The sequence below is a fragment of the Salvelinus sp. IW2-2015 genome, linkage group LG15 (genome assembly GCF_002910315.2).
Source record: "Salvelinus sp. IW2-2015 linkage group LG15, ASM291031v2, whole genome shotgun sequence".
In the NCBI taxonomy this organism is placed as follows: Eukaryota; Metazoa; Chordata; class Actinopteri; order Salmoniformes; family Salmonidae; genus Salvelinus; species Salvelinus sp. IW2-2015.
The window spans coordinates 29,859,641-30,003,819 of NC_036855.1; the positions used below are offsets into that span (position 1 = coordinate 29,859,641).

General features: G+C 42.6%; 2 protein-coding genes across 5 annotated transcripts; both read right to left on the reverse strand.

Moving 5' to 3' along the window:
* Nucleotides 1–4,157: 4,157 nt before the first annotated feature.
* On the reverse strand, nt 4,158–13,297 carry LOC111973882 (microprocessor complex subunit DGCR8). Of its 2 annotated transcripts, none has more exons than XM_024001327.2 (14): nt 13,188–13,297; nt 11,730–12,749; nt 9,290–9,458; nt 8,909–9,051; nt 8,304–8,676; nt 7,893–8,090; nt 7,640–7,741; nt 7,372–7,470; nt 7,164–7,246; nt 6,903–7,003; nt 6,703–6,809; nt 6,294–6,421; nt 5,975–6,088; nt 4,158–4,492 (listed from the first exon to the last, which is right to left on the reverse strand). In XM_024001327.2, exons 2-14 carry the CDS (start codon nt 12,432–12,434, stop codon nt 4,409–4,411), a joined length of 2,406 nt encoding a protein of 801 aa, XP_023857095.1. In that variant the 5' UTR covers nt 12,435–12,749; nt 13,188–13,297; the 3' UTR covers nt 4,158–4,408. The 2 variants fall into 2 exon arrangements, with proteins under 2 accessions (XP_023857095.1, XP_023857094.1); XM_024001326.2 differs by having other exon boundaries at nt 7,143–7,246.
* Nucleotides 13,298–15,372: 2,075 nt separating this feature from the next.
* Nucleotides 15,373–64,722, reverse strand: LOC111974641 (transport and Golgi organization 2 homolog). 3 transcript variants are annotated; one of them, XM_024002527.2, is made up of 9 exons: nt 64,633–64,722; nt 60,965–61,095; nt 49,503–49,591; nt 46,016–46,135; nt 43,978–44,095; nt 20,304–20,371; nt 19,943–20,090; nt 16,200–16,304; nt 15,373–15,602 (listed from the first exon to the last, which is right to left on the reverse strand). In XM_024002527.2, the coding sequence occupies exons 2-9, from the start codon at nt 61,018–61,020 to the stop codon at nt 15,482–15,484; spliced, it is 825 nt and encodes a 274-aa protein (XP_023858295.1). In that variant the 5' UTR covers nt 61,021–61,095; nt 64,633–64,722; the 3' UTR covers nt 15,373–15,481. The 3 variants fall into 3 exon arrangements, with proteins under 3 accessions (XP_023858295.1, XP_023858293.1, XP_023858294.1); XM_024002525.2 differs by having other exon boundaries at nt 19,943–20,093; XM_024002526.2 differs by lacking the exon at nt 64,633–64,722 and adding an exon at nt 64,608–64,626 and having other exon boundaries at nt 19,943–20,093.
* Between the last annotated feature and the right edge of the window lie 79,457 nt (nt 64,723–144,179).

The window sequence follows — 144,179 nt, forward strand, 5'->3', positions numbered from 1 at the left end:
ACAATAAGTTGGGGAAGCTGGTGCATTCCTCCTGACAGAGCTGGTGCAACTGAGTCAGGTTTGTAGGCCTCCTTGCTTGCACACGCTTTTTCAGTTCTGCCACAATTTTTATAGGATTGAGGTCAGAGGTCAGTCTCTCCTGCAGTCCCTCTACCCCTACACATGATGCTGCCCCCCCCCCCCCCCGTGCTTCACAGTTGGGATGGTGTTCTTCGGCTTGCAAGCCTCCCCCTTTTTCCTCCAAACATAACAATGGTCATTATGGCCAAAACAGTTCTATTTTGTTTCATCAGACCAGAGGACATTTCTCCAAAAAGTACAATCTTTGTCCCCATATGCAAACCGTAGTCTGGCTTTTTTATGGCTGTTTAGGAGCAGTAACTTCTTCCTTGCTGAACGGCCTTTCAGGGTATGTCTATATAGGACTCGTTTTACTGTGGATATAGATGCTTTTGTACCTGTTTCTCCAGCATCTCACAGGACCTTTGCTGTTGTTCTGGATTGATTTGCACTTTTGAAACCAAAGTACGTTCATCTCTAGGAGACAGAGCCGTGTCCTTCCTAAGAGTTATGATGGCTGCGTGGTCCTATAGTGTTTATACTTGCATACTATTGTTTGTACAGATGAACGTGGTACCTTCAGGCGTTTGGAAATTGCTCCCAAGGATGAACCAGACTTCTGGAGTCAACATTTATTTTTTTCTGAGGTCTTGGCTGATTTCTTTTGATTTTCCCATGATGTCAAGCAAAGAGGCACTGAGTTTGAAGGGGCCTTGAAATACATCCACAGGTAACCTCCAATTGACCAAATTATGTCAATTAGAATATCAGAAGCTTCTAAAGCCATGACATCATTTTCTGGAATTTTCCGAAGCTGTTTAAAGGCACAGTCAATTAGTGGTGTAAACTTCTGACCCACTGGAATTGTGATACAGTGAATTATAGTGGAAATAATTTGTCTATAAACAAATTGTTAAAAAAAATTACTTGTCATGGACAAAGTAGCTGTCCTAACCGATTTGCCAAAACTATAGTTTGTTAACAAGACATTTGTGGAGTGGTTGAAAAACAAGTTTTAATGACTCAACCTAAGTGTATGTAAACTTCCGACTTAACTGTACATATCAAGCAGGGTTGGTGTTGAATTACATTTCAATTCAGGAAGTAAACTGAAATTTAAATGGTATCGACCACAACCCTGATTACAGCAACTGTATGGATTTAATCTGTCTGGTAATGTGGTGACAAAGGAAAAGTCATTTACTCTGTTGACACTGTCTTTTCTGTTCCTGCAGAGGGTGAGGAAAGTGATTGGGATAGATGTTTCAGGAAACAGTGAAGGACGCCAAAGTCAATGCGAAGATCAATGGTAAGAGGCATAATCAGATTGGTCAGCTGCAACCAGTCGCCAGGCACAATGCATTTCCCCACATTTTGTTAACACAGTGGGATTAAATTGGATTTGTCAATTTCTGTCAACATCTACACAAAATACTCTAGGGGGGGGGAGGGGGGGAGAACTTTTTGATTAGGTAAGTATTCAACCCCGAGTCAATACATGTTAGAATCACCTTTGCCAACGATTACAGCTGTGGGTCTTTCTGGGTAAGTCTTACGAGCTTTGTCTTACAACATTCTTTAGAAAATTCTTCAAGCTCTGTCAAGTTGGTTGTTGATCATTGCTTGACAGCTATTTAAGTCTTGCCGCAGATTTAAGTGAAAACTAACTAGACCACCCAGGAACATTCAATGTCATCTTGGTAAGAAACTCCAATGTAGATTAGCCCTTGTTTTAGGTAATTGTCCCGCTGAAAGGTGAATTTGTCTCCCATGGTGAAATCCCTGAACGGTTTCCTTCCTCTCCAGCAACTGAGTTACGAAGAATGCCTGTATCAATACACCATCCAAAGGGATATTTAATGTATGCTTTTTAAAAACGTACACATCTACCAATAGGTCCCCTTTGCGGTTGAATCTTTTTMAAATTCACTGCTCCACTGAAACCTTACAGATAATTGTGTGGGGTAGAGAAGGTAGTCATTCAAAATCACACGAAACACTTATTGCACACAGTGAGTCCATGCAACTTACTATGTGAGTTGTTATGCTTGCCATAAGAGTGAATACTTGACTCAAGGCTTTTTATTTAATGTGGGTTCTCTGTAGATATCTTATAGTCCAATTTGGGGCAGGATAAAAGTGAATTTCAGTTTAATAGCTCCTTGGTTGACGTCTTGATGCATGTATGAATTACAAAATAAAAAGACCCCCCACAAACAAGCTCTGGTTAATTTGGGGACACTAATACAGGCAGGGGTCATTTCAAGCAGGAGCCAGCCTAAGTCATGACAATTTTATTTGCATAAACCAATTTCACTGAAAGTCAGCGATCCCAAGTCGCTGTTACATACTTCATTTTCTAGGCAGCAATATCTCTAGCAAACAACTTGTTACAACTCTAAAAAGTGTAAAAGGCATATTTTCTTTACACACTAACACTTGGCAAGACAGAATACGCACATATGAGGCGGGGGGGGGGGGGAGGGGTCATTCAATACAACAGCATTGTGCCCATGTACAATGGTGAATTCTGATCAGATGCATTAAACATTCAGGAAAAGCGCACAAACCGAATAGTTCACACAATGAATGCACATCAGTTTATATTTTGTTCCAGCAGGTATTGCATCTTTAACCTTTCATGTGTGTGTAATATATATATATTTACGTATTGTATGCAGCAACCTACAGTATTCTATAAAAATGCATAAGACTGTATTTAAGCTTTGGTTCACACTGCTTCTTTAGCTATCGGATGTAATTATAATGACATGATCGTATTTTGTTCGAGGTAAAGTGTGCCGACTTAATTTCCGTAGATTGCCTATTGCAGAGGATCGCAGTTATCCTACACAATGCTTGAAAACGTGATTGATCAGAACACACACAATGATGGCAAACAAACCTTGTTAGAGACGACCAACCCATTAAAACAATTCTTAATTAATCTGTACATGCTAAAGGCAATTCTTCCAGAACATCAATATTAATGTCTTGTCGCGTTATGACATCTTAACTGGCTAAACAAATGCTGTATCAGGAGGGGCTTGGTCAATCCATTTCCCTTGAAGGGGGACTTTGGCCCTGTGAGTTCTCTGGGATGGGAACCCTTCATGGAATGGGTCAACTAAGGCAACATGTAGCCAATTGTTCTCCCATCTGTATATGGGTCCTTAAATGAATGGCTAAATAGTAAGAGTCTGCATGTTGTATTGTTTTGCTTTAATTAGTCTAAAAAAAAAAGTATGAAGCGGCTAACACCTAATTACAGAAAGAAAAGTCCAAAAGTATAGGCCGCCTTATATGTAACAACTTTATCTTGTATATCTCCTCAATGACTACAGTACTTCAAGCCCTTGTGCTTGTTGTCTGCAGTGCTAACGTGGAAACAAGATCTTAGCTAGACAGACCAGCCTTAGCTGTCCATTGATATGTTTCATCCTGTATATCCAGAACAAAGGCAATTCAAATTATTAGTCCCTCTTAATGTCTATTCCATAATAAATTCAAAATACATTTCTCATACTAAGAACACGAGCATGTAACAAGAAGTATGACTGGACTCACTGGAGTTGTGCAGAAAACTGCATTTTTTCCTTCTCTTAACAGGTAAATGTTTCACGTGCAAATGAAAACGTAAGCTTGCCATTCTTCAGACGAAGCATACTCAAAAACCCTAATCACCATCCAAATCATACACATCAACAATATCCAAATTACAACAGCATATAAATTGGTTTTCCACAACGTACCAGAATAGCAAAAGCAGAGACTGCAAACGAATCCCTTTGAATAGGCTATGCTTTAAGCATACAAGGAAACCTGCTGAAATGTTCAGTGTGTCCGAAAAGTATGGAGTGTATTAGAAATTAAATCGCAACTATAAAACAAGGGGGGGGGGGGAGGGCGGCTAGTGATTTTCAGCAGTCATTACTACACAGTAAACAGGCTGACAGAAATTGCTGTGGTTCATAGATACATGTCAAGTCATCTCAACCGGTCTGTCTGCAACCCCTGTGGTTCAATTTATAGAAGCGCTGCTGCGTAGAGATTGCATCAAGAGGTAGATGGTGCTCACTCTACTGTCAGTCTGTCTGTTAGTGCATTTGTCCTATTCTTACCCGAGCCACTAACAATGAACCATAAACACCTGGGGGGGGGGGGTCAAATAACAAACAGCTTGGAGAAACAGTGCTAAGATGACCACCTTTATAGTATAAATGTGTTGTATTGCCCTTTCACAATGATGCATAATTGGATGATAGATTGGTGGCGCGACTTTTTTATCTGACAGTGACTATGGCTACCATTGGTCAGTGCCATGTTAGGTTGGTTGCAGTGATAGTTCCTAGACGTCAACAGTACAGAGCGGCTGACTGCCAGGCTGGGCTGACTCCATTATGGTCATCTTGGGCTTCTTCCTGGTTTCCGCCTGAAGCACAACAAAGACAGCAGGGTGTATTTATTAGGGCACACCGTAGCAAAATGTTTTGCACCAGAAAAAAAAACATTTACACTGAACAAATATATATGCAACAACTTCAAAGGTTAACTGAATTACAGTTTATATACTGTAAGAAAATCAGTCAATTGAAATAAATTCATTAGGCCCTAATCTATGGATTTCACATGACTGGGAATACAGATATGGCCGTGGATCAGAAAGCCAATCAGTATCTGGTWTGACCACCATTTGCCTCATGCAGCGTGACACATCTCCTTCGCATAGAGTTGATCAGGCTGTTGATTGTGGCCTGTGGAATGTTGTCCCACTCCTCTTCAATGGCTGTGCGAAGTTGCTGGATATTGGCGGGAACTGGAACACGCTGTCGTACACYTCAATCCAGAGCATCCCAAACATGTTAAATGGGTGACATGTCTGGTGTGTATGCYGTCCATGGAAGAACTGGGACATTTTCAGCTTCCAGGAATTGTGTACAGACCCWTGCGACACGGGGCCGTGCATTATCATGCTGAAACACGAGGTGAAGGAAGAATGGCACGACAATGGGCCTCGATCTCTTCACAGTATCTCGGTGCATTCAAATTACCATTGATAAAATGCAATTGTATTCGTTGTCCGTAGCTTATGCCTGCACATACAATAACCCCAACGCCACCAAGGGACACTGTTCACAACGTTGACATAGGCAAACCAACTTTAAGAGTGGCCTTTTATTGTCCCCAGCACAAGGTGCAACTGTGTAATGAGCATGCAGTTTAATAAGCTTCTTGATATGCTAAACCTGCCAGGTGGATGGATAATCTCGGCAAAGTGGAAATGCTCACTAAKAGGGATGTAAACAAATTTGTGCACAAAATGAGAGAAAAGCTTTTTGTGCGTATGGAACATTTCAGGGATCTTATTTCAGCTCATGAAACCAACACTTTACATGTTGCGTTTATATATTTTGGTTCAGTGTATTTCGAATTGGACAAATTCAAGTAGTCCTTTTTGTCAATTCTCTACCACTTGGTGCCTAATGAATACACCGCAGAAATTGTCCTAACAGTTTGAACTGCTGCACCGAACTGAGGAATTTACCTCGATAAAACATAATTCAAGATCATAATCCAGGCCACACTTGCATACAAACATGATTTATGACAGCGCCTGAAATAAGGTACAATTGGAGCAACATTACGAAATATGAGTAACACGACAGTGCAGAGGTAACGCAAATGGAGCAAAGACCAGAAGAATTGCAGGAGTGTCAGAAAGCGGGAGAGATCTCCCTGTCTAGGTACGTCAATGTCCAACACCGGAGTCAGTGCAGCTTTGGAACCTGACAGGGTTATCAGACAGACGTAGAACACTCCAGTAAGAAAACTCCCTGATGACGCCAAATGCAGAGGTTACACCAGAGACCCAGAATCTAAATAGGAGCTCCTACACTCTACAGGTAACACTTACCCTCTCCTTAGCCAGTTTCTTCATCTCCTCTTGCAGTTTGTTCAGGATGTGAAGATTTGGCCTGTTCTTTTTGGCATACTGTTGAAGTTCAATCACACTCTTGTCTGAATTTTCCTGCGAAAAAATAATAAAAAAAAGCCATCAGTTTATGGAAATGAGAGACACACATCTGGTTGAAAGCGAAGCAGCATATGCCATCAAATCAGTTTTTCTTCAGATGAGCTAAAGTCTATATGACCCTAACTGACCTATGGGCCTCCAACAGCAGAGGAGCATCTGTGCTGAGGTACAGTATATGAGGTGTACAGGTAGTACCTACCTTCTTCACCATCTTACTGCTCTCTCTGCCGTACATGCGGAGCAGTGACCCCCAGTTCTTTACGTGGGGGTGCAGCATCTGTAGGATCTTCTGCGACGCCAGCTGCTTCCCCACACGCTTATTCTTGCCTGGAAAACAGGACATATACATACAGAGCAGCAGCCATTAGTAATGCTAACTAGATTTACACTGCATTAACACAGCTCGGCTWTGAGCAGGGAAATTCTTACCCATATATAGTGTAGATACCCAAAGGCGCAAACATGGTGTTCAGAGTAAAAGTAGTCTGAATTCTCTATATATGACTCTGACAAAAAGCAAAGCTTTTACATTAACACAGAGTGGCATGGAGCATGTTAGGTCTGGGACTTGCTGTGGTGACTGGAGGGTCAGTGTGGGGGTAACTTACACCATCCACGCACAGTGTGCTTGCCACACGTCATCACATATTCACTCTTCTGGTTCTTCCCTGGGATCACCTCAAACTTGATGCTGGTGTCACCCATTCCATGGTTTCTACAGGGCACAAGAGAGTTGAATTTCAAGGTTACCAGATTAATCAGAACTAGGAATTTTGATTATGCTTACARCTCATGTCTTGAGTCTTACCTCTTAAGGCACTCGTGTAGAATCTGATATGGCGAGAGTAAGCCTGCTTTATTGGTCAGTTCGTACACCCTAGAATCTTCAATACTGATATGATTAAAATACTGCAGGAAACAAGAACACATGAATGGACATTAGTATTCAGCCAAATGATCAACTAGCTAGTAAAGTACAATGTTATAAAAGAGACATGTTATCAGACCAAACACAAAAAGAAGATATTGATTTAATTAAGGGCCTTTCCAATGATTGGCAGGCTGATACCTCCAGTTCATCCCCTTCTACAAGCTTCTCCTCAGATGTCTGCTTGACAAAGTCAGGGATGAGGATCTCCAGTGTGGCTCGAGCTACAGGGGAGACATCAGTAAATAACCTGTTTCTGATTCTTTTTTATTTATAGTTCACAGACAGCCTTTGCAGCTGCTTAAGAGGATAGAAATTCAAAGAGTGATATGAGACGAAAGTACTGTACCAGCTTTATTCTTGGCAAGTTTTTTACTGCTTGCAGTTCCCGTGCCATATGTCACTCCGTCTATAATGACGGAGGCGCCAAAGGGTTCACTTGGGTTCTCTGGGGGAGATGGAAAAAGAGGATTKATTTGGTGCAAACGGCATAAAGGCCCTTTCTCAGGTTAGTGCTTTGGTGATGTGTTTTGTTCTAAGAAAAAAACTGTCACTTGGACAAGCTAGTTGAAAATCAACATCATGGACGGGGAGAAGAGACAAAAATAGGGACTTACCACATTCAAAAAAGTTGTAAACAGGTCGGACCTTTAGGACACGTTGCATATATTCATGTAGGATGCAAACTTCAGACTTCCCATTTGGATTAATGACAAACTCTGAGAAAAATAAAGAGGGAAAGAGTTGATGCGATTAGCGCAATACTCCACACTGAAATAGTTGACACCCTATTCCCGAAATAGTGTCCTACTTTTGGGAATAGGGTGCCAATTCAGATGTAGCCTATGGTTCTTCTTCTGCACCCAGTACCTTTCTTGGTGGGGGTATCTGATACAGACAGAGTGATGAGCTTCTGGTTGGCAGGCAGAATGGGTCTCTCAGACTCAGCCTGCTTCCTCTTCATGTCCCTGTTGAACTGCCTGCGCTCTGCCCAGGTACGGAACTTCTTCACGGTCACTTGTTCAAAGTCAAAGCACTTCTCCAGGTAGCTGCGGAACTCCTCAATTTCTGGTRGGGGTTTCAATAAGGGAGAGGTATCGGTTATATTGTTGCTTTAGAAACCAAACTTGACGTGTATAGCTGTTCTTTAGAAATACCAACCAACACACTATTATCCCCTACGTTCACAAGATATTAAACATACTATCCATCAGCCATGGCATTCAAAACTACTACCTGCTGGCAAGACAATTGCTCGTCATGGAGTGTGTTGACCCTTACCTATGGATTCATCTTTACACACCTCCACCGTGGCCCTGACCTGTCCCAGAGCCCCATGGGCCATCTCATAAGAGRGGGGCATCTTGCCGTGTGGGACAGGACACCTTTCTATGGTTCCTTCTGTGACCAGGCCTGTCTCCAACTCCACCTCTCCACCATCCCCCAGGCTCAGACCAAGGGCCACAGTGGTAGGGTCCTCCTGGGCTGTGGAGTCAGGCTCGTCTGGTCTCTCCAGGGAGTCTGCCTCTTCCCCAGGCTTCACAGGAGACACCACAGCGTTGGGCGTCACCTCTCCGTTCTGTTGCCTTTCCTCGTGATCCTTCATCTTCCTATAGTGCAAGCAGGGGATGCTACTGGTGGGAGGGTCGTGTTTCTGTACGCAGTGGCACAAGGGGTTTGGTTAGAAGTAGGTTGTTACCGTTGTTTGAGAATAGAGAAATAATGGACATTCATCCTTATTCCTTTAGTTTGATCATTCCTACCAAAAATGTAAATATTACACCAGTATTCAGTGTATAACAATGGGGTTCCTGACATGTTACTAACCCTCTAAAAGACTCAAATGTACAGCAGTTTCCATCGGTCTTATCACTTCCACGTCTTACCCTGATGCTCCCGGTCCCCAGGAAGTAAGGTCTGGACCAGGTCACTACTCTGGTCTCTCTGTGCAGGTAGACTGGAATGCCAGAGTTATGGAATGTCATGATCCATCCGTCAGGTAGTGGCTCAGTGGGTGGACGCCCACGACCTGGGAAACACACACTCATCACTACACATCAGCGTCAAACACACACACACACACACCTGCGCCACACACAATACGACAACGTCTGCAGACAGACACGACTACACATCYCACACAATCAGTGTCCTCTCACAAACGTGATGTTATGCATTCATATGATATGAATGCATAACATCAATATGTGTCAGGCTCAGATACACCGTTACCAAAGGCAGATCAGCGCCAGGCATCCACCACTCACTCTTCAGGACTGTTTTAATTTTGGTCATCATGGGCTGAACGCCTCCCTCCCCGTCCGACGCGTGGTCACTGTCCCCTGCATACTCAGCAGCCCCCTCTGCCAGGCGCATCTTTTTGGGCACGGGCATGCCCTCCTCCAGCAGAGCATCTACATCATTGTCGAAGTCCTCCTGGAAAAGACTGTGGTTGAGCGAGTGGGGGAGAATCGAGGGGTGGCGGCAGCCCGAACCTGCCATGTTCTCCATTCAGTTAGGGCTACGCCATCTTGTCAGCACTTTCACAAGAGGYAATTTCAAGTCATGTTTGCAACCAATATCTGGCATGCATAACAAACAAAAGCTTTGGAAACAAACAAAGTGGATGAGAGGAGATTCAAATCAGGTTGAACTTTTGAAGACACCAAGCATACCAACTACACTACCGGTCAAAAGTTAAGAGCACATTCTCATTCAAGGGTTTTTATTTGTACTATTTTCTACATTGTAGAATAGTGAAAGACATCAAAACTATTAAATAACAGATGGAATCATGTAGTAACCAAAAAAAAAAGTTGAACAAACAAAATATATTTTAGATTCCTCAAAGTAGCCACCCTTTGCCTTGATGACTGCCAAGAGTGTGCAAAGCTTTCTCTCAACGAGCTTCATGAGGAATGCTTATCCAACAGTCTTGAAGGTGTTCCCGCATATGCTGAGCACTTGTTTGCTGCTTTTCCTTCACTGTGCGGACCAACTCATCCCAAAACATCTCAATTGGGGTTGAGGTCAGATGATTGTGGAGGCCAGGTCATCTGGTAAACTTCCTGGTAAACTAGCCCTTACACAGCCTGGAGGTGTGTTGGGTCATTGTCCTGTTGAAAAACAAATGATAGTCCCACTAAGCGCAAACCAGATGGGATGCTGGTCGTGTTGAATTCTAAATAAATCAGTGTCATCAGCAAAGCACCCCCACACCGTAACACCACCCCCTACATGCTTTACGGTGGGAAACACACATGCGGAGATCATCCGTTCACCRACACCACGTCTCACAAAGGCAGTTGGAGCCAAAAATCTAAAATCTCAACTCATCAGACCAAAAGGACAGATTTCCACCGGTCTAATGCTCATGTTTCTTGGCCCAAGCAAGTTACTTCTTATTGGTGTGCTTTAGTAGTGGTTTCTTTGCAGCAATTCGACCATGAGCGCCTGATTCACAGTCTCCTCTGAACAGTTGATGTTGAATGTCTGTTACTTGAACTCTGAAGCATTTATTTGGGCTGCAAATGTTCCCGATTGACTGACCTTCGTGTCTTAAAGTAATGTTGGACTGTTGTTTATCGTTGCTTTTTTGAGCTGTTCTTGCTCCAATATAGACTTGGTATTTTACCAAATAGAGCTATCTTCTGTATACCACCCCTACCTTGTCACAACACACTTGGTTGCCTCAAACACATTAAGGAAAGAAATTCCACAAATGAACTTTTAACAAGGCACACCTGTTWATTGAAATGCATTCCAGGTGACGACCTCATGAAGCTGGTTGAGAGAATGCAAATAGTAGGCAAAGCTGTCATCAAGGCAATGGGTGGCTATTTGAAGAATCTCAAATATTTTGATTTGTTATATACTTTTCTGGTTACTACATGATTCCATATGTGTTATTTAATAGTTTTGATGTCTTTACTATTATTCTACAATGTAGTAAAAAGCAAAAATAAAMAAAAACCCTTGAATGAGTAAGTGTTCTAAAACTTGACCGGTAGTYTATGTCAACCTCAATCTCAAGTAGAAAAGATAATGAATTTCTGCTGCTTCCATCAAGAATCAAAACTACGATGAACAAGCTGACATTTTATTCCGATATCACCAGAAAAATGACTATACACTATTACCCTTTTCACATTACAGAGCCAAACCATACTGGGGTAACATCGTCACTAGAGCCTGAATGATATTATTGCGGTCCACCGATATCTGTTGATATTGGCTTTTTATCACTATTATCGGACAATAATTCCACCGATAAATAYGATAACAAAAATTATAACTTATGATTATCTGAACACTGGCAGCCATTCTCATGATGCGTCATTCATTTCACAAAGTAAGAAATCAACATTTGAAGCATATTTCTTGGACAATTGCTGGTTTGGATGGCAATTTATAAAAATGCAGTGTGAAAAATAACTATTTTTCATTTCCCCAGTGTAAAAAAAGTATGTTTTAATTACGGCAGATATTTCAGTATCGGTAAGTTCTCCACACAAAAATCATTATCTGTATCGTTGTTACGCATCTTCCATAGTTGCTGGAACTGTGCTGGAAAGGATGATGTGAAAAGAATATCCAAGCCATTATGGTTTCGGGTCAGCCCTACAGTGTGAACAAGGCACAAAAGATCAGTGAGTGGACAATGACAAGGCTCTGCAGAGGCAAAGACAGGGCCCCTTGGTTACGTACCTCATATGAGTAATTCAGGTTCTCCTCGTCAGCATTCTCCGGTTGAACCATTTCCTCAGACCTGAAACCCCCCTGCTCCACATTCTCCGTATCCAGGAAGTCCTGACTGAAGTCCTCCAGCTCGTCCAAGACCGCAAATTCCACTTTGTTCTCCAGGTCTGCCTCTTCCCCTCTCCTCCCTGCACTGCCACAGACCATCCCGTTCCCCAGTCCTGAGCTACCCTCAACAGCCCCTAGCTCTGTATCGGCATCATGCAACTCACCATTAAGGCCCTCTGAGCTGGTCTCCCCTACACCACCACCCTCCTGACCGATCCCTGTGTACAGCACCTTCCTATCTTTGCACCTGCTGCTATCTACAACGCTGACACTGATCTTAATGTCTTGTAGTAACTTAAGCTCTGGTAGGAACTTYGTGACAGGGGGCGCATGGCGGGCTGTTCTAGGGCACAGTGCGCTGGGTTCAGCCTCATCTGACAGGTTATTACTGAAGGTTATGGAGCCCTTGGCGAGGAGCCCCAGGTCCTGGTCCCCTGCTGGGGTGTGTGTCTGTCCATCACCACCAGAGCTAACGTCCATTTCCTCTGCGTCACTGGACGTTTGCAGGGGAGGTGGTGGAGGCTGCGCTTTACCATTAAGGCCCTCCGAGTTTAAATCATCAGGTGGCTCCAACGGCAAGGGGGGTAATATGTCATCTATCTCCATGTTGACTGTCTTATGAATRACTAAATACAATAAATTCTCTATGGGTCACCCTGGCTGTTTTTGCAACCTGTTCTAATAAGTATTTAGCTCAAATGCATGCAGAAGCACATTGCACAAGATTTCGAACAAAACAACTTCCCTGTGTTGATCATGTACCAGTGTTGAATATGCTAAGCTGACTACATTGTTCTTTTCATTAATGTAGACAGCTTTTTAGAATCACTGTCTCAATTATTGGAAATCACAATGCATTCAGCTTATATTACTCGGGTTCTAGGCACTGCGACTCCTCCACTGTCAAATCCTCCGTCAGAGCTAGAAAAACAGAGACATGTCAGTCAATAATTGATGCCAAGAMAGCAACATTGCGGTGCAAAAACATGTAGCCACGGTAGCTATGCACATTATGCAGCATTTTTATGATGGCTTACTAATGCCAGCACCACAGGCCAAGCAGTGCAAGAAAAAGCCTTACTTGGTTGCAGAATGCTAACGTTAACTGGATTCACCCTACAAAGTCATCTAATGCTAAAACTTTTGCTAATAGTTAGCAATATGGGGCACCGTCGAAACTGAACGATTTCAAAAAACGAGCAATTTGTACTGTCCTTCTACGCACTAGCCTAGCTAACTTTAGCTACCTGGRTAGCTTAGCTCAAACTTGAAGCTAAGCGGTTAAGCTACACAATTAGGTGTCAAAATGACTGGGCTAAATATTAAAAACAGAAACAATGAGCACATTTGATCACTCACCTATATTTCATTTACAAAATGTTCTTCCCTTAYCTAGCAAACATAAATTATTTTATTCTTTTAACGAGGCCAGACAGATCCCTTCCCCGTTRCGCCATCTTGCAGACAGCTGCAGAATTCTTCTGAAACACCACCCCCAATACCGGCATTTTGAAGATTGAGCGGTGAAGAGTCCAATCACCATTTAGTTCTACGTGGGCACACTAATCAACAACCGACAAAGGCAGGCCTTTGCCTCACTGCGGGAATAAATCGACCAATCAAACATTAGAATATATCACAGTTGACCAATGAGAACGGTAGGCACAATTGGGTTGCGAATTGCAGTGGCCACATACTGACGCTGGGTGGCAATCATCTTCACCCAATGTCTTCACCAGTAACATTGTATGCAAAGTAGCGATCAGTGAAACGAGATAAATCATAATACATGAAACATTGTATGCAATTTTATCTGCATAATCTACTAAAATTAGAACCCTGCTGTTTCTAATCTGCATAGAGCCTCTGAACAACACTCAGACATACCCATCGTGTTTACTGAAGATTCAAAAGTTTCTGCAAATTATATAAATCAATATTTAAACATAGGAACTGTGACAACCGTTGCACTGGCCACAGTTTATTCAGCGACAAACCATACACGACATTGCGTTAATAAACTTGCGATTGTCTAATAAAATTGCCTTATCAGATCTATTCCTGAAAGAATACATGACATTTGCAATAGACCCTTTTCCAGTATACGACACTGACGTAACGCATAAATTAGATGCGCGCTACTCTTGACGGCCATCTGCGCAAATTCAACATAGCCTAGATTTATCGTTTTCTTAGTTCTAAACAAAATAACTTTMGGGGTTCTCATACGCTTACAATGATGCTTTGATTCTTGCTTTAACAATCGCTAAAATTATATTTGGTTGTGATCTTTGCAAATAAGTATTTTGGATGCAGCAATTGTTAGCTAGAATGCTAACGCTCATTGACATAGGCTGTAGGGAAAAGCTAGCCAAAGAGCCATTTTACTGGTTGAAGTACAATGCAGTTGATTTGCGATGATGACACCAACATTATATCAAGCAGAACATTCATAAAAGCCTTAAAATCCCATRATAATCCAAAAGTTGTGTGAAATGCACTCATAAGCAACATGCAGCTAGTCGTTTTTTGCTGGAGTTCTATAACAACTCCCGTGTTCTGCAAACACAGAAAATGGTTCTATAAATACKGATTAAAAAGTACCATATTCACAATTTATATCAAGACACCGGTGATGTGGTTAACAGGTTTCTGTACTTCTATGGATACCGGATGTCAGTAACATAAAACCTAGAAAACCACTGAAGGATCCTCATTGGGAGGCGGTACATCATCAACACAATTTGTAACAGTCACTCCATCGTAACTCTCACAAATGTGAATAAGTGGGTAAGAACCAGAGACCGAACACTGCAGATGTGAGTGACAAAAATAATCATTTTAGTTTGTTTTCCTTGCTGTGAAATGTCTCTCCTATGCAGTATGTGGAACAAGGCAGGAAAATAAAGWAAAACACATTGTTTACCACTTAGAAAAACATTTGAAGTGCTTTCCTCTGTTTTATTTAACAAGCAAACCTCGGTCGCAAAGTCAAAATCTGTGAAAATGATAACTATTATTCTACAAGGCAGGCTGTTGCAATATGCCTTCATAATTCTGTCACAGGAAGGTTAAACACCAGACTTGAGTTTAGGAAACCAAACCGGTCATTCTTATTACAGAATTTTAGWAGGATATTGATGGCTGCTGCTGCTTCTAAGAGTGTTAGCATTTTACACTTCAACTGAAGATACAAACAAACTTGGCTAGTAGAAGGCAGACTGAGCKACAAAGCCAGTGTTGAGAAAATAGATGCAATGTTAAATGTAAATAATTTACTTTGCTTATTAAATTACATGTGTTCTTTGGCAATACACTTAAGCACACACCTCAAAATAATATTTTAATCCAATTAACAAAATAAGAATAGCACCCATTATGTATGATTTGAATAATTCACACTGTCCTATGTCTAAATCAAGCTAAAACGTATTTCCCAAAGACAATTACATGAAAAGTGCAACAATCTCTCTGAAAAAAAGTGCCATAATTTGACTGTCTCCCACCTCCACCATTTTAAATGGCAAATCAATCTTCATGTTCATTTCACTATTGTGAAGCCAGAGCTTGCTGTGGAAGAAGGAGGAATAGGGAGGAGGTTGGATGCAGAAAGGCACAGAGTGTGATTCCCATATAGCCCCATTTAGCTGTCTTCAGTTCTGGATTTTGAACTGGAAAGCGCTTGTGCTCCATTGGCTGACGTCACAGTTGAGCATGGTGCGCTCTGTGAAGGTCACGTTCCCTGATGCGTCTATTAGGATAATGGTATTGGTCCTGAAACAAYAAGACAAAACATCAGAAATAATAGAGGGGTGAAACAAGAGTGGCTTGTGCATTTCAAATATGGGTAAATCTATTGTCATATTCATTGTGATTCTGGAGTTCCCCAATCACACGACTGGAGGCCAGAGGGCAGGCTGGTTATAGATGAGATTATATGCACAAGGGGCTGTATGATGTATGGGGCGTATTCATTATGCACCAAACAGAGCAAAATGGACTGAAACAAAAAGGTACTACCTGGATTTGTCCAATAAGAAACTCGTTTTCGTTCACAAAACGTTTCCRGTTTGCTACGGTGTGCACCAATGAATATGACAATAGATTTGTCAAATAAGAAACAATAGTTTTTGTTTTCCCGTGTACCCTATGAATATGACCCTGCTCTCACACCTCCCCAGCACAGCCTTCCCCTCTGAGGACAGGCCCCGCATGACAAATGGGAGAGCTAATTGGTGAGACCATGACCACAGAATTAAATAACAACACTATGTGGGACATTGGCAAGGTTTATCACATAGGCCACTCTATTATATTGTATCTCTGACTCTGGCCAAGCTAATTGGTGTCAGGGACAGGGAGGACTCTGACCTTGTGCCGTAATGCGGGGAGCGAACACACACAGAGGACAGGGCCCGGAGCATGGGGCTGCTGTACCCTTCACCCTGGCTCTCCTGGGCAGGGTCAGGGGTGTTCCTGAAGAATAGAGAAAGAATCCGTTCTCACTCAAACCTTCTCTTTACTMTTAAGAGTTTTGTAACAGAAAGAGTCAGGGATGTACAGTGCATTCGGAAAGTATTCAGATCCCTTGACTTATTCCACATTTTGTTAAGTTACAGRCTTATTCTAAAATGGATTACATATACACATACGTATCTACAGTTGAAGTCGGAAGTTTACATACACCTTAGCCAAATACATTTAAACTCAGTTTTTCACAATTCCTGACATTTAATCCTCGTAAAAATTCAGTGTCTTAGGTCAGTTAGGATCACCACTTTYTTTTAAGAACGTGAAATGTCAGAATAATAGTAGATAGAATGATTTCAGCTTTTATTTCTTTCATCACATTCCCAGTGGGTCAGAAGTTTACATACACTCAAATAGTAATGCTGCTGACATTTTTTGGTACCCCTCCCCAGATCTGTGCCTCGACACAATCCTGTCTCAGAGCTCTACAGACAATTCCTTTGACCACATGACTTGGTTTTTGCTATGACATGCACTGTTAACTGTGGGACKTTATATAGACATGTGTTTGCCTTTCCAAATCATGTCCAATCAATTTAAATTTACCACAGGTGGACTCCAATCAAATTGTAGAAACATCTCAAGGACAATCAATGGAAATATCATAGCAAAGGGTCTGAATACTTATGTAAATAAGGTATGTTTTTCATTTTTTATAAATATGCTAACACTAAAAAKCAGTTTTCCCTTTATTATTATTATGGGGTATTGTGTGTAGATTGATGAGAAWWWWWWWTMTAATAAGGCTGTAACGCAACAAAATGTGGAAAAATGGAAGGGGTCTGAATACTTTCCAAATGTACTGTATCGATAGAAAATACAGTTCTCAACTTCTTACTCAAACCTCCTTTTGGATTGGAACCAACTGTAAAAGTATAACTCTTTTTCACAACTTTAATGTTATCAGGTGAATGGGGGGGGAACTGTACACTGAATAGAAAGTTATTACTGAACTGAAAGTAACAAAAAAAGAACATGATGTACATTGTGAAGCTGGCAAAGCTGTTAGAAAGGTATGCGCTGTCTGGAGAGCAAAAGTTCACTGACTAAAAGCTTTGCAATTAAGTTGAGATAAAAGAGGATTCCAGCAAAAGCAGTGTACTTATTTTTTTCAATTTCACATTCATGTAATGTGTGCAGGACTATACTTTCTCAAAGTCATATTGGGTGTTCACATTTGTACCTCACGTAGCCATGTTGAATGTCCACGTGTGGTACTCGCAAACCCATAATGAGTGAGCATATTTAGACATTTAGATGTCCTTGTTTGTTACTCTCAAATATGTTACGAGCAATAGTGATGTCTATGGTCTTATTTTGTCAAGGCAACTTAGAAACAAGATATGCTTCATAAAATGACATAAAACGTCCAGGTTTTAAACAATTACAGGTTTTAAACAATTAAGTTCATGATTTAGTAGCTTCAATATGCTGACCGCCTCCGCTAAGATTCAAGGTGGGTGATGTGCGGTGTGCAACAWGCACTGTGCTTTACTCTCCGGTCTTGTGACCATTTGAGCTGAACGAACCGTGCCTCAAATATGACAGAATCAAGCCTTAAAATGTTAATTATCCTTCATTATATATGTCAAACATGATGGGCGTTTAGCCTATATTTATGTAATTAAAAGTTATTAAAGTTGGGCTACATTTTCTGGGGCCTCCCTCATGTCAGCACACACATTGACATGTAGGCTTTTTTAATTATGTGGATAAATTCCAATGTCGGCTTCTGATCCAATTCTGATTGGAATAATTGTTTGATATTTTGATTGTGTGATTTCTTTAACTTGTCCATTTAGACAACTCAAATCTATATTCTTCTTGTCTGTCATTTTTAAAAACTTGTCCCAGACAAGAGGACAAGRGTTAATGTCGAGCGATGTGCAGGTATATGTTTTAATATACAGTACCAGTCAAAAGTTAGACACACCTAAGGGTTTCTCTTTATTTTTTACTATTTTCTACATTGTAGAATAATAGTTAAGGCATCAAAACTATGAAATAACACATATGGAATCATGTCGCAACCAAAAAATTGTTAAAAATATGTTTTATATTTTAGATTCTTCAAAGTAGCCACCCTTTACCTTGACATCTTTGCACACTCTTGGCATTCTCTCAACCAGCTTCACCTGGAATGKTTTTCCAACAGTCTTGAAGGAATTCCCACATATGCTGAGCACTTGTTGAAAAACAACTGATAGTCCCACTAAGCGCAAACCAGATGGGATGGCGTATCGCTGCAGAATGCTGTGGTAGCCATGCTGGTTAAGTGTGCCTTTAATTCTAAAATCACAGACAGCGTCACCAGCAAAGCACCGCCACACCACCTCCTCCATGCTTCACGGTGGAAACCACACATGTGGAGATCATCCGTTCAACTACTCTGCATCTCACAAAGACACGGCGGTTGGAACCAAAACTCTCAAATTTTGACAGATTTCCACTGGTCTAATGTCCATTGCTCGTGTTTCTTGGCCCAAGCAAGTCTCTTCTTATTATTGGTGTCCTTTTTAGTAGTGGTTTCTTTGCAGCAATTCAACCACGAAGGCCTGATTCACGCAGTCTCCTCTGAACAGTTGATGTGTCTCTTACTTGAACTCTGTGAAGCTTTTATTTGGGCTGAKATTTCTGAGGCTGGTAACTAATGAACTTATCCTCTGCAGCAGAGGTAACTCTGGGTCTTCCTTTCCTGTGGCGGTCCGGTTTTTGCGACTGAAGAAACTTTCAAAGTTCTTGAAATGTTCTGTATTGACTGACCTTCATGTCTTAAAGTAATGGACTGTCGTTTCTCTTTGCTATTTGAGCTGTTCTTGCCATAATATGGACTTGGTATTTTACCAAATAGGGCTATCTCCTGTATACCACCACCTACCTTGTCACAACACGACTGATTGGCTCAAACGCATTAAGGAAAGACATTACACAAATTAACTTTTAACAAAGCACACCTGTTCATTGAAATGCATTCCAGGAGACTACTTCATGAAGATGGTTGAGAGAATGCCAAGAGTGTGCAAAGCTGTCAAGGCAAAGGGTGGCAACTAAGAACCTAAAAAATTAAACACTTTTTGGGGGTTACTACATGATTCCATATGTGTAATTTCATAGTTGACGTCTTCATTATTATTCTACAATGTAGAAAATAGTAAAAAAATAAATAAAAATATGGAATGAGTAGGTGTTCTAACTGTTGACTGGTACTGTATATTACGCTGTGTCACATTGATTGCATTAAAATGTAAACTACAGAGTGTGGGGTCCGCACTGGCAGGTTGATGTTTATTGGCATGAATCTTGTCCTGGAGGCAGAGCTGAGTGATTTCCACCAGCTGCAAAGTCAAAATTGGCTTTACATCGTTTGTGGGTGTGCCCGCTAGGGACTACCCTGTAGAGCTGCCTCCAGTACATGAGTCATCCCAATAAATGCCAACCTGCATCACACAGTGTACAAGAATGTGTCTTCATGTGAAGTGTTTTGATACAGTGTGCAGCATCATGAGTGTGCAGGTACATTTATTGATGAAGCGTTTCGTGTCACATTGATTTTATTATTGATACCGAGTGCGTGGTGAACTCACAGCTCCTCGTTGTTGAGGACGTTGAGCAGATCATGGACCAGGCTGTCACAAGGAAGTGTCTGGTTCACTACGCTGGTAAACAGTCTCTTCCCATGCTGCAGCTTCCTCCATGGGGTCTCCAACAGGGAGTTACTCAAACCATAGATTCCTGCTGGAGCATACACATACAGCATTGCTAGAGAATAGAGGTTGCTCCAAACGTTCATGTTATCCCCCAAAACATGCACTCACATACAGAGGTATAGTCTCATAGTCAAAACCCATCCTGCATACATAAAGGTTTATAATTCAACAGCATGGCTTGTATGGTGCAACGATATAGAACAATAGTACAAGCAATTCCACATTAAGAAAAACAGACCTGGATTTAGACGGATGGGTTCGGCGCTGCCCCTGTTTCCATAGTAACACACAGTGTCTTCTTTGGCCCTGRGTTGGACACAATGAGAGAGGGAATCAAGTTGTTGACCGATTAAAGTTGTTTAATTGTGAGGGTCATCCTAAATCATCAGCGGTTTCATGCTTGAACAATGCTTTGTACAGTTTGCTATTTCCTGATTAATGGAGCCGCTGCATTTGTAAAGGCAAATTGAAATGCCAAAAATAGATTTAAAGTAAGAAGAAAATTGTACTCTGATGCAAATTTACACTGTTTAGCTCTCCGGTCCCCGGTACTGACTTAAAAGGAGATCCTACTTCCATTTGGCATCTCTCTGACATTATGGTCTTTTCAAATGCAGTACAGGAAACTGAATGAATCACGACCCCCCCCCCCAAAAAAAAAGTGTTTTCAAGTGAATTAGTTGCATTGTCAGTTTCTGACAGCCATCAGTAGCATCATCAGTCAATGTGGAGACAGGTGCAACAAAATCTCCTTGTCCCCTGGTGGAGAACGTCTAGCTAGAATTGATCCAGATACCTATGGCTGTGATCTGTAGAGTCAGTGGCAAGGGTCAAAAGTCTGAAAACCATCAAGACTTTGATGTAGGGGGGTCTCTATCCCTGAGGCGGGCTCCATCTATAGAGCTACACTCAGTGGTGTAAAGTACTTAATTTAAAATACTTTAAACTTTAAAGTTTAAAGTATTACTTAATTATTTTTTGGGGTACCTGTACTTTACTATTTCAAATCAAACTGTGTCACATGCGCCAAATACAACAGGTGTAGACCTTACCGTGAAATGCTTACTTACAAGCCCTTAACCAACAATGCAGTTCAAGAAATAGACTTAATTTATAATAATATACCAAATAAATTAACGTAAAAAATAAAAAGGGGGGGGGTGTCAATGTAAATAGTCTGGGTACCCATTTGATTAATTGTTCAGCAGTCTTATGGCTCGGGGATAGAAGCTGTTAAGGAGACTTTTGGTCCTAGTCTTGGTCACTTCGGTATCGCTTGCCGTGTGGTAGCAGGGAGAACAGTCTATGGCTTGGYTGGCTGGAGTCTGACAATTTTTAGGGCCTTCCTCTGACACCGCCTAGTATATAGGTCCTGGATGGCAGGAAGCTTGGCCCCAGMGATGTAATGGGCCGTATGCACTACCCTCTGTAGTGCCTGGCGGTCGGAGGCCAAGCAGTTGCCATATGAGGCGGTGATGCAACCGGTCAGGATGTTCTCGATGGTGCAGCTGTAGAACCTTTTGAGGATCTGGGGACCCATGCCAAATCTTTTCAGTCTCCTGAGGGAGAAAAGGTGTTGTTGTGCGCTCTTCACGACTGTCTTGGTGTGGTTGGACCATGATAGTTTGTTTGTGATGTGGACACCAAGGAACTTGAAACTCTCGACCCGCTCCACTACAGCCCCATCAATGTTAAATGGGGCCCTGTTCGGCCCGCCTTTTCCTGTAGTCAACGATCAGCTCCTTTGTCTTGATCACATTGAGGGAGAGGTTGTTGTCCTGGCACCACACTGCCAGGTCTCTGACCTCCCTATAGGCCGTCTCATCGTTGTCGGTAACCAGGCCTACCACTGGTTGCGTCAATCAGCAAACTTGATGGTGTTGCAGTCGTGCTTGGCCGTGCAGTCATGAGTGAACTGGGAGTACAGGAGGGACTGAACACGCACCCGAGGGGCACAAGTGTTGAGGATCAGCGTGGCAAATGTATTATTGCCTACCCTTACCACCTGGGGGCGGCCCATCAGGAAGTCAGGATCCAGTTGCCCAGGGGAGGTGATCCAGTTGTAGAGGGAGGGGTTTAGTCCAGGGTCCTTAGCTTAGTGATGAGCTTCGTGGGCACTATGGTGTTGAACGCTGAGCTGTAGTCAATGAACAGCATTCTCACATAGGTGTTACTTTTGTCCAGGCAGGAAAGGGCGATTGAATCATCTGTGGATCTGTTGGGGCGGTATGCAAAATGGAGTGGGTCTAGGGTATCCGGGATGATGCTGTGAGCCATGACCAGCCTTTCAAAGCACTTCATGGCTACCGAATTGAGTGCTACGGGTGGTAACATTTAGGTAGGCTACCTTCACTTCCTTGGGGCCCGGGACTATGGTGGTCTGCTTGAAACACATGCAGGTTTTACAGACCCGGTCAGGGAGAGGTTGAAAATGTCAGTGAAGACACTTGCCAGTTGGTCCACGCATGCTTTGGTAATCTGTCTGGCCCCTCYGCTTTGTGTATGTGGACCTGCTTAAAAGGTCTTGCTCACATCGGCTATGGAGAGCGTGATCACACAGTCGTCCGGAACAYCTGGTGCTCTCATGCGTGCTTCAGTGTTGCTTTCCACGAAGCGATCATAAAAGGCATTTAGCTTGTCTGGTAGGCTTGCGTCACTGGGCAGCTCGCGGCTGGGTCTCCCTTTGTAGTCCGTAATAGTTTTCAAGCTCTGCCACATCCGACGAGCGTCAGAGCCGGTGTAGTAAGATTCAATCTTAATCCTGTAATGACGCTTTGCTTGTTTGATGGTTCGTCTGTGGGCAAAGCGGGATTTCTTATAAGCGTCCGGATTAGTATCCCGCTACTTGAAACCGGCAGCTCTAGCCTTTAGCTCGATGCYGATGTTGCCTGTAATCCATGGCTTCTGGTTGGGATATGTATGTCGTCGATGCACCTATTGAAGAAGATGATGACTGAGGTGGTATACTCCTCAATGCCATTGAAGGAATCACGAAAATATTCCAGTTTGTGCGAGCAAAACAGTCCTTTAGCGTAGCATCCGCATCATCTGACCACTTCCGTATTGAGCGAGTCACTGGTACTTCCTGCTTTAGTTTTTTCTTGTAAAGCAGGAATCAGGAGGATAGAATTATGGTCAGATTTGCCAAATGGAGGGCGATGGAGAACTTTGTATGCATCTCTGTATGTGGAGAAAAGGTGGTCTASAGTTCTTTTCCCTCTGGTTACACATGTGACATGCTGGAAGAAATGAGGTAAAACGGATTTAAGTTTGCCTGCATTAAAGTCCCCGGCCACTAGGAGCGCCGCGGTCTTAGTGCCAGCATCGGTTTGTGGTGGTAAACAGACGACTACGAATAATACAGATAAGAACTCTCTTGGTAGACGGTATGTTCTACAGCTTATCCTAAGGTACTCTACCCAAAGCGAGCAATACCTCAAGACTTCTTTAACATTAGACATRGCGCACCAGCTGTTATTGACAAATAGACACTCCCCCGCCACTCGTCTTACCAGAAGTAGGTTCTCTGTCCTGCCGATGCATGGAAAATCCCGCCATCTCTATATTATCCGTGCCCATCCAAGAAGGCTCAAGGTCATTGGCCACAGATAAAATGTCAAATCACACTATATGTACAGTAGCTTTGATTGGACTGATCATGTCAACATCATACTTTCAGAATCTTAGCTATCAGTCATCATGAATCAAGTCGACAATCTACTGGCAAATCCTTGTCATATGAAGATAAATAATGAAGAGACATTATAGATAAAACGTGTCSATGCCCATCGGCCATAAACATTCAACAATAAGTGGTTTGGAAGGAAGTGTGCACAGCACAACAAGGAGAGTCCAAAAATGTCTTGTATGCTGCTGCATYAATGTAATATGCCAGGGAGATATGTATGCTGTAGCTAAGAAAGTAATACTAAGTGTATGTTTTGTAGTAAACTGTTAATAGCCCATCTGCCTCACRCTAATAATTTGGTCCAATTACCCCTCTTAATTTCGCCAACTGTTCTGACTTGGTGGTGCACGTGCACATGTAGCCTATTTTAGAGAAATGTAATCATCAAAAATTGTAAGAGCTTTCATTGTKTGCTTATATGGCCCTGTTATTTATCCTATGGTTCTGACTTGGTGTAKAGGYAGAATACTGTAAGAACGGCCCATGTTCTGAATTCTGTTGCTGTACATTTCAAAAGTGCTTTACAAATAGTTATATTGYCAACGTCCGTCATTGTCTTAATCMAAATGACGATTGCCTCTTATACGCTCGTCTTTCCCTTATGCCATAGTGTGTACATSTCAATTGTCAGAAGAAACCACATTTGTTTAAACAAGTCAGCCATATCAGCTATGTATCTTAAAAAGGCAGTAAATGTTGCTGAATGAACTGTTTAGCTGCCAGACAAGACTCTGATGATAGCCAGGTGTAGCAGTTTAAGGTGTTGGGACTGCTGTTGGGACTCTGCTATTAGGGCCTACATAAAGCTGTCCCAACAGTTTGTGGGCACCGTTTGTCACCGTTATAGTGCAATTAATGTATTGTGGCTTTGCTGGCATGCATCTTTTTTTTTGCCACACCAAGATTTACATGCTAAAATCGCCCCACTGACTACATCCCTAAAGAAAATAAATGTACTTTTAACATTTTCCCTAACACCCAAAAGTACTCGTTACATTTTGAATGCTTAGCAGGCCAGGAAAATAGTCCAATTCACAAACTTATCAAGAGAACATCCCATGTCATCCCTATTGCCTCTGATCTGGCAGACTCACTAAACACAAAATTGCTTTGTTTGTAAATTATGTCTGACTGTTGAAGTGTGCCCCTGGCTATCCGTAAACTTTAAACAAGAAAATCGTGCCATCTGGGCTGCTGAATTATAAGGAATTTTAAGTGATTTATACTAATGGTATATTTAAAACCAAATACTTTTGTACTTTTACTCAAATAGTATTTTACTGGGTGACGGTCACTTTTGTCATTTTCTTTTAAGGCATCCTTACTTTTACTCAAGTATGACGACAATTGGGTACTTTACACCACTGGCTACACTATAGATACTAAAGTATGTGGACAGCCCTTKAAATTAGTGGATTCGGCTATTTCAGCCACACTCMTTGCTGACAGGTYTATAAAAGTCGAGAACACAGCCATGCCATAGACAAACATTGGCAGTAGAATGGCCTTACTGAAGAGCTCAGCGACTTTCAATGTGGCACTCTCATAGGATGCCACCTTTCCAACAAGTCAGTTCYTCAAATTTCTGCCCGACAAGAGCTGCCCCGGTCATCTAAGTGCTGTTATTGTGAAGTGGAAACGTCCAGGAGCAACAACGGCTCAGACGCGAAGTGGTAAGCCACATAAGCTCACAGAACAGGACCGCAGAGTGCTTAAGCACGTAAAAATCGTCTGTCCTCAGTTGCAACACTCACTACTGAGTTCGAAACTGCCACTGGAAGCAACTTCAGCACAAGAAGGGTTGGTCGGGAGCTTCATGAAATGGGTTTCTATGGATGAYCAGCCGCACACAAGCCTAAGATCACCATGCGCAATGCCTAGCGTCGGCTGGAGTGGTATAAAGCTCGCTGCCATTGGACTCTGGAGCTGTGGAAACGCGTTCTCTGGAGTGATGAATCACGTTTCACCATCTGGCCGTCGAATGGACAAATCTGGGTTTGCTGGATGCCACGAGAACGCTACCTTCCCCCAATGCACCGTGCCAACTGTAAATAATAAATAATGGTCTGGGGCTGTTTTTTATGGTTCGTGGTAGGACCCTTACTTCCAGTGACAGGAAATGTTAATGCTACAGCATACATTGACAATCTAGACAATTCTGTGCTTCGAACTTCGTGGCAACAGTTTGGGGAAGGCCCTTTCCTGTTTCAGCATGACAATGCCCCTGTGCACAAAATGAGGTCCATACAGAAATAGTTTGTCGAGATTGGTGTGGAAGAACTTGACTGGCCTGTACAGAGCCCTGACCTCAACCCCCATCGAACACCTTTGGGATGAATTMGAATGCTGACTGTGAGCCAGACCTAATCGCCCAGCATCAGTGCCCGGTCACACTAATGCTCGTGGCTGAATGGAAGCAAGTCCCCGCAGCAATGTTCCAACATCTAGTGGAAAGCCTTACCAGAAGAGTGGATGCTGTTATAGCAGTTATAACCAACTCCATATTAATGCCCATGATTTTGGAATGAGATGATCGACGAGCTGTTGGTCATGTAGTGTATAAGAGGAGAGAAGATTACTTTCCTGTSGTGAGATTGAGACTCGTTTGATAATAACATCTGCAAATAGCCGKGGACAGAGGGACTGACAGAATCAATTTTGTCTGACATAWGGGGTTCCGCTGTCCGCTAAATGTTTATCTCTTACAATTAATTACAAGCTAATTTGCCTGTCTGCTGTCCGAGATAGTACATTTGTTTATGCCACAGTAAGCAATTAAGCTGGGAAAAGAATAGGCCAAGGTTCTCTCTCTGTTGGTGTTACTGTTTCTCATACGGTGTAAATGTCCTTGGGCAGAGGAATTTAAGTAGGCCAGTGTGTTAGTAAAAACACTGTGGGAAAATGACAATATGAATGCAATTTTGTTAACATTACACCATCTTCAAACCAAAGAATATCAAAACCCCATGGATTGATGGCATACCAGTAGAGGTATATCAAGCCTTTTTTTTTTTATATATACCCGAAGCGCCATTGCTACCTTGTTTTAACTACTCCTATAGAATGGTAGTCCGTCAGGTATTAAAACAAGACCCAGATGGCAAATATAAAGATCCAGTCTAAAAAAACTGAAGGCCTCTTACACTTCAATGTTGCGATGCAAAATGCATAGCACTCAGAATTAAAAAGGTTTTACCAGCTATTGTCCATCCTGATCAGACAGGTATTTTCATGAACGATACATTGGAGATAATATACGACAACAACTAATAGAAATAATAGTACATCATGAAACATCTAAGAAGCCAAGTCTGGTATTTATATCAAAAAAAGGAAAAAAAGTTTCCATGTATGCATGCGGATGACTCAAGTTTTATATTAAGTCCGCAAGCTAGACCCCTGCAATGTTTAATTGAAGATCTAGATATCATAATTAGGTTTTAGTCCAGAAATGTTTAGTGTACAATATTACGTATTGATCTTAAAAAATATATATATATATCCATTACCCTCCAGTCTACCTATAAAATGGGCTGACGGTGAAGTAGACATACTTGGTATTCATATCACAAAATATATAAATGAGCTCTCCACAATGAATTTCAATAGAAAACTTGTAAAAATAGACAAGATCCTGCAACTATTTATGGGAAAATTACACCGATTAACTCTTTGACATCTCAGTTTACTCACTTACTTATGGCTGTGCCTACTCCTGATGATTTGTTTTTCAAATAATACGAGCCAAAAATATTTAGCTTTATCTGGGACGATAAACCACAAAAAAATAAAGCGTGCCTATCTATATAATGAATTGGGTGGGTTGAGATTATTAAATATAAAAGCACTAAACCTCTCTAAAAGCTTCACTTTTTAAAAAGTTTTATTTGAACCTTGAATGGCTCTCAAGTAGATARTAAGAAAAGCTCATCCATTGTTTAKAAATTGCCTTTTTTGCCTTTTGTGCAGATTGCCATGTCTCATTTTCGATTAATTGAAAATGATGCTGTTTGAAAAAAATAGAAACTTTGAAAAAAGCATTGCAGAGCTGGCTACAATTTCAATTTCATCCCCCTGAAAAGATATAACAAATATTATGGCTGAACACAATCGTGCTGGTTGAAAAAATACCTGTATTTATGGGTATTTTGTTTGTAAATCATATTATAAATTGGAATGGTAGTTATGTATTTCATGGAGTTCTCAGAATTGTACGGGAAGGTCCGCTCAATCCAAGAGTACAAACAATTGATTACAGCATTATCCCAAAAATGGAGATGGCGGCAGCGGGAGGAGGCAGGGAACTGGTCTGTCTGCCCAATATAAAGTTGGCGGCTGAAATAAAAATAGCATAAATAGGAAAGTATACCAGTTTCATTTGAGGACCAGGAGGATATTGACAGCTGTGCCATACAGATTGCAAAATAGTTGMAAAGAYATWTTTGATGTACCGATTCCATGGTACAGGGTGTATGAGTTGATACAGTTGAAGTTGGATGTTTACATACACTTAGATTGGAGTCATTAAAACACGTTTTTCAACCACTCCACAAATTTCTTGTTAACCAATTATAGTTTTGGCAAGTCAGGTAGGACATCTACTTTGTGCATGACACAAGTCATTTTTCCAAAATGTTTAGCAGACAGATTATTTCACTGTACACAATTCTATGGGTCAGAAGTTTACATACACTAAGTTGACTGTGCCTTTAAACAGCTTGGAAATATGTGAAAATTATGTCATGGCTTTAGAAGCTTCTGATAGGCTAATTGACATAATTTGAGTCAATTGGAGGTGTACCAGTGGATGTATTTCAAGGCCTACCTTCAAACTCCAGTGCCTTCTTTGTGTGACATCATGGGAAAATTAGAAGAAATCAGTCAAGATCTCAGAAAAAGATTGTAGACCTCCACAAGTCTGGTTTCATCATTGGAGAAATTTCCAAATGCCTGAAAGGTACCACGTTCATCTGTACAAACAATAGTACGCAAGTATAAACACCATGGGACCACGCAGCCATCAACCGCTCAGGAAGGAGATGTGTTGTGTCTCCTAGAGATGAACGTACTTTGGTGCGAAAAGTGCAAATCAATCCCAGGACAACAGCAAAGGACCTTGTGAAGATGCTGAAGGAAACAGGTACAAAAGTATCTATATTCACAGTAAAACAAGTCCTATATCGACATAACCAGAAAGGCTGCTCAGCAACGAAGAAGCCACTGCTCCAAAAACCACCATAAAAAGCCAGACTATGGTTTGCAACTGCACATGGGGACAAAGATCGTACTTTTTGGAGAAATGTCTCTGGTCTGATGAACAAAAATAGAACTGTTTGGCCATAATGACCATCGTTATGTTTGGAGGAAAAAGGGGGAGGCTTGCAAGCCAAAGAACACCATCCCAACCGTGAAGCACGGGTGGCAGCACCATGTTGTGGGTGCTTTGCTGCAGGAGGGACTGGTGCCTTCACACAAATAGATGATCAATGAGAAAGGAAAATTATGTGGATATATGAAGCAACATCTCAAGACATCAGTTAGGAAGTTAAAGCTTGGTCGCAAATGGGTCTTTCAAATGGACAATGACCCCAAGCATACTTCCAACGTTGTGGCAGAATGGCTTAAGGACAAACAAAGTCAAGATATAGGACTGTCCATTCAAAGCCTGACCTCAATAATATAGATCATTTTGTGGGCACCTGAACAAAGCGTGTGCGAGCAAGAGGCCTACAAACCTGACTCAGTTACACCAGCTCTGTCAGGAGGAATGGCCAAATTCACCCAACTTATTGTGGGAAGCTTGTGGAAGGCTACCCGAAAATTTGACCCAAGTTAAACAATTTAAAGGCAATGCTACCAAATACTAATTGAGTGTATGTAAACTTCTGACCCACTGGGAATGTGATGAAAGAAATAAAAGCTGAAAAAATCATTCTCTCTACTATTATTCTGACATTTCACATTCTTAAAATAAAGTGGTGATCTAACTGACCTAAGGGAATTTTAACTAGGATTAAATGTCAAGGAAATTGCGAAAACCTGAGTTTAAATGTATTTGGCTAAGGTGTATGTAAACTTCCGACTTCAACTGTATATAAAACGACACAAGATTCAAGACTTCGTGCTTTTCAGCWAAAATTATTATATAGAATTCTTGCCACCAACAAAATGTTGAATATTTGGGGCATACAATCATTGAAGCTCTGCAGATTTTGTGAGGATACAGAATCAATAGACCATTTATTTTGGTATTGCCCTCAYGTAGCCCGTTTCTGGTCTCAGGTTCAGGAATGGCTAAAAATACATAACATTGATCTAAAATTGACCCTAGAAATTGTACATCTGGAGAGACCGGGTCAGTCAATTACTAATATACTAATACCCTTAGTAAAAGTATTTATCTTCAACTCACAATCTGTGGATTCAATTAGATAGAAATTGTATGTTAAACATCACAGCATAGTTGAAAGATATATAATARGTAGAAATCCGAAGAGGGTGGCCAGCAGAGATAYGTGAGAGGGGCTGGGATGTGGAATTGGAGACAAGTGGGAGTGGAGTTGCTGGGCGGGGGATAGAATGACGGTCAAAGATAAAAGTATAAAAAATAAGTTTGAATGACACCGAGGGGCAATGTTTTTACAGCTAATGCCGGTTTGCCTGAGGTTGATGCCATGCAGGTGTTTGTACACATGCATATGCACACACACTCTCATTCAAATGCACACATGTGAACATACATGGACACAGGTAAATAGTGTCATACATGCACTCAAACATACTCAGTTGGCCTTGCTGTTATGATTTTTGTTGTCCTTGTTGTTTTCTGTTTTCCTTTGTCTCTCTTTTGTTAATTTGTTGGTTGGTTGTGCATGGGGGGGAGGGGTCTTGGGGGGGGGAATGGAATTCTTAAAAAAAAAAAGTCAATGTTCTTGGGGTGGGTTCTCGGATGGTTGAGGGGAGCTCTTGGGGAACTGTGGAGGGGTATCTTGGAGGGCTGGCGGTTGAGAGCTTGGGCCGGAGGCTGATGGATCGCTGGTTAGGGTCCCTGTTTTTGACCTTGTGGGTGATCTGTCAACGTGCCCTTGAGCAGGGCGTTGACCCTGGTTGTTTCTGTGTGTCGCTCTGGATGGGAGTCTGTTAGATGACTAATGTGATGTAGTTGTTGAGCGGCTTCACTGCAAGTATATTGCATGCTTTAAACATTCAATAAAACATAAAAAAATAATAATATCAATGTCTCGATGATTAAAGCCAAACAATATATAAAACTTTCTGCAACGTAACTACAGTAATGACATAAACCACCATCTTTTTGCTTTTGTTCATGTCAATGCCTTGTAGCTTCCTTCCATGGGTACAATATTTTCAACTTCGCTGCCTGAAGTTGACTCTGGTTTGATATCCCTCTCCTAAATAGTATATAAAACTGCAACCCTGCAGAAAGGTGGCCAGATTATGCTATGGGCTCATTGGGCTGGGAAGAGATGGAGCTATGTAGATTACTCTCAGTCCCAACTCAGACAAACACACTGTGTGAAATACTGTTTCGATAGATTGAGGCCTAAGCTCAATAGTCTCACCTTGAAGCACAATGGCTACTTTTGCATTCTGTGGCGGGCATCAAATTTACTCCGGAGGCAACAGGTGGATATCTCAGACTCCGAGGTATTTCTGATACCCACACGCTCTGACGAGAATATCAAAACCTCATCAGTTCTGCTGCAGGGAGATTTGGGCTGAGATGAGGAACCACAGGAGTTGGCTGCTAGCAATGGACAGCGTTAACTACCAACAGGAAAAGAAAGTTCTGTGAAGCTTCAGAAACAGCACTTTTGAAGATCTAGCTGCCAGAATGATAATCACTATATGCAGCAGGATAGTAGATGTTTATAAATGAAATGCAGTACATTATTCTGAAMCTTTTAAGCAGTGCCTTATTTTGCTCCTTGCTGCTGTGCTGYGCGGCCTCAGGTTTGTTGAAATTGGGCTGATGAACATTGAGAACCATCAGTGGGATTGGGAGGTATCGTTGCGAATACGTTTTGGACACTACAGTGAAAATTGTTAACTTTGTTAAAGCAAGGCCCCTGAACTCTCATGTATTTTCTGRACTATGCAATGATATAGGCAGCGACCATGTAACGCTTTTACAACATACATGAGTGCGCTGGTTATCAAGGGGCAAGGTATTGACAAGTTCATTTTAATTGAGAGATGAGCTTAAAGTTCTCTTTACTGACCATCATTTTCACTTGTCTGACCGCTTGCATGATGACGAGTTTCTCACACGACTGGCCTATCTGGGTGATGTTTTTTCTCGCATGAATGATCTGAATCTAGGATTACAGGGACTCTCCGCAACTATAGTCAATGTGCGGGACAAAATTGAGGCTATGATTAAGAAGTTGGAGCTCTTCTCTGTCTGCATTAACAAGGACAACCCACAGGTCTTTCCATCATTGTATGATTTTTTGTGTGCAAATGAACTCAAGCTTACGGACAATGTCAAATGTGATATAGCGAAGCACCCGAGTACAACTGGATTCGTTATCCCTTTCATGCCATGCCTCCAGTCCACTTACCGATATCTGAACAAGAGAGCCTCATCAAAATTGCAACAAGCGGTTCTGTGAAAATTGAATTTAAATCAGAAGCCACTGCCAGATTTCTGGAATGGGCTGCGCTCAGAGTATCCTTCCTTGGAAAATCACACTGTTAAGACACTGATGCCCTTTGCAACCATGTACCTATGTGAGAGTGGATTCTTGGCKCTCTCTTGCATGAAAACTAAATACAGGCAATGACTGTGGAAAATTATAAGACAGACTCTCTCCAATACAACATTGCAGAGTTAWGTGCATCCTTTCAAGAACACCCTTCTCATTAACCTGTGGTGAGTTATTCACAATTTTTGACGAACAAATAAGGTTTTATATGTAAGATGGTTAAATAAAGAGCAAAATTATTATTATTTGTGCCCTGGTCCTATAAGAGTTCTTTGTCACTTCCTACGAGCCAGGTTGTGACAAAAACTCACTCATTCTTATGTTTAATAAATGTATCGTATAGTGGGTGTGTGTGGCAGGCTTACAATGATGGCAAAAAACAACATTTGAGAGTGCGCTGACCCTGGTGCTAGAGGGGGTACGCAGCTGGAGGTTGAATGTTTGAAGGGGTACGGGACAATAAAARGTTTGGGAACCACTGAGCTAGACAGAGAGATCAGCCCAGGGACTAAAGGCCTACTGCTACAACTGCCTGTTGTGATTGTTGTAGTAGCTGGGTTAAGCATACTGGTTTTGGGGGGAGACAAAAGAGAATATGCATTACTGTTACTCATCAAAATGAAATAAACCATTCACCACAGAAACCAGTTGCTGCTACCCTTTTCAAAAAGGAAAAACAAAAGCCTGCCAAAAGCTACACCACAGTTGCAGACCACACGAACAACCCACTTTCTAAAAAGTGGGTGAGAATGTATACTTTAAACATATAAGTTCTGCTGGGTATTAGGAAGGCTCYGTGAGGCTGGATGTTTTGAGATGACAGTTGACAGATTAAACAGATAATCTTCTTCCACCACACAGACTTGAATGAATAAATATGTACACAAGATTGGATCAAAGTCGAAAGAAGCACAGGAAAAGTAAGATGGCTCGGTGTATGACAATACCGAGTGCTGCTTGGCTGCCATTGATAAAATAATTTGAGGGCATTTGCGATTAAAATTGAGAGATGATTGATTTGAACACCTTCCTAATATTGAGTTACACCTCCTTTTGCCCTCAGAACAGCCTCAATTTGTCGTTGCATGGAATGCTGGCCAAAGTTGACTTCAATAATTCCCACAGTTGTGTCCAGTTGGCTGATGTCCTTTGGGTGGCGAACCATTCTTGATACACACTGGAAACTGTMGAYKSTGAAATACCCAGCAGCATTGCAGCTCTTGACATACTCAAACTGGTGTGCCTGGCATCAACTACCATACCCCACTCAAAAGTRACTTAAATATTTTGTCTTGCCCATTCACCCTCTGAATGGCACAAATACACAATCCATGTCTCAATTGTCAAAAATGTCTCAAGGCTTCAAAAACCTAAATTAACCCGTATCTTCCACTTCATCAACACTGATTGAAGTGGATTTAACAAGTGACATCAATAAGGGATCATAGCTTCACCTGGTCAGTCGATGTCATGGAAATAGCAGGTGTTCCTATTGTTTTGTACACTCAGTGTACATCATTAGCTCCGACCAAGGCAAGGCTCAGTCAGAGGGGAAACGTATGCATGCAAATTCGTCAACTGGATTGAAAGTATTCAAACCCATCGAAAGAGCTATGGATTATTAATAAAAGCAATACTGGTTTAACAAGCAACGTAATTAAGGGAAGGCATAATATAAATCATGCCAAACTTGAAGTCGAGACATTTAGAGTTCTATTCAGTTGGATGAGTAACATACAAATTATACACTTTTTCTATTACTGCATCCCCAATGACGTACACWGTGGGAATGGCACAATTACCYTATAACRGACGGTTATGGGTGAAGATAGTCATGAAAATTAACAGTTTTTTTGCGACGACAAACATCTGACTGAAAACGGGATGGCCGAGGCATTTCCGTGGTTGAGTCCTTTGCGATACCATGGAGTCTTACAACGTGATGATACTTACAACACCTTGCTTGCTGAAACAAGCAAGGTGTTGTCGCAAACAATGAATAGAATGGGCTTGGAACCCCTAACCCTGGCAATTTGACTGGTAAACTCATGGGTACACTCACAATGGCTGCCTGGTATTGTGGACTAATTGGAAAAATAAAAGTAGTACTTTCCAATGCGTGAGCTAAAAGAGGCGTGCCGTGAGACTTGTGTGTTCTAAAGACCAATACGTGAGAGTTTGCAGCTCTGCTTTCAGTCGTAACATTACTCCCTCCAGTCACAACCCATTTTGATGGGTACATTTCCTGGTTTGCTCACAATGGCCACCAGTTCACCCATTATGCCYTCATTGACTCGACTGGGAACGCCAGTTCTACTTGCAGTCAGGAGCGGAGAAAAGGTGAAAATGTTCAAAAACATTCATTAAAAAAAAATTGCTATTCGAACGGTTATTACAGAGACTGTYGTCATTTGGCTGGCCAATTACAGTCATCCAAAAGTTGTGACCYTCACAGCCCTAATATACAGTAACGGACAAAATAAAGTAAACAACAACATAAAGTGTCTTAATAGGGCGTGTGATATAAAAATTACATATTTACCTAATTTGTTTGATATTAATACTTAAACCCCCTGTGCTCCTTTGAGACCCCTCTTTCAAAGTCACAGATCTCTTCTTCTTGCCATGGTGGCCGAAATAAATGGGCAACTGGGCATTTTTATATATGGTCAGAATTTCCTCACCGATTTGTTTTACCACAACGTCACTATTTGTATCCCTCATTTGCTCAAGTGTTTGCTTTATTTTGGCAGTTGCCTYTACATTATACAACAGGAAGGAATACAGAGGATGTTTAAAATGGCCTCCACACATCTTGTCCCACATCACCATCCTATCATAAATCATCATGTTGGTTAAGGATGGGATGACAAATCCACTAATTGTAATATAGGGCCCTCCTCTGTATCCACGAGACAAGACTTAATTATCGATTCGGAAACAGAGCAGCCGCAGACAGRATTTCCTCTGGGTTGTCTCTAACCAACACGCATCACTGTTGTTTCACTGTGCAGAGYGGGAAAACTAATAGCTCTATAATGAGCCTGTTTATATATATTAAAAAAAAGGTCTACAACCAAATACATTACAGTCACAGCAGCTGCCATCCAATGTCTGTTTTTATTATGCCGTTGCGTACCGCAGGGTCCTATCTGTCAGCATCCATACATCTTGTAGTGAGTCGACAGGACGCCCCATGGGTCCAGGCAGACAGAGAGGGATGGAGTGATTTCAGAGCCAGATGATTGGCCAGGCCAGAGCATACATCAAAGAAACACATATTACTTGTTGCTCTCTCTCGGCTGACATCTCACGGTGTGTGTGTGTGTGTGTGTGTGTACACACATTTCTGGTGGCAGTGAGGTCTCCTTTCGTTAAGTCTCTTGCCGCAGGGGTGGCAGCAGCAGGAACATATAACACGTACATAACTCCTGGTCTTAATGAGGCCATTTGCATTCCTGAAAGGCTCTGCTGTTAACACACAACAGAACACAACCCGCGGAGATCTCTACCTGCTATAATACACACAATGTAGAGAGAGGGGAGAGAAACGTGTAGATGTGGAGAAAGAACAATACCTGGAAACAACGGAAGAGGAGGAGGATTAAAACGAGAGATCTGCTCACGCACTGTGCCGTTCCTGCTCTAGGTCACGTCAGCAGGATATTGATCAGGACCCCTCGATCCACAGGGAAAACCCTGCTTCCCCTGGCAGGAAGTGGGAAAAGTTGTTCATGAACCCCCTGACTTCCAAAATGAGACCTGAAACCCTGTTGCCATGCCGATGGCATGTCTATCGAGCCCCCTTCATGACAGCAGTCTTATTTTCAGAGGGACACACTTTAATTTTTTCTCTCCAGTCCACATCGCAAGGCCATCAAATTAAATCACACTGTCTGCTGCAGAGTGTGAGAGGAAACAGAAAGAGAGGGGAAAAAGTCCCCGACATTAAATATTGTCTGGGTTACCTTTGTCAAAGAATTCTTAGAGCTTTTGACTTGCCCTCACAAGCCTGACTGGTAAAGGAAGAAAATGTACAGGTGTTCTCAGAATTCTTATGACGGTTTCTTCAATTCAAGGTTTCTTTTGTGTTTGGAGAGAGGCAGGGACAGAGAGAAAGAGAGAGAACAGGTGGCTGTAGCTCATGCCTCTGATGGACCCTGGAGATAAGGCACTATCATCCCTGATTCATCATCAGCCAGCCCAACAAGAGACGGGAACAGAGAGAACACATGGTAACAGACACTTATGCCCAATGTCAAATCGACCRCTAGCCCTAGGGTCTGAAAAGGAATATGCGATATAGAAATAGCTAAACCTTAAAGGCTTGGTAMAAAATCCTCTGAGAACTACATGTGCCTTGGACTAGGGGTTGATTTGCAGCTGGGTGGGCATGTCTTGAATGTCCCCACTGGAAGCCKCAGGTATGGGGAGTGGGGGAATCTATCAAATAGAGCACCTCTAACTTCGTGCAGTACTAATGCAATTAGTAAAATCAGTCACACGAAATGCTACCAACTAAGCCACAATTCATTCATAATACTGTGAATATATATTTTCACAGACATGTTGTTGCATTTTTTTCTGGTTTGTGTGAAATCGTTAAGAATAATATAAAACCAGTCTGCACACCACCAAGGTGAATTGGTTTAGTCTTGACTCTTGGTTGACAGTGTTATGGGATGGGTAATGTATTGACYCTCGAGTGCCAAATCAACACATTTGTTTCCATTTGTCTTTTATACTTTATTTTGATATTTATAAGTCTCATTTTTGTATATATTTTTTATATGTTATGATTATTTCTTTGTGTTGTTCCAAATGTCTGAATAAAACTTAGTTAGCGCAGAATGGAYGTTCGCCCAGGGAGCCATACAAGCAAGAACCGCCACTGGTGGGAGGGACCATTGAATTCTATGGGAGGCGTGGCTCTGTGCTTGTGGTGTGCTAGAATGCAGGGGAGGGCTAAGGGGAAAGTATTGTGGGAGATGATTGGTTGAGTTGTGGGAGATAATTGGTTGAGAGCATCTCCTGGCTCTCTGTATTGGCTAACAATGGCGAAGTTTGACGTATTAGTCCACCTAGAATGTTTGCGTATTTGAACCAGAGCTAGCTACTAGGTACGCCCTGGACCAGAGCTACAAAGTGTGGACCAGAGCTAGCMATATCCTGGACTAGACCTAGTTAGTGTAGTTGTCTTCAAGTATATACATTGTATTTGGAAAGTACTCAGCCCCCTTGACATTTTATTACATTACAGTCTTATTCTAAAATTGATWAAATTATTTTTTCCCCCTCATCAATACACACACACACCACAATAACCCATAATGACAAAGCCAAAACAGGTTTAGATTATTTTCCCAAATGTATTAAAAATCAAAACATAATTACCTTATTTACATAAGTATTCAGACCCTTTGCTATGAGACTCGAAATTGAGCTCGGTGCATCCTGTTTCCATTGATCATCCTTGATATGTTTCTACAATTTGATTTGAGTCCAGCTATGGTAAATTCAATTGATTGGACATGATTTAGAAAGGCACACATCTGTCTATATTAGTACCACAGTTGACAGTGCATGTCAGAGCAAAAACCAAGCCATGAGGTCGAAGGAATTATCCGTAGAGCTGRAAGGCCGGATTGTGTCGAGGCACAGATTATGGAGAAGGGTARCAACAAATTTCTGCAGCATTGAAGGTCCCCAAGAACACAGTGGCCTCCATCATTCTTAAATGGAAGAAGTTTGGAACCGCCAAGACTCTTCCTAGAGCTGGTCGCCCGGCCAAACTGAGCAATTGCGGGAGAAGGTTCTTGGTCAGGGAGGTGAACCCGAACCCGATGGTCACTCTGACAGAGCTCTACAGTTCCTCTGTGGAGATGGGGGAACCTTCCAGAAGGACAACCATCTCTGCAGCACTCCACCAATCAGGTCTTTATGGTAGASTGGCCAGACGGAAGCCACTCCTCAGTAAAAGGCACATGACAGCCCGCTTGTAACWAAAGGACTCTGACCATGAGAAACAAGATTCTCTGGTCTGATGAAACCAAGATTGAGGAAACCTGGCACCATCCCTACGGTGAAGCATGGTGGTGGCAGCATCATGCTGTGGGGTTGTTTTTCAGCGGCAGGGACTGGGAGACTAGTCAGGGTTGAGGGAAAGTTGAACGGAGCAAAGTACAGGGAGATCCTTGATGAAAACCTGCTCCAGAGCGCTCAGGACCTCAGACCGGGACCAAGGTTCACCTTCCAACAGGACAACGACCCGAAGCACACAGCCAAGACAATGCAGGAGTGGCTTCGGGACAAGTCTGAGGGACCTAGCCAGAGCCCGGACTTGAACCCGATCAAACATCTCTGGAGAGACCTGAAAATAGCTGTGCAGTGACGTTCCCCATCCAACCTGACAGACAGGATCTGCAGAGAAGAATGGGAGAAACTCCCCAAACACAGGTGTGCCAAGCTTGTAGTGTCATACCCAAGAAGACACGAGGCTTTAAATCACTGCCAAAGGTGCTTCCACAAAGTACTGCGTAAAAGGGCCTGAAGGACTTATGTAAATTTGATTTCAGTTTATTTAAAATTTGCAAAAATGTCCAAAACCTGTTTTTTACTCGATCATTATCGCGTATTGTGTGTAGATGAGGAAGAAAACGATTTAAACCATTTTAGTGTAAGGCTGTAATGTAACAAAACTTGAAAAAAGTCAAGGGTTCTCAATACTTTCCGAATGCACTGTAACTACAAGTGAGATGCCAGTTTGTTGGAAGGATAATAGTTCACCTTCTCTATACAGATGACCAAATGTTTTAATTCCTTTGTTTCACCAAGAAATTGTAATACCATCTGAGGGCTTTGTATAAGATGGGTATAATAATTATAGAAAGATGTTTGTTATATATAGATATACATACGCCSTTCTGTTTACAGACTTCCATATTTAGTGTTTTTAATTAAAGTCGTTTGTGAGACCCATCAAAGCTTTAGGTGGGCTAATATAAGGTATAGATGCCCATGAAACAGGGGAAAGACACTTCACTTCCTCTGTCTGTCTCCAAGAGGGTGAACTTGTTGTTGTATCTTGCCATACCCACCCACACAGCCTTGAACCGAAACACAACTGGAAGTCAGATAGAGTAAGCACTCCTGAGTATAGAAAAGTTTTGAGTTTCACTCTGGGAGGTCTCCCTTTCGACTGAAATGAAGACACCTTCCTATTAAGTTGTTTGAAGAAAAAAARAAAACATTGGTAATAGGAAAGGCCAAGGTTATAAAAAAGGTAGAATAATTACACAATTAACCAACACAATAAGAGCAATTGGTAAATCCAGCCATCTATCTAACTCTTCCCCAACCTTTTTGAGAAGTGGAATATAGTTCAGTTGATAGGTCTTATTCATTTCAGAAGGAATTTGCAATTTGCAGTCATTTTCTGGCGTCTCCAAGAAAACGGCTGGTCTAAAAATCAGGTCCTGCATAGCCGTTCGGTTAAGGCATGATTATACTATTTGATAGGTTTATTTTATATCCTGAAAAGGTGCCATATACATTTCCATTAGTCAGGATCTGAGCTACCGTACATTTGTACAGTAATCTAAATCAGACCGACATACTTAGGTCCAATATTCATCCTCCGTAAAACTTTAAACAAMTAGTTCCATTCTATGCGGTCAAAAGCTTTTTCCGCATCTTATTAAGCCACCACTACAGATTCCTGGTCATTCTCTACATAWTGCATTATGTTAAATCATATTCTGATATTAAATCAGGAGAAGAGCGGTTTCTTACTAAGCCGCTTTGGTCCATATCAACCAAGTCGGGAAGAACTTTATCTAGTCTAAGAGCTATGAGTTCAGCAACAATTTTATATGCAGTGTTCAATAAAGATATTGGTCAGTGCTTGTTCAAGTGTATCTTATCTGTCTCTATGGCATGAATAAATATATTGCAAAGAGGATGAATTCGTTTGGATAAAAATGTTCTATAGAGTTCAACAGGAAATCCGTCTAACCCTGGTGATTTTCTCCCAGCAGTGTTGAAAATGGATTCCCTAATTTCTTCAGATGTAATCTCTCTCCAAAACCCTTTCGATCCTCATCAGTTAAAGCTTGTCAATTGAGTTTGTTCAAAAACTCATGCATTGTGGCAGGGATATCCCTTTCAGAATTGGACAGCGTTTCATTAAACTCTCTAAAGAGTAGATGAATTGCCTCAGGACCCTGAACAACTGTTGTTGGACATCTTAATAGAGCTAATAACTCTACTAGCTTCCTCTCGCCTTATCTGCCAAGCAAGCAACTTTACTTATTTATCACCATGTTCATAGTAGGTTTGTTTTGTTCTCCTAAATGTGTTTTCTGCTTCATAGGTCGTCAGGTTGTTATATTCCAATCGCTTTGAGTCAAATTTTTGTAGAGTTGAGTCGTCAAATGTTATACMATGTTTATTTTCCAGATCTCACATTTTTTCTCCAACAAATCTACTTGAGCCTTATACAGTGCATTCGGAAAGTATTCAGACCCCTTGACTTTTTCCACATTTTGTTACATTACAGCCTTATTCTGACATTGATTGTTGTCCCCCCCCCCCTCACACACACACAATACTCCATAATGACAAAGCAAAAACAGGTAATTAGACATTTTTGCAAATGTATTAAAAATAACCTGAAATACACATTTACAAAAGTATTCAGACCCTTTACTCAGTACTTTGTTGAAGCATCTTTGGCAGCGATTACAGCCTTGAGTCTTCTTGGGTATGACGCTACAAGCTTGGCACACCTATATTTGGGGAGTTTGTCCCATTTTTCTCTGCAGATCCTCTTAAGCTCTGTCAGGTTGGATGGGGGAGCGTCTCCGCACAGCTATTTTCAGTTCTCTCCAGAGATGTTCGATAAGGTTCAAGTTTGGGCTCTGGCTGGGCCACTCAAAGACATTCAGAGACTTACCCGAAAAGACTCCTGCGTTGTCTTGGCTGTGTGCTTAGGGTCGTTGTCCCGTTGGAAGGTGAACCTTAGGCTGAGGTCCTGGGCGCTTTCGAGCATGTCTTCTTCAAGGATCTCTGTACTTTGCGCCGTTCAACTTTCCCTCGATCCTGACTAGTCTRCCTGCCGCTGAAAGAAAATCCCCACAGCATGATGCTGCCACCACCATGATTCACCATAGGGATGGTGCCAGGTTTCCTCAAGACATGACGCTTGGCATTCAGGCCAAAGAGTTCATTCTTGGTTTCATCAGACCAGAGAATCTTGTTTCTCAACATCAGAGTCCTTTAGGTGCCTTTTGGCAAACTACAAACTCCCAACCACAAACACAACCTCCTCCCGAACTGAAAGTTAAAAACCCCATACCCATTAGACGCTAGTCTTTAAAATAGATGTACCTGCTGTGCATAGCATCACCCGAATTAGGTTCAATCTAAATTATACGTATAGTGCATGGATCCCCGTAACATGAAAATTATGTCAGTTGAGACAAAATAAAATGGGAATCAAAGCAACAAACATCGGCAATAAAAAAGACAGGACTATTTAGGCCCATTTGAGCATGTCTCTGAATAATATATTTTTTTTTTAAAAAGAGGATGCGTTCATGGTCACCCTCAGCCACGCCTACCAGTACACTAAAATGTCAACCAATCGGCATTCCCCAAGGTGCCCCGAAACCTGTGTCGCGCAGCTGCAAAAGTGATGACCAAAAACACACCCAAGCACCCCAGGAAAAAAGACATCAAGCTATGATGAATAAATTAAAACTTTTACCAGACGATGACCATCATCCCTCAAATATGAAATAGGAATAGGGGCAATTTAGTTTTTTTTAAATCAACATCATCCTGATTACAGCACCTCCATTCTTGAGCTCTGCCTTTGCTCAGGCAGCAGAGAAGGGGGTAGATCCAGGATTTTGGGAATCCATTCCTGTAGAAAAGAGATGGCATTTCTTCCCTCCACAGCCTCCGGGAAACCTTGCAATCTAAAATTTGAGCACCTTTGGACATTTGTGAGAATCTAATTTCTCCTCAAGTTTCGAAATGCCGTCTTCCAACTTCTTGTGCTTTTGATCCACGTACTCGCGGACGTCCAGAATTGCAGCGTGGTCTTTTTCTAACTTTGTCAGTCGTCTCTTTGTGACTTTCTGGTCTTCATGGAGTTGATTAAACAGCAAATACATTTTGATTATGCGTTCAGAAAGTGTCTCTACAATTTTTTGTTATACCCTTGTCAATCTCCATTCTGAATCATCATGTCGTTTCATCCGAGCTAGCATCCTCCGAGGCCGAAGGGGTGGGGGGCACATTTCCACACCTCGTCTGCTAAAGCTTGGGCATCTTTTGTTTTGGCGATAAAAGAGACGTATTAAATTTGCAGTTGCAAATCCATTCAAGCCTATGGAGCTTTTATGCACATTTAAAACGGTTATAGTTCAACAAGTATACATGGTATCAAAAAGCTGTATACAAGCAACCTATTCCAGACTGGCCTGCGAGTTTCGACGTTTGCATAGCGTTTCTCGCTTAAACGGTTGAAGACTAGTTCACTGCATAGTTTTACCATTCAAATCTACGGCCAATGAAATGCATTGGGATTTATGCAAATATTGTTGTAGTGTGAAAAGTATCAGTAGTATCAAAGTTTTTTTTCAAGCACACTGACTAGTGGTAGTCTTCACATTTAAACGTTGTTTTGGAGTCGGTAGCTTTAACGGTTTTGGCGCTAAAGGTTGTTAGGATTTATGTTTATGCACTATAGCCTGCTAGCATATTGTTTGAAGATGAATTTTGTTTTGTTACACACACACACAAACAATACAGATGTGTGTAAGGACTGACCAACACAGGCCATAAAAGCTGTGGTCAATCTGGAGAGGGGAGGGGTGCATATCTCCAGGCCAACCAGGGAGGTTAGGACACTGGACAATACCATATAAGGAACTGTTTGAGTGTAGCGGCACAAGACGGATCTAATCTACGCAACGACCAGATGCGGACATCTGAAAGAAGGGGACCAGTCTGAGTAACGGCGATAGGCTGGGCAAAGTTTAAACCGCGCAGACGCGTTGGAACTATGTCATCACGGTATAAGAACAGCTGTTTACGTACTTCCTGCCAGTTCTCTGTTCAACCCTGCGCGGTGATACAGCGAACCCGTATATACGAAAATTGCATTTGCCATTCATTGCTTGCAGTAATTAAACATAATTAAAGAAAGTTAGCAGACCTTGCTTTTTATTTATCCTGATACCGGATTCGAATAACGCAACGCTCACAAGGTTCCAGCGGAATAATAACTGTAAACAGTTTATAAAGTTGTGCTTTTTTCCAGCAAGCACACTTAACAAAATAAAAACAATGCAGAAGGTGTGTTGAGTAGTAAGGCCAAACCTCACCAAAAATATTAATCAACCCATCCCATGGTCTTTTGTTTTGCTCAGAGCTCCATCAAACCCAGAACACCTCTCCTGATCAGTCTGCCCAAACTCTTGACTCACTTGAACTCAGCGGTGAGGAGGTTGAAGCCATTGTAGAGATGTCCCTCAGATGACACCCTCTTCAGGTAGGAGTAGCTGTCCTGGCTCTGATCTGTCAGGAAATTTGACACCAGGAACCCTACAACACATAGAACCAACATTATTCTTACATTCACACTAAATGGACACTTTCAGAGAGGTTACAGACCAGTTAGGCAGGCCCCRTGGACATAGCAAGAGTAGATTTATCAGTTGGCTGGCTATTTGGTTTTGTAACCACAAAACACATTTAGTTATACTATCCAATATGATCGACACAACACCGCTTATTGGTCCAGGTCTCTTTTGAAAACAAGACTAACCTGGTTAAATAAAAGGTTAAATAAAAATAAATTGAGCAAATTGTGACGCAGTTACGTGGAGGATTTTTGAGGTAAAATATGTAACATAGGTCTTGGACTGAGTGACATTCGAGATAGTGTCCATGTTACGTAGCACTGCGAGWTAGCGGTTAGGAGGACAGGCTACTACCCGAGATGGGGGACCTGCACTACAGTAATGAAGTGTGTCAGGAAAAAGCCTGAAATGTGGCCTTGAAGAAAATAAAACAATTTGAAAACTGCTATTACACAAGGAGGTGTTTCCCTTGTGGGGCTGAGCATCGGCAGTAGACAGCTCTGATACAGAACGACTGTGGAGAGCCACTGTAGCGTGCAAACAGAGGAGGCGAGGGAGGCTGGCTGACACTACTATTCACTTACTGTGGCGCTATTGCTAGTGAATGAATCCTTCAAAAAGCGGTTCATTTCCATCCATTCGACCATTCCAGCTCCATTAAATATTAACACTACAGTGCAATCAGAAAGTATTCAGACCCCTTGACGTTTTTCCACATGTTACGTTAGTCTTATTCTAAAATTGATTGAATTGCTTTTCTTTCAATCTACACACAATACCCCATAATGACAAAGCAAAAACAGGTTTAGATATTTTCACAATTTTATTACAAAAAAAAAACTGAAATATCACATTTACATAAGTATTCAGACCCTTTACTCAGTACTTTGTTGAAGCACCTTTGGCAGCGATTACAGCCTCAAGTCTTCTTGGGTATGACGCTACAAGCTTAGCACACCTGTATTTGGGGAGTTTCTCCCATTCTTCTCTGCAGATCCTCTTGAGCTCTGTCAGGTTGGATGGGGAGCATCACCGCACAGCTATTTTCAGGTCTCTCCAGAGATATGTTTGATTGGGTTCAAGCCCAAGGTCTGACTGGACCACTCAAGGACATTCAGAAACGGGTTGTCCTTCTGGAAGGTTCTCCCATTCCACAGAGGAACTCTGGAGCTCTGTCAGAGTGACCATCGGGTTCTTAGTCACCTCCCTGACCAAGGCCCTTCTCCCCTGATTGCTCAGTTTGCCCGGGCGGCCAGCTCTAGGAAGAGTCTTGGTGGTTCCAAACTTCTTCCATTTAAGAATGATGGAGGCCACTGTGTTCTTGGGGACCTTCAATACTGCAGACATTTTTTGGTACTCTTCCCCAGATCTGGGCCTCGACACAATCTACAGACAATTCGTTTGAGCACATGGCTTGGTTTTTGCTCTGACATGCACTGTCAACTGCGGGACCTATATAGACAGGTGTGTGKCTTTCCAAATAATGTCCAATCAATTGAATTTACCACAGGTGTACTCCAATRAAGTTGTAGAAACATCAAGGATGATCAATGGAAACCGGATGCACCTGAGCTCAATTTCAAGTCTCATAGCAAAGGGTCTGAATACTTACATAAATAAGGTATTTCTGCTATTTATTTAATACATTTMCAAAAATTTCGAAACCTGTTTTCGCTTTGTCGTTATGGGGTATTGTGTGTAGATTAGTGAGGAAAATAATKAATTGTATTAATTTTAGYACAATGCTGTAAGGTTATACAATGGGGAAGAAGGGAAGTGGTCTGAACACTTTCTGAATGCACTGAATATTAATACACTGCCTCCTAAAAATGTACATATCGGGCTGCTCAGTGGGTATATTCTCATCCAAGTTGGTCCTCACCTCTTCCTTGTGCGTCTGGATTGGGCCTTCCCTCCAGGTAATTGGTCAGTGCAGCCAGCTTGCCCCTCTTGTTGATCCCCAGCCATGACCCTCCTTCCTTCCCCTCCTCCAGGTCCAGCCCTGACAACACACAACAATCACATCACACTCCATGTCCATCACAAAACACCTACATGAATTTTCTTCCCATTGTAACACCTCTGTCTGAAAATAGAACAACAGGTGTAGGCTTAACTGACCAGTGAGATTGAATGCTATACTGAACAAAAATAAAGCGCAACATGCAATAATTTCAACGATTTTACTTTTTTACTTTACGGTTCATATAAGGAAAACAGTCAATTGAAATAAATAAATTAGGCCCTAATCTATGGGTTTCATATGACTGGGCAGGGGCGCAGCCATGGGTGGGCATAGGCCCACCCACTGGTAAAATGATTTTTTTCTCAAAAGAGCTTTTATTACAGACAGAAATACTCCTCAGTTCCATCAGCTGTCCGGGTGACTGGTCTCACACGATCCCACAGGTAAAGAATACGGATTTGGAGGTCCTGGGCTGGTGTAGTTACAAGTGGTCTGCAGTTTTGAGGCCGGTTGGACATACTGCCAAATTCTCTAAAAAGATGTTGGAGGATACTTATGGTAGAGAAACGAACATTACATTATCTGGCAACAGCTCTGGTGGACATTCCTGCAGTCAGCATGCCATGTGCACGCTCCCACAAAACTTGAGACATCAGTGGTTGTGTGACAACATTTCACATTGGCCTTGTATTGTCCCCAGCACAAGGTTCACCTGTGTAATAATCGTGCGGTTTAATCAGCTTCTTGATATGCCACACCTGTCAGATGGATAGATTATCTTGGCAAAGGGGAAATGCTCACTAACAGGGATGTAAACAAATGTGTGATTTTTTTTTATAGAGAAATAAGCTTTTTGTGCAAATGGAACATTTCTGGTATCTTTTATTTCAGCTCATGAAATATGGGACCTACACTTTAGATGTTGCCTTTATATTTTTGTTTAGTGTATATATATATTCACTGTGAATCAACAATGGCAATCGTGTATTGCTGAAAATAATGCTGCCAGTCAACACTCAAAACAAGAGTTTGCTTATAATAAATCTATTCATTCTAGAAGAAGCACAAAGAACAAATGTTTCACCCTCCTCCAAGCCATCGCTGACTGCCTAGTTTTACTTTTACTCCTTTGTGAGTTACAGGAAAAAAATCCTGACAAGAAGTGCATAAAAACCAAAACATTAAAGGAAGAGGCGATTCTGTACTTTATGCAGTTAAGGCTGCGCAGTGGGTTTCTGAGAAATAMACAGGCCTCTCTGCCTTGCATTCATCATCATGGGAGCCTCATTACCATGTAGAGCACGGAACTCTGAAAACGCTGAATAGATTAATTCTACTCATACATTCTGTTTGTCTGGACGCGGAGTGAAGCAATGCCCTTACACGACTCATAGGTAATACGACAAGCAGTTGAGCGTTAAGAGATATATAGATCATTTTATTACAACCAGTGTGACTTGCTAGTCACTTACCATTTTGCACTTGGAAGAAATGAARCCACTGAAGAATGAATAACAAGATGTTAATACTTATACTGTACAAAAACTTGAATAAACTTCTAGAGGCAAAGGGCCATGCGATACAGMCGGTTCATCTTGACCTAAACTGTCACTTAAACACTGAGATAGGCTGTGTGTGTTTCTATGAGAGTGGGGGTAACTAAGGGAAGCATGTGCAGAGGCAAGATGGTAAGCCTACACTTCCACCTCATTAATACAGGCGCACTGAGACAGCCAGGGAACAGAGGAGAGGTACTCTGCTGCAGGGAAACCCAGCCAAGGCCTGAAGCCAATAGGGACAGGTAGAGATGGAGCTGCTGGAATCCCAGAGCTTATTCTCCCAGGGTGATGGTACAGCAGACAAACATGATGACAGTCAGTGCTACTATGGGTGTGCTGTCCTTGAAAAAGGCTTCAWAAGTCCTCAGCTCTGCTCTCCCTGTGAGGCAAAGATGAATAAATTGGCAATAAAACATCAACACATTGTTTAGCTGTAAGATCAGGCTGAGATTGACTTGTGTGGACTCACTCAAACGAACATCAACATAATCCATCACCTTCAACCAGAGGCCAACCAGCGTCCCTCCACCCACACACCAGATAAGAGCCTCYCTGGCCACACTCATTCATTTCTGCCACACCACATAGAATCAGCCATCAGTTGAATGYCTGCTACTCAAGCCTGTGTAATGATTTATTTTTATTTTTATAAATAGTTGACTCAGAAATACTATAAAGAGGCTGTAGAACAAAACAACTTCCTAGTCTGCTGTGAGGGAGAGGAAATGAAAGGAATCACTCAGAAACAGAGGAGAAGCAATGCTCTATGACAGGACGCTTATTGTAATCACACTTCTTAGCCTTACACKCGGTTCACTTTTTAAACAGCCTGAACACTCAGAGATGCATTTTTTTTTCTCAGTCAATGCTCTATGCTCTTAATAATGAAAAAATGGAATGACTGGGACACTCAGTGCATCAAATTCCTCTCAAAAAGTATTACCGTCACATCGGCAGTCATGACCGCAGTCAAATTCCACGTGACCATTGAGTCACGGTAATCTCTTTCGCCCTCAGGACATGTATTGGTAGTACCCTAACCACCATCAGGTTGTTAATGGCCTGATACTCGGGGCTCTACTGTCCCTCTAACCACTCTGACATCGATACAAATACAATTGAAAATCACATCATCAAAACAGTATCATGCTTTTAAAACTCAGTTAGGCTACACCTTTTGACCTCACTGTGATGACCAATTTAAAGAAAGAAGTTCAATAATGGGTTGAACCTGGATGTTGTTTCAAAGCCAAACAATGAAATGGACAGCGCTTTCTAAGGTGATGATTAATTCAAAGAATTTCAAATGTTGCACGTGAAACATCCATAAGCATATTAGAGCTCATGCATTGGCCTATATATGAGCCTAAGCCCTCCGACCCCCAAAAAACAGAATGCATTGTGCCGTTATTCAATACATAGCCCACTGCATATTATGCATGGCAGAAAAACAAAAAAGATAAGARTGTCTTTGGTACATAATTGGTCTAYCCAATACTCCAAAATTAAACAAATTATATGAATCACCGTTAAGTGATGACTGTATTATTATGCATACTGGATGGACTGGTTACCTTATGCTACGCTCCAAACTATCTATCCGTGAGTCTGGGAGAGAACGTTTAGACCTAGGTGATCAAATCACATTTTATTTGTCTCTTGACATGGAAACCAATATCTGGCTCATGAATGCATTCTAGCCGAGTTGAAATGAAATGGGTTGCGGTGAAATAAAAGGCTCTCAGAGAAAGACAGAGGGGAAACAGAAGGGACTCCTCTCCAAAATGATCTCTGTCGCCCCACAGTGTGGTTCTGCCACTTCAACGTCAAGTGCAGATACTTACCGCTGAGGATTTCGCTGTTGCTCGCCCAAAAGTCTGCAGCTTTGGTTGGCCTGTTGTAGAACTCATCTCTGTTTGCAGCCAAAATTAGCCTGAGGGAAAAAGAGAAAGAGAGAGGACTAGAGTTATGAGGGAGACCATGGTAGACCACTTAAGGTAATGTACTTTAGCGCCATAACCTAGTGGTGGTATCCATCTTGACATATTATTATGTTTTGGGTCGCATCTCCTTATATCGAAGAGACTGAGCCCTGGCTGTGTCTTCAGCGGCCCAAATCGCACCCTATATATAGCTCACTACTTTATACCAGGGCCCATAGCACTCTGGTCAAAAGTAGTGCATTATAAACGGAATAAGATCCCAAATAACCTGTGCTCATTTGCCAGGCTGCATTCTGCACCAATGAGTGAATCAAGGCGTCAGCATGCTTCAGTTAGGCTGGCGCCTAGCCGAACTTGGCTAGCCAAACGAGTGTTCTCGCATACTCCCTTAAAAAGACTGTCACTTGAAAATAATTAAAATAATAAAAAAATTAKGTGTGCCCGAACAGCTGAAAAAACCCTCACCGAAGTCCAAAACGAACCCCCCCCAAAAATGACAAAGTGTCATAATATATGCAGGAACTCTATATATACTGAACTGTTTCGGCTGGGAAGCATGCGGACGCCTGAGGTGTGACAGAGAAAATAAAGAGCTGTGCAGTGCCTTGCTGCAGACCTGACTGAGCTAAGCTCCTGACTGAGGTTGCATGTTCCCTAATTATCTGTGTGTGCACTATTCCTCCCCTCAGGGTACGGCAAGGTTTGGCACCGCACCCCGGTCCCCATCAGCTGCAGCAGCAGGAGAAAGCTGATGTGCTGTCACTATCCAACACCATGTGTGTGTCCCAAATGGCACCCTATTCCCTATYTAGRGCACCACTTTTGACCAGAGSCCATGGGTACTGGTCAAAAGTAGTGCACTATATAGGAAACAGGGTTAATTTGGTACGCACACCATACCTCTGCCTCTCCATGTAACTTGATTACCTTAACGCAATAACATTACAACCCCTGCCGACTTTCTCCACCCAGCTTGGATTGCTGCTCAGTGTGCATAGACAGATCACAAGAGATGGGCTTTTTCAGACCCCGCCCCACTGCAAACATCACATCAAATCCATAATACAACAGCTGGCAAAAAAACAAAAAAACACATTTTCTCATCCTTCAGAGTTCCAAAAGGGCCATGTCAGAGAGAGGCTGAGGCTTCTAAAGGCCAGGGGAGGTGCACGTTTCAGATTGATCCAGTGCAGCGGATGGAGACAGAATAAATGTGCAGCTTTCTCCTGACAGCCCTCTAAAGCCAAATCAGCTCCAATGGCAGCTCTCTTAAATCAGACTAACATTTCGACAACGTTAAATATTACGACAAGCCTGGCCACAGAATTCAATGCTCAATCAGACCAACGTTTGGACAATGACGTTAATGTTAAGGCCAAGTCTTCGGCTAAAGTAATTCCTCCTCACATTCAGCCAGGATTGTAGACTATCCATGTACATTTCTCACACAAAAGGGGAGCAAGAATGACATGATCCCCCACCCCTCCTCTCCCCCATATCAGCTCTCTTACACACTCAGCTCAGTTGACCATCTCTCCYTTCCACAGACTGGATAGACATTAGCTCATTATGAGAATGAATTGGTCTTGAATTGTTTGCCGACGCCAGTGACTCGAGCAGTTAGAACTGGTSTTTTAATCCCCACTGCTATGCTGCTCGCCCCACAGTGTCTCCAACAGAGAGAACAAGATATTGAAGATGGGGAAGGGAAGGACAACCTTTGATGAGGATCCATAGGATCAAAAGAAAATAGTCTTAAAAAAGAAGACCTGTCAGACAGCACACATTGGAGGAAGGAGCTCAGTGAACAGGAACTGTTCCATGGGCTATACTAGCCTATATGAAAAAGATTGGTATGAGGCTCACAAGTTAAACATGAGCATTTAACTGAAAGTGAAACCTAGGCCTTACACAGTGCCAGCACCACCCCCACCTACTGCAATTTTCAGTAGTTATCCCATAACAAATGGGCCTTAATGTGCCACTCATCACACTGACACACTATCACTGCTGTAGCTAATGCTGCATTTGACATTAATCTCTGGCGACTTTTCACTAGCACTGCACAACTGTCACTTATTTAGCAAGGCAACAGTGCATGACTTAGTGACTTCACATTAATGTTCAGCTACTGTCCAATGAATCATCAGCTAGCCCAGCGCGAACGCACATGCGCACACACACACACACACACCACCACACAGCCGCACACACGATTGTGGGGTTGTTCCTCCCAGTTTGGCTGCCCTATACGAATAGGCAACTGCAGCGTAGATCTGTGGCGTTGGGAGAGAGGTGGGCTCGCAGTGGGACCTGTGGGCCCTAAGTGATGAGGTTTGTAGTAGTAGCCTATATTGAATGTCACAGGGAACACCATTAAGTTCCCTGTGAAACTTAGTCTCTCTTGACTTCTTTTGTTCTGGCTCTACGAGACAATGTAGGGTCAATGTATTTATACAACATGTGTTGGCCTATAATATAACCTAGTTGTAACCAGGGCTCTAAATTAAAATTGCATTGGTAGCAATGGTGTTTAACTTTGTCTTTTTTTTCTTTTCTTCTCTCGATTAGAGCCCTCAGAAAGTATTCATACCTAGGGCTGTTGTGGTGACTGTATTACCGTCACATTGCAGTCAAATTCCACGTGACCATTGAGTCACGGTAATCTCTTACGCCCCTCAGGACATGTATTGGTAGTACCCTAACCACCATCAGGTTGTTAATGGCCTGGTACTCGGGGCTCTACTGTCCCTCTAACCACTCTGACATCGATACAAATACAATTGAAAATCACATCATCAAAACAGTATCATGCTTTTAAAACTCACCGTTAGGCTACACTTTTTGACCTCACTGTGATGACCAATTTAAAGAAAGAAGTTCAACAATGGGTTGAGACTGGATGTTGTTTCAAAGCCAAACAATGAAATGGACAGCGCTTTCTAAGGTGATGATTAATTCAAAGAATTTCAAATGTTGCACGTGAAACACCGATAAGCATATTAGAGCTCATGCATAGGCCTATATATGAGCCTAAGCCCTCCGACCCCCAAAAAACAGAATCATTTTTGGGGGATTGTGTCGTTATACAATACATAGCCCACTGCATATTATGCATTGCAGAAAAACAAAAAAGATAAGATTGTCTTTGGTACATAATTGGTCTAGCCAATACTCCAAAATTAACAAATTCTAGTAATCACATGTGCCGAATACAACAGGTGTAGACCTTACCGTGAAATGCTTACTTATAAGCCCTTAACCAACAATGCAGTTAAGAAAAATAAGATTTAAAGAAAAAATATTTAAAAAATAAACTGAAGTAAAAAAAGAGCAACAATAAAATAACGATGCTATGTACAGGGGGTACCGGTACAATGTACGGGGGTACAGATTAGTCGAGGTAATATGTACATATAGGTAGGAGTAAAGTGACTATGCATAGATAATAAACACCAAGTAACAGCAGCATAAAACAAAAGTACAAGTACAATGCAAATAGTCCGGGTAGCCATTTCTTTAGCTGTTCAGCAGTTGTATGGCTTGGGGGTATAAGCTGTTAAGAAACCTTATGGTTCTAGACTTTGCGCTCCAGTACCCCAATATAGTTGGTTCATATTTCAACCTGCTTGTCCTGATCGCGTCAGATGTGGGTGGACAAAAGTCAACATGTGCACACGGACATACGTGCGCGCCCGGTCTAGTCAGCATGTAAAGTGTTGAAAGTTTCCAAGAGCGAAGTGGTCTCCATCATTGGGAAAAATATGGAACTACCCAGACTTTGCCTAGAGCTGGCTGTCAGAACAAACTCATCAACCAGGCAAGGACTTTGGTCAGGGAGGTGACCAAGAACCCAATGACCAATCTGACAGAACTACAGAGTTCCTCTCTACAGCARTACACCAATCTGGGCTTTTGGGAGAGTGGCCAGACAGAAGCCAATCCTGAGAAAAATGCACAACAGCGTGCTTGGAATTTGCACAAAGGCATGTGAAAGACAGAACATAAGGCAAAAGATTATTTGGCCTGAATGCAAAGCGCTATGTCTAAAGAAAACCAAGCACAGCTCATCACCCATCTAACACCATCCCTACCGTGAAGRATGGTGGTGGCAACATCATGCTATGGGGATGCTTTCAGCGGCAGGGACTGGAAAATGTTTTCACTTTTTCAGAATGTGGTATTGTGTGTAGATGGGTGAGAAAACAGCAACAATTTAATCCATTTAGAATTTAGGCTTTAACACAAAATAAAATAAGGGGAATGAATACTTCCTGAAGGCACTGTAGCCTATATGAATTCTCACTACTTCTGAAGCACATGTCCCCTAGAAATTAATATTAGAACCCTGTAAATACATTTGTTAATTATAAAAAGCAAAAATGTTGATACAAATAAGTCATTGAAATTTWAAAAAAGTAATTTGTGGAATATTAATTAGGTTTCGACATTATGTTAAAGCACTATTTTCCTACTAACATGCATTACATTGAAAAATGTACACCGTCTCTTCAAGAGCGTAACGTTTGTGTAGACAACTAGCTAATGAGGTAAAAAAAACATGACTGAACAAAGTGTAAAACAAAATGGTTAAAGGCCCGCGAAAAGATTTAGAACGGCCCACAACATGGTTTAGGAATGTAAAATGCGGCAACCCAATCCTCAACAGGAAGATAAAAACATTGCGCTAGTTAATATTGGTCAGATCTTTTGAACTGTTTGTGCTAGAAATAAACAGTAGCAATGGTGCAAGCATGACCCTAAACAATCTACGCTCAGGAAACAACAGCACAGCAAAGCCTTGTCATTACAACAATTATTCTAAAAATAAATACAAATATTGTCACTGGTGCTCACAAATTATAACTGCAGGTCACACAGAAAAATATTTTGTCACATATGTMACCCAATTGACCACACTTTAGAGCCCTGGTTGTAACAGTATCTAACCTGAGATAACAGCAATATCCAGTCAGGTATACACACTGTTCCCAGATAATGATATGCATTCATTAGACACACAGAACATGCACCATGCATGTTTGTTTTCCACTACGTCCCTCGTCAAAGCCAACTACCTGAGACGTATTAGTTGCCATGACAGGGTCACCGGTCAAAGCGATGAGGATTAAATAGTTCCACTGAGAGAGGCATTTATTCGCGGAGTACGAGTACGGAACAGAAATGAGTCACTGAACTATAATGACATACGTAATAATTGTATCCTTTCTTCTGGGCCTTCACGGCAGACAGCGTCTCCCATGAATCTTGTTCAGAGGGAGGTGGATTCTTTAAGAACAAATTGACCTAATCGGGGTCGATCTCTGTGCATCAAAGGCTAATGATGCAAAGCCGGTTGCGGTGACACGTGTGGCCCAGGAGTCTACGACACTGTCCCCGAAACAAAGCAAGCACTAATGATTTTACACAGGAGAGAGCAGAGCATCCATCGGTTTATCCATCTGAGCCTATGGGAATCACTAGGAGAGAAACAACAAGAAAACCAACAGGGTACAGCCATGCAGAGTGCAATTGGAGAGAATGATTACACAATTTATTCATGTCAATTATTCCTTACTTGCAAAAAATGGTATACGTTTGAGACAAAGTCAATGGGAATGCTAAGCTAATATTTCAGCAAGATACCTCCCATCCATGATAGTCATACTCCTATATCGCAAGGGAAAGTACTAATCATGATGGTGACGCAATACATAGGCCTAATTGGAAGTCAAAACAGAACATTGTTGTCAGGCAGGTATGTTGGGGGCATTGGGTGCATGGAAGAAAACCAGTTACTCAAGAGGAATTTAGCATTCTTGCATTATTTTGCCATTCCCCTCACTGACATAACCTAGGCCTACATGCACTAATTCAACCACAAGGATACGAGGCCTATAAGTTACATGTATCCTGTGGGTCCAAAGTGAGTCATTGTTAACACACCTCCACTGCGATTGCCTCTGGGAGATTGCCCTAGCCTAAGGCAAAGGCAGAGATAGACCCTGGCCAGGTAGAGAGAGCTCCACAGATCCCAAGGGATTATTATAAACAGGGCTTTAAATTGCATTGACTGCTCCTCACCACTGGCCTTCAAGGACATTCACTGAGATAAATCAGCAGTGACTGTAGTAAAGGTTAGCCGATGGTAGCCCTAGATGGTGTTCCGCAGAGCTTTAGACCCACATGGAAGGCTCTGAATTGTTCCGTTTCATTGAAATTGTGAAGTGAAACGGAGCAATTCAATTTGGATTCAGGCTAGCTTTGAAGACCTCCAGTGAAACAGCACCACAGATTCTCTGGGGTTCTTATCATTGCTTCTCTGCTTTGGGTGCTACATCAGATTGGATATGCTACACTTCAGCACTAGCCTAACGCATCTTCGAGGGAGCAGAGTATAATAATAATAGGGGGGAAAAAATGTATCAAGAGATGGGAAGAATGTCCCCTGCATCTAACTCAACGCTACGATTCCTTTTTTAAATTCAATTTGAGCTCAATATCTMGAGGTGTACATCTTTTTAAACCACCGTCTGAATATAGGCCTAAAGTTATGAGCTAAAATGAGAGGTTGGTTAAAAGCGCATTTCAGCCGGTGACTATTCCACAAGTTACCACCGGCTAAATCTATGAAGTTAAAATGCCTATTTACTCTGTTCCATCTGACTGAGCAATCCACTGTCTCAGACCAGCCAGGCAATTTATATAAACTTGATCTCCACTATAAAAAGCATCGAGACACTATCACCCATTTCTTTTAGGCTAACATTTAGTTTTCAACAGCGGAGATTTGTATAAACCTTAKTGTCTGTCTCTGACGTTTGCAACTATGTTTCAATATTCAAATTCGATCTCCAACTGTCCCATAGTAATGAATGTGTAGGGGACGAGAGAGAGGAATCAAATCAAAAACAAATAAAATGTTATTAGTCACATTCGCCGAATACAACAGGTGTAGACCTTACAGTGAAATGCTTACTTACTAGCCCCTAACCAACAATGCATTTAAAAAATATATATGGACAAGAATAAGAGATAAAAAATAAGAAGTAATTAAAGAGCAGCAGTAAAATAACAATATTGATACTATATACAGGGCGGTACCGATACAGAGTCAGTGTGCGGTTAGTTGAGGTAGTATGTACATGTAGGTAGAGTTATTAAAGTGACTATGCATAGATGACAAGAGGGTAGCAGTGGTGTAAAAAGGGAATGAGTGTGGGGGGGGGGGGGGGGCACCGCAAATAGTCTGGGTAGCCATTTGACTAGATGTTCAGGAGTCTTATGGCTTGGGGGTAGAAACTGTTTAGAAGCCTCTTGGATCTAGACTTGGCACTCAGGTACCGCTTGCTGTGTGGTATTAGAGAGAACAGTCTGACTAGGGTGGCTGGAGTCGTGGACAATTTTTCCGGCCTTTCTCTGACACCGCCTGGTATAGAGGTCCTGGATGGCAGGAAACTTGGCCCCAGTGACYTACTGGGCCATACGCACTACCCTCTGTAGTGCCTTGCGGTCGGAGGCCGGGCAYTTGCCATACCAGGCAGTGATGCAACCAGTCAGGATGCTCTTGATGGTGTAGCTGTAGAACCGTTTGAGGATCTTTTCAGTCAAATCTTTTCAGTCTCCTGAGGGGAAATAGGTTTTGTCGTGCCCTCTTCACAACTGCCTTGGTGTGCTTGGACCATGATAGTTTGTTGCTCTCAACTTGCTCCACTGCAGCCCCGTCGATGACAATGGGGGCGTGCTCGGTTCTCTTTGTCCTGTAGTCCARAATCATCTCCTTTGTCTTGATCACGTTGAGAGAGAGAGGTTGTTATCCTGGCACCACATGGCCAGGTCTCTGACCTCCTCCCTATGTAACAGGGTTATATTGGTGATTCCCCTTGCCACTTTATTGTTAAGCCAATGGGTTTTTGGTTTTAGTTTTGCCTTGCCTTCACCTACTCAACATGGCATATTATTGGCTGGTTTGCGTAGCTTGCTTACGAGGGGGGATGTTTCAGTGATGATTTAAATGTACAATTTATATCAATCTGTTTGTAAATGTTATTCAAACATCAAACATAAGATGCAGTGTTTTTGGACAATATTGGTTGTGCATTTTGTTGTAAAGAATTCCCGCCAGTACTAGCTAGCAACTTACTGTGTCTGGTGAGGGGGGGTTCATATATTTTGTACAGTGCGTGAGTGCAGAGTTTGGATGGTGAGCCGTGCATTGCATGACGTGCAATTTTGTGCTGTTCCTATCAGGTACATTGTTAAAGATATTATATATTGTAATTGTATTATTTTGGTAACTACATCCCAGTGAACAAGCACCAAACCAGCGAATAAATCTCCATGACTGGTGCTACACGTTGGAGTATGTGTCGACGATTGATTGTACACAACGCAAGCAGAGTACTGTTACACCTATAGGGTGTCTCGTTGTTGTCGGTGATCAGCCTACCACTGTTGTGTCATCGGCAGATTTAATGATGGTGTTGGAGTCGTGCATGGCCATGCAGTCATGAGTGAACAGGGAGTTCAGGAGGGGACTGAGCACGCACCGCTGAGGGTCCCCTGTGTTGAGGATCAGCGTGGCGGATGTGTCGTTACCTACCCTTACCACCTGGGGGCGAACCTGTCAGTAAGTCCAGGATCCAGTTGCGGGAGGTGTTTAGTGCCAGGGTACTTCGCTTATTGATGAGCTTTGAGGGCACTATGGTGTTGAACGCTGAGCTGTAGTCAATGAACAGCATTCTCACGTAGGTTTTCCTTTTGTCATGGTGGGAAAGGGCAGTGTGGAGTGCAATAGAGATTGCATCATCTGTGGATCTGTTGGGGCGGTATGCAAATTGGAGTGGGTCTAGGGTTTCTGGGATGATGGTGTTGATGTGAGCCATGACCAGCCTTTCAAAGCACTTCGTGGCTACAGACGAGTGCTACGGGTCGGTAGTCGTTTAGGCAGGTTACCTTAGTGTTCTTGGGCACAGGCCATATGGTGGCCTGCTTAAAGCATGTTGGTATTACAGACTCGGACAGGGAGAGGTTGAAAATGTCAGTGAATACACTTGCCAGTTGGTCAGCACATGCTCGCAGTACACGTCCTGGTAATCCATCTGGCCCTGTGGTCTTGTGAATGTTAACCTGTTTAAAGGTCTTACTCACATTGGCTACGGAGAGTGTGATCACACAGTCATCCGGAACAGCTGGTGCTCTCATGCATGTTTCAGTGTCATTTGCCTCGAAGCGAGCATAGAAATAGTTTAGCTCGTCTGGTAGGCTCGTGTCACTGGGCAGCTCTCGGCTGTGCTTCCCTTTGTAGTRTGTAATGGTTTGCAAGTCCTGCCACATCCGACGAGCGTCAGAGCAGGTGTAGTACGATTCGATATTAGTCCTGTATTGACACTTTGCCTGTTTGATGGTTTGTCAGAGGGCATAGCGGGATTTCTTATAAGCGGCAGCTCTAGCCTTTAGCTCAGTGCGGATGCTGCTTGTAAATACATGGCTTCTGGTTGGGGTATGTACGTACGGTCACCGTGGGGATGACGTCGTCATCGATGCACTTATTGATGAAGCCAGTGACTGATGTGGTGTGCTCCTCAATGCCATCGGAGGAATCCCGGAGCATATTCTAGTCTGTGCTAGCAAAACAGTCCTGTAGCTTAGCATCTGCTTCCTCTGACCACTTTTTTATTGATCTAGTCACCGGTGCTTCCTGCTTAAATTTTTGGAATTAGGATAGAATTATGGTCAGATTTGTCAAATGGAGGGCGAGAGAGAGCTTTGAATGAGTCTCTGTGTGTGGAGTATAGGTGGTCCAGATTTATTTTTCCTCTGGTTGCACATTTAACATGCTGATAGAATTTTGGTAAATGGATTTAAGTTTCCCTGCATTAAAGTCCCCAGCTACTAGGAGCGCCTCCTCGATGAGCGTTTTCTTGTTTGCTTATGGCGGAATACAGCTCATTCAATGCTGTGTTAGTGCCAGTGTGGTGGTATGTAAATAGCTACGAAGAATACAGATGAAAATTCTTGGTAGGTAGTGTGGTCTACAGCTTATCATGAGATAKTCTACCTCTGGCGAGCAATAGCTCGAGACTTCCTTAGATATCGTGCACCAGCTGTCATTTACAAAAATACATAGTCCACCGCCCCTTGTCATACCAGACGCCGCTGTTCTATCCTGCCGGTACATCGTGTAACCAGCCAACTGTATGTTGATATTGTCGTTGTTCAGCCACGACTCCGTGAAGCATAACATTTTACCGTTTTAAAAGTCCTGTTGGTAGGTTAATCTTCCGCGGAACTCGTCAATTTTATTCTCCAAAGACTGCATGTTTGCTAGCAGAATGGACGGAAGTGCGGGTTTATTTGATTGCCTACGAATTCTCAGGAGGCAGAATGGCCTCCTCTTCACGCAGATCACGGGTATCAGGGCCTGTTCCCGAGGAAGCAGTATATCCTTTGCGTCGGGCTCGTCAGAGTAATGAAAGAAAAATATATATAATTCTGCTAGTCCGTGGTGAGTAATAGCAGTCCTGACGTCTAAAAGTTATTTTCGGTCATAAGAGACGGTAGCGGCAACATTATGTACAAAATAAGTAAAAAAATAAGTCACAAACAATGCAAATAAACAACAACAAAAAAACACAATCGGCTGGGGGACCGTAAAACGTCTGCCTTCTTCTCCGGCAGGCATTTCTCAGCCAGTCGAAATCATGAATCAGCTGGCATAATTTTATGGATATATACATAGAAATGTCAATTGAAAAAAAGTCAAACGAAACGAAGTGCAGCTAGTTTGCAATCTTTCKAGCTTCAGTTTGAAGTTGTGTTGGCTAGCTCCTCTGAACAACAGTGTCCTAACGAGAGAGCACATTTTCTATGCCAGGCGAAATCGTGCCTCATTAGCTCATTGTTATGGATGTATCCAAATAAATGTCACTTGAAAGCAGCTTAAACAAATGTAAATGKAGCTACTTTGTTGTTAATCAGTCTGCACTGTTTGACGTGACTAAGTTAGCTGGAGTTYGCTAGTTAGCAAGCAAGGGATAAGAACTTTGTCAGCCAGTATGGCAATGGAACATTTAAAACAAACAACTGGGTCGCGTCTCTGGCAACCGAACCAATAGAACGAACGACCAGCCGGCTTGGGTAGCAACCCTAGATTTGTTTCAGGACCATATCTTGTGGAAGGATGAAATAGTATAAATAAATTCATCAAAATAAAGTTCATGAAAATTTGTCAATCATTATTTGAATATGTTTGTAACCCTCAACTTCGTTTCGGGCCTAACAACACCCGTGCCAATATATCCTCCAAACACCGGCTTCTCGGGCATTATCACTTAAAGAGAGGCAAGGAGAAGAGTCCTTACCTGTAGGCATTTTTGGATGCAGGCCGAGGGTCGAACTTGAAGAAGATGATACACATGTGGGTGTTAGGGGTGGGGGACGCTCTCTTACACTGGGCACGGTCAATTTCAAAACTTGGACATGTTGACAAGAGCTGGAAGAAAATTATAGTATAGTGAGAAAAGCAGTAAAGTGAGAAAAGGTGCGTGGGGGAATTGCTGCAATTGACTTCTTATGTGTGACAAGACTACTCTACACTGTGGCATGGCCTAGGTTCAATTTACAAAGGAGACAAACTAAATATCATACAGGATTGTGCAGGAAGCAATTTCACCTGCCACAGCTGTGCCAAGCCCTAGCTACAGAAACGTCACATGATATGAGAATGTTCCATATCCGTTACAGCTTTACACCTTTACATAACAAGAACGTTACTTCCTCTCAACAAGCTACCGGTGTCTTCGTATACCATCGCTAGTTGCAGGTGGAACGGAAGAATAAGAAAATGCTTGGTTAATAAATTAAATACATTTTCGCTCCAACACCAACCTGACCTGAGCAATGAGAGAAGATCTGAAATAGACAATATGGCGGCGTACACACTGTTGGATTACCTCATGGAGCAAAAAATYTATTTCATTTAATTAATGGAGCATTTTCTAAATTCTTACATTCCTCTTGCAACTAGCGATGGGAGATGAGAAGACACTGGTAACTTCCAAGTTGAGAGGAAGTAATGTTCTCGCTACGTAAAGGTTAGTTGAAAAATGACTGCCATATTTTTACACAAGCTAACAATTCTGTAGCTACTTGTATGCTAAGCTCCTAACCTCATCCAAGTGGTAGGCTAATCCTGAAATATTCAATACAGGACAGCAATATTGTTGACAAGCCCTCATTTGTGTCCACACACTTTATTGTAATCTGATAGAGAAGTGATTGGATAGGTCAAATGARGCGAAACAATGGACTTTGACCTAACACTTGTCCTGAAAAAGTAAAAAATAAATCACAATATCAAACAATTACTCCGATCAGAATTGCATCAGAGGCAAACTCTGGAATAATATTTAAATGTTTTTTTCATGTAGGCCTACATGAATAAAAAGGTGTCAAAGCGTAGGTGATATGCATACAGCCTCATGTCCAAACCGTGCTGACATGTGGGAGGTGCCATAAAAATGTAGCCAAACTTTAATGASACTTTTAATTACATAAATATAGGCTAAACACCAGTTATGTTTGACAAATATAATGGGATAATTAACATTAAAGTCTAAAGGCTTGATTCTGTCAACATCCTCGAGGCACGGTTCGTTCATGGTCACAAGACCGGAGTGTGAAGAACACTGCCTGTTGTGCACRGCACATCACCCACCTTGAATTTGAGCGGAGATGGTCAGCATTTAACTATATATTTAACCGTAAAAACGTATTTGTTTAAAACCTGGACATTTTATTTAGCATGTCTTACTGTGATTCAAAGTAGCCTAGCCAAAATACGGCCATAGAAATGTTGAGGGAATTATTTTATAAACACTTAATATGCCATTGAAACAAGCATTTTCCTCATATTCTATTGGTTTTCAAAACAYCATTATTTTATTGTCCAGCAGCCAAAGGCATAATTCTAATCATACTATTAACTCATGTTAGTTACGGCATCTTTAGATCTCCCTCTTTCTAAATTTCTAAAATATATTTGAATCTSTGTCACATGAAACAGCTTGTGCYTGCAGTGCGCTTTTGAGAAGTGTTGTTTTCTCCTAAATTCATTTTGGAAACATTGTGRGCATTGTTGAGCTTATAATACGAAGAAATAAAACTTGATCAACATTATAAGCTAAACGGTGTGATCTGTTGCATCAGCCTCATTGATTWAAAAAAAAATCTAATATGTGCAGTGATTGTATGAATTTTGGATCTGTTGTCCCAGAYTCCGTTTTAAACCATATACTTATTTATCATAATAATGAGAGGACGCCCTTAATTTCGAGCCCTGGGGGGGAATTATTTAATAAAGACACAAAAAATGATTTMGTTGTAGGCTAATTGTAATGTTGCAATATTMTATAGYTGGGGTGGGTATAATTTGTGTAACGTTCCAACAACTTTGTAAAGTACAAGTTAGCCAACAAACAACGCATACAAAGTAGTCTGATCAATTCACCTAGCTTACTAGCTGCCGAATAGGCATCAACTCACCACGTAGCTTATTTATTTATTTGTATCCCTTTTTCTCCCAATTTCATGGTATCCAATTGGTAGTTACAGTCTTGTCCCGTCACTGCAACTCCCGTACGGACTCGGGAGAGGCGAAGGTCGAGAGCCGTGCGTCCTCCGAAACACAGCCAAGCCGCACTGCTTCTTGACACAATGCCCACTTAACCTGGAAGCCAGCTGCACCAATGTGTCAGATGAAACACTATACACCTGGCAACCGTYTCAGCGTGCACTGTGCCCGGCCTGCCACAGGAGTCTCTAGAGCGAGATTGGACAAGTACATCCAGCTGGCTGCGCCAGAGCCTGGACTCGAACCAGGATCTCTAGTGGCACAGCTAGACCACTGCACCACTCGGGAGGCCCACTTATTCTTAATGTGTGTCCATAGGCTACCAGAGTGAGGACAGACATTTTTCAGAATAAACGTATTGAGTATAAAACATAATTAAATAGCCCACTCCCTACCCGGTATCTTGTTCTGCCGCTATACAACTTTGTATGCGTTGTTTGTTGGCAACCTTGTTATTTACTACGTTTTTTTTAACAGATTCCTGTTGGAAAGTTCTACACATTAAATCCACCCCCAAGGYTGGCCAACCATCCTCCAGAGTTGTATTTTGAGACATAGGAAGAGTGTAGCCTACATTTGTGTCTGATTATCTATGGGAATGAAAGATAGTGATGCATTTTATTTTGTAAAGTAACTCCTTGCAACATACAATGATGTAAAAATTGAGTTTGGACTACACACACACATATATATATTTTTTTGGGGGGGGGGGGACAACAACAAGTGACTTGAGCTTTTGGACAAGTAAAAAAAATTACAAGTTTTACAATAGCTCAAAAAGTTAATGTCAAGCCCTGATCAGCAAATTCTTTAAAAAAAAAACTCTACTGTCACATGAGGTCAGCACCTGGTGACCACTAAAGTGTGTGCAGGCTTTTGTTCCTACCCAGCACTACAGCAACACACCTGCTTCAACTAATAGTTATTTATTATGAAGTGGCCTAGAGAAGCAGAACACATAGCTAGCAAGTAACTTKTTATTTCTAGTTGCAAACAACATTAAGGTTAGCTTGTTAAACCAATCCTTTCTCTAATATCTCTGGTTAAGCTAGCTGACTAACGTTACAATGATTAGAAATCTAACGCTAGCTAGCTATAGCAATAGTGAGCAAAAATMTCCAATCTGAGAACCAAGACAACAAAATGCCCATTATAGCCTCTTGCTTATAATGTTACCTTTAGTCAACAACTTTGATCAAACACAGATTGCAGCGAGTTAGCAAACTAGCCAGCTAGCTAAAAGCAGCAGTCTTGCACTAGATAGCTGTCACAACAAGGACAAAACAGGCAAGTGACAACTCTTTGCTACCGGTCTGTTATGCAACACAATACAAAATAAGAATATATTACAATTAYCCTGCCTGGTTACCTACTTTGAGTAAAGTAAAATGTACTCACTGTTACACTTGCTTCTGAAGATCAATTCATTCGGTTGGCTAATAAAAAATAAAAAAACGTATTCGCATATATAGGGTGCATTTGATTTAGTTTGGCAGTAGGCWAGACCGGAACTTTCAGTTCAATGTCACTGGACGAATGAGAACTCCGCTCGCCCCGTGGATGGTTCCAGAATGGCCCGGGCGTAAATCGGGTGCAACCACTTCGATGGCGACCATCGAGCAACACACACTGTGATTCGCCGATACTAATGTTGCGTTCATGTCATGTCGGGAACTTGTAAATATGACGGGAAAAACGTGTAAAATCGATGGGGAAAATGCACYTGAACGCTCATCCAACTAGTAATTGGTAGTACAGTATGAAGACAGGCAGAAACAACTTCTCRAATCGAAGTCCCCGATCACACCTGTAGGCGATGTCATTGTTACGTTAGCTCGCTAATGCCACGTTCAAACCAACTGGGAACTGGGAAAAATACGAGCTCCGAATGGGCATAATCGTTTTGAATGGTCATCCAACTCGTGAACTTSGGCCTCTTTCTAGAGCCCCGACTTTCCGACCTGAATTTCACTGACGTCATAATTTGACCTCGTACATTCCCAGTTGTTTGACCACCCAGGTGTTTTTAACGGTCTGAAGTCACGCACCACTGAAAATGGCAACAAACATGGCCGCGGTTTCGGCTGTCAATTCATATCGGCATTGGTCAATGGTTTTTGCATTCCCTCAGCACTCCGCCAAGATGTGAACGTGGCATAACCCAGAGGAGATTGTGCAGATTTCTCATATCATAATTTGGAAAGTTAATGTCAGTTTTATCATTTCGATTAGTTGATATTAGTATTTTTTGGCAATGCATGTGTAACTGGGTAGGTACAATTTAGTCGTTTTGGTCAGTGTTACCTATGGGGACACAATTAGTGGGAKACATGTAAAAAGGTATAAACAAAGATAATGGATAAATTTAGAGTTCACGCAGTCGTTTACATTTGGAAAAAAAATGGCCAGTTCCTGTTTACTTAAAAGTAAAGGTAAACTGCACCCAAAAACTATATTTTGGCATTTGTTTCATTAGTCCATTGTTGACATAGTCCCAAAATGTGTTGCTTGTCAGAAATCAGCCCCATATGATGTATTTTGCATCATATGATGCTGTATTTCAAAAGTTATATATCTTGAAAACTTYGGTGGATAGTCAAATTAWTTTAATAGTTCATTTAAAACGTTTAAATGCTTTACAAGAAATCAGTTTACCTAAAAATCCTGTTTTAGATGGACACATCTGAAATCAGGCTACCCGATGGGACTCAAATAAATGCATAAAATCACCAGACAAAATAAACTTTCTACCACATGTTATTTTTGCTAAGCCTATTTGAGTACGGACATATACAATTTGGACGTGAAAACTATTTCTAAGATGCATACTTTCAGTTTTRCCAAACTCACTTCACTCGTGCATAAGAGGGAGGCTGGCACACGTGCAGATCAAATACACCACTAGAACGCAGATTAAGATGTTTACATGTCATAATAATGGTTTGATACTGTTCCATCAATTCKATTCCAGCCATTACATTGAGCCCGTCCTCCAATAGCTCCCCCCACCAGCCTCCTCTGATGTAAATGTCCAATGAAACAGAAAAAATTWGCTAGTGGGATGTCTCGCTTCCTCTTCATCTCTGGTATAAAAGCACACCTGTGGTGATGGTTTCCCAGGAACTGATGGCTTCTACAGTTGTAGCTAGATGGGGTACAGCACCATCTAGTTGCATCGGGGACAACTGTAGAATTTGAGATAACTCGAACCCTTTTCCTAACCTTAACCTAATTCTCCTAACCTGCTACGTAAAGTAACTTCTGTCCATAGCTGTACTCCATCTAGCCACAACCATAGAAGCCATTGAAAGCTCGGAATTCTCTGACTTCCGACTTCAGTGCGTTCAAAACCACTGGGAAATTGGAAAAAAACTAGCTCTGWCTGGATCATCCAACTCAGGAACTCAGGCCTCTTTCTAGAGCTCCGACTMTCCGACCTGAACGTCACTGACGTCGTGATTTGACCTTGTATTTTTCATAGTTCCCAGTTGTTTTGAACACGGCATAAGAAACCATCAGTGTCACCGTAAACCAAAGCCCTGTCCGCAAATAAGAGCTTTGTACACAAGATGAAGGTCAGTAGGTGCTCTGTCGGGAACCATGCAGTCTGTTAGAGAATAAATGGTTTATGGTTGATTGATTAAAGGCTACTGAGAAGGTTCCATGTGTTTGGAGAGGCTTTGGGGGCCAAGCAGTTAATTGAAACCACCCTCCTTTAAAAGTATTGTCATTGTTTTTGTCATAGTTTTGTGAATTCTTGAAAGCACTGTTAGACCTAGGCCTACTGTAGGATGTTTCAGAGTCATCTACTGAGTAGGACTTACTGAGATCAAATCAAATGTTATTGGTTACATGTGCCTAATACAACATGTGTAGACTTTACAGTGAAATGCATACTTACGAGCCCATTCCCAACAGTGCAAAGTTAAAAAATAAGACAAATATTTCCACAAAAAAAAGGGAATAGTAACAACAAAAAAGGTTATATACAAGGAGTACCAGTACCGAGTCAATGTGCAGGGGTACGAGGTAGTTGAGGTAATACAGTATGTACATGTGGGTAGGGGTAAAAGTGSATTTTTMGGGGGCCTTCCTCTGATACGACCTGATATAGAGGTCCTGGATGGCAGGAAGCTCAGCCCCAGTGATGTACTGGGCCATACGCACTAGCCTCTATAGTGCCTTGCGGTRGAKTGCCGAGCAGTTGCCATACCAAGTGATGATGCAGCCAGTCAAGATGCTCTCAATGGTGCAGCTGTGGAACTTCTTAAGGAACTGAGGGCCAATGCCAAAATCTTTTCACCCTCCTGAGGGGGAAGAGGTGTTGTTGTGCCCTCTTCATGACTGTGTTGGTGTGTTTGGACTGTGATAGGTCCTTAGTGATGTGGACACAGAGGAACTTGAAGCTCAACGCGCTCTAATACAGCCCAGTCTCTGTGAATTGGGGCGTGCTTGGCCCTCCGTTTCCTGTAGTCCACAATATACTCCTTTGTCTTGCCAGCTTTCCGGGAGAGGTTGTTGTCCTGAGACCACACTGCCAGGTCTCTCACTACTTCCCTATAGGCTGTCTCATCATCGTTGGTGATCTGGCCTACCACCGTCGTGTCTTCTCAAAACTTAATGATGGGGTTTGAGTCGTYCCTTGCCACGCAGTCSTGGGTGAACAGCGAGTACATTAGTGGACTGAGAACGCACCCCTGATGGGCCCCCATGTTGAGGGTCAGCGTGGCAGATGTGTTGTTGCCTATCCTCACCACCTGGGGGTCCAGGATCCATTGGCAGAGGGAGGTGTTCAGTCACAGGATCCTTYGCTTAGTGATGAGCTTGGAGGGCACTATAGCGTTGAACGCTGAGCTGTAGTCAATGAACAGCATTCTCATGTWGGTGTTCCTTTTGTCCAGGTGGGAAAGGGCAGTGTGGAGTGCAATAGGTATTGCATAATCTGTGGATGTGATAGAGCGGTATGCAAACGGTTGTGGGTCTAGGGTTTCTGGGATGATGGTGTTGATGTGAGCCATGACCAGCCTTTCAAAGCACTTCATGGCTACAGATGTGAGTGCTATGGGTCTTTAGTCATTTAGGCAGGTTACCTTAGTGMTCTTYGGCACAGGGACTATGGTGGTCAATTTGTTGTCATGCTGTTATAGGACCATCCCCCATGAGGAGCTGAGCATAGGCCTAAACCATCCATACACGCCTCTAGCGAACTCGACTTTGTTCCATGTCGTGTGTTTACTTAATATAGCCTACAACATCGGATGTCTATGGTAACCTTCATACATACAAATTCTGAATTTGATCATGTTCAGGTGAGTTCATTTGGTCAAAGTAGGAAGCTTAGTATAAATGGCCGCATATTTGAATTTACCGCTGACATGACAAAGATAGACGGATTTTAAACCAACCACGTTGGAGATACTAAGTACGTTCACCCAATCAAAATAAATATTTCCTCGAAGGCCCCGTGATAGGGGCGGGATTCAATTGACGTTTGTTCTGATAGTTTTGTTGTACTGACGCTGTTTGTTATTTGATAGAATATCAGTTTGGCCAGGCAATTATTGCAATAATTTTCTCTTGAAGTAAGGTATACTATTTGCTGTCGAAACTCATTTTCTACGCTAGGATATTGAAAGTTTGCGACTTTTCACATTGCTTTTTGTTTCGGGCTTTAAATGGAGAGGTGGACAGGCTATTTACCAATAGACTAACTTGTCTTAATTCCTATTAAATAAATAATGGACCGATTTTTTTTTAAAGGAAGGAAACATTTCACCACAGGTTATGTTGATTTGTTCCCTCTTACCCTCCAGATATTGAGCAAATAAGTATTGGCTAAGCAAATCACTGACTACACAGTATTATTCTCGGGCACTGTGCGAGAATAACTGTAGCCCTCTCGTTTGCTACAAATAATATTGAAAAGAGAAGAAATCATTATTCGGATTGGTTATAAATGTATATTAAGTGTTGTCGACGTTATTTGAGGTGCAATTCAAAGACGGAGAAGAAGAATAGAAGTGTCAGGTGATTTCATCAACGCGAGGAACCATCTGGTGATTGCATCGCTAAGTTTACCCTGCTCCTGCGTGTTATCCCTAAACTCCAGTGGAAGCGAGAAGGTAAGAGCCGTTATAATGTAACGTATCAATGTGCTATAATGATTTTTGGTTAAATAGAAAACGTCAATTTGATACGAGTATTTTCATTTTATCAGCCGAACAAACAATTATTATTCCTACGTAGTCGTAGGCTACACGCTACGCAAACGCTTTGCAATGGTCATGGAAGGATTTGTGTGCCAGTGTGGTGGGGATTTTACGGAGTTGGTGTAATTTGATGGCACTCAATTGTAGACTAGTAAAATGTATATTTTATGTAAAATGCATTCGATGAACCAATTATTAGTAGCCTAACGACATTTATAGATTGCAATAGAGTAACGTTAGCTACAGCTTTGTCCCCTTGAATGACAGTTCTGTTTCATAAAGCATGCAAACCCATGTCGTATGTTTAATGAATATAACCTACAAAAAAAAGATATGTAGTTCACTGCCTCCTGATTCTGCATATATAAGAGCACACAAGTCATCTATTGTGGAAAAGTTAAGTGCCTCAGTCTGCCCGTGGCACCAACAATAGACTACCTACAGGTAACTGCAAACATAGTGTCTTAATAGGGCGTTGGGCCACCACGAGTCGCCAGAACAGCTTCAATGCGCCTTGGCATATATTCTACAAGTGTTTGGAACTCTATTGGCGGGATGGGTCACCATTCTACCACGACAAATTGCATAATTATTTGTTTTGTTGATGGTATCTCGGGCGCTGCTCCAGAATCTCCCATAAGTGTTGAGCTGGTGACAGATGCACAACCTTTAAATCCCCAATGCTCATTTGGCTGCGTCTACACGGGCAGCTGAATTCAGATKTTTTTCCACTAATTGCTCTTTTGACTAATCACACATTTATCAGAGCTGATCTAATTGGTCAAATGACCAATTAGTGAAATTATCACTGATCTCTTTAACCATGGTAGCCAAAATAATGGGCGACTAGGCATTTTTAAAGGTGACCCTAAGCGTGGGATGTCAATTCATTCATGAACCACACCTGTGTGGAAGCACCTGCTTTCAATATACTTTGTTTCCCGTATTTACTCATGTTAACTTTATTTTGGCAGTTACCTGTTCCATCTTTGCAATAATTCTAAATAATAATAATGTGTTTATGCTAACCTTTGGCAATGCAAAATACAGCGAAGTGACTTTATTTATAGTAACAAATGTGGTGGTAAACTTTGAATATTTATTAGATGGATAATAATGTAAAGTTGATAGGCGTAATCAATCATCTTATTTAACAATAACATATTTTATGGCATGATGTTGGTATTGACTTTATGAAAGATGAGCAGCAGGATATGTCATATTTGCCACATAGGACACCTGCCATGGTATTTTTGAGATGCCTTAGGACCTCAGTTTTTCCAAGATGTAACACATTAATGTGTTTTTATTTAATTTATTTTTTGCTGCTGTGGATTGAACTGTCAATCATTTCCCTCTGCTTTTGTTTTTCCTTATTGAGTGAGTGAGTGGGTATCCACGGTGTCTAATTTCTTCTCTTGTAATTACCCAGTATGGAAAAGGGGGCACTTGCGAGTTGCTGCTCGAATTATTTGTGAGGGGGTTGATTCCCTCTTATGTGGCTCTCCTCTTGAGGCCTGAACACCCTTTATGAACATTGATAGGTCTAATATAATGAAATGCATGRGTATTGCCACAGAGGCATTTGATGTGTTCAATTCTGTTGATATTACTGCTGTAGAGAAAAGCGATTCAGTTGGATGGAATAGACATTTATTGGCCATGCAGTGTTGTATGAATGAATATAAATAGCTTCTGCAGTCAATCACAAGGTCGTGCTCTGGAGAGCTGTTGCTCTCCAGTGGCAWTTTTTTTATTCAGTATTAAAATGTAGGAAATTCTCAGATTTATATACAGTGGAGTCTGAAATTGACACCCTTAATAAAGATGAGTAATAATGATATAAAATAAATAATTCAAATACTGAGCTACATTATATGCTAAAACAAATGGGGACATTGTTTTATACGAATACAATAGCTCAGAGAAATAGATTTTCTTTTAACAAGATCAAAAACAAATCAATGGTAGGCTTCAAAATGATTGATACCCCGGAATATGTTTTTATAAATAAAGCATTTGCAAGTTTAGTATTTTGTCCTATATTCTTAGCACACAATGACTACATCAAGCTTGTGACTCTACAAACTTTTTGGATGCATTTGCAGTTTGTTTTGGTTGTTTCAGATTTTGTGCCCAATAGAAATGAATGATATCATGTGTTGTCATTTTATTTTTATTGTAAATAGAATGTTCCTAAACACTTCTATCTTAATGTGGATGCTACCATAATTACAGATCATTTTGAATAATGATTGAGAATGTTAGAGGGCCTAAGATCATACCCCCAAACAGTGTTTAACATGTCATCGCATTTGCTAGTGTCGTAGAGTAGAGGCACTTTTTATTTTTTTGTAGCCTAGGWTCCGMGAAAAATGTGGCCTTTTTATAAATGTGTTTCATGCAATTTTACTTCATTTTACATGACTAGAGACTTWGGCTGAATCTTTTTTAATACCGCACAAATGATCAAAATGGCAGGCTACTTTAACACAGAAACTGAAAATCTGAGATGAATAGAAATGACCTTGTCTGGACTCCATCAATAGCCGATGTGTGGAAACAGATATTGAAGGCTACATTATAACGAAATTATAGTCCTAAAAAAATGCTTTACAGTTTAACTGACTCACCCAATGATGCTTGATGGTGATGGCTGATGAGCTCATGCCAAAAGCCTTTCTCTCTTTTGTAAAACAATATTTAGAAGTTTATCAAATATTTTGGTAGCCTACAGCATAGTGTTCTATTTTCAGCAYGAYCCATTTGCTTTCCAACCTGTGTTTTCCCTCGATTGTATTTGAAATATTGTGAAAGGCCTGTTTGTCTTCGTGCTGTTTTTTCATTGACAGATTTGCTGCGCATTCCCGACTGTAGGCTATTCCTTGTTATTGGGCTACAATCCACAACTAGGCTATTTAAAAAAAATAAGCTATTGATCCTTTGTGGATAAATTATAAGCCTTCTCGTGGTGTTTTGCAAATGTATAGTGCATTCGGAAAGTATTCAGACCCCTTACCTTTTTCCACATTTTTTGTTACACCCTTATTCTAAAATGTATTAAATAACACATTTCCTCATCAATCTACACACAATACCCCATTAAAAATAGTTCTTTAGAAATGTGAGCACATTTATTAAAAATAAGATACTRTATTTACGTTATTATTCAGTCCCTTTGCTATGAGACTCGAAATTGAGCTCAGGTGCATCTTGTTTCCATTGATCATCCTTGATGGTTCTACAACTTAATTGGAGTCCACCTGTGGTAAATTCAATTGATTTGAGATGATTTGGAAAGGCACACACCTGTCTATGTAAGGTCTCACAGTTGACAGAGCATGTCAGAGCAAAAACCAAGCCATGAGGTCGAAGGAATTGTCTGTAGAGCTCCGAGACAGGATTGTGTCGAGGCACAGATCTGGGGAAGGGTACCCAAAAATGTCTACAGCATTGAAGGTCCCCAAGAACATGGTGCCGTCCATCATTCTTAAATGGATGAAGTTTTGAACCAGCGAGACTCATCCTAGAGCTGGCCGCCTGGGTAAACTGAGCAATCAGTGGGAGAACCAAGGACCTTGGTCAGGGAGGTGACCAAGAACCTGATGGTCACTCTGACAGAGATCCTGAGTTCCTATGTGGAGATGGGAGAGCATTCCAGAAGGACACCCATCTCTGCAGCACTCCACAAATTAGGTCTTTATGGTAGAGTGGCCAGACGGAAGCCACTCCTCAGTAAAAGGCACATGACAGCCCGCTTGTAACTAAAGGACTCTGACCATGAGAAACAAGATWCTCTGGTCTGATGAAACCAAGATTGAGGAAACCTGGCACCATCCCTACGGTGAAGCATGGGGGTGGTAGCATCATGCTGAGGGGAGGTTTTTCAGCGGCAGGAACTGGGAGACTAGTCAGYATCGAGGGAAAGATGAACGGAGCAAAGTACAGGGAGATCCTTGATGAAAACCTGCTCCAGAGAGCTCAGGACCTCAGACTGGGGGAGAGGTGTAACTTCCAACAGGACAACGACCCGAAGTACACAGCCAAGACAACGCAAGAGTGGCTTCGGGACAAGTCTCTGAATGTCCTTGAGTGGCCCAGTCAGAGCCCGGACTTCAACCCAATCGAACATCTCTGGAGAGACCTGAAAATAGCTATGCAATTGACCCCCATCCAACCTGACAGCGCTTGACAGGATCTGCAGAGAAGAATGGGAGAAACTCCCCAAATACAGATGTGCCAAGTTTGTAGTGACATACCCAAGCAGACTCAAGTCTAATTGTTGCCAAAGGTGCTTCAAAAAAGTACAGAGTAAAGCATATGAATACTTATGTAAATGTTTTTAATTGTAATACTTTTGCAAAAGTGTCTAAACCTGTTTTTGCTTTGTCATTTTGGGGTATTGTGTGTAGATTGATTGGGGGGAATTTAAAAAAAAATCAATTTTAAAATAGCCTGTAATGTAACAATGTGGAAAAAGTCAAGGGGTCTAAATATTTTCAGAATGCGCTTTATTTCAATTCATAAGGGGTGCTTCTGTTCCTTCAGAACCCTTCGCGCGGCCATAATTCTATCAGGAAATAAATGAAGTGCAACACTGGAGAGATGAGTTGCAGGCTCATGTCTATCAGAGCAGAGAGCGATCATAGAAAGTGAATCTCATTCTAGTTATGTGAGATACTGGCACGTTTCTCACAGACACGCTTTGGTCTCCAACAGGTTACAATGTTGCGCAAACCATAAACCCAGGCTGGCCCAACCCAAATCAACTTAGGCTCGGGCTGAAAATCTACTTTTTTACCTTTTGTTAATTCTGCACTTACAAAAAAAAAGTTGATGAACTTTGATCTATTCTGTGAAAAGTTAAAATAATTGTTCATGACTTGAGGTACCAAATGGGTGCCGGAACAAAGCAGTCCAAAACGGAGAGGTGCAGGATCCGGCTCAAATTAAGCAATGGCACCAAGACATTCTAACCTCCCTCCATTACCAATAACATGGGAGGTTAGCATGTCTTGGGTGGCATGATCTTTGGCCATCTAACTATCTCATCATTATTCAAGCTTCGTTAAGAATTATTTTAATTTCTATTGGGGGGGGGGGTTAATCTGAAACACAACCGAAACGAACTGCAAATGCATCCAACATGTTTGTGGAGTCACAAGCTGGATGTAGTCATCGCGTGCTAGTTAACCAAATACGGAACTTTTGACTACTTAAACAAATATTTAGAGGTGTCAATTTTGACCTCTAACTTTATTAGATTTGTTTATTTCTTGTTAAACAATATCTGAGCAATTTGGATAATATAATCCCCTTTTCTTTTTTTTGCGTTGAATGTAGCTCAGTGTTTGGAATATTTTATACAGTCATTATTGCTCATCTTTATCAAGGGTGTCAATCATTTRYGACCCACTATGTGCAACGTCACTACTCCAAATGCATGGGAATAATAGTTTGTGTCTGTCACAAGTTCTACACATGGATTAGAGCACTCGTATGCAACCAACAATGGATGGATGTTATTGGTTCAACTCAAGTGCTTTCCCTTTCGAGTGCTGTCTATTTATTTAATAGAWAAACATGTGCTACATGAATAATTCCTCAAAGGACCCATCAGCAAAATGATTGTTTTTGTTGTTTGCCATATATCTAGCAGTGAGTGACAATATCCTGGAGTCTTGGCTACCATGGATCCTAAGTCTGCTAGATTTGACAAAACAATGCCTAGCTCCTGTCAAGGCATCTGTCAGTGTTCAGCTGCCATTTCTGACCRGACGATATCTCATCCCACATAGGCCTTCTATGTTCCACTTTGTCAAGGTGATTCTATTAATATTTACTCCATTGATGCAGCTGTCTGTTGTATCATCCCTGATTTTCTYAATATTCTATTGACTTTGTTTTGATTTTGTCAGGCTATATGCTGTTCAGTGGGAACGTTATGGCTGCATCTCAGTGTCCTGGTAATAATGAGACTACTTGATTCGCGTTAGAATGGTCTTTCAGCCTGGGCTGTGAGGAAGTTCTAATTGAGATAGAAAAGAGAACCCTAATGCTCAGTGTGATCTCCCATGCGTGGCCTACTTGGCGACAGCTATGTTGAAGTACTGTGAATGTTGAATGGGGAAGGTGGCAGAGTTACTACATTTTATTGATCACGCACATGGTTAGCATATGTGAGTGTAGTGAAATACTTGTGCTTCTAGTTCCGACTATGCAGTAATATCTAACAAATTCACAACTACCTTATAAACACAAATGTAAAGGGATGACTAGAATATGTACATATAAATATATGGATGAGCGATGGCGTGCGGCATAGGCAAGATGCAGTAGATGGTATAGAATACAGTATATACATGAGATGAGTAATGTAGGATATGTAAACATTAAAGTGCCTTTATTTAAAGTGACTAGTGATACCTTTTATTAAATCCATTTATTACATTTATACATTTACAAGAGATTTGAGTCTGTATATTGGCAGCAGCCACTCTATTAGTGATGGCTGRTTAACAGTCTGATGGCCTTGAGATWGAAYKWSWMRTTCWGTCTCTCGGTCCCAGCTTTGATGCACCTGTACTGACCTCGCCTTCTGGATGATAGCGGGGTGAAAAGGCAGTGGCTCGGGTGGTTGTCGTGTCTGTATTTTGGGCCTTCCTGTGACATCGGGTGCTGTAGGTGTCCTGGAGGGCAGGTAGTTTGCCCACTGCCCTCTGGAGAGCCCTGCGGTTGCGGGCGGTGCAGTTGCCGTACCGGGGGTTGATGCAGCCCGACCGGATGCTCTCGATTGTGCATCTGTAAAAGTTTGAGTGTTTCAGATGACAAGCCAAATTACTTCAGCCTCCTGAGGTTGAAGAGGCTCTGTTGCGCCTTCACCACGCTGTCTGTGTTGGTGGACCATTTCATTTTGTCCGTAATGTGTACGCCGAGGAACTATCCATCTTCTCCACTACTGTCCTGTGGATGGGGGAGTGTGCTCCCTCTGTTTCCTGTAGTCCACAGTCATCTCCTTTGTTTTGTTGACGTTGAGTGACGGTTATTTTCCTGACACCACACTGAGGGCCCTCACCTCCTCCATGTAGGCCGTCTCGTCGTTGTTGGTAATCAGGCCTGCCACTGTAGTAGTGTCTGCAAACTTGATGATTGAGTTGGAAGCATGCATTGCCACGCAGTCATGGGTGAACAGGGAGTACAGTGGAGGGCTGAGAACGCACCCTTGTGGTCAGCTGATCAATTAGTAATGGGGATGCTTTACCTAAATCAATCAATAGTGGGAAACAATGCAATGATGCATTCTCAGTATGCGAAAATAGAATGTTTAATAGTATGCAACATTTAGAAAATGGAATATGGTTTAAATGCCAGGATGTTATTTATACTTGTTTTGGCTCTAAATATAGTAGATTTCTTTGCTCACTTTTCCACAATGCATTGGGAGAGTGTGGGCTGTGAGTGATGGGCCCTATTCTTTTCAAGTTACCCCCAAACACAACTATGCTACTTAATTGGGAAGATACCTGAAGCTTCTGCGGTGGTGTTCAAATGTAAGCTGTCGTTTTTGTTGTTCTTAAAGGATCACAAGCATTGCATCTTGCWTTGCAACTTATGCTACGTTTTGTATCGACTCCATTTATTTAGCTTACTTTCTCATACAGCGTTAAGTCTGTGGRGGTGGATACTGTGCTGAATAGCCTGTGTGAATCCTACACTGATGTGAATCTAACTCTGTATCATCATTTTTTGTATGCTTCTGTAGCTATTGCTTAATGGTAAGTCCATTCCTGGGAAATTGGTAGTGCCAAACAGCAACTATTTTTGAGGCTTCATAGAATGTGTAATGGAAATTTGTGCAGCACATTGACTCGGTACCGGTACCCCTGTATATAGCCTCGTTGTTATGTTACTTTTTGYWWWTTWAWTTTTTYACTTTAGTTTATTTAGTAAATATTTTCTTAACTCTATTTCTTGAARTGCWTTGTTGGTTTAGGGCTTGTAAGTAAGCGTTTCACGGTAAGGTCTACACCTGTTGTATTCGGTGCATGTTACAAATACGATTGGATTTGGAATGAATCCTGCATCGAGCAAGTGCTTTAGCCCTTGGCGGTTATAAGGGGGATCTCGCCTAAAGAGGTTCATCCTTGAAAATGATACAAAGAAAAGCCACCTATTACTATGAGCCAGTGTCTATCTAGCTGGCCATCTACTCCAATAATATTGTACATGTCTGACCTAGGAGCAAAATCATGTCGATTATTACATTGCCTCAACTTGCATGCACATTTGGATYAGTAAATAACCTACAGTAACACCACACTCTGCTGTCTCTGTAGTATGATTGATTAAAGTACAGTATCTTACTGGGGAGATGAATCTCAGTCAGTGCTGTAGGCAAAGGTTTCTGTGATGTGACTGCRTGTGTAGTGCGAGAGGGAGGCCAGGTCCAGAGTGAATGCCTCTTTATGCTCCTGGCTGACACCTGCTTGGCTGGGGGGGGGCAGAGCTGTGCTTCTTCCTCCTGTCCTACTTGCTTGGTATGCTCCTTCAATAAACCCTTGGCACTGGTCTCCTCTCCCTCCTGCGAAAGGGAATAACTCTCCAGGTCTTTGTCTGGCCAGCCCCAGCACACACAGCATAGCCCCAGGACMGTGAGGCTTTTTTGATTGTTAGCTGTCTTGGGTTAAATATAGAAGTTTATGAAGGATAGGAAATATGYGGGTTACTAGCTAGGGAATTAAGAAGTACTCTGTTGTTGTAGTCTTATGTTTTCCAAATAATTTMGTGTTTTTTGACAAGTTCCCTCCAGTTAATAAAAAAAGAAACAGATTAAAATCAATATGTCAGAAATGGAAAATTAACTTCAGCCTTAAAGTGAATTGCTGGCTCTTTCTATTAACCGTACCATATGAAGTGTACTTTTTGTTTATTTTGTCCAGTGTTATTCTTGTATTTCCATAGCCCTGTGATATAGTGATGGCATGTACTCAAATGCGATGCCAGGGCATGCTTTCAATCATCTCTTCGCAGTCAGACACAAGATGACGTCTGTGCCATAAATTGTTTTTAAACAAGATTTCATGGCATTATTCATTATTCCCCTCAGTGCAGGGATCTTAGGTGGGGATGTGTAATAGAATAATASTGGGCCTGTTCCACTGTAACATGTTGACTAGCCATTAATCTGCCCCCCCCTCCCCCGCTCCAACCCACCCCACAGTGCAACTCAGGGACACTATGCATAAACATAGAGCAATTACACCAAAATCCCTCTGCATCAAGAGAATGAACAAATCATTTTTTGGGGGTGGGGGATACTGTAAATTKCCTGGCTGATCCCCCTCCACCCCAATCTGAGGATGACACTGGCTACAACCAGGAAACAATCAGCGGTGTTAGTGCAGTCAGTCACTGTGCCCTAACACCTTTTCCTGAGGACTTTACCCAAGATGATCTCTGCAGCTGACAACTTCAGGCAGTGGCCTGGATTGATCTTAATTARATCCCCCATGACCTGCTAGTCAGTGGATTGAAATCTCAGCAGCACATCTTTTAGTCCCCCACCATGCAGCACAGTCAACATCTGTGCTTAGTGTTGTATTKATTTAGGGCTCGCTGAAGCAAAATGTTTTACAACGGAAAATTAAAAAGCAAATGTTTCCTGTGGTGTTTTATGTCTGGTTGCCACCTGAGAAAATGACCAAACCACTAGATCAAATCAGCAGGGAACCATCTTCTGGTCCCTGCTGTATGGAAGATTAACCCTGCTGGGCCCTGCCCTGCTTTGATTATGTCTGCGAATAAGAGCTGCTTAATTATAATCACTGCAGGGCCATCCTGGGAGGGTAAACACTGGCACGGGTGTGTCTGTCCATCAGCCCAGACACCACACTGCAGCTGAATTTGCAATGTGTCGGTCTCCTGCCCAAGTCCACACCTGCATGAGAGCAGGTAGGTTGCCATGGGCAGTTCAAGTTCTAGACTACCACAATGGTGCCCTACAGTGAACCTTAATGTAGCATTGTTGTTGATTTTAAATATGAAGGCTCAAATGGATTGCATTTTGTAATGGTATTTGGTTGTGGATTTTAGACTTGCATCTCCTATTTTGTCAGTTTCACCAGAGCTTGAAAGAGTGAAATTAAGTAGGGAAATTATTAAATGGTTTGAGGAGAAAATAACCTTTATCATTTGTTTATTTGGGTTGAGAGTGTAAAAAAAGAGCGAGGGAGAGGTACATAAGTATGCTTTAATGTTCTGCTCTACCATCTCTTTCTGCTCTGTGCATGTAGAAAGAGGGGCTGTGGGAAAGATCTCGCCTGTCTGTGTGGATCCACTGGCCCTGTCCTCTGTAGGGTAGGGGCTTGATCCCTGCTCTACCCTAAAGGACATACCACTGGTAAAGACCCTCCAGGAGATTCTTCCAATGTAAAACAGGAAAACCGCTTATCTAGTCTTGCTGGTGTAGCCAGGGCTCTAWATTGGTAATGTTCTTTGTGACCAGGAGTTTATTTCGCTAGTCCCAAAATAAATCTCACTGATTGTTGTAATGATGAAAAGACATGTGTAGATTCGATGTTGTCATGGTTGCACTATTCCTACAGTGAAAATGGCTCGTTTCTATCCAAACCAGGTCAAKAYATTTGACCTGTATTACCGACGCAACATTTTTATCATCCTATAGGTCGTTATTAATAAAATGTCCCTGGTTCAGAATGTTCCATTTGGCTGCTGGGAGGCAAGGAGACCCCTAGCTTCGCTAAAACCATTGACAACTACGTGCCGTTTTCAAGGGATTGTTAAATAAATGTTAAGTATTTGGTTTTATTATCGTCACCTCTTGAAGAGCGTAGTCATAACTACACATTTSCAATTTATTCCACATTTTAGCTCCAGCAGTTGTACAGCAAGTAACGATATGCTTTTCATCAAACATCAGTTGATCATGTCAACATCAGTTGATAATGTTCAGATACTTGAGGGTAGCTTGGTTGTTGATTATTGCTAGACAAKCATTTTCAGGTCTTGCCATAGATTTGTCAAGCTGATAAGTCAAAACTGTAACTCGGCAGCTCCTGAACATTCACTGTCGTCTTGGTAAGCAAATCCAGATTTGTAGATTTGTTTTTGGGTTTTAGGTTAATGTCCTGCTGAAAGGTTAATTCATCTCCCAGTGTCTGCTGGAAAGCAGACTGAACCAGGTTTTCCTATAGGATTTTCCCTAATATATATTTGTTTCATCCTGTAAAACTCTGTAGTCCTAAATGATTACAATCATACCCATAACATGATGCAGCCACCACTATGCTTGAAAATATGGGGAGTGGTACTCTGTAATATGTTGTCTTGGATGTGCCCCAAACATAACKCTAAGTTAATTGCGTTGCCACATATATTTTTTTTGCACTATTACTTTAGTGCCTTGTTGCAAACAGGATGCATTTTTTTGGAATAGTTTTGTTCTGCACAGGGTTCCTTCTTTTTACTCTGTCAATTAGGTTAGTATACAATGTCATCCTCAGTTTTCTCCTATCACAGCCATTAAACTCTGTCTTAGTCACCATTGGGATCATGGTGAAATCCCTGAGCGGTTTCCTTCCTGTCAGGCAACTTAGTGAAGAAGGATGCCTCTATCTTTGTAGTGACTGGGTGTATTGATACACCATCCAAAGTGTAATAACTTCACCATGCTCAAAGGGAAATTCAATGTGTTTTTTTTTTTATGTATTTTTATCTACCAAGATGCCATTATTATTCCCCTTATTTGCGAGGCACTGGAAAACCTCCCTGGTCTTTATGGTTGAATCTGTTTGAAATGCACTGCTCGATTGAGGGACCTTACAATTATATTTATGTGTGTGGCACATATATTATGTTAAACATTATTATTGCACACAGAGTCCATGCAACTTATTGTGACTTGTTAAGCACATTTTTACTCCTGAACTTATTTAGGCTTACCATAACAAAGGTGTTGAATACTTACTGACTCAAGACATTTCAGCTTTTCACTTTTGTAATTAATTAATAAAAAATCATAATTCAAATCAAAMTTGATTTGTCACGTYTGCCGAATACAGGTGTAGACCTTACAGAGAAATGCTTACTTACAAGCCCTAACCAACAGTGCAATTTAAGTAACAAATGGGTATAAGGAATAGATAAGTAAAGAAAGGGGGAGAAAAAGAGAACTAGTAACATTACAGTAGCGAGGCTATATACAGGTGGTACCGGTACAGAGTCAATGTGCGGGGGCAGCGGGCAGGATGCTCTCGATGGTGCAGCTGTTGAACCTTTTGAGGATCTGGGGACCCATGCCAAATCTTTTCAGTCTTCTGAGGGGGAATAGGTTTTGTCATGCCCTCTTCACGACTGTCTTGGTGTGTTTGGATCATTCTAGGTTGTTGGTGATGTGGKCACCAAGAAACTTGAAGCGCTCAACCTGTTCCACTACAGCCCCGTCGATGAGAATGGGGGCGTGCTCGATCCTCCTTTTCCTGTAGTCCACAATCATCTCCTTTGTCTTGATCACGTTGAGGGATCGGTTGTTATTCTGGCACCACCTGGCCAAGTCTCTGAGCACCTCCCTATAGGTTGTCTCGTTGTCGGTGATCAGGCCTACCACTGTTGTGTCYTCTGCGAACTTAATGATGGTGTTGGAGTCGTGCATGGCCACGCAGTTGTGGGTGAACGGAGTACAYAAGGGGACTGAACACGCACCCCTGAGGGGCTCCAATGTTGAAGATCAGCGTGGCAGATGTGTTGCTGCTTACCTTCACCACATGGGGGCGGCCCGTCAGGAAGTTCAGAATCCAGTTGCAGAGGGAGGTGTTTAGTCCCAGGATCCTTAGCTTATTGATGAGCTTTGAGGGCACTATGGTGTTGAACGCTGAGCTGTAGTCAATGAATAGCATTCTCACATAGGTGTTCCTTTTGTCCAGGTGGGAAAGGGCAGTGTGGAGTGCAATAGAGATTGCATCATCTGTGGATCTGTTTGAGCGGTATGCAACTTGGAGTGGGTCTAGGGTTTCTGMGATAATGGTGTTGATGTGAGCCATTACCAGCCTTTCAAAGCACTTCATGGCTACYGACGTGAGTGCCTRGGGTCTGTAGTCATTTAGACAGGTTACCTTAGTGTTCTTGTGCACAGGGACTATGGTGGCCTGCTTAACCTCTCTTGGGTAGGGGGCAGTATTTTRACGTCTGGATGAAAAGCGTGCCCAAAGTAAACTGCCTGTTACTCAGGCCCAGAAGCTAGGATATGCATATTTGGATAGAAAACACTCTAAAGTTTCTAAAACTGTTAATGTCTGCGTATAACAGAACTGATATGGCAGGCGAAACCCCGAGGACAAACCATCCCCAGTTTAAAAAATATATATTTTCTGGTGCGCCTAAATTTCATGTGGTGCTCCTAACCTTTTAAATTGGGAGRGCCAGTGCTACCAAAGTTTATTTTATTTTTTATTTTTTTGTGAACTGGGTGTAGCTGGTCTAGCTCAATTTCTGTTGTTGTTGTTGTCATCGTTGGTCGTCTGCCTATACCACCCTCTCAAACGTCCTTTATTCTTCTWTTCTAATTATTCTGRGATTTSCTCTTATCACAGTGGACTGATACTATTACCAGGAGGGAGAGTGTTTTTGTAAGGGACTTTTTTTAATTAGCATACACAGGAAGGAAGCTCAGGACTTTATTGTGGTGCGAGTRTCTCCKCCCCCCCCCCCCCCCCAGAATGTGCTGCCAGAATGACTGGGGATTAGCAGGAGCTTAGAAGACTGTTTTGAATACGTTTCAGAAACCTAGCACTCCAAAAATGACTTTGAGAATAATGAGGTTTAGAGACCAAGAACCTCCTAAACTCCATCCTCCATTGTGCATGTGCAGAAAGAAGATAAAACCTTTTATTATGGGCAAAGGGAAGATGTTCGCCCCAGGTGTATCACCTTACACCTGTAAAATGGTCGATAGTGAAGAAAAGCGACAGTGGTGTGTTGTAGCTSTTGATACAATAGTGAGGAACGATCYCATAGTATGCCTACTATCAACTCATTCATCAGAGTGCTTTTCTGCTCTCGGGAAAATGGTCTTCTCATTAATGCATATAGAAACCCATTTTTCGCTGCCGGCCGCYACAGGGAGACCAAAGGGGCGGTGCGCAATTGGCCCAGRGTCGTCCGGGTTAGGGGAGGGTTTGGCCTGCAAGGATGTTCTTGTCCCATTGCGCACCWGCGACTCCTGTGGCGGSCGCAGTACACTACTGCCAGGTGTATGGTGTTTCCTCCGACACCATTGGTGGGCGTTGTCAAGAAGCAGTGCGGCTTGGTTGGGRTGTGTTTCYGAGYACGCATGGCTCTCGTACTTCGCCTCTCCTGAGTCCGTACGGGAGTTGCAGCGATGGGACAAYACTGTAACTACCAATTTGGATCCCACGAAAAGGGCTTGTATTTATAGTGCATTTTATTTAGGGGAGAGGGTGCCATTTGTGCTGCTGCCTGTGTCTGTGTCATCACTACCTCCTTGCTCTGGTGTCATTTCAGTGAAGTGAAAGCTGATTAATGTGGAGGTCAGGCGGCATCGCCTCATAAAGGACCAGTCAAATAAAGGCAGGAAAATGTTTTTTCTTCCTCTACTTAAGTGCTGGCAGGAAATATAAAGGGACACTGTCAGAACATGAATGTGGAAGAACAGAGGAAGGGATGCCAGCAGATTCATCAATGCAGGGCTTTGTGTGTGGGAGGGAGGGTTTGGTGGAGGTTACTAAGGAGGCTGGGACTGGGGAGGGTTTCTATGGGGTGTTAGACTGTGGGGTCTTGACCAGCTGTGATTGAATGATGGCGGGTGCAAGCTGCCTTTCCTGTCTGGACTGCCTGCATTAGCTGCTTGCTGTAGAATACTTCTCCAGGAGAAAGGAGAGAAACTACCGGAATATGGCACATTATGTTGCCCAGTGGAAAGGGAATGGAGGTGGTTCTCATTGTCTGTGACGAGGTTAATGGGGAGATGTCCTCTCATGGATATGCTCTTCATTTGACTCACTCATCTCCTTTTTTTTCTCTTTCATCCTCTTTCAAAAAACAGAAACATCTATCAGTCGATCATCTTTCTAACCCTCTAATTTAACGGTGATGTGTGAAGTCTTGTCTCTTGGTGTCTTGACAGTATGTGATGCGCTTATCTTATTTTTAATCTATTATCTCATGTTTTCTATTTCTGTTCTCCCATATATTTAACGTTTTGTGTGGACCCAAGGAAGGGGAGCTGCTGGTTATACAACTGCTAAATGGCGATCCTAATATTTTTTTATTTTTTGTCTCTTGCGTCCTAGTATATATTTGTTCAGTTGCTGCCTAATGTGTTTAGGCATCTGGTACTCGACTGGAAATCCGCTTCTCCATGCCACCCTATGTTATGTCTGTAATGAAATCAATTTGGTTGCTGCAGAGCTATGCAGCATAGACTGCAGTGCTGCAGTGTCTGAGCGTGTGCGTTTCCACGAAGCCAGATATTCTGCAGAAGCGTACACAGGCCAGCCATGGGAAGACTACACACACACACACACACTGTTTAAAAGTAGACGTGCTGAATGAGGTTATTGGAGCTTAGTCAACACCGGAATTCACATGTATTAATTTGCTTAAATTGACAGGGTTATATTTGTAAAAAATTGTTGCTCATTTMGAATATGTATTTAACCAAGTACAATTCAATGCCCACATCCACATTTGAGTCCAGGCCTCGTATTTTAAACATACAATACACCTTATTGCGCTTCACGGTTTCCAGACTCCACACTGTAAAATGGGGAATCTSAAGCAGGCTTTCTCAAGGTTTGCTTGTACATGCTCCCATTTTTGCTGCGGACGGTGTTTGGGTTAGCAGTAGCACTGCCTCTGGTCTCCAGTGAGTGTACAGAGGCAGGCAGCCCCTCATCAGCAGAGCTGCCTACAGCAGCAGCAGGGCCACAGGCTGTGTTCGAGAGCGTCAAAACCATGAAGTATCATTTGGTAAATAATGYCTGACAACTACAAATAATACAGAGTTATTTATGAATCAAGGTGATGTCTTGCCTTTTTAAAGTTGGCTGCAATATTGAATGTGCCCACAGAATAGAGCAGACATGTAACCATCAAACCCCAGCCAGCTACTGTGACATAATGAGCATTGATCTGAAGCAGTGTGCCTGTTCTTCCACTCCTCCTATGTAAATGAGCAATTCCAGTCTCGCAGATTAAGCCGCTCTCTCCCCTGCGAAGAAAAATACAGCCTTCCCTGGCATGATCAGAACTGTTTGATTGTGGTGCAAGCCTGTGCAGGGGGTTTGGTCTGGGAGGCAGGGGAGGGGGGAGGGGGGGGGTTTAGCCATGAACCCCAACGCTCAGCCACACAAACCCAGCGGGAGCCCTCGGCTACTGTGGACCCCGGAGAGATGACAGGAGGGAGAGAAAGGAAAGGAGACTGGGAGAGGCAGGGCTGCACTGGTGTCATGGGAGCTAGGATGGATTTCATCATTCAGAGAGTAGGGGAAAGGAGAGGTGGGGGGGCGTCTCTTCTGGGAAAGGGGCTCCGCTTGATGAGGGAAGAGGCGGGGTGGCGGTAACATGCAAGACATTCTTGGCGCCACACCGCTCCGGCACACTGTAACAAGACCATGACAGATGAGTATGGTGTGGACATATACTCCACACTGTAACAAGACCATGACAGATGGGTATGGTGTGGACATATACTCCCACACTGGTTAACACAAGACCATGACAGATGAGTATGGTGTGGACATATACTCCACACTGTAACAAGACATGACAGATGAGTATGGTGTGGACATATACTCCACACTGTAAAAAGACCATGACAGATGGGTATGGTGTGGACTATATACTCCACACTGTAACAGAACCATGACAGATGAGTATGGTGTGGACATACACTCCACACTGTAAACAAGACCATGACAGATGAGTATGGTGTGGACATATACTCCACACTGTAACAAGACCATGACAGATGAGTATGGTGTGGACATATACTCCACATGTAACAAGACCATGACAGATGAGTATGGTGTGGACATATACCAACCCGTAACAAGACCATGACAGATGGGTATGGTGTGGACATATACTCCACCCTGTAACAAGACCATGACAGATGAGTATGGTGTGGACATATACTCCACACTGTATTGACGTGATCTCCCTGTGTATGGAGTCCACACAGTGCGTGTCTGTAGAACATTCTGTTATGTAGCCTGTTCATTAGATCCCCGTGACAGTGTGGTTTTAATAGCATCAGCTTGCTAATTCTCCTGATGCTGATGACTGACGTGTCCCTCTCCTTTCAACACCAAGCCCCCTTTTTCCCCTCACTGATTCACCAACAAGCCGATGGTGTGCCCATGAATGGACTAACACGCTGAATAAATTGAGACCGAATGCCATGCCGCTGCCTCAGTGTAGGCATGTGCAAACGCATATTCACATAAATGCACCAAACGTTCCCAAAGAAGGAGTTTAGCTGAAAGGGATTGAATAGTTACAGACTGATCCCGCCGTGCGTGGCAGCAAAGCCCATTTTCTGCCCCCTCCCCTCTCCCTTTTCTGGGTGTCAGCCAATCCCGAAGCTTTTATTATTGCGACCCATGACATTCTGTGAAATAATGTAATGGGGCTCTATTAAAGGCTGTGTGTGCGTGTGTGTCTCAAAAGGAGGAGGGGGGGGGGGTGCATTAAAGGGTATGTGTGCGTGTATTAAAGGGTGTATATGTGCACACAGCTTGGTGCTGGTGGAGGATCTGCATTCCCACATGCCCAGGGTTCCCTTCTCCCACAGAGTAGGAGCAGCACGGTCCTGGTCCCTCTGTTAGCCACAGAATGCCTTACTGGCTCCAGCAGACCTAGCACAAACAGACTCACACTGAGGCTATCATGCAAACTCGCTGTCACTCAATGTCATGCCATGTTTCGCTTGACAACAGACCCGAAACGAGTCTGAGGTTAATCCAGGCCTTGTGTAGCAATAAAGGGTGTAGCTTCACGTCACCCCACGGTTGTGTTTATTAGGGACCAAATGAAAGAAAAGACTGAAACAGGGAGGGGGGAATGCTTGGTCTTGTCCAATAAGAAATGCTAATTGTCATTTTCCATTTCAGACTTTTTTTTACAACGGTGTGCCCTGAACACGACCCATCACTATTTGAACTATGTAATGCTACATCCTCTCAGTGCAACAGGAGCAAGGGCAGTGGATGTGATCGCACTTCTGTTTTCTAGCGTGCCGMATTTGTATGATGGAACTTCATTGCTTTTCATGTTGGCACCAGCTGAGTTGTGATATTTTCCTTTTGTGTTTTGAGATGAAATACTCCTTTTTACTGGCAGCACTTCTGTCTGAAAGATGTTTCTGTTCCCCTCGGATGCCACATCCATTTCAGATATCACTTGGTAGATAATATAAACGGCGGTAGACCTAGTCTCCTAAGTAGGCTTAGATGTCTCACACGCACAAGCTATAAATAATTATAAAATAAGAAATGACCTAATGCATTAAACTGTGTATAATTCTATAAACAATGATTGGAGTCTCTGCATTGAATTGCCAAATGTGTTTAATGTGAAATAAAAACAGATCTACTTTGTGCTAGCACCATGGTCTACCGTATCGTCTGTGATCCGGCAGATACTATTCTTCTTGGTTCCTAAAAGGAATAATTACAGGAGGCGGGACAAAGGGGAGCATCTAACTATTGGAAATCAGAACTAAAGGAAGTAAACAAAGATGATATCTAGTGCTTAGTAATCTCTCAAGTAAAGTTAGTCTTGGCGGATAATGTTAGGAGTCGAGTAGATGAGTGACATTGTCCAAAATGAAGTGCACTATACCCAGGTGCAAATATGTTCAAGGTCAGATACACTACACATTTCCACCCCTTTCCTAACTGCGATGGAGCTTTGTGTCAGGCATGGCTGCAGGCCTTCTGACATCCTGCTTATGGTGGCTATATACGATGCCTAAAGTCATTCACCAGCTGCGGTTGACAGTGTCCAGTGATCACTTTGTGGCCACTGACTACAAGGGGGAATGGTTGAAACCGGGTTCTGTTCCCAGTCTTCACACCATGGATAGAAAAGCTCCAAACATTCAAGGTATGTTGCAAAAACCTGTAGCTAGTCACCCTAAAGTAATTTTATAACGTTATTTGTTTGCCGTTCCCTGAACCAATTTGTGGTTTTAGCTTYGCTACTACTGTAATGGTAACATTACTGACTGCTTCGTGACGCAATTTCCTTTTTTATTATAACATTACTGATAAGAAATAGTATATTTTCTTCTAGGCATCAGTTTTCTGTYGTGCTGTTGATTGCATAAAATGACATGCCCTACTTAAGGTCCATGAGTCGGACACAGCCCTAGCCAGAGACCTATAGAGAAATACATGGCTCTGTCACTAGCTGGTGCATGAGTTGTAATGACAACAAACTAGCCCAACCTTTGTACATGATTTCAATTAAAACATTTAGAATATCAGCTCATGCCCTTTAATTACMGACTCTGGTMATGATGTTGGCTGGTATAAAACAATCACTCGTTCTGTTTATACCTGCCTAGGAGGGAATGGAAGAAAGGGAGGGGTGTTGGAAGAGGCCTGATAAGACAATGAACCAAACTGTCTTGGATTTTTATCTTTGTTCTATTTCTCTTCTTTTGTATCCTTTACACAGAGGGAACCCAATGTACCTCCACTCAAATCACCTCCAATAATTCTAAAGTAGGATGCAAGGAAGGACTAATTAGGACTCATTTCTATGTTTTATTTTATTCTGTTACATCTTTCAGAAGATCAGAGAAGCTGTGGAGTATTCCYAACAGGCTAAGGACTGGGTAGGGAAGAGTGTCTGAACAGAACACATTCAACTTTAGAACCTGATAGGTCCAGCAGGCTGTCAAGAAGCGGGAAGATAAACAGATCATATACAAAGACCCAGACTTCAAAGTTGACACACCAGACCTACCTCCCAACATCGCCCCAGTTGAAAAACCAAGCAAGGAGGAGCTGCTAACAACTTTACAGCTTAATTTTGTGACTAACTTTAGGTAGCCAAATGATGACAGTGTGATTTTGTGGAATGACATAAATTACATGTCTTGCCATGCATTCATTGGCGGCTGCGTGTAGTGTGACTGCTATGTAGAGCACCTAGAACAGCACCATTCTCTACCTCTGGTGTATTCATTCTGGTGAAGTCACGGGCATAGAAATCAGAATGAATAGAATGGGCTTGGAACCTCTAACCCTGGCAATTTGACTGGTCAACTCATGGTACACWTGCAATGGCTGTCTGGTGTTGTCATCAAATGTTATTTGTCACATGCTTCATTAACTGTAGACGAACAGTGAAATGCATACTTATGGCCCTTCCCGATAATGCAGAGGAAGTAATAACACGAAATAATAAAAGTAATAATAAATACACGAGTAACAATAACTTGGCTATATACACGGGGTACCAGCATCGGGTAGATATGTATAGTTGAAGTCGTAAGTTTACATACACTTTAGCCAAATACATTTAAACTCAGTTTTTCACAATTCCTGATATTTAATCCTAGTTAAAATTCCCTGTCTTAGGTCAGTTAGGATCACCACTTTATTTTAAAATGTGGAAATGTTAAATAATAGCAGAGAGAATGATTTATTTTAGCTTTAATTTCTTTCATCACATTCCAGTTGGTCAGAAGTTTACATGCACTCAATTAGTATTTGGTAGCATTGCCTTTTTAAATTGTTTAACTTGGGTCAAACGTTCGGGTAGCCTTCCACAAGCTTCCCCAATAAGTTTTGGCCCATTCCTCCTGACAGAGCTGGTGTAACAGTCAGGTTTGTAGGCCTCCTTGCTCGCACACACTTTTTCAGTTCTGCCCACAAATGTCTATAGGATTGAGGTCAGGGCTTTGTGACGGCCACTCCAATACCTTGACTTTGTTGTCCTTAAGCCATTTGCCACAACGTTGGAAGTATGCTTGGGGTCATTGTCCATTTGGAAGACCCATTTGCGACCAAGCTTTAACTTCCTGACTGACGTCTTGAGATGTTGCTTCAATATATCCACATACTTTTCCTACCTCATGATGCCAACTATTTTGTGAAGTGCACTAGTCCCTCCTGCAGCAAAGCACCCCACTACATGATGCTGCCACCCCCGTGCTTCACGGTTGGGATGGTGTTCTTCGGCTTGCAAGCCTCACCCTTTTTCCTCCAAAACATAACGATGGTCATTATGGCCAACCAGTTCTATTTTGTTTAATCAGACCAGAGGACATTTCTCCAAAAAGTAAGAGCTTTGTCCCCATGTGCAGTTGCAAAACCGTAGTCTGGCTTTTTTATGGCGGTTTTGGAGCAGTGGCTTCTTCCTTGCTGAGCGGCTTTTCAGGTTATGTCGATATAGGACTCGTTTTACTGTGGGTATAGATACTTTTGTACCTGTTTCCTCCAGCATCTTCCAAGGTCTTTCACTATTGTTCTGGATTGATTTGCACTTCTCGACCCAAGTAGTTCATCTCTAGGAGACAACGCGTCTCCTTCCTGAGGCGGTATGACGGCTGCGTGGTCCCATGGTGTTTTATACTTGCGTACTATTGCTTGTACAGATGAACGTGGTACCTTCAGGCATTTGGAAATTGCTCCCAGGTGAACCAGACTTGTGGAGGTCTACAATTTTTTTTCTGAGATCTTGGCTGATTTCTTTTGATTTTCCCATGATGTCAAGCAAAGAGGCACTGAGTTTGAAGGTAGGCCTTGAAATACATCCACATGTACACCTCCAATTGACTCAAATGATGTCAATTAGCCTATCAGAAGCTTCTAAAGCCATGACGTAATTTTCTGAAATGTTCCATGCTGTTTAAAGGCACAGTCAACTTAGTGTATGTAAACTTCTAACCCACTGGAATTGTGACAGTGAAATAATTTGTCTGTAAACAATTGTTGGAAAAAATTACTTGTCAGCACAAAGTAGATGTCCTAACCGACTTGCCAAAACTATAGTTTGTTAACAAGAATTTTGTGGAGTGGTTGGAAAATGYGTTTTAAAGACGCCGACCTATGTAAACTTCCGACTTCAACTGTATAACTAGGTACAAAGTGAACGATAATCGAGAGTAACGGCAGCGTGATGACTCAAAGTTGGTGCAAAAAGGGTCAGTGCAGATATTAGAAGGTAGAAGTTGTTCAGGGTCCTGTTGCTTCCAGACTGGGCACATCGGTACCGCTTGCCGTGCGTGATGCAATCATTTCCATGGTAATGTACAATGTTCATTCAAATGATGCTAACTGATGTGCCTCATGCAATGGAATGTACTTTTTTGTAATGTCAGTTGAGTTGATTCAACAAYTCACAGCACATATTGATAGGTACACTACAAGATTTTACTTCCTGRTTTGCTCCTATGGGTATAGTCAATGGCCGGCAGTCCACCCATTATGCTCATTCTTTTGAARGGGAACACCCTTTCTATTCAATGAGGTGGTATGATTAATCTGGCCCGGGTAGGTGTGTTTTTGCACCGGGTGACAATTTGGAACCGGGTTGCCTCACAGGCGTGAGCCAGCACAMTGGCTTTATCCATCCCTCCCGAGAACGTGTTTCCACAGCTCCGGAGTCCAATGGTGGCACGCTTTATAGAACTCCAGCCGACACTTGGCATTGCGCGTGGTAGTATTAGGCTTGTGTGCGGCTGCTCGGCCATGGAAAACCGTTTTGTGAAGTGCCCAACGAGCAGTTCTTGTGCTGCCGTTGCTTTTAGGCAGTTTGGAACTCATTAGTGAGTGTGGCAGGACAGATAATTTTTCCGGAGCTACGCCATTCAACACTTGGTGGTCCCGCTCTGTGACCTTGTGTSGCTTACCACTTTGCAACTTAACCGTTGTTTGTACTAGACCTTTCAGCTTCATATTAACAGCAATTACTGTTGACCGGGGCAGCTCCAACAGGGCTGAAATTTTACAAACTGACTTGTTGGAAAGGGAGCATCCTATGACGGTGCCACGTTGAAAGTCACTGAGCTCTTCAGTAAGGCCATTCCACTGCCAATGTTTGTCTATGGAGATTGCGTGGCTGTGTCGTTTTTTATTATTATACACCGGTCAGCAATGGGTGTGGCTGAAATGGATGAATCCACTAATTTGAAGGGGTGTCCACATACTATAGGCCAAGTAGTGTATGTGGAAGATATTTGGAAAAGATTATATGTCTGACGTTTGTCCATTAGCTTTCAATACATCTACTCTATCTTGGAATAATAATCATAACTGGAATCTCCATTGCTTACCTTTTTTTCAAACCTTGCAAAGTRAGAGTGAAATCAAGTGACAATCGTGATTTTCATACGAATGCCTCCTTGTTCGACCTTGGACTATATTTAATCAAACTGCCCATCCGTTATGTAATAATCTTCCCCCATTTGCCATTTTGCCAGCCTTGTACGCTAACATACATTTCTCCCTACAGCTATTAAACTCCCAGATGTTTTCCTGTTGATGCTGTTTAATATGCAGGAAGTGGATCAGAAAATAATTTAACTCCTCGACAAGTGATGCGACCCCAATTACCTCATTCTAACAGTGGTGACCGAGCAAATCAATCAAAATMTATACACTGGGTACCAGTGCCGAGTTGATGTGCAGGGCTACAAGGTAATTGGGGTAGACATGTACGTACAAGTAGGGGTAAAGTGACAAGGCAACAGGAAAGATAATAAACAGAAGCAGCAGCATATGTGTTGAGTCAAGCGTTAGTGKAAAAAGGGTCTATGCAGCTAGTCCAGGGTAGCTATTTGGTTAACTATTTTAGTTGTCTTTGGGTAGAAGCTTTTCCTGTTGGTTCCAGASTTGGTTTATCTGTGCCGTGCGMTCYCAGAGCGAGTCAAGGACTTCGGGGGCTGGAGTTTTTGACAATTTTCCTCCTCTGACACCGCCTAGTAAAGAGGTTCTGGATGGCAGGGACCTCGGCCCCAGATACTTCCTTTTGACCACATAGTGGCAAGCCTTTTTCTAAGAAAATAGGCCTACTCATTCAACAAGGGACCAAGATATTTTCTAAAGCACCATTTTCTAACGGCACCTCAAACATGAAGGACTCATAAAATGTTGGGTTAGTGTAAAGTATATTGTGTGATTATTTTATATTTGTGTTACCTAACCAAGGCATGTTTGACGCCTACAGACTGCGAACTTGATTTCATTCACTATTGGACTGTTTCTGTGAGTACGGTACATAAAGAATAAATCCCACATTTTTCCAATTGGCACAAACATGCCAAACATAGGAGAGGTTATGGGGAGGTTTGGATGACTCTCTCCCCCTTCTTCGTACTGGAACCAATCAGCAGGGTCGAATGGTTTGGCGGGACATTTRGAACACTTCCCTGAGATGGAGGGAATTAAAGAACTGCGGGAGGTTTCACACTTTAGTTCCAGTGAATGTTTTGTCTGTCAGACGACTTCTGGACGAACCACCCAAGGACTCGCTCTTGCGAGTTGTCCTTTTTCKATTTGAGCTAAGGATTCCAGATCACCATCTTTCATCCCATTGAGCCTGTCTAGATCTGTCGTCGATGGCGAACACTAGCATTCCTCACCAATCCTACGTTGGACCCTGTTCTGCCTTGCATAGCCCATGACTACCTGGCAGCAGCGCGCTTCTCTGGRTCTTGAGCCTCGCAGAACTCCCATCTCACGTGAAGCCGATTCACTGTCAGTGCGGTTGCACTGTCATCTGACCAAAGCTATTTGCCCTTTTTCCCAGCATTGGCATAATGTGTAGCTGTTTGGGTTTACTTTAAGTAACTGTGTGACTTTTAACATTAGGTCTGTACTACTTCCTGTCCTTAAGTTGCTTTCGCCATTCATAATTCATAGACCATACTCTGTCACAGTATGCACCCGCGTGACCTGTTAAGTCTATTCTTGAGTGTGGAAATGTTGCTCCATCCAAATTGAGAATATCATCCTCTAACAAATTACTGGTAAACAACCTATTGAAATAATAATTTTATCCTGTATCGATCATATGCGATTCATCCTGTAACCATTGGCTTATTTGACTGTTTTAATAATAAACTTTAGTAAAATCAAATTTTATTGGTCACATGTTTAGCTTCTTGTTRCAACAGTGCAGCAATACTTAACAACATATACACACAAATTAAGAATATATAAATGTGGACGAGCAATCTGAGCGGCATAGACTAGGATACAGTAGGATAGTATAGAATGCAGAATGTACATATGAGATGAGTAATGCAAGATATGTAAACATTAAAGTGGCCATCGATTTCAAGTCTGTGTATATTGGCAGCAGCCACTGTTAGTGATGGCTGCTTAACAGTCTGATGGCCTTGAGATCGAGAGACTGAAAAACAGCTTCTGTCGCAGCTTTGATGCACATGTATTGACCTGGCCTTCTGGATGATAGCGGGGTGAACAGGCAGTGGCTCGGGTGGTTGTTGTCCAGGATGATCTTTTTGGCCTACATGTGACATCGGGTGCTGTAGGTGTTTTGGAGGGCAGGTAGTTTGCCCCCAGTGATGCGTTGTGCAGACCGCACCACCTTCTGGAGAGCTCTGCGGTTGCGGGCGGTGCATTTGCRGTACCAGGCAGTGATACAGCCCGACAGGATGCTCTCAATTGTGCAGGGGGGTGTAGGTAACAAGCCACATTATTTCAGCCTCCACGCTGTCTGTGTGGTTGACCATTTCAGTTTGTCAGTTATGTGTACGCCGAGGACCTTGAAGTTTTCCACCTTCTCCACTGCTATCCCGTGGATGTGGATAAGGGGGTGCTCCGTCTGCGGTTTCCTGAAGTCCACAATCGTCAATCGATTTTGTTGACATTGAGGGAGTATTTTCCTGACACTACACTCCCAGAGCCCTCACCACATTCCTGTAGGCTGTCTKGTCGTTGTTTGTAATCAAGCKTACTAATGTTGTCTGCAAACTTGATGATTGAGTTGGAGGCGTGCATGGCCACTCAGTCATGGGTGAACAGGGAGTACAGGAGGGGGCTGAGTTCACACCCTTGTGGGGCCCTGATGTTGAGGATCAGCGGGGTGGAGATGTTGTTTCCTACCCTCACCACCTGGGTGCGGCCAGTCAGGAAGTCCAGGACCCAATTGCACATGGCGGGGTTCAGACCCAGGGCCTCAAGCTTAATGATGAGCTTGGAGGGTACTATGGTGTTGAATGCTGAGCTGTAGTCAATGAACAGCGTTCTTACATAGGAATTCCTCTTGTCCAGAGGTGCTAGGGCAGTGCGCAGTGTGATGGCGATTGCATTGTTTGTGGACCTATTAGGGCTTCCCTTTGTAATCCGTGATTGTCTGTAGACCCTGCCACATACGTCTCGTCTGAGCCATTGAATTGCGACTCCACTTTGTCCGTGTACTGACGTAGTGCCTTACGGAGGGAATAACTATACTGTTTGTATTCTGCCATATTCTCAGTCACCTTGCCATGATAAAATGCGGTGTTTCACGCTATCAGTTTTGTGCGAATGCTGCCATCTATCCACGGTTTCTGTTTCATCACTTCATGAACTCGGTCACCGTCTCGGTGTATACGTTAATATTATTCTCAGAAGCTACCCGGAACATATCCCAGTCCACGTGATCGAAACAATCTTGACGCATGGATTCCGATTAGTGATGCACCGATATTACATTTTTGACCAATATCTGATTATTAAACATTTTATCTGCCTCTTTTTTTAAGCTTTCTAGTACAGTTAAATAGTTAAAACACACACAGRGGTATAAGGCACTGCATCTCAGTGCAAGAGGTGTCACTACAGTCCCTGGTTCGAATTCAGGCTGTATCACATCTGGCCATGATTGGGAGTCCCATAGGGTGGCGCACAATTGGCCCAGCGTCYTCCGGGTTTGGCCGCCATTGTAAATAAGAATTTGTTCTTAACTGACTTGCCTAGTTAAATAAATGTTACACACAKAGTTATTTTTGTTTTGCATTTACGTATATCCCCATTACCAGTAAAACATCATCAAAACCTATTTCTTTCACTTACTTGCAGTGCTGTTTCGTTGTTCATTTGTTGTTGTTTCATTCTCAACCTGGATTTCTATGGAACYCTGTTTTGGGTCTTTGCATGTTTGACGTGTTAAATAAGCTTGTTGACCAATCAGGACCTGAATATGACTGCATGTCACAATAATAATTTTACGCGTTCATTCATTTTTACATGGTTATTACACAATCACTCGTATTTCATGTCACAACGATTCATCGATACGTATGCTTATGATGCTGGTTAAGTTGTCTCGTGCACCTACAGTGTTGGTCCTTCCCCAAAAACATAGCAAAACGACATCTGTTTCAGTAGCTATTGTTAGCTAACTATATCTAGGTGTCATCTAAAATAACCCMAATTTATAAGACAGTTATTATTTCATTAGTGGTGGTCGGACCCATCTATGTGAAGKTAGCCACAATAAGGATTAGCCACAATAGTGGACTTTGCGGTTAGCCTTCAAAATAAATTGTCATTGACAGTGATGCAAATTAATACAAATAGTAGAATTATGCCATAATTGAATAGATCATGCTAAACGAGGTTGGAATGTTATATAAAATCAWCAAAGGACAATTTGTTCATTTGACAAATCTGAAATCACACTGCATGTATTAAACTTTAGAATTGCATTGGGGGTATACTTATTTCACTGTACAGCCTTACCCCATGTCATGGATCCACAATTCATAGGTATCAGTCTACTCAGCGACACCCAGAGAGCATTAGCATCGTAGCTCTTATTGCGCGACTCTGAAACTGAATGTGTATTAAACACACAACATGGTTCTGACGGAGATGGTCGCCTCGCTTCAGGTCCTTAGAAAACTATGCAGTTATTTTTTTTATTTTTTTTATTATTTCTTTGTTAGGCCAGAAAATCTCAAGTGTTATTACATACACTTTTGGATATAAACTATTGGATATAAAAGTGATGTCAATTAACAACATTACGACCAGGAATATGTCTTTCCCGATGCTGATCCTTTGTTCGTACCTCCACCCTGGACATYGSATCTTATCSCAGAGGCCGACCCAAAAWAACACAGTCGCCGCAAAAGAGGCAGAAGGAGCGGCCMACTGGTCAGACMTAGAAGGCGAGCACATCATACACCACTTCCGAGCGTATTACTCAACAATGTCCAATCMCTAGATAACAAGGTAGACGAAATTAGGGCATGAGTTYCCTTCCAGAGAGACAGAGATTGGAACGTTCTCTGTTTCATGGAGACATGGCTCACTCAGGATACATTGTCAGAGTCGCTACAGCCACCCGGTTTCTAAACGCATCACGCCAACAAAAACAAACAACTTTCTGGTAAGAAGGGCGGGGGTGTATGCCTTATGATTAACGATTCATTGTGTAATCACAACAACATACAGGAATTCAAGTCCTTTTGTTCACCTGACTTAGAATTCCTTAAAATCAAATGCCGACCGCATTCTCTTCCAAGAGAATTCTCTTCGATTATAGTCAGAGGTGTAGCTATTTTCTCCACAAGGCAATCAAACAAGCAAAGCGTCAGTATAGAGACACAGTAGAGTCGCAAATCAACAGCTCAAACACAAGACGTATGTGGCAGGGTCTACAGTCAATCACGGATTACGAAAAGAAAACCCGCCCCATCGCGGACGTCAACGTCTTGCTCCCAGACAAATTAAACAACTTGTTTGCTCGCTTTGAGGACAATACAGTGCCACTGACACTACCAAAGCCCTGTGGCCCTCTACCAAAGCCTGTGGATTCTCCTTCTCCGTGGCCAAMGTGACTAAATCATTTAAACGTGTTAACCCTCGCAAGGCTGCTGGACCAGACGGCATTCCTAGCCMRGTCCTCAGAGCATGTGCAGACCAGATGGCTGGTGTGTTTAAGYACATACAGTTGAAGTTTACATACACTTAGGTTGGAGTCATTAAAACWAGTTTTTCAACCACTCCACTAATTTCTTGTTGACAAACTATAGTTTTTGTAAGTCGGTTAGAACATCTTCGTGCAAGTAATTTTTCCAACAATTGTTTACAGACAGATTATTTCACTTATAATTCACTGTATCACAATTCCAGTGGGTCAGTTTACACACACTAAGTTGACTGTGCATTTAAACAGCTCGGAAAATTCCAGAAAATTATGTAATGGCTGAGTAAGCTTCTGATAGGCTAATTGACATCATTTGAGCGTACCTGCGGATGTATTTCAAGGCCTACCTTCAAACTCAGTGCCTCTTTGCTTGACATCATGGGAAAATCAAAAGAAATCAGCCAAGACCTCAAAAAATGTTGACCTGGTTCATCCTTGGGAGCAATTTCCAAACGCCTGAAGGTACCACGTTCATCTGTACAATCAATATTACGCAAGTATAAAACACCATGGGACCACGCAGCTGTCATACCGCTCAGGAAGGAGATGTGTTGTGTGTCTCCTAGAGATGAATGTACTTTGGTGCGAAAAGTGCAAATCAATCCCAGGACAACAGCAAAGGACCTTGTGAAGATGCTGGAGAAAACAGGTACAAAAGCATCTATATCCACAGTAAAACGAGTCCTATATCGACACAACCTGAAAGGCCGCTCAGCAAGGAAGAAGCCACTGCTCCAAAACCGCCATTAAAAAAAGCCAGACTACGGTTTGCAACTGCACATTGGGACAAAGATCGTACTTTTTGGAGAAATGTCCTCTGGTCTGATGAAACAAAAATAGAACTGTTTGGCCAGGCTTGCAAGACAAAGAACACCATCCGAACCATGAAGCATTGGGGTGGCAGCGTCATGTTGTGGGGGTGCTTTGCTGCAGGAGGGACTGGTGCACTTCACAAAATAGTTGGCATCATGAGGTAGGAAAAGTATGTGGATATATTGAAGCAACATCTCAAGACATCAGTCAGGAAGTTAAAGCTTGGTCGCAAATGGGTCTTCCAAATGGACAATGACCCCAAGCATACTTCCAAAGTTGTGGCAGAATGGCTTAAGGACAACAAAGTCAAGGTATTGGAGTGGCAGTCACAAAGCCCTGACCTCAATCCCATATAATATTTTTGGGCAGAACTGAAGAAGCGTGTGCGAGCAAGGAGGCCTACAAACCTGACTGTTACACCAGTTCCGTCAGGAGGAATGGGCCAAAATTCACCCAACATATTGTGGGATGCTTGTGGAAGGCTACCCGAAACGTTTGACCCAAGTTAAACAATTTAAAGGCAATGCTACCAAATACTAATTGAGTGTATGTACATTTCTGACCCACTGGGAATGTGATGAAAGAATTAAAAGCTGAAATCACTGTTATTCTGACATTTCACTTCCTTAAAATTAAGTGGTGATCCTAACTGACCTAAGAAAGGGAATTTTTACTAGGATTAAACATCAGGAATTGTGAAAAACTGAGTTTAAATGTATTTGGCTAAGGTGTATGTAAACTTCAGACTTCAACTGTATTCAATCAATCCCTATCCCAGTCTGCTGTCCCCACATGCTTCAAGATGGCCACCATTGTTCCTGTTCCAAAGAAAGCTAAGGTAACTGAACTAAATTACTATCGCCCTGAAGCACTCACTTCTGTCATCATGAAGTGCTTTGATAGACTTGTGAAGGATCATTTCAACTCCACCCTACCTGATACCCTTGACCCACTCCAATTTGCTTTACGCCCCAATAGGTCCACTGACAATGCAATCGCCATCACACTGCCCTATCCCATCTGGACAAGAGGAATACCTATTTAACCTCTCTAGGCTAGGYSGCGGTATTTTCACGTCTGGATGAAAAGCGTGCCTAAAGTAAACTGCCTGCTACTCAGGCCCAGAAGCTAGGATATGCATATTGGTAGATTTGGATAGAAAACACTCTGAAGTTTCTAAAACTGTTTGAATGATGTCTGTGAGTATAACAGAACTTATTTGGCAGGCGAAACCCAGAGGACAAACCATCCAGGATTTTTGTTTTTTGAGGTCACTCTTTTCAATAGATTTATGGGGATCTAGATTTCTAAGGCACTTGCTTGCAGTTCCTATTGCTTCCACTGGATGTCAACAGTCTTTAGAAATTGGTTGATGTTTTTCCTTTGTGTAATGAAGTAGGGCAGTTCAGAACGAGTGTCGAGTGAAGTGTACTGTTTGTTAGACGCGCGTGACCTGAAAGCCTGCTCCACTTTGTTTTCGTCCGGTTTTGAACGCAGTTTATCCCGTCTTAAATTTGATTGATTATTTACGTAAAAAAATACCTAAAGTTGAATTAGGAAAGTTGTTTGGACAAAGATTACAGTTAACTTATTAGATATTTTGTAGTCATGTTGCGTGAGTTGGAACTGGTGTTTTTCTGGATCAAATGCGCCAAATAAATGGACATTTTGGATATATAACGACGGAATTAATCGAACAAAAGGACCATTTGTGATGTTTATGGGACATATTGGAGTGCCAACAGAAGAAGCTCTTCAAAGGTAAGGCATGAATTATATCGTTATTTCTGAGTTTTGTGTTGCGCCTCGCGGGATGAAATATGATTGTCTGTTTGTTTGACGGGGTGCTGTCCTCAGATAATCGCATGGTTTGCTTTCGCCGTAAAGCCTTTTTGAAATCTGACACGTTGGCTGGATTAACAAGAAGTTGAGCTTTAATTTGACATATTGCATGTGTATTTRCAAGAATGTTAAATATTTACAATTCTCTAGTTTGAATTTGGCGCCCTGTACTTTCACTGGATGTTGGTCAGGTTGGACGGTAGCGTCCCATCTAGCCTATTGCGATTGTTATTTGACTACAGCTCAACATTTAACACCATAGTACCCTCCCAACTCATCAAGATCGAGACTCTGGGTCCCGAACCTGCCCTGTGTAACTGGGTCCTGAACTTTGACGGGAATTTGTTAGATATTACTGCATTGTCGGAACTAGAAGCACAAGAATTTCGTAACACTCGCGTTAAAATCTGCTGACCATGTGTATGTGACSAATAACATTTGATTTGATTCCCGAGGAAAAACAATACTGCGTGGATCATTTGGAGTCTGATGACTGAGGAGGACTTTGGGAAAAAATATATTGGGTAGACTGTTACTCCATTTCATTGATCCCCAATACTTAGGTAAGGCTGTACAGTGCAATATGAATGTCAATACACACAATAGACTGACTGGGGAGGTGATTTCATACACTCAGTCCCGCGATAAGAGCTACAATGCTAATATTTSCGTAAACTCTTAACTGTTCTGTGGGTGTCACTGGGTAGACTGATACCCCATTTCATTGCMTCACATTCTAATCTAAATATGGCATGATTCCACCAATTGTATCCTTCTGCATCACTTTCAAAGAGGTACTTTTTTATTTTGAAGGGAAACCACGAATTCCACTATTATGCTTTGTCCTTACTGTGGCTAGCTTCACAACCCGGTCCGGTCSAGCATCACTAGCCAGATGAAGCTAACTTTAGCTTTAGCTAACAGGGTTAAGTAGCTGGCTAGCTATTTATTTTCATGAACTGAAGTTAATTTTCAATACGCTAACAAGTGGCTTCCTAGCTAATACATACTCAGAAGGATTCCTAAATCATTGCTAAGAATAGTGAAAATAACTGCATTTTCTACTGGTCATTGTTTTCAGGCTGGTTGTATTGGTGCTAACTAGGTACCAAGCTAAAGCTAGCTAGCTATCCCAGAAGTTGCGGTCGAACAAATAATGCTTTGTTTCCAACGCGGTATTGTATACCAATCGTTCGTGGCCGGTGTTTGCTTGTTTGCAGACTTTCTGTACAGCTTCCACGTGCAAATTCAGAACACATTCTATAATAGAACTATTTGACGTATATTTTTTGACACACAAWGACCCAAACAGCGTTCCATAGTATGTCGTGAAGCTAATAGCAGTGACTCTATTACTGTGTAACTCCAGTAGGGCAACATCTGAACAATAGCGCACTTGGTAAKGTTAGTGTCTACTGGTGCTCGTCAAGTCGCGAGAGCCAGCATCACCCACGACAGAGAATGGTTAATTGTCAAGGGCAATGARTTCCATTATCTTGGCGTTTTTAATTTATTTCACCTTTTGAGTTGTCTCWCAGAAATGTTCATMCTCTATCAAATGACTGRTTGACTTGACTGCTCAATCCACACAGCAGACATTGTGAGCTAGGTTAGGAATGCTGTGTTGCATGTGTAYTGCAAAATTTTYCGTGGTGTCATTACGTCGTCTACCTACGTTATATAGCTATGCATGTCAGCTTTGACATCGGTTTTGCACATCGGGGCAATAAACTAGACATCGGCCGATGTTGGCATTTTTAGCTMATATTGGCCTATTCCGATATGTTCACCGATATATCGTTCATCCCTAATTCCGATTGATCAGACTAGCGTTGGATAGTCCTTAGCARGGGTCCTATTTGAGTTTCTCCCTATWGGAAGGGAGGAGCAAAGTGGAGTCGGTCAGATTTGCCGAAAGGAGGGCGGGGGAGMGCCTTGTATGCATCCCGGAAGTTGGGTTAACAGTGGTCGAGCYTTTTAGCAGCCAAGTACTACATTCAATATGCTGCTAGAATTTAGGCTGCCTTTTCCTCAATTTGGCTTTGTTAAAATCCCCAGCTWCAACAAATGCAGCCTCAGGATATATGGTTTCCAGTTTGCATAAAGTCCAGTGTAGTTCTTTGGTAGCCGTTGTGATATCGGCTTGAGGGGGGATATACACGGCTGTGACTATAACCGAAGAATCATGTAACGTACACCCCCGCCCTCGTCCTTCCCGGAGAGATGTTTATTCCTGTCGGCACGATGAACTGAGAATCCAGATGGCTGAACCGACTCCGACAGRATATCCTGTCTGGAAAGAGACCCTTGCCCTGAGCTCGTCAACTTTGTTATCCAGGGACTGAACATTAGCGAGTAATATATCGGAAGCGGTGGATGGTGTGCGCGCCTCCGAAGTCGGACTAAAAGACCYCTCCGAGTWCCCCTCCTTCGCTGGCTTTGTTTTGGTTAGGCCTCWGGAATCAGTTGAATTGCCRTGGGTGGTACGWACAAAGGATCCGCTTCGGGAAAGTTGTATTCCTGGTCCTAGTGCAGTTGAGTTACCGCKGCTCTGATATCCAACCGTTCTTCCTGGCTGTATGTAATAACACAGCATTTTCTGGGCTAACAATTTAAGAAATAATATATGAATAACTAAATARTGCAACTTTTCCTAAGAACTAGAAGTGAGGCGGCCCCCTATGTCGGCGCCATCTTAGTGTTTTACCTGTTGTGTGTTTCTCTGATACAAACTAGAAAATAGTACGAATTCACGTATCTGTTATTAGGTTCATTAGATATACCTTCAGATAATAAACTATTATTGTTAAGATGACTCAAGTCAGGTCTTCTTAGATCTTTTTTGTCCAATAATGATCTGGTACCCCGATAACAAATATGAATTATTCTTAGATACATTTATAATAATAACTTGACCAATATCCCCTACACACTCTCCACTTTAAGCTGCATGCTATGCTAATCTGGGTGAAACCAACAGTTTGGATGCTGAAGAGGATTGAGATTTAGATTATGCCATTATCATACATCCCTGTGCGGCCCACAACTGAAAGACATCCAAGTGCATCATTTGATGGAGATTCCAAATGGCGTATCCTCTTCCTGTATCTCTTTCATTAATGTCTCCCACTGGGCTCGGAGTCATTGCGCATTCAGCTGTTAAGAGCAACGTGAAAATTCTGAATCTGAGCGGCTCCCTTGCATACAGAGCAAAGCTATGGAGCGAAAAAGTCTACCTCTTAATTGTGCCGTTTGCTAGAAAAGGCTGTGGGATGGTGATGGTTGACAGAAAGGAATCCAATTGTGTCAGGCAGGCAGTGCCTCTACCAAGYGAGACATGTTTCTGCATGGACAGACTCAGATCTACGAGGCAACAGAACAGCCATTCCATGTTCCATATAGAGGTGAAAGATTTATGCACCTTCCCCCATCCGTCCTGCCATCCTTATCTGTTCTCTGGGTTTTAGCCCCTTGAACCCTTCCATCAACAGCTGCTGAAGACTGGGAGGTATAGAGCGATTAAAGGAGCCTCAACACCCCTATACTGCATGTTGCCAGGGATCTGCTCTGCGGGCTCCATGGTGACTGGGAGCTTATCAATGTTGTCCATTCAGGAAGATAATACTGTGGCTTTCCTTGGCTGCCAACACTAATGGTTTTGTATTAGAGAGTCTGTGCCTCTAGTTCTGTTTTTAAAAGGCAGCGTGTAGAAAGCTGTTTTTCAAAGAGCTTGAAAGACTCCTTTTCCTTTCATTGTATAGCAACAGCGTAGCGCTTAGGGCCCCTAACTGTGCTGTTTTTTTTATATATTAAAGATCTGCATTGGCTGAATGGTACATTTATGATATGCAGAATGCACTGTATCTTAACCTACCCATACAAGTATAACTAAAGTGCAGCTTTGAATGGATGTACCTGCTAGACTTAGCCAAACTTGAACCAAAGTGAAATCTGTGAGGCAGTCGTGATTGCGAGATGGGTCCGACCTGATGTCCCATCTCCTGGGAAAGCTTGCCAGTTCTCATTAGGCCTGTGTAATTTATGGCCTGGATGAGTCGAAGGCGCRGCACTCCCAACTGGAATGACGGTGTATTGTCCCGCGCTTGACCTTGTCTTAGCAGGGAAACCCAGGGACCTGTTTTAAGGGCATAGCTCTCTCTCGCTCATATTCTGAATTTCACGCTTTTCTTTCTCGCTCTTTTTCTCTGTCTCTAGTATGTTCTGCCTCTGACACTTACCTCAAGCCCTGCATGCCCACACCATCATCATGCATGTTTAATGCAAATGGACACTATAGAAGTATGCTAATGACTACACAGCACAATGCAATATGGAGACAACCCATGACAGCCATATCATATTACACTAATGCATTTTGGCATATTTGTGATATCCTCTGGCAATAAATTATTTTCTTCCTCCTGTTGTTTGTAGTTTGTGTACAACAGTTGACTTTCCATTGATCCCTTGCTTAGATCTGTTTATTGTTCCTAGGCATTGTTTTAAGTCAAACCTATTGAAAATGCCACTGCATGGAGTAACGGCCAGTTGGGGGCCTTATATTGGTAAATGAGGCGCGCGAGAGAGAAGACTCAGGTCTGCTAGCTGATGTAACCTTGGCAACAAGAAGAGGGAGAGTTGGGATGGATGATGGATTATTCTCAGACCATCGGCGAAACTAACATCACTTCCACACAAGTGGTTTGTTTGCAATATTTGGGATGGTCTTTCTCCAACAGCCAGGCCAATATCACAGGTTTCAGTGAGGCTTAATGTTTCAGCATAATTGGTTACTTTACCGTGTGTGTTCACATAATGCAGCTGGGATATTACGTTATCAAAAGAGTGTCCGTTGTCCGTGACTGTTGTCTGCTTTTAAAAAAGCTGATGACTATCTGAGGCAGAGCTGGCTTTTTCCTTACCTCACCGGAGAATATTCAGACGGGCAGCGACAGATGTAGACCACCTGTGGTGGTGTGTGTTTACGTGTTTGCTTGTGTATTGACCTGTAGCCTATGTGACACTATGTTTGATGTGACTGTGCCGTAGTAGATTACTCTGAGGTAGCGAAGACTCCTCTTATCCGTCTGCATCCTCCTGGTCCTGGGAGTGGGGGAGTTTTGCGTCTCAAATGGCACCCTCTTCTCTATATAGTGCACTACTTTAGACCAGCCCTCGTCAAAAGTAGTGCACTCAGGTATKGGCTGCCATTTGGGATGCAGCCTTCCATCTCCTTGCCTGAGCCCCAGCTCTCAGCCTTCATTACACTAAGTGCAAAAATACATTAGTGCTTATTAGGGGGCAGTAAGCTTGCTTTCATCTGCTCCTCTCTAAGGGACTAATTAAAATGGCTCTCCCTGGCCAACACACAATACAAACTACCTGGTTATAGACCTACCTTAGTTTTCTTCCACTCTTTCCATATGAAAATGGCAGGTTACCATAACATTGTTTTTAAAGGTTTATGCTAAGTCYCTAGGTCATTTTTGCATATATAGTCTATTTGCGCTTTATCTCATGGCAGCAAGTGCAACATGAGCTTTTAACTTTTGGAATCAGACCGCAGGTGAATCAATCTGTACTGGGTGGTGGCGACGACACGAGGCCATTATGGAAGTGGAGGGCGTGGAACTCATAATGCGGAGCCATTTTAATAGTAATTGGCTGTTATGACAGCTGCCTTATGGAGGTCAATAACAATCATGTCTATTTATCCGAGTCATTGCTGACGACTCCTCGATAATCCTGGCAGCTGCTTTGTGTGTTGCTCTACATCAGATTGATAGTAATATAATCAGTTACCCTTGTCTGCCAGAGAATTCTCACTCCCTGTATGTAGTAACATTCTATTATAGCTCCAATCCAGCCATGTTTTTCAGAGGCCGCCTGGTCTGTAGATACATTTTACCATCCTGCTATATAAACCTCTCTATACCAGCCAGCCTGATATAAAGTCTGTGCTCACTATTCATGGGCGATCCTCATCTCTACTTTGTGCGAGCCCTAAATGGCCCCAAATTCCCTTTGGTCCCTGGTCAAAAGTAGTGCAGTGTAAAGGGAATAGCATGCGATTTGAGACGCACCCTTTATTTAGATGCCTTTTAAAGGCTCTCGCTCGTGACATAAGGGAATTTAAATGGCAGCCAATTAGTTATCACAGGCCATTACCTATGTGAGCCAGAGCAGCCAGAGATCCTGCTCCTGGAGAAGGATGTTACTGGACTCTGTGATTGAGGTCACTTGGTCCCAATGAAGAGGATGATTTGTGTGGAGTACCATTCACTGTTTATTACTGAGAGTAGAACTAGCCTATATGGATGTGTGAATTCTGGAAGCAAGGCGGGCTTGGTAACCTTCTGAGGRGTGCGCGCACACACAGCTTTAAGTGCATTTAATGCCTTATYYTAAWSRWKWWMWYSWTTARRATAACACAGCTCATAGTAATTTATAAAATCTGTATAATACATCACTATGATACATTGAAAGATCACAAAGTGGATAGGCCGCCTGCTACAGTTGGATTTTTTTTTTTTCCCCCTCTGAAGGAAAGTGGGAAATTCAGCCAGCAAAGTGAGAGAAATGTCCTTGAGGGGAATCTTCCGGAGAAGTGCAGAAAGGGAATTTTACAGTGACTGAGCCAGAAATTACAATACGGCAGTATCTGAACGCAAGCGTGTAATTAAAATTTTGGCTTAATTTGATTAGCATTCCTTTTGGAAGTCCTACTTTTCTCCAGTGGCCATAGAGCTGGAAGTGGAACCACCATGGGGTGAGAGATGGACAGTTGGGTCCCATTCTCCACACGACATGATGGAGTCAGTCTTAAATCAGGGGGATACTGTGAGTGGGTGTGTGTTCACCCACTGCAAGAGGGAGAAAAACGTTAGACAGACAATAGTATGGTGATGGATACCTTTTCTCCCAATTTTTCATGTTTGACCTACTTGTGTTTTGGGCCACAAAAGGTGTGTGTGTGTGTGTGTGTCTCTGTCTGTCGTGGCCCCCGTCCAAGAGTGAGAGATTAATGGGGTTAGTGAAAAGAGTGCTAATTATAGAGAAGAGGAGCAACACTGAACACACTGTCCCCAGTTCAGATGAACACCGTTCAGAAGTACCCCAACACATGGAACAATGTTGTTTTRCCTGTCAATACTAGTGTAGAGCACAGGCTTATAACCAGACATGGGATATATGCTATGCTAGAGAGACGAGGACAAGTGGGCCTGTTTCTGTTTCAAGTGGGTTACTCTACTCTCCAACCACTGTTGGCGTGAAACCAAATCCCTGTAGTGTAGAGAAGTTGTGGTCAGTGCATCTCTGATCCCTGTGTGACGGTGAAGTGAAACGTGCGCGTCCCAAATGGAATACTATTCTGTATTGCACTTCTTTTGACCAGGGCCCATAGGGGCCGTCTTTATTTACTGTAAGTATATTCATATGTTTGCAGCAAGGCWTTACGTTTTTAGAGAATTGATTGAAAAGATTGTGTCTGCAAACCGTTAACCCGCTCAAAGTATGAAAAAGGTAATTTGATAAATAAGCCTCTGACAACCGGCAAACAGGCAAAATTAAAATGCAAGAAGCCAAGCAAAACCTCAACATTTCTCCTCTGTATTTGTCTGTTTCCATTTCCTTGTTGATAGTCTGGGTGCGACTCAGTTTGGTTATCATTCACTCACTGGTCTGGTTTCCCAGACACCGATTTTACGCATGAAGAATGTCAATGGACACAATCTGTATCAGGGACACCGGCCCTCTAAATTTGCTTACCTTCCCTGAACAGGATGACCCCCACTTACCTTCCCTGAACAGGATGACCCCCACTTACCTTCTAGACCACTAGATTACACAAAGTCCCGCTGTCTTCTCACTGTGCGGCGTGAGAGTACCATGACCTTCCCATAAGCCTGGAGCCATTGAACAGCCCAATCCAGTTAACCAAAATAACCAGTCCCCACAACTTTCCCAGCCCCCACCATTACAAGTCCCCACCACGGCTGATAGCCCAGCCCAGTCACCAAGGCCTGCACACCCCTAGTTCCTGGTTACGGATTTGGATTCTCCCCCACGTCGTCTGTCCACTGGTCTATTCTCCCTGCGGTCATCAGTGTGCCCTGGAAATATCCAGGTCATTCCCCAACCACTGCAGCGCTTTGTAGGGCACGACACACACACCGCCCGACACAGGCTCGCTGTGCTGCGGCAAAGTTGAAATCTATTGTAGTTCAAATAGCAGCTGGAGGTTAGGTGGTGTTAGTGAGGCTAAATTCCCCCCAAATACTGTACCGAGTCCCTCTACTCCCACATGGTACTACTATAAAACCCAAATGGAGAGCCTGATGCACATCTCCCATTGCATGTCAAATGGACCTTCTGGAAGCTGCATGTGCTGTTATGGCCGTTGTTAAGCAGTGCTGAGGGATTAGACCTTTCACAATGCTATTTGACAGGAACCACATGTGCATTGTAATGAAACCAGGCAGGCTGTGAGAGTGTCAAGCTCTTTTTTAGATCCATGCATGGATGAGCTCATCTCTGTGTGCGTTGGCCACCTAGGTTGTTCAGCTGTTTTAAGCTCCTTATGTCCAGGCTGACTTCATCTCGGCAGCCTAGCCTCCCTGTCTTTGTGCTTTTTAAATAACACAAACAGCTTTTTTTCTTTCTTTTTTTTTCATATCATGCGTTCCTGATCAGTCAGACATTTGTTTTTATTTGACATCATGTACCGGTAGTTATTTAACAATTTATATTGTCATTTTTGTGAAAGAATGTGAGTGAAAGTGAAAGAATGAAGTCCCTCTTTTAGTGTGGTGAGGCTGTACTATATAGATGTAATCTGTGATATTCTTGCTTTGAGGGGAGAATAGCCTAGAGGACATGAATGTCCTCATCCCTCCTTTCTCTGCCTGTGTTGGGCTGGTTTACCAGCGAAAGGCTACAAATCAATACTTGTCCTGGCAGAAAATTCCAGCTTTTTATTGAATGGAAAGCTCTCTATAAAATGATGATCCGTAATCGTTCTCTTCCTCTGGAGCTCTTAATGTATACTGAACAACAATTTATAAATGCAAAAATGTCAGATTTTTACTGAGTGTTATAGTTCATATAAGGAACTCAGTCAATTGAAATAAATGCATTAGGCCCTAATCTATGGATTTCACATGACGGGGATTACAGATATGCATCTGTTGCTCACCGATACCTTAAATGGTAGGGSCGTGGATCAGAAAACCAGTCAGTATCTGGTGTGACCACCATTTGCCTCGTGCAGCGTAACACCTCTCCTTTCGTATTGTTGTTCAGGCTGTTGATTGTGGCCTATGGAATGTTGTCCCACTCCTATTGAATGGCTGTGCGAAGATGCTGGTTATTGGCAGGAACTGGAAAACGCTGTCGTACACTGRAATCCAGAGCATCCCAAACATGCTCTATGGGTGACATGTCTGGTGAATATACAGGCCATGGAAGAACTGAGACATTTTCAGCTTCCAGGAATTGTGTACAGATCCTTGCGACATTAGTGCATGCATCATCATGTTGAAAACACGAGGCGGTGGATGAATGGCACGAAGGGCCACAGGGTCTCGTCACGTTATCTCTGTGCATTCAAATTGCCATGGATAAAATGCAATTGTTCGTTGTCTGTAGTTTATGCCTGCCCTTACCGTAACCCCACCACCACCATGGGGCACTCTGTTCACAACGTTCAGCAAACTGCTGTGAGGCTGGTTGGACATACTGCACAATTTTCTGAAACAATTTTGGAGGCCGCTTATAGTAGAGAAAGGAACATGACGTTTTCTGAAAACAGCTCTGGTGGACATTCCTGCAGTCAGCGTGCCATTTACACGCTCCCTCAAAACTTCAGACATCTGTGGCATTGTATTGTGTGACAAAACTGCACATTTTAGGATGGCCTTTTATTGTCCCCAGGACAAGGTGCACCTGTGTAATGATCATGCTGTTTAGTCAGCTTCTTGATATGCCACATCTGTCAGGTGGATGGATTCCCTTGGTAAAGAAGAAATGCTCACAAACAGGGATATAAACAAACTTGTTCACAAAATTTGATAAAAGGTTTTTGTGCGTATGGAATATGTTTGGGATCTTTTATGCTAGATGTGGTTCTCTGAACCTGTAAAATATCTGCAGTTTGGCATAACAAAGGCTACCTGGGGAAAAAGCACAGTGGATCTATTCCCCCCCCTATTTTCTCACTCTCCCTTTACTTCCCCACCCCCCTTGGTTCTAACTCACCTTTTCGCACCCACCTTGTCTCTCACTTGCTCTGGCTTATCCTCTTCCTCTTTCCCTSCCTCTTCCGTCCCTTGCCTAGATTGTTGCCATAGACACGAAATCTACTTAAGAGGAGCTGCTGCAGACAGTGATCACATTTACAATAATGTCCTGCTGAGATGGAATTAAGTTTCTCCCCCGGTCTGTAATGGTTGCATCCCTTCAGCGCTACCGTTTAATTTTTCTATTTTGTTAAAGGTCAATTTGTTTTATATTCTGTCCTGTTGTTGATAGGATCCCTTGATTCTTTCCAAAGGTGTTATTTGAACAGCTTAGTAGCATCTTTTTGCAAGGGATACTCTATTCATGTGGTCGGTATTTGCTATTTGTCTGATCCTTTTTAAATGTAAATATTGCCATGGATTGAGACGTACAATGACTCCTGCCATTTGAGCRMAATCTGCCGACCCGGGGGGCACGTTTCAATCGACTTGAACTCTTCTCCAACCTCCCCATTCAATTTTGAAACAGCCAGCAAAGAACATAATTTGCCTGCCCTCTGAACCTTTGTGTGATCCATTTGGCAGCAGGGCCTTCTRCCGCTCTTTCCCTCACCCTCCTCTCTCTCCAAGGCCAGGCAAAGAGGACAGGCGTAGGCAAGCTCTAAAGTGCGACAAAATATTTTGTGCAACCAGGAGTTTATTTTTATGGGTGCGGGGGGCACTGTGCTACTAAGAAAAAGATATTCCAGATAATTGTTGTAGTGATGAGGCTTCGTTGTACCGTTGTTTCAGAGTACCTTGTGCGGCTGGTCATGGGGCCGGAATATAAAAACAAATAATTTGTAGACTGCAAAAATTACCTTGAAGCACAAAGATAYAATATTTGACTCAAACATAATTTCAGACTTTGCTTACTTTTGTATATACACTGTGGCCAGTTTGTTTACCCCGTTCACTAAAATGGTTCGCTCCTGCAGACAGTGAGTCACGTTGCCGTGGCTTGCTATATAAAGCAGGCAGACAGACGGGCATCGAGCCTTTCAGTTACTTTTCAATTGAACGTTAGAATGGGCAAAACGAGTCACCTAAGCGACTTTGAGCGCGGTATGATTGTCGGTGCAAAGCGCGCCAGTTCCATTATCTCAAATATCCGGCCTCCTAGGCTTTTTACGCATGACAGTGTCTCGAGTTTACAGAGGATGGTGCTATTAAAAAATTCCAGTCAGCGGCAGTTCTGTTGCCGGAAACAGCTCGTTCATTCGAGTTTGAAGGGGAATGGCAAGAGTCGCTCAAGCTAACAGGCAGGCCACAAACGGGCAAATAACGGCGCAGTACAACAGTGGTGTGCAGAACAGTATTTAGTAATGCACAACTCGTCGGTCATTGTCACGSATGGACTATTGCACACCGGGTTTCACTCCTAAAAACAAGAAGCGGCTCCTGTGGGCAGGCGATCACCAACACTAGACAATTGAGGAGTGMAAAAACATCACATGGTCCGACGAATCCCGGTTTCCGTGCCCCGACCCGGTACAAGATTGGTGTACCAAATTGGCCGCTGAGTATCTCTGTGGGAATACTTTGGAACAGATTTCCAAAATTAAAATCACTTGGAGCTGATTTGCTGGTGTTTGTAGTTAGGGAACCCTGTCCTTGAGAAACAAGTGAGTGCAGATTTGATAGCATCATGGTTGCACCACTAACCAGGTCAATAGATTTGACCCATATTACTAGCGCAACGTTTTCCTCTTCCTATAATAAATCACCTGGACCGCCTTTTATTCATAAACCATGTCGTGGGCTGTTCTGAAACTACTCTTGCGTTAACCATTTGATTAACACTTTGTTCAGTCATGTAACCTCATTGGCTGGCTAGCTAGCTAACAASCTGTTAACTTTACCAGTATATCCAAACATTTGGGGGCACAGAAAGAAAGGATAAGGCATCGCTTCTTCAGGATATCAATGATATGTTCAGATTTCYGCATGTGGCACTGGGGTATAATAATAATTTGAGACTTCATCCAAAATGTCCGACTTAAAAAAACTATTTTTATTTTTAAAGGTAATCTGCTCCTGTTCGCATGCGCTGGGTTACATCCAGTTTATACGGACCAAAGTCACATGTACTGTGCGTAAAGGGAGCAGAAATGAGGTCATCACTTCATCCAAAAACATAGTAGACATTGGATGAATCTAAAATGTTTATCTCTGGCTGTGAGGATTGGAAAATGATCAACCTCAGCGACAGTTACTTTCCTTCATCAATGGATGTTTTGTGCACAGGTGATGACTAAAGTGTCTCATTAGGAATTTTCAAATATGACTTCTATGTGACTGTCTATGGAAATTGTCTTTCTGGCCTGTCTCCAGTTAAACTGCAGTACTGACGCAAAACTGTAGGAACAGTCAACCGTGCTTCTAGACCAGATCCTTGGCCCCTTGGCATGTGGTCACCACAGACCTTATGCTTTTAAAGAGACCGTGTACAATTTTCAATAAGAAAATCGTTTCTTTCACAATGTAGAAACCTAGTATACCACAAATTACTTTGCAATTTCATTTGGAAGGCATATACCCATCAACATTTAACTTTTATAATGAACAAATGTATTTAAAGTATTACATATTAGTTTGAATTAATATAGGCTGTTTCTCGTGCGCCTAACTTTAAGTTGGGAGCGCTAGTGCTATCAATGAGAGGTTCATTTAGAGCCCTGGGTGTAGAGGAGTTAGGAGAGCCAGAGTTAATTTGGATAAACTGCTTGCTGCTGAAGTGTAGGGATTTTCATGGTGCTTTATTCTCCGCCCAATTCTTCACGGAGGATTTGGTAGTTCTATGTGAATCTTTCAAAATGTACACTACTGGTCCCTCCTCTCCTGCCCTCCCTCTGTGATGTGGAAAGTCCACTACCCCCCTCTCCTTCTGACATGACCGAGGCAGTCGTCACGGTAACAGGACATTGATGAGATTGGGTGGGGAGCTGTTGTTGTTGTGTTGCTAGCTGCAACAGACAGGCAGAACATGCAGTCCTGACACCACCCCTGTCAGCGCACCTGGAGAAGCATAATGGGGGAATGTATTGGCTGGCCTCTGTTTTAACAGACAGATCATGCTCTTACTCTTAGTAGCTTTTTCCACACGCTGTACTACGGATGTCATGATGTGAATTATTTCCTTTTGCATGGGTTTTATACATGTGATTTCTCTTGTATGATCTCAAGCTAGTTTTTCAGGAGGCAAACATGACACATTGGAAGGAGTATTCGTACTATTTGATGGGTGGGACTGGGTATAGGCTACGCAGCTCTGCCATTAGATTTTCCATCCATTCCTCTTCCATGTATAACGATCAGAGTGGGAGATGGGGGTGCGTACCTGTGTTGGAAGTGAAAACAGAGTAGCCTCTCTTTTGTGTCCAAAATGGCACCTTTGTCCCTATATAGTGCACTACTTTTAACCTGAGCGATATGGGACTTGGTCAAAAGTAGTGCACTGTATAGGGTGCCATTTCAGATGCAGCCTCTGACTCATCCATCATCCCGTCAGCTTGCCTGCCTGTCAGTCCAATCTTCTCCTCGGTCGTCCCKAGCGCCTGTTTCTGTATGCAGAACCCCGATAAAGCGTGGCCGGAATCCCACTCCTCCTGCCTGCTGCACATTGGACACTACTGGGGCCTGACAAATGAGCTCATTCCTCAGCACCTCATCCAGACGGCAGTGGGGACCTCTAAAAAGCAATCACTCCATGGCCACAGCCTCACAGCCCTCGGGTCGCTCATAGTCACKCAGGCAGACCAGACAGGCAGACATGCTCACTACTGCAATTAATGGGGTTTTCGAAGGGGGTGTGAAACAGGAGAACACATGTTGGGTAAACAAATGCCTTGGTTTACTTACAGAAATATGCAGTGAACCAGGGTTTTTATAACCCTATGAGTTAGTGTATACTTGGTGGAGCTTTCAGGGTTRGTCTGTTCTGGGTTGGTTTCACATAAGATGCCTGCTGCAATTCTGACATTCAGATTCAGAAGAACCTAAGACTGAAACGCTGTCATATTGTAAAGTGTGACATTTGTACCSACGTTTGSATCTGGAAGTTGTACACCGAGGCACACTGGGAAACMATTACTTTGTCTTTGAAATGTGACTTGATGGTGGCTATTCAGGTGGGTTTGCTTACATGTTTTTCAGTTGATCATTTTACTCATTATTTTTATTAGCTGGGAGACAGTAAGGAATTCAGGRCCAAAGAATGCACATTTGCTCATGGTCTGAAATGGACCATTAGTTTGGCCAGGGGGCCAGGGAATGGCTCAATGTTTTCCAGGAAGACTATTAAATCTGAATCACCCAGTCTTTACTTCTGTGTGTGTAGAGTACCAGTCAAAAGTTTGGATACACCTACTCATTCCAGGGTTTCTTTATTTGTACTATGTTCTACATTGTAGAATAATAGTGATGACATCAAAACTATGAAATAACACATCTGGAATCATGTAGTAACCAAAAAAAAGTGTGAAACAAATCAAAATATTTTATATTTGAGATTCTTCAAAGTAGCCACCCTTTGCCTTGATGACAGCTTTGCACACTCTTGGCATTCTCTCAACCAGCTTCATGAGGTAGTCACCTGGGATGCCTTTCAAATTAACAGTGTTGCCTTGTTAAGTTAATTTGTGGAATTTCTTTCCTTAATGTGTTTGAGCCAATCAGTTGTGTTGTGACAAGGTAGGGGTGCTATAACGAGAGATAGCCCTATTTGGTAAAAGACCAAGTCCATATTTTGGCAAGAAAAGCTCAAAAAGCAACGAGAAACGACAGTCCATCATTACTTTAAGACATGAAGGTCAGTCAATACGTAAAATATCAAGGACTTTGAAAGTTTCTTCAAGTGCAGTCTCAAAACCATCAAGCTATGATGAAGCTGGCTCTCATGAGGACGCCACAGGAAAGGAAGACCCAGAGTTACCCCTGTGCAGAAGGATAAATTCATTAGTGACCAGTCTGCAAATTGCAGCCCAAATAAATGCTTCACAGCGTTCAGTAACAGACACATCTCAACATCCACTGTTCAAAAGGAGACTGCGGAATCAGGCCTTCATGGTCGAATTGCTGCAAAGAAACCACTACTAAAGAAAACACCAATAATAAGAAGAGACTTGCTTGGGCCAAGAAACACGAGCAGTGGACATTAGACCGGTGGATTCTGTCCTTTGATCTGATGGGTCCAATTTTTGGTTCCAACCGCCGTGTCTTTGAAACGCATTGTAGGTGAACGGATGATCTCGGCATGTGGGTTCCACAATGAAGCATGGAGGAGATGGTGTGGGGGTGCTTTGCTGGTGACACTGTGATTTATTTCTAATTCAAGGCCACATTAACCAGCATGGCTACCACAAGCATTCTGCAGCGATATGCCATCCCATCTGGTTTGCGCTTAGTGGGACTCATTTGTTTTTCAAACAGGAACAATGACCCAACATACCTCCAGGCTGTGTAAAGGTATTTGACCAAGGGAGTGATGGAGTGCAGCATAAGATGACTTGGCCTACACAGTCACTAACTTCAACCCAATTGAGATGGTTTTGGCTGAGTTGGATCGAGGAGTGATGGAAAAGCAGCCGACATYMGCTSAGCKRATGTGGGAACTCCTTCAAGACTGTTGGYAAAGCATTCCAGGTGAAGCTGGTTGAGAGAATTCCAAGCGTMTGCAAAGCTGTCAAGGCAAAGGGTGGCTACTTTGAATAAKCTAAAATCTAAAATGTTTATTTCATAGTTTGTCTTCGCTATTATTCTGCAATGTAGAAAATAGTAAAAATTAAGAAACCTTGAATGAGTAGGTGTCTACTTTTAGTTATTGCGTTTTGAAAAGAGCACACCATATTTAGAAGTCAAACACAGTAAATCAAATGTATATTTGGCCTGAWGTAATGTAGCGTGGCTGCATGGCTTCTATGTGGTTTTAAACATTTAACATATGGCCTATAATAATCAAAATGCAAACATACCTTAATATCTTTTGAGGGCCGTTTGTAAGAATAGCCATGTTGATTCTGCAGTGGTCGRGACGCTTGTTACTGATCTCTTGTTTTCCACTGCTTTTGTAGCTGTTTTATCATTGTTCGAGAACGATGAGCCACTACTGTTTCACTTTTTTTCCTGATCAGGCTCTGTTATAGTATGCTGTGTTTGGTTATGCGTCAGCGAGAACATGAGCAACATGCTGGCCCTGAGCCATGGCTGTGGGGTAGACCACATAGCTGTCTCCAGCCATATCTCAGGGCAAGTAACACACCAAGAATGTAGCGAGTTACATGTTAACTCCTTTACTAGTGTTAATTGATATGCACTAGCTAAAATGCTTTAGCTGTAAAATGTCAGTTTAGATGAATATAGCCCAAAAATCCTAGACTAAACCCACTTAGGTCTAACATTGCTCACATCGTGTCAAGCTGGTGCCTTGTGCATGTTGATAATGATTATTGACCGTATTCAATGCTGGTAGCCTGTGCCCAGGCCATGCCCAGGCCATACCAGTGCTGAGTACTCTTGTTGTGGTTGTTAATGTGATTGCAGGCATGTTTCTTTATCAAACCAGACAGACTGACAGGAAGAGGTGCTGGCCATGCAGGGCTAGGCATGCTGCCACTGGTGTTCCATCAGACWTAAGGGGGGTATTTAGCCCTTCCTAGTGTTCTTCACGGGTCCATCAGACCCAAAATTCCGAMATCAGACACGGGACCAAAGCAGGACTTTTGTCTCGGATCTGGGTTGGGTCTAATAATTGTCTCTAGTATGTGCAATTAAAATMMATTTACCAACTGGACCTGATTGGACCAGTCCTCTGTTAATTTAATGTGTGTSAGGTGATGAGAACTGCGCAAACTTGTTATTGGTGTCAGCCAATTGCAACTCAATAYAATGTATRGCTTATTTCAACCTGAAACTAATTTGGGCTGCTCACCTCACTTGCGCCTGCTGTTGACGAGAGAGCGAGTGAAAGGAGCCTAGGCTACTGTTGATTGCGAAGGCCTTTTTTCATTGAAGTAAAATKAAAGTTAGGGGACAGGGTCTGGTGAAAAGAAGACAAACAAGGAGAATGTCCTCGGGGACAAGTTTTAATATTGTAGTGGACAAAGATGAGAACGTAGCTGTGGTAAAATGGACTGCATGTGTGCAACTCGCTATTCAGTTTTGACGCAATTTTCTAACTTTATTTGAGTTTATGTTGTATTTGTTTTAGCGTAGTTTTTTTTATTATTATTGGACTATTTAAGATATGCATACTTTTTTTTGTGTGTTTCTTTTCATTGTTGAGACTTTTGTTGGCTAAATTAAGTTTGAACTGTGTTTAAGTTAACTTTTTAAAATACTTTTTTGGGGTAAAAGTAGGCCTGGTAGCATTAGCCTGTTGCTGTCATTTGTTGGATAGGCCTTCGGTAAGCACTTGCTTTCGTTGGTTATTGCTTCAATATAAGCCTGTTCAAAACGTTTGATTTWAACAAGTTCTTTAAATATACAACAAATGTTTTGTTTCATTCTGTTGTGCCATTTTCTTTGGCCAAATTTAATTTCTAACTGTTTGCCACAATATAATTACTAGTAGGGCTACTCTCACTCAAACCATGAAAAGGAAAAAACCTAAGAAGGTGTGATGCAAAACTTATTTTAATGCCGCAATATAATAACCTGTTTGTCGATTCCCTGAAAACAATTACTTACTTTTGATATTACTTTAATTAAGTTAAACTTTTGACTGTGTGATGTGGTATGGCTATTATTAGGCTTAGCAAGTGCAGGCTTATGAAGGCAGTGCACACCAGCGCTCCAACTGACACCGACGGTTGAACTTGAGGTGAGGAACTGTTTGTTTGTTTTAGGCCTACCAGAGGATTGGGRCAAGGCATATCTAACAATATAATTATTTGTATAAAAAAATATTCATTTTGAAAATGTATCAAATTAGCCTCCTTTTGTGCACTTATKTGTGAAGCAGTAGTAGCTRATCTGACAAGTATTACGAAATGCATGTCGGTGTTGGGAACATGGCATCGGCATGTCTTCTTTCTCTAGGGCTGGACTTTAGCTTCTCTTCCTTTTTATATTTAAATATGAATATCGTACAGGCCTACAGCGACTTTGGGAAGTATTCAGACCCCTTGACTTTTTCCACATTTTGTTACGTTACAGCCTTATTCTAAAAGGGATTGAAAAAATTATCCTCAAATCTACACGCAATACCCCATAATGATGAAGCACATTTATTATAAATCAAAAACAGAAATACCTTAATACCTTAAGACCCTTTTGCTATGAGACTCAAAATTGAGCTAAGGTGCATCCTGTTTCCAATGATCATCCTTGATGTTTCTACAACTTGACTGGATTCCGTTAGTGGTAAATTCAGTTGATTGGCCATGATTTGGAACGGTGCACACACTTGTCTATATAAGGTACCACAGTTGAAATTGCGTGTCAGAGCAAAAARKAAYCCATGAGGTCGAAGGAATTGTTGGTAGAGCTCCGAGACAGGATTGGGTCAAGGCACGGATCTGGGGAAGGGTACCAAAAAATGTCTGCAGCATTGAAGGTCACCTAGAAAACAGTGGTCTCCATCATTCTTAAATGGAAGAAGTTTGGAACCAGCAAGACCCTTCCTAGAGCTGGCRGCTCAGCCAAACTGTGCAATCGGGGTAGAAGGGCCTTGGTCAGGGAGGTGACCAAGAACCCGATGGTCACTCTGACAGAGCTCTACAGTTCCTCTGTGGAGATTGGAGAACCTTCCAGAAGGACACCCATCTCTGCAGCACTRCACCAATCAGGCCTTTATGGTAGAGTGGCCAGACGGAAGCCACTCCTCAGCAAAAGGCACATGACAGCCCACTTGGAATTTGCCAAAAGGCACCTAAAGACTCTCAGACAATTCTCTGGTCTGATGAAACCAAGATTGAACCCTTTGGCCTGAATGCGAAGCGTCACGTCTGGAGGCAACCTGGCACCATCCCTACTGTGAAGCATGGTGGTGACAGCATCATGCTGTGGGGTTGTTTTTCAGCGGCAGGGACTGGGAGACWAGTCAGGATTGAGACAAAGATGAACGTTGCAAAGTACAGAGATACTTGATGAAAACCTGCTCCAGAGCACTCAGGACATCAGACTGGGGAACAGGTTCATCTTCCAACAAGACAATGACCCAAAGCACACAGCCAYGACATCGCAAGAGTGGCTTCGGGACAAGTCTCAATGTCCTTGAGTGGCCCAGCCAGAGACCGGACTTGAACTCAATTCGAAAATATCTGGAGAGACCTGAAAATAGCTGTGCTGCAACGCTCCCCATCCAACGTGACAGAGCTTGGGAGGATCTGCAGAGAAGAATGTGAGAAGCTCCCCAAATACAAGTGTGCCTAGCTTGTAGCGTCACCCAAGAAGACTCGAGGCTGTAATCTCTGCCAAAGGTGCCGTAACTAAATACTGAGGAGAGGGTCTGCATACTTATGTAAATGTGATATTTCATTTATATTTTTTTTTTTAATGAAGTTGCAAAAATGTTAACGTGTTTATTGCTTTGTCATTATGAGTTGATTGATGAGGAAGAAAATAATTGATTACATTTTAGAATAAGGTTGTAACGTATCACAATATGGTATACTTTCCGAATGCGCTGTATATGCATGCAATGCATTTAACACTCAAATCTCTGACAGCTGAACCATTGAAAGAATAGGCTATGAATATGCTACACATACATTTTTTTTGGTGTTTTATTGTTGTTGTCATAGGCAGTTAAGGACACGTGACTGGATCATTTGGCCAATATCGCTTGTTTATTGATGGCGCTGGCAGTCTTGAGTTTTCTCTCTCATTCTGATCACGGGTCTGACTGTCCTCGGGTCCATTCCAAACGGGTCTACATTTTGAAACGCTTTATTTATGCATATCTGGTCAGGTGGGAAAGCCACGGATCAACCATTTGGACCTGTGAAGACCTCTAACCCCTACTAGTACAGGACTCTACTACACCTAAAGATGGGCAAAGATGCATCAAAATCTATCTTGTTTTGGAACACAAGATGGCTAGGGCTTTGCATGCTGGCATTGTTTGTGGTGAACGGGAGAAATGGAGCCGCTGCTACTACTGTACTGGAGTGCACCCTGCCCCCACTACTGCGTATAGCCCGTACTGTATTGGAGTGGACAACACCCTGCCCCCACTCTGCCAAATGACCCTTGTCAACATGACAGCCATCAAGTGCACTGTGAGGCACGCCAGTGGGAAAATGGCTGCTGCCTCGTTCAGTCGCCCCCCTCCCCTCCTCCCACCGGGGTGTGCCTTCATATTTCCTGTGTTGTGATGACAAGGGAAATATAAACATCATTAGTACTTTGTCTTCTAAGCGGTTCCCTCATTCCTTTGGTGTCTAGTGGTCTACTTATAACTTGATTTAATTGTGACAGTGGGTTGTTTAAGATTTAGTTGCAGGTTCTAGCTTCATTGGAGCCGCTGTTGCTCTTACATGCGTCATGTTATGACGTGTGTGTGTGTGGTCTTTCTCTCTGTGTGGTTTGTTTGTCTGTCTGCTTGCTTGTGTGTTAGAGAGTACCAAGGAGACCCTAGGGGTATGTGTGAGGGCTGGGGGGGTAGGAGCCCCCCTACTCAGACTCCATGCTACAGTGACCGCGCCCCAGCCCGGCCTCACGTTTATTTGTTGAGAGCCGTTCAGGTCCTTGATAGGTCTTCTCATCCACGGTTGAGGTGTTCTAGGAGAAGCCGGTGGTGGGCTGGAGGGCTCCTCTCGTTCCGATATCTGACTCCCAGACCTCTAATGGGGGAATTTATGCAGCCTTCATGACACGAGGGGAATTTGCTCCATTGCCACTTGGCTCGATATGCAAAACAGTCTGGGGAGGTGCCAATTTACATTTGCTTCCTCATCAATTTCTCTTGGACAGAAGAGTAAGTCTGTCTAGCGATGCTTATGTCCACACACCTTGTTGTAATTATGCACTGACCCCTGACCGAAATATTAATGGATTGCCATATTGAACTGTAATTATTGTGCTGTATTGCAGGGTTTCATATTCACATGCACTGCTTGGCAATTCCTCTAATGCATTTTTTTCCCTATCCGTACACTATGTTGAATTTCATTGTTTTCAAGTTTAACATTTTAAAACCCCCAAAACTCTTTCCTGCTTCCGCACTCCCTCTTCATTTCTTTCTTCTTTCTTTTAATGTTGAAATTGGCACACGATATAATGGATCTTGACACCAATAGTATCTGGACTACTGTGCATGGSCATGGATGGATTTAATTTGTTTTCTATGAGGGGGAAAATAGGTTAACGAATTCCAAATGCCCAGCATTATGTCCACTCACTGTGCTATGTGAAATTGAGAGTGAAAAAAATCACTGACTCTCTTTTTGTGCTGCAAGACTGAGCAGCTTTTGATGACTGAGCAAGAATGGCGTTTTGCAAGATAAGCTGGCTAATTAGTGCTGCATACACACCTGAGCATAACAACTTTCCTGCAAGCGTTGACGTCGTAGAGAAAAACCCACTGTGTGTGTTGGATTTATTTACACCCATAGAGGGCAGCTGTGCTCTCCTCAGCCCTGCCTCTCTGTCTAATGGAGTTGGGGGAGCAGAACCGAGAAACTGAGTAGCACAGGTCACTGACAAGGATGGCATATGTTCTCCTTTGTGGCCTGATATAACAGTCCCAAAGCAAATATCCTCTCCTCCGCTCTCTGTAGCGTTCTTCCTGCAGCCGTGTGTGAAGTGGCATGGAAGTCCCTAATGACGTTTAGCATCTGTTGCTGTTGGAAACCATGGCGCTTTTGTTCATGCCGATCTCGCTCTCCACGGTTCCATTTCATACAGGCTCTTAATTAACCCTAACCCAGGAAATGGCTTCTGGCACTCAGACTTTCAATACTGACCTGGCCGTCAGACAGTGGCTGATATTGARGTATGAACGTTTCTGTGCACGCTGTGGCTTCGGTTGGGCTCTCGCTTGAAACTCTTGTGTGTCTGAGCGGGTTGTACGAATCGAGCATTAAAGATATAGGGGGTGTGAGAGGGGCAGGGGGAGAGAGAGAGAGGGAGCTGGCATCGGATCAGTCAGTCTGGGATCTCACAGCAGGCAGGGCTCTGGCACACACCACCACATAATGTGATATTGTTTAGTTTATTAACACCCTAGATCTGCCAATAACTGGCCCCAGCGTAGGCAGAGAGCTGGCTGTTGCACTGTACACCACGCAGTAAGTGCTCTCAAACTCCTTCCCTCCTCTCTCTCTCTCTCCCTCTCTCTCCCCCGAACTCTTTAATTACTTCCCTGATAACGCTATAATTCTGTTGCCTCTGAAAATTATTGAGCTTGTCAGCACCCATTTAATTTATACTGTGTCATAAATGAAATGTTCAGGCTATGTTTTTATCTTGTTTCACTGGAGTAAAATAAATCTCAACTTTAGAGGCTGAAGTCTGTACTAAGACTTACTGTCTCTACTGTGTGACACATTGACTTTTTTTTGTTTGTTACGTGCCCTCATTCACAGGCCTGGTTGAATAGACCACATCAAATKGGCACGGTCAAGTTGGGGAGTTCTCTGGAAATGGGACGTCTAATCTGAACCGCACTTTAGCCTTCCTTGCCTGTTACAGAGAATGTAACTACAATTTATGTATTTACTATAGTGCAACGAATGAGAACAGCAGAACAATGTTCCCGTTATGTACCCATCCTCTGACTGTCGTTTTAATGTTGTAGTACTGACGCAGGACTTTAATTCCATAGCCGTTTACATGCAACAGTTAATTTCCTTCACTCYGTCATTTTACCAGTGAACGCATTGTAACTAGAACAATAAAAAGCAATGTTCTAAATAATGTTTATACCAAACATACACGTATTGGCTACATAGCTAGCTACTTAAGCAATAAGGTTTTATAATAGCAGTTTATAATAGCAATAAAATTGAGCACACAGCCATGAAATCTCCATAGACTAACATTGGCAGTAGAATGACGTAACTGAAGAGCTCATTGACTTTCAACGTGGCACCGCCATATGATGCCACCTTTCCAGCAAGTCGGTTCTTAAAATTACTGCCCTGCCATATTTGACCCGGTCAACTGTAAGTGCTCTTATTGTGTGGTGGAAACGTCGTGGAGCAACAACTGCTCAGCTGCGAAGAGGTAGGCAACACAAGCTCACAGAATGGGACCGCTGAATTGTGTAGCACGTAAAAATCGTCTGTCCTCGGTTGCCACACTCAATACCGAGTTCCAAACTGCCTCTGGAAGCAACGTCAGCACAAGAACTGTTCGTCGGGAGCTTCATGAAATGGGTTTCCATGGCCGAGCAGCCGTYCACAAGCCTAAGATCACCATGCGCAGTGCGAAGCGTTGGCTGGAGTGGTGTAAAACTTGCCACCATTGGACTCTGGAGCAGTGGAAATACTTTTTCTCTGGGTTGATGAATCACGCTGCACCAGCTGGCAGTCCAAAGGATGAATCTGGGTTTGGCAGATGCCAGGAGAACGCTACCTGACCCAATGCATAGTGCCAACTGTAACGTTTGMTGGAGGCTGAATAATGTTCTGGGGCTGTTTTTCATGGTTTGGARGAGGCCCCTTCCACTGAAAGGAAATGTTAACGCTACAGCATACAATYATATTCTAAACAATTCTGTGCTTCGGACTTTGTGGCAACAGTTTGGGGAAGCCCTTTCCTGTTWSAGCATGACAATGCCCCCGTGCACAAAGCGAGATCCATACAGAAATAGTTTGTTGAGATCGGTGTGGAAGAACTTGACTGGCCTGCACAGAGCCCTGACCTCAACCCCATCGAACACCTTTGGTATGAATCGGAACGCCGACTGAGAGCCAGGCCTAATCACCCAACATCGTTGCCTGGCCTCACTAATGCTCTTGTGGCTGAATGGAAGCAAGTCCCCACTGCAATGTTCCAACATCTAGTGGAAAGCTTTCCCAGAAGAGTGGAGGCTGTTCTAGCAGCAAAGCGMGGGACCAACTACATATTAATACCCATGGAATGAGATGTTCAASCAGGCYTCCACAAACTGTTGGTCATGTAGTGTYTAAGAGGAGKGCAGATTACTTTCCTGTCGTGAGATTGAGACTCGTTTGATAATAACATCTGCAAATAGCCGCGGACAGAGGGACTTACAGAATCAAATTTGTCTGACATAAGGGGTTCCGCGCTAACGTTTAACGTTAATACAATAAAGGACAATGACAAGTGATTGACATTGATCTTTTTCTAGAAATAGAAAGGCAAGCTTCATAATTGTATGTTAAATTTACCCCTCTTCCCTGAAAGCACACTTCTCCCAGACTGACTGTCTGATTGCAGAGCGGCACTACATTTCAGATTTATGTGGACGTTGGATCTCTCTGTGGCTTGATACACAACGCATACTGAAAGTGACTCGAGACATATTTATCTCTGGGCTATGGAAGATGTTGAGTATCACTTCCCAGTCATAACAGAGAGATGTCAGGCTGTTTAGTGAAGCACGGTGAACAGTTATGGTCTCTTTCATTTAGATTACTTCCACACAGCCTCTCGCATCATTTCCTGTGTGGCGTGTGTGGCGCGGAGGGAGATGTACAGAAAGGACCAAAAGCTTGTCTGGAGAATCCATCTATCATCACCGAGGTCACTGCTCTGGCTTGTAGATTTGGCTGTGCGCCATTGACTGCTTTATGCATCTTGACACGCCCGACAAAGGATACCCGTCAGTCACAGAGTGCTACTGTGTACCCATCCATCTATGTATTCAGTCKGCCGTATTCATTTCTGGATGCCTCAGGGTAGAGGGAGGGGGCGTCAATGAAGACTAGTGTTGACCTGCTAATCCTACTCATAACACTGCACAATTCTACTGCAATGGCTGACTTCCTGATCTGTGCGTGATCTATTGCACTKTTGGATATACAGTCACAGAGCATTGAACCATTGAAGGGACATTTGAAAGGAACCCTCAKCCATAATGAGGCCTTGATGATAGACCGCCTTCCATTTTGGTTTTGACTACAACTAGCAAAATATCGGAGTTTGATTTGAGMTGAAAAACCACGACAAGTCACATGGTTCAGATGGAGACTGAGGGTGATACGTTTGGACAGTTTTACAGACGCACACTTCCTGAAAACTGCCAAATGAGGGAGGACAGGGAGATGTGGAGGTCCAGTASCGACAACTCTTTCTTCCGTTTTCTGGAAATCACACTTCTGACTGCAGTGTGGCACAACATTCAGATTTAAATTTCATGTGGATCTCTCTGTGGTTTGATACACAACGCATACTGAAAGTAACTCGAGACATATTGATCTCTGGGCTATGGACGATGTTGAGTATCACTTCCCAGTCATAACAGATGTCAGACTGTTTATTTGAAGCATAGTGAACAGTTATGTTCATTCTCATTTAGTTTACTTTTACACTGCCTCTTTTTAGGGTTAGGGTTTGTCTTAGAGGTGTTGGTTATGGGCTAGGGTTAAGGGCTAGGGTTAAAGGTTAAGGGAAAATCAAATCTTTGAATGGGAATACATTTTTACAAGTCCTGAAATGTAACATTAAAAGCTGTGTGAGAGTGCGCTACTGTAACTTAACACCGTCAGGCTTTCTGTTGGCAGGTGAGAAATGGGTGAAAGTGTTCTGAATGTGCTTTAACGGTCACTAAGCATCACCTGTATATGTATACAGCATATAACAGTCATTTATGATCCAGCYGCAATAAAATGCACCGCTCGATTTGAGATGGTGCCCTATTTTTCTCTTCCATTTCTTTCCTCTCTTTTACTGTTTCTGCGTTTTTGTGTTTTCAATMAGGTCTATCCAGCAAACAGGAGGCTGCTGAGGGGAGGATGGCTCATAATGATGGCCCGGAACGGAGCAAATGGAAATGTTGATACCATTCCACTCTTTCTGCTCCGGCCAGTATCACGAGTCCGTTCTCCCCAATTAAGMTGCCAACAACCTCTGATCCAGCAAGCTGTGTCACTCATTCTCAAGGCGGAATAAAGTAGACCATATTAACTTATCCTTTTAGTGCGCTCTCCCTTTCAGTCGACCCACCCTTCTTCAGCACTTCACACAGATACGATTCTGCCTATTATAGGATTGTTTACTTTGATTAAAATAGTCTCGGCTATGTGGGTCCCCCATTCGGAATGAGGCTATTTCAATACCATTGCCCGTGTTTCACCACACTGGGCTGTGTCTGTCTGTCTATCTTCATGGGCATTCTGCTACTGGATGGGCTCCAGCACTAACAGCCTGTAGATGAGTGTTTTAATGGCTTTAGAGAATAGGGTGCCGTTTGGTCACGTATCCACTGAGACAGACTGGGGAAAGGGGGAGAAGAGGGGGCTTCCGCTAGTCAAACTCTTTGGCACAGCTTCAGGAGAATACACAGCCCCCCCACACACACATTTTTGCAGTGTTACAGATGCACTTAATGTGCCAGCGTCAATGGCACTAAGTGTTTCTGAATGGGTTTTCTCACTATATCTGCTGTAGTTTTAGTTAACATAACAATTTGAATCACCGTTTCCATCCGTTGCCATGTACGCTTAAGTCTTTCCGTGGGTGTATGTTCACGCTCTTGGAAGTGGTGTGGGTGTCTGCGGGTGAGTTGGCTGGTTAATCTGGAAGCCATTAGAGACTGTACCTAACAACACTGTTGTATTGAATGGAAGTGTCTGTGGTCGTGTTTCAACAGCTAGCAGAKCTACTTTTCATTGTAGGTGTGCGATACGGTGCTCTGGAGCTGCCTATCACAGACCAATGGACACCCCTCACATACTACTTATTAGAAAACATTCATAATCGTTCTTCTGTACCAGTTGATTCAGTCTTCACTGATCTTTTTCACTGTTCAGTCACGGAACAGTGCAGCTTAGSTGTATATAATTTATCCAGTTTCTTGTAAATTATGGATCTGTAAGTCCATAGTTTGTATGGACATTCGATCAAAGCTGAAAGTATTTGAATGTCGTTACGTTTTCTTTTATATAAATATTTCAAAGCCGTTGCGTCCCATAGCCTCAAATCGGAGAGCTCTCTTGCCGTCGTTCAACAATTGAATCGACGACATTGCTTATGTTTTTGAAGTGGTATATTTGAAAAGCTAAAACGTTCAGCAATGTTTCAATTATGAAGTTTGAAATACAGTTAGGCAGGTACTGAGGAAATATTCAAATGCATAAAGGACCCCCTCGCACTCCACCAATCAGACCTTTATGGCAGAGTGGCCAGACAGAAGCGYCMKCTCAGTAAAAGGCACATGACAGCCCGCTTGGAGGCTCTAAAGGACTCTAAGACCATGAGAACCAAGATTTTCTGGTCTGATGAAACCAAGATTGAACAGTTTGGCCTGAATGCCAAGRGTCACGTCTGGAGGAAACCTGGTACCATTACTACGGTGAAGCATAGTGGTGGCAGCATCATGCTGTMGGGATGTTTTTCAGTGGTATGGACTGGGAGACTAGTCAGGATCGAGGGAAAGATGAACAGTGCAAAGTACAAATAGATCCTTGATCCAGAGTGCTCAGGACCTCGGACTGGGGCCATTGTTCACTACACGGTATTCAAAAGATTAGCCATTTAGCCCTGTGGTTGGCTCTGAAGCTGGATTTGTCATAAGCATTGGTTTAGGGAAAACATTGCCGATAGAAACCAKTGGCCTATCTTCAACTATGCCATTCCATAAATTGCATTTGAATCTGCCATAGAAATAATGACTCTGGTTATATGGATAACTTTTGAAAGCTAGTTGGTATGCATTTTCTGCATTGTAATGGACACGGTGCAACCWTTTCGTAGATGGCCTGCTGGCAGACATGACAGGCTACAATGACTTTGCTCATGATCATGCGTGCCGCAAATGACATGTCTACGTTTTTGAATTTTCATGATAGACATTGGGTTTTGGTGTAGTGAAGCAGAACTTGGTGTCAAAACCGTTCATCCAGTGTTGCCAGCTATTTTTCAGCTTCTCCCACTCTCTCGTTGCTACAGAATTGAGTCGGAAAAGTCGCTAAATGCTATCAAAACCATTGAAATCATCGGTGTCAACTAGAGGTCGACCGATTTAATTAGGGCCAATTTCATGGTTTCATAACAATCGGAAATCGGTAAATTTGGGAGGCCGATTTTATTTATTTATTTTTTATATATATTTTTTAAATTATTATTATTATTTATTTTTTTACAACTTTATTTAACTAGGCAAGTCAGTTAAGAACACATTCTTTTTCAATGAAGGCCTAGGAACGGTGGGTTAACTGCCGACAGATTTTTACTTGTCAGCTCAGGGATTCAAGCTTGCAACCTTACGGTTAACTAGTCCAACGCTCTAACCACCTGCCTCACGAGGAGCCCACCTGTTACGCGAATGCAGTAAGACGCCAAGGTAAGTTGCTAGCTAGCATTAAACTTATCTTATAAAAAACAATCAATCAATCATAATCACTAGTTAACTACACATGGTTGATGATATTACTAGTTTATTAGCGTGTCCTGCGTTGCATAATAATCGATGCGGAGCGCATTCGCGAAAATGGACTGTCGTTGCTCCAACGGTACCTAACCATAAACATCAATGCCTTTCTTAAAATCAATACACAGAAGTATATATTTTAACCTGCATATTTAGCTAAAAGAAATCCAGGTTAGCAGGCAATATTAACCAGGTGAAATTGTGTCACTTCTCTTGCGTTCATTGCACGCAGAGTCAGGGTATATGTAAGTTTGGGCCGCCTGGCTCGTTGCGAACTAATTTGCCAGAATTTTACGGAATTATGACATAACATTGAAGGTTGTGCAATGTAACAGGAATATTTAGACTAGGGATGCACCCGTTAGATAAAATACGGAACACTGAAAGAATAACGTTTTGTTTCGAGATGATAGTTTCCGGATTGACCATATTAATGACCTAAGGCTCGTATCTCTGTGTGTTATTATGTTATAATTAAGTCTATGATTTGATAGAGCAGTCTGACTGGCGATGGTAGGCACCAGCAGGCTCGTAAGCATTCATTCAAAACAGCACTTTCGTGCGTTTTGCCAGCAGCTCTTCGCAATGCTTCAAGCATTGCGCTGTTTATTGACTTCAAGCCTATCAACTCCCGAGATTAGGCTGGTGTAACCGATGTGAATGGCGAGCTAGTTAGCGGGGTGCGCGCTAATAGCTTTTCAAACGTCACTCGCTCCGACCTGGAGTAGTTGTTCCCCTTGCTCTGCATGGGTAACGCTGCTTCGAGGGTGGATGTTCTCGATGTGTTCCTGGTTCGAGCCCAGGATGGGGCGTGGAGAGTGACGGAAGCTATACTGTTACACTGGCAATACTAAAGTGCCTATAAGAACATCCAATAGGCAAAGGTATATGAAATACAAATCGTATAGAGAGAAATCGTCCTATAATAACTACAACCTAAAACTTGTTACCTGGGAATATTGAAGACTCATGTTAAAAGGAACCACCAGCTTTCATATGTTCTCATGTTTAGAGCAAGGTACTTAAACGTTAGCTTTCTTACATGGCACATATTGCACTTTTACTTTCTTCTCCAACACTTGGTTTTTGCATTATTTAAACCAAATTGAACATGTTTCATTATTTATTTGAGGCTAAATTGATTTTATTGATGTAAAATAAGTGCAAATTCAGTATAGTTGTAATTGTCATTATTACCAATTAATAAACAAATTGGCTTTTTTTTATTTTTATTATTATTATTTTTATCGGTATCGGCGTTGAAAAATCAGAATCGGTCAACCTCTAGTGTCAACTCCCCAAAGGCAGCATTTAAGTAGCTTAATTTGTCSCTGTAGTCTTGTACCAATTAAAGCCGCTGGAGGGGTCAAATTAAGCTACTTTTTAATATAGTGATACTCTAAATTGGCAACACTGCATTCTTCWTGGGACAACAATGCTATCATATCACACAGTTCTACCATTTTATAAAATGGTCAGATATATACATTATGAACATTATGCTCGTTCCGTGACAGACTGACCAGGTGAAAGCTATGATCTCTTATTGGTGTCACTTGTTAAATCCACTTCAGTGTAGATGAAGGGGAGGAGACGGGTTAAAGAAGGATTTTTAAGCCTTTAGGCAATGGCGTCATAGTGTGTATGTGTGCCGTTCAAGAGGGTGAATGGGCAAGACAAAAGTGAACGGGGTACGGTAGTAGGTGCCAGGCGCACCGGTTAGTGTCATGAACTGCAACGCAGCTGGGTCTTTCACGCTCAACAGTTTCCCGTGTGTATCAAGAATGGTCCACCACTCGAAGGACATTCAGCCAACTTGACACAACTGTGGGAAGCATTGGAGTAAATATTGSCCTGCATCCCTGRTGAAAGCTTTTGACACCGACGGGGYTGCAACTCAAWATTAGGAAGTTTGTAATTTTGTATTGTATTTTTTTTTTATACAGACTAGTGAAAATAGAAGAAAAAAAGTACAATTTGATTATAATTTCCAGGTAAAACATTTGTAGGTGACGTTTGCATCCGCTATTTTTAATTTGCTCCATGGTTTAATTGGACACACAAGGCTGTTAGGCTCATCACCTGAAGAGGAATAACTGAGCAGCTGTTTCTGATTGAATAAACAATGCCATGCGGATGGTGATAACATTCAAATAAAGAGAGCGCTGCACAGATTTTTTTGTAAATATTTTCTTAATTGCGTTGTTGGTTAAGGGCTTGTAAGTAAGTATTTCACGGTATGGTCTGTTTTATTCGGCGCATGTGACAAATATGATTTGATTTGAAGACATTGCATTCACACTGATTTGCACGAAGTGGGCAGTTTGGATTAGTCACTTACAAGTTTTCTGAGCTAAAAAAACATTTGACAAAAAACCTTGCTCTGTGTCGCGCTCTCAGAGAGCGACCTCTGTGTCGCGACCACTAAGTGTTCACTGTGGGCGGGGGGAGCCCTGTGCTAAGGAGAGACCGTGTTTAGAGTTCAGTCACCTTTAGTTCTCTAAAGTCAACGGTAGTCGTACCCATGGCCATGTGGGCAGGACACGAGCATTTGTCCAAGCAAACATCACATGGAATGGCAGTCAGAGCTGTTTGTCCTGTCAGTCAGATTAGTGTGACAGGCAGTAAGATTTAACATTGTCTGAATGTCACAACACGACCAGCCTGTCCATCTGGTTCTACCCTTGACTCTCCTCACCCTTACCCCTTAACTGAGATATCTGGCTCAACGCCCCTCCCTCCACGCTCACAGCAGGTGACTAAATATGTTGCACACATGCAGTATGTTTGAGGTCAGCTGCAGTTCTGTGAAACGTTGCTAACTGCTGGTGAGGCTTGGCTGTCTGCGCTGTGTCTGCCATACAGCTGTCCTGGTCCTGRTTCTCCTCTCTCATMCTCTCCTCTCCCATGTCGAAGGAGTGTGGTGTTGATGGGGCAGTGAGATCTGGGTCAGGAGGGCCTGGACTGTCTGCCAGAGATGGAGGTTTCTGCATGGGTGCTTTCCAGGTGCCTAGCAGACTGTGACAGAAGCTAGGGAGGAGGGGCTGGGGCACAGGCTGGGTCACTCTGACCCCTCCATATGGCTCTGTGGGGCCGTCATTTAGGAGTGCAGACCAGGGACGGGACCGGAGGAGCAAATGGCTTTTTAATCGATTATAGGCACCAGCAAATGACACCCCTTTTTTAAATTTCCATGGCTGCATTCGTCTTGCCCAGTCCACTCCCATCTCTATTTAAGGAAGCTGCCTGTCTGTCTGAGTGTGTAAAGGGGGTGCATGCATTTACTCTCAATGGAAAAAAGAATGATTTCACTTATCCAGAAAGGCTTGGCTAACATACGACATGGAAAAACAGAAGTGTATGTTTCCGTGTGTCATTCTGCGCTGCGTTATTTCTAGAAACAGAACTGCTATAGAGATCTCCTTGTAACAAATGTTTTTTTTTAAAGTACCACAATGTATTTAAAGACTGTTCCTTTGTGTCTGGAGGAGGCAGTGGTTTCAGGGCAGTGAAACACAAACCTCCTCTCTGGTCTTTGGGCACAAAGACGCTGCCTGCRTSCAAAATGGCACCCTTTTCCCTATATAATACATTATGGGCCCTGGTCAAAAGTWGCGCATCAGTATGTAGGGAATAGGTTGCCATTTGGGATGCAGTTGCTGCCTCGTGGAAACTCCCTGTCCCACAATTTTAAAGAAGCGATTTGCTACATTCAAACAAGTCATATACCCTGTGCGAGCCAAGTGTTGTTATTCCATCACTCTCCCTCCTGTATTCCTTTTGATCAAGGATATTGTTTTAATACAACCGGCTGATATTTCTACTAAAACTAAGACGCCATTGTGCCTTGATAATGGGTTAGTCTGAGGTGATTTGGAGCCATTTTCTACGGTGCCAGTCTTCTCTAACGTATCCCTCAGGACCATTTAAAAGAAACTTTTACTCTGCTTGTTATTAACAATATCTGTGTTAATTTTTAGCATTGAGTCACCCCCTTCTTTAAGTTAGCTAAAGTGCTGTTGCATAAAAGATGTGTGTCTGTGTATATGCGCGCCTCAGTGAATGAGGCCGCTGCTGTCAGTTTGCCTGTACAGGGCTCCCAGGAATTGAAAAACGGTTTTGTTTTAGACAAGGCAGGCTTTTTGCTTTTTTACTGCAAGTGACTTTCTGCATATGCACTTTTTACTGCAGCTATTCATTACCATTTAATTTGACATCAGGGGAGCAACTAAACCAGGAATTAAATGATTTGGTGCAACTGGATAAAAATAGGATTCTTTTTTTCCCCCCTCTTTCGTTTATTGGGAGCATAATCTTTTTTAAAGATCAACATTCCTGCAGCAGATGACAGTGGGATTAAGCCCTGGCAGATGTGCTGGTGGAGCGAGGGACTGGTGTTGTCTCTGGTGTGTGTGTGTGTGTCCTATCCCTGTTCGCTCTACGGGTGTGCTTGTGACCTCGTGAGACAGCGCGAGGGAAAGGTGGAGAATGGGGAAAAGAGGAGAGATGGCAGGTGCTCAGCTGGAGGTGCTGTCCTCACAGCCAGTATCTCTCTCGTCTTCCTCTGAACAGCTAGGGCAGCAGACCCAACACGGAACCCTGCTACCCTGTCACATTCAGTCCAGTCTCCATGCGCCGCTAGCCTCGCTCACAGCCCTCATAGTGCTCTTTTATAGTCCTGCTTAGTCAGTCAGTGACTCAACACACCACCACTGTGTGTAACCAGGGTCCGTTCCCTGTGTGTGTGGAATGTGGTGGGAGTCGGTGTGTGTGTGTGTGTGGAACCTTGGCTAAAAGGGTAAAGGTCACCAGTCTAGTGGCTACGGCTGTGTTGACATTTAACTGTATAGAATTAGACGTTCCTTTTTCAAGTTCCCGAACAGTGAATATCATGTTTTTCTTCAAATTTGGATGACATTTGGATGAAACCAGCTCATATTAGTTTTATCAATTGTGGAGGACATTTGATGGGTTTTTCAGGAAGCTGAATGAGACTGATGCTATACTGTCATTGGTAGTTGATCAGTGGATCTTGCAAGTGCTGACCATAATGTAAGTATCAAGTCTGACAAGGTGGCTGTAACTGTGGCGGTTTTGAGTTGTGAACGGTATATTTTCCTGTAACACACCTGACAGTCACTATGGTTTTGGTTCTTCCATCCCTAAGCCCCCTACGTTGAGTTTGAGAACTGCCAGCACARAGCTGACACAAAGGAATGTTATAGTGTTTGTAATTTGCCCGATAATCATATTCTGCCGTTCATGGCCGGCCCTCCCGTTAGGCTCGATTAGGGGCGGCATTTTGACAATTGGCGCCCACAATTGGCTGCCACCAGCTCATAGCGTTGCTGTAGTTCCCGCCCCATTCCTGCTTCTCCCGAAGTTCACTCCTACTATCCTTGGTAGCTGTGGTGATGTGTGTGTGTGTGTGTGTGTGTGTGTGTGTGTGTGTGTTATATGGGATTATCCAATTGTGAAACATTATTAAAAATGAATTTGCCAAATGTAATTTTTTTTGTGTGTGTGACAAAGACGATTAGTGATTAAGGCAGTAGCCTAACCTAGCCTGTTAGCTAGCTACTACTAGTGGATATAATTTTAGTTAAAAGTAATCTATAGAGATTTTAAACAATTTTCTACTGTGTCTGAGAGACAAACTATCAGGASGTAAATWTTRTTTTTTAAACAATGAGAAAAGAGACACAATCTCTAAAGCAAAGAAATTCCTGGTGAAATGTATCAGCGTGCAGCAATGTCCATCAGCCGTTGTGGKGAATGACGAGCATCTYTTTACTGACTCTATTAGCGATGAGGGCAAACCGGTCCGAGCCTTGCACTGCCACCGATGACCGCTCTCTGGCTGGACAAGAACAGGTGGTCGCACCAGGCCTAGCCACATCTCCAAACAATGCCGACGAAGACCCTACTATCTTGGACCCAGACTCAGATTCGTCACTCRCCGTCCCCGATGACAGTGGTGCTGGTGCTGCTAAATCWGACTCCCAGACAAAAAACATCCAAGATCCCGGTGAGTGGCCAAAATATAGGAATGGATCTTTACAGGATATGTTAGTGCAGGCCGGGCCACATCAGGATAAGGAGGGGCATTTCCCACGAGATGAGGGGTAACTAAAGTTTTGGGTGACCCACTACAATAGGAGGATGGCGAACGAAGAGAAAGTGGAGAGACCAAGGCTTGTCTATTCCAAGCAAAATGATGCAGCCTTCTGTTTTTGCTGCAAACTTTTTTCACATGAGTACAAATCTGCACTGGTCAGGGATGGAACCAGGGACTGGATTAATCAGTGCCACTTCAGCTCGCATGAGAAGTCGCATGACCACCGAGAGAGTTTCCAGAGGTGGATGGAGATCAGGCTGGCGTCCAAGCAAACTCCGATGATTTCAGGACCGTGGACAGCTACCGAGAGAGAACATCGCTGACTGCGATGCAGCAAGAGAACATCGCTGACTGCGATGCAGCACCACATTAGAGGGAAGAGGCTACTCTAGGTTGAGACAAAATAAATAAATAAATGCTGATGTGGGACAGTCAAGTTCGATATGTAAATAAACTAAATTCTATAAAGGCTGGTGTCATTGACACACAGCTTATTTTACACTGCACCAGCGAGGCGAGAACCGCCATGCATTTATGATTGGAGCTCATTTCTTCATCTTCCAAAATAATAAGTGGTAAGCCTACCTGTTTGCATCTCCTTTTTGTCTTTCCACTATCATAAAGCTGTAATGATAGACATTTTAGAGAATTCAACATCTACTCTCTGCACAGCTACCCAGGCAACCACCACAGCAAGAATGATGTGATTACAAAATCAGCTTTCCCAGGTCAAAAGGGGGGGGGGGGGTGAAGATAGACCCAAATCAATAGAGCATTTCAATTGAGCATTTCAGGCACACACACATTCAAATCATAAACATTAAAGTTTCACAAAGTACCTAACCAAATATTGCATATTTCAAATGAAGTACTTTAAAAACACCAGAAAAACCATTGTAGAACGAGTAGCTCCCTACATCCAACGAATTGATAGCATCAAACCTCAGAACAGTAAATAAAAGGGAATTCAATTCACCACCCATTTTAACAAACATTTCCCTTTTCAAAAACGTTACAGGCGACATAGACAGGCTCCTGGATCTCGTCTTCGAGGTCACCCTTGATCCAGCACCGTATGTGGGGAAGCTGTGTGAGCTGTCCATCCCAGGACCCCTGTCTGTCCAGTGTGAAGCGTGACAAGGACGCCATAGCTGAATTTTTCTCCCGCTTCAATCTTGAGGGTGACTGAAGCCATGTGGGTGACTGAAGCCTGCTTGATTGAAGCAGGSTACATGGGRTCCCCTACCTATCAATCTCTGTAGTTGGTTGTATTTTCTAAAGCCTATATAATTAACTTTTGCGTGATATATCACATTTTGTTACTTTTATAGTTTATTTTTTTTCAAGCAGTCAGACTGGATATGAGTTACAAATTGTATAAATCAATGGAGTGTTGCACACTGTAGGGTGGCTGGGTGCCTATATTAGGCTTATGGTTGTAATTATTTGTTCATGTCAAATTATTTCTCACCTTTTATTTGTCATGAGTGTTTATGTTGTTGTTTATGATTTAAAAAAAATAATTCTGATCAATACATACAATTCTGAGCATATTGTCGTTTATTATACTAATACAGAGGCACCATAAAATTGTCCAGTACACTTACTGTATGCTGTTTTCATGTATATTTCCTTATGTCTAAGCGTCTAAGGCAAATTTTTCCAAGGTAATGTACAGAACGGAGGCGTTTATCCCGCGAATACCACAGTTGCCAAAGAAAACAATATGAAAGCACACATTTACCAGTAAAAATACTTTATTTTATTTTTATTAACAAATTCACACTTTCTCATCTTTAGGTTGCTAGAAACGCGAACCTGTCATTTGTTCAATTTGTTTATTTATGGACACGACCCAGTCGTTCGTTCTTTAAGTACCATTGCCATGCTCAGTGGCAACGTTCTTATCCCTTGCTTMCTGCAAGCTAGCCAAGTAGCTACAGTCACAACCTCTGCAGCCAGAATAGCAACATTATTCTGTTGCGTTTAAGCTGTTTATACCACAGTTGCCAAATAAAACAATAATTTAAGTACACATTTACCAGTAGAAATAAAAAATATTTGATATTTGAATTCATATAAGCAAATTCATACTTTCATCTTTTGGTTGCTAGAGACGTGTCCCAGTCGTTCGTAATTTGTTTTGTTGCCAGGCTCGCTAGCGACTTTCTTATCCCTTGCTAGCTAGCTACGGTTTATACAGTCACGACCTCTGCAGCCAGAATAACAGCAACGGTTGTTCTGTTGCGTTTGTTTAAGCTGTTAATCCCNGAATGGGCAAGACAAAAGTGAACGGGGTACGGTAGTAGGTGCCAGGCGCACCGGTTAGTGTCATGAACTGCAACGCAGCTGGGTCTTTCACGCTCAACAGTTTCCCGTGTGTATCAAGAATGGTCCACCACTCGAAGGACATTCAGCCAACTTGACACAACTGTGGGAAGCATTGGAGTAAATATTGSCCTGCATCCCTGRTGAAAGCTTTTGACACCGACGGGGYTGCAACTCAAWATTAGGAAGTTTGTAATTTTGTATTGTATTTTTTTTTTATACAGACTAGTGAAAATAGAAGAAAAAAAGTACAATTTGATTATAATTTCCAGGTAAAACATTTGTAGGTGACGTTTGCATCCGCTATTTTTAATTTGCTCCATGGTTTAATTGGACACACAAGGCTGTTAGGCTCATCACCTGAAGAGGAATAACTGAGCAGCTGTTTCTGATTGAATAAACAATGCCATGCGGATGGTGATAACATTCAAATAAAGAGAGCGCTGCACAGATTTTTTTGTAAATATTTTCTTAATTGCGTTGTTGGTTAAGGGCTTGTAAGTAAGTATTTCACGGTATGGTCTGTTTTATTCGGCGCATGTGACAAATATGATTTGATTTGAAGACATTGCATTCACACTGATTTGCACGAAGTGGGCAGTTTGGATTAGTCACTTACAAGTTTTCTGAGCTAAAAAAACATTTGACAAAAAACCTTGCTCTGTGTCGCGCTCTCAGAGAGCGACCTCTGTGTCGCGACCACTAAGTGTTCACTGTGGGCGGGGGGAGCCCTGTGCTAAGGAGAGACCGTGTTTAGAGTTCAGTCACCTTTAGTTCTCTAAAGTCAACGGTAGTCGTACCCATGGCCATGTGGGCAGGACACGAGCATTTGTCCAAGCAAACATCACATGGAATGGCAGTCAGAGCTGTTTGTCCTGTCAGTCAGATTAGTGTGACAGGCAGTAAGATTTAACATTGTCTGAATGTCACAACACGACCAGCCTGTCCATCTGGTTCTACCCTTGACTCTCCTCACCCTTACCCCTTAACTGAGATATCTGGCTCAACGCCCCTCCCTCCACGCTCACAGCAGGTGACTAAATATGTTGCACACATGCAGTATGTTTGAGGTCAGCTGCAGTTCTGTGAAACGTTGCTAACTGCTGGTGAGGCTTGGCTGTCTGCGCTGTGTCTGCCATACAGCTGTCCTGGTCCTGRTTCTCCTCTCTCATMCTCTCCTCTCCCATGTCGAAGGAGTGTGGTGTTGATGGGGCAGTGAGATCTGGGTCAGGAGGGCCTGGACTGTCTGCCAGAGATGGAGGTTTCTGCATGGGTGCTTTCCAGGTGCCTAGCAGACTGTGACAGAAGCTAGGGAGGAGGGGCTGGGGCACAGGCTGGGTCACTCTGACCCCTCCATATGGCTCTGTGGGGCCGTCATTTAGGAGTGCAGACCAGGGACGGGACCGGAGGAGCAAATGGCTTTTTAATCGATTATAGGCACCAGCAAATGACACCCCTTTTTTAAATTTCCATGGCTGCATTCGTCTTGCCCAGTCCACTCCCATCTCTATTTAAGGAAGCTGCCTGTCTGTCTGAGTGTGTAAAGGGGGTGCATGCATTTACTCTCAATGGAAAAAAGAATGATTTCACTTATCCAGAAAGGCTTGGCTAACATACGACATGGAAAAACAGAAGTGTATGTTTCCGTGTGTCATTCTGCGCTGCGTTATTTCTAGAAACAGAACTGCTATAGAGATCTCCTTGTAACAAATGTTTTTTTTTAAAGTACCACAATGTATTTAAAGACTGTTCCTTTGTGTCTGGAGGAGGCAGTGGTTTCAGGGCAGTGAAACACAAACCTCCTCTCTGGTCTTTGGGCACAAAGACGCTGCCTGCRTSCAAAATGGCACCCTTTTCCCTATATAATACATTATGGGCCCTGGTCAAAAGTWGCGCATCAGTATGTAGGGAATAGGTTGCCATTTGGGATGCAGTTGCTGCCTCGTGGAAACTCCCTGTCCCACAATTTTAAAGAAGCGATTTGCTACATTCAAACAAGTCATATACCCTGTGCGAGCCAAGTGTTGTTATTCCATCACTCTCCCTCCTGTATTCCTTTTGATCAAGGATATTGTTTTAATACAACCGGCTGATATTTCTACTAAAACTAAGACGCCATTGTGCCTTGATAATGGGTTAGTCTGAGGTGATTTGGAGCCATTTTCTACGGTGCCAGTCTTCTCTAACGTATCCCTCAGGACCATTTAAAAGAAACTTTTACTCTGCTTGTTATTAACAATATCTGTGTTAATTTTTAGCATTGAGTCACCCCCTTCTTTAAGTTAGCTAAAGTGCTGTTGCATAAAAGATGTGTGTCTGTGTATATGCGCGCCTCAGTGAATGAGGCCGCTGCTGTCAGTTTGCCTGTACAGGGCTCCCAGGAATTGAAAAACGGTTTTGTTTTAGACAAGGCAGGCTTTTTGCTTTTTTACTGCAAGTGACTTTCTGCATATGCACTTTTTACTGCAGCTATTCATTACCATTTAATTTGACATCAGGGGAGCAACTAAACCAGGAATTAAATGATTTGGTGCAACTGGATAAAAATAGGATTCTTTTTTTCCCCCCTCTTTCGTTTATTGGGAGCATAATCTTTTTTAAAGATCAACATTCCTGCAGCAGATGACAGTGGGATTAAGCCCTGGCAGATGTGCTGGTGGAGCGAGGGACTGGTGTTGTCTCTGGTGTGTGTGTGTGTGTCCTATCCCTGTTCGCTCTACGGGTGTGCTTGTGACCTCGTGAGACAGCGCGAGGGAAAGGTGGAGAATGGGGAAAAGAGGAGAGATGGCAGGTGCTCAGCTGGAGGTGCTGTCCTCACAGCCAGTATCTCTCTCGTCTTCCTCTGAACAGCTAGGGCAGCAGACCCAACACGGAACCCTGCTACCCTGTCACATTCAGTCCAGTCTCCATGCGCCGCTAGCCTCGCTCACAGCCCTCATAGTGCTCTTTTATAGTCCTGCTTAGTCAGTCAGTGACTCAACACACCACCACTGTGTGTAACCAGGGTCCGTTCCCTGTGTGTGTGGAATGTGGTGGGAGTCGGTGTGTGTGTGTGTGTGGAACCTTGGCTAAAAGGGTAAAGGTCACCAGTCTAGTGGCTACGGCTGTGTTGACATTTAACTGTATAGAATTAGACGTTCCTTTTTCAAGTTCCCGAACAGTGAATATCATGTTTTTCTTCAAATTTGGATGACATTTGGATGAAACCAGCTCATATTAGTTTTATCAATTGTGGAGGACATTTGATGGGTTTTTCAGGAAGCTGAATGAGACTGATGCTATACTGTCATTGGTAGTTGATCAGTGGATCTTGCAAGTGCTGACCATAATGTAAGTATCAAGTCTGACAAGGTGGCTGTAACTGTGGCGGTTTTGAGTTGTGAACGGTATATTTTCCTGTAACACACCTGACAGTCACTATGGTTTTGGTTCTTCCATCCCTAAGCCCCCTACGTTGAGTTTGAGAACTGCCAGCACARAGCTGACACAAAGGAATGTTATAGTGTTTGTAATTTGCCCGATAATCATATTCTGCCGTTCATGGCCGGCCCTCCCGTTAGGCTCGATTAGGGGCGGCATTTTGACAATTGGCGCCCACAATTGGCTGCCACCAGCTCATAGCGTTGCTGTAGTTCCCGCCCCATTCCTGCTTCTCCCGAAGTTCACTCCTACTATCCTTGGTAGCTGTGGTGATGTGTGTGTGTGTGTGTGTGTGTGTGTGTGTGTGTGTGTTATATGGGATTATCCAATTGTGAAACATTATTAAAAATGAATTTGCCAAATGTAATTTTTTTTGTGTGTGTGACAAAGACGATTAGTGATTAAGGCAGTAGCCTAACCTAGCCTGTTAGCTAGCTACTACTAGTGGATATAATTTTAGTTAAAAGTAATCTATAGAGATTTTAAACAATTTTCTACTGTGTCTGAGAGACAAACTATCAGGASGTAAATWTTRTTTTTTAAACAATGAGAAAAGAGACACAATCTCTAAAGCAAAGAAATTCCTGGTGAAATGTATCAGCGTGCAGCAATGTCCATCAGCCGTTGTGGKGAATGACGAGCATCTYTTTACTGACTCTATTAGCGATGAGGGCAAACCGGTCCGAGCCTTGCACTGCCACCGATGACCGCTCTCTGGCTGGACAAGAACAGGTGGTCGCACCAGGCCTAGCCACATCTCCAAACAATGCCGACGAAGACCCTACTATCTTGGACCCAGACTCAGATTCGTCACTCRCCGTCCCCGATGACAGTGGTGCTGGTGCTGCTAAATCWGACTCCCAGACAAAAAACATCCAAGATCCCGGTGAGTGGCCAAAATATAGGAATGGATCTTTACAGGATATGTTAGTGCAGGCCGGGCCACATCAGGATAAGGAGGGGCATTTCCCACGAGATGAGGGGTAACTAAAGTTTTGGGTGACCCACTACAATAGGAGGATGGCGAACGAAGAGAAAGTGGAGAGACCAAGGCTTGTCTATTCCAAGCAAAATGATGCAGCCTTCTGTTTTTGCTGCAAACTTTTTTCACATGAGTACAAATCTGCACTGGTCAGGGATGGAACCAGGGACTGGATTAATCAGTGCCACTTCAGCTCGCATGAGAAGTCGCATGACCACCGAGAGAGTTTCCAGAGGTGGATGGAGATCAGGCTGGCGTCCAAGCAAACTCCGATGATTTCAGGACCGTGGACAGCTACCGAGAGAGAACATCGCTGACTGCGATGCAGCAAGAGAACATCGCTGACTGCGATGCAGCACCACATTAGAGGGAAGAGGCTACTCTAGGTTGAGACAAAATAAATAAATAAATGCTGATGTGGGACAGTCAAGTTCGATATGTAAATAAACTAAATTCTATAAAGGCTGGTGTCATTGACACACAGCTTATTTTACACTGCACCAGCGAGGCGAGAACCGCCATGCATTTATGATTGGAGCTCATTTCTTCATCTTCCAAAATAATAAGTGGTAAGCCTACCTGTTTGCATCTCCTTTTTGTCTTTCCACTATCATAAAGCTGTAATGATAGACATTTTAGAGAATTCAACATCTACTCTCTGCACAGCTACCCAGGCAACCACCACAGCAAGAATGATGTGATTACAAAATCAGCTTTCCCAGGTCAAAAGGGGGGGGGGGGGTGAAGATAGACCCAAATCAATAGAGCATTTCAATTGAGCATTTCAGGCACACACACATTCAAATCATAAACATTAAAGTTTCACAAAGTACCTAACCAAATATTGCATATTTCAAATGAAGTACTTTAAAAACACCAGAAAAACCATTGTAGAACGAGTAGCTCCCTACATCCAACGAATTGATAGCATCAAACCTCAGAACAGTAAATAAAAGGGAATTCAATTCACCACCCATTTTAACAAACATTTCCCTTTTCAAAAACGTTACAGGCGACATAGACAGGCTCCTGGATCTCGTCTTCGAGGTCACCCTTGATCCAGCACCGTATGTGGGGAAGCTGTGTGAGCTGTCCATCCCAGGACCCCTGTCTGTCCAGTGTGAAGCGTGACAAGGACGCCATAGCTGAATTTTTCTCCCGCTTCAATCTTGAGGGTGACTGAAGCCATGTGGGTGACTGAAGCCTGCTTGATTGAAGCAGGSTACATGGGRTCCCCTACCTATCAATCTCTGTAGTTGGTTGTATTTTCTAAAGCCTATATAATTAACTTTTGCGTGATATATCACATTTTGTTACTTTTATAGTTTATTTTTTTTCAAGCAGTCAGACTGGATATGAGTTACAAATTGTATAAATCAATGGAGTGTTGCACACTGTAGGGTGGCTGGGTGCCTATATTAGGCTTATGGTTGTAATTATTTGTTCATGTCAAATTATTTCTCACCTTTTATTTGTCATGAGTGTTTATGTTGTTGTTTATGATTTAAAAAAAATAATTCTG

Bases quoted from the DNA above. Each gene is read 5' to 3' on its own strand.
- LOC111974641 (XM_024002525.2), bottom strand. From the start codon at position 61,020: ATGTGTATCATCTTCTTCAAGTTCGACCCTCGGCCTGCATCCAAAAAT. The intron at 46,136-49,502 runs GTAAGTATCTGC...GTGTGTTGTCAG, and splicing joins CAACAGCGAAATCCTCAGCG to GGCTGGACCTGGAGGAGGGG. The intron at 16,305-19,942 runs GTGAGTTCACCA...TCTATTCTTCAG, and splicing joins GTCCTCAACAACGAGGAGCT to GAACACCCCTGACCCTGCCC.